At 41.0% G+C, this 121,896-nt stretch overlaps 3 protein-coding genes across 8 annotated transcripts in view; 2 read left to right on the top strand and 1 right to left on the bottom strand.

Moving 5' to 3' along the window:
* Positions 1-238: 238 nt before the first annotated feature.
* rabep1 (rabaptin, RAB GTPase binding effector protein 1) lies at positions 239-43,878 on the bottom strand. Its single transcript, XM_085421267.1, has 18 exons — positions 43,740-43,878; positions 36,635-36,763; positions 36,159-36,362; positions 32,230-32,390; positions 30,648-30,767; positions 28,906-29,041; positions 25,134-25,312; positions 23,872-23,982; positions 21,910-22,371; positions 20,965-21,069; positions 20,738-20,854; positions 16,905-17,003; positions 14,161-14,301; positions 11,270-11,459; positions 8,285-8,340; positions 4,795-4,893; positions 4,229-4,345; positions 239-2,021 (listed from the first exon to the last, which is right to left on the bottom strand). The coding sequence occupies exons 1-18, from the start codon at positions 43,783-43,785 to the stop codon at positions 1,920-1,922; spliced, it is 2,574 nt and encodes an 857-aa protein (XP_085277393.1). The 5' UTR covers positions 43,786-43,878; the 3' UTR covers positions 239-1,919.
* Positions 43,879-44,675: 797 nt separating this feature from the next.
* Positions 44,676-64,047, top strand: scimp (SLP adaptor and CSK interacting membrane protein). Its single transcript, XM_085421266.1, has 5 exons — positions 44,676-44,796; positions 45,519-45,640; positions 51,016-51,064; positions 54,316-54,392; positions 59,688-64,047. Exons 1-5 carry the CDS (start codon positions 44,786-44,788, stop codon positions 60,341-60,343), a joined length of 915 nt encoding a protein of 304 aa, XP_085277392.1. The 5' UTR covers positions 44,676-44,785; the 3' UTR covers positions 60,344-64,047.
* A 9,668-nt stretch (positions 64,048-73,715) lies between these two features.
* vps37d (VPS37D subunit of ESCRT-I) overlaps positions 73,716-121,896 on the top strand; it is a 50,657-nt gene continuing 2,476 nt past the window's right edge. Inside the window, exons 1-6 of one of the 6 annotated variants that reach the window (XM_085421264.1) lie at positions 73,826-73,954; positions 81,074-81,314; positions 81,425-81,551; positions 82,879-83,050; positions 107,897-107,979; positions 119,786-121,896. The exon at positions 119,786-121,896 is cut by the window's right edge and continues 2,476 nt beyond it. In XM_085421264.1, coding sequence (XP_085277390.1) covers positions 82,906-83,050; positions 107,897-107,979; positions 119,786-120,322 — 765 coding nt within the window. In that variant the 5' untranslated portion in view covers positions 73,826-73,954; positions 81,074-81,314; positions 81,425-81,551; positions 82,879-82,905 and the 3' untranslated portion in view covers positions 120,323-121,896. Of the gene's footprint in view, positions 73,955-81,073; positions 81,321-81,391; positions 81,552-82,878; positions 83,051-107,896; positions 107,980-119,785 lie in introns of all 6 variants that reach the window. The other 5 variants (XM_085421261.1, XM_085421263.1, XM_085421262.1 and 2 more) reach the window with 5 other exon arrangements.

The raw sequence follows: 121,896 nt of genomic DNA, 5'->3' as shown, positions 1-121,896 counted from the left end.
TTTCCATTGATTTCAACATTAGGCCTCAGGTTCACGCAGGCCTAGAGACTGATAATGTAACAACCACCAGTTGCTAAAGAAAAGGCTTCCACAACAGGTTGCCGAGTGATTGCAGAAGGTTGGTGGCGGTCTCTCTAGGCCCAGTCATGCAGGCTTAGAGACCAGTGGGTGATGCCCTGCTAAACACTGGGTGCTCTGCAACCTGTTGGAAAATGGTTGCTGGAGATTGCAGGCAGTTGCTAGCCTGAAATTGATCTTAAAAAAAACCAAAAACCAAAAAAAAAAGAGAACTTCCTTGCGATTGCTTTGGTCGCTAGCAGATTGCCGTGGACGCAGTAGTTTGCATGGATTAACACCGGCTTATCTGCAAATAGTCGTCATTTAAACGTCATCATTTGCAACAAGTAGCAACCTCCAACAACTACTTGCCAACTGGTGTGGAAACACATTTTTACCTAGAGACCAAGTCGCCCCCTGCTGGCCATTATGAAGACTGCAGGTTGTTTTTTTTCCTTTGTAGATGTGGCAGCTAGTGCTAGCATTTATACAATTTTGGTCGTGTAGAACCAGCTGAAGTGATTTTTACTGACTGGTTTGGTGTTCTCCATGAACAACTGCAGCACCTTCATTTAGTTATTCTTGTTTTGTTTTTTTTACCCAATTACACATGAACCACAGGCCACTGATGGTTAGCCTCTGGTGCGCTGAAGTCCTTAGAGAGAAAGACCCCGACACTTAAAGGTGATTTAATTTAATTAGTAGCTTCAGAGACAACAGAATCCTCGTAGTGATGAATGAACCGTTTCTTTACGCTTTAGAAAAATCACTCATCGTGGGGACATGTCTGCGTGCCATCCATCCATCACACCTTCAAAAAGCCCGCGATAAATTAAAATCTTCAGATATACATCAAGGAAAGTCAAAAAAAGAAAAGAATACCAGGAACAAAGTGTGTGTTAAAAGCCATTACTTTGCAGTTTTAATTCTGTAATTTCCCTCATCACCTAAACATCCGTTTACCTGACATGACCTGGATTAACTAGTGTTTCTTCTTTTAATTTTTTTAAACATGTTGAGAAACACAAGTTTGAACGTGACTAATGTTTCTTCACTGTATTTCTGCAGCTTTTAAAAAAAAAAAAAAAAAGGTTTCTGTGAGACACTAAAGAGCAACAAACAGAGCAAAAACACAGCAGAGGGTGCTGAAGACATGAAGGGTATTGCTCGCATTTTGTTACGTTCCTTATTTTCTTATCCCAGTTAAATTATGTGCAAGTATTTTCCATCCTTCATCGTGCTGCTGTCACAGAGTTAAAAATGACCAGAAGAGGGTTGAAATGTCACAAAGAGAAAAAAAAAAAAAGCAAGAAAACTGGAGGAAAAAGGAAAAAAAAAAAACCCAAAACAAAACACGGAAAGCACAAGCAAGAGGAGAAAGGAAGCCATTATCAACCGCTTTGAGAACAGACGGAGGAAAATTTATGCATCCAATTATTTTCTATTTACCTGGAAAGAGAAGTCGCAGATGAAAAGTGCTTCAGAGGACGACAAACCTTTTTTTGGTCGAGCTAATACAGACAGTCGTATCTACAGTAGAAACGAGACAGACAGAACCCACAGGGAGAAGCACCTCCGCCCGCTCCCTCCGTCCACATTTAGTTATTTACATTTTATTTTTTTAGTAGTGTTCTTCTTCATTATTCTATCTGTGGTGTGTTCAGAGACTTCTAATGTACACAAAAGGCCATGAGCTCCTCATGCCACGTCTGTCCATGTCCCTCCAAACTCTTCCAAGGTGGTTATGGGGGAGGAGGAGGAGGAGGAGGAAGAAAAAGAGGAAGGGTCGGGTAATATGTTACTGGGTCGGTGAAATAGAAAGAAGGGGAAATGAAAGTGAAGGCAGTTGTCCTTCAGTGGTATCATGTGTCTGGAAGCTGATTGATGTCAGTCAAGTTGGTGTCATTGAGGATTACTTTGATTCGATCCAAGGAGTCCGCCTGTCGTATCCGCTCCAGCTGTACCTGAGGACACGGACAAACGGCGATTAATTCTCTGACACGGGAGGATTTCTCATACAGCACTTTAATGCTTTAATAATCAAATATCATCTGAAGGGAGTTCTCCACATAAAAAATGCAGAAAAGTTACTTTTTAAAAAAAAATTCCCCTCCCCATTTCTTTCTTCTTTCTAATTTTAGTACTTTTACATTTTGTTTTCTTCATTATATGTTATTTTTGTACAAGGTTTATTAGTCTTGTGACCCTTTATTCACATATATATGGTTCATGTGTCTATTTTATAAGGGTTAGTACCTTGCATAGCCTCTCAGATCTCAGAACATAAATTAATGCAATTCTGTGAAGGTCTTTGGCGTGGATCATTTATGAACAAGTAATCCCTTTGTGGTGGAGCTTGATGTATTTAGTTACATCCTTTTATTGGACAGGACAGAGGACGCAGCAGACAGGACAGAGGGGAGAGAGAAATGGTCTAAGGTAGACTTGCACTGAGGCCTACAGAAGTGCTGCAAGTTGTCATTTTTAAACATGAACAGCAGCTAATGTGAAATAATGTGTTTATTAAAGATTAAAAAACTCTATTTAAGCCTTTAAAATGTAACTGACAAATAAATCAAAAGAAGAGTAAAGTAGCTGGTGAGTGTATATTTGAGTAAACTCAATATTTTGTGTCTTTGAGTAAGTAATGTGTTGTCCAAAGTGTTACAAAGTCACCAGTTCTTCTATAGTTTGCTGTTAAATTGACAGTGACGTCACTAAAACATTTTTTTCCCCTCTTAGTTTTACCGAAACAAAAATATTTGCATTGTTAAAACTAACAGATGAAGACTGTGACTGAAGCTTGTGTTTTGTTTTTTTAAATAAAAATGATAAAAAAAAATGACTAAAACAGCTCGGTTGCTTGAGGGTTAAATATATAACACAGTGACTCTTTCCATTTCTTTGCATGTAATCTTAAAACCCGGTTAAAAGCAGCTGTGTCCCTTCTCCTTCATAATGCAAAGTCATTTTATGGTTTTACACTTTGGTCACCTCGGCCATCTAAAGCTTTGCCCTGCATGTGTTTTATTTATTTTGACTTTTAGTTTTTCCATCCCTCCTGTAGCGCCCTTAAACGTGCTTCTTTTAAATGTTGTGCTACTTTAATAACTCACTCAGCATCTGGCCTGGGACAACAGCTGGAAGGCAAGCATTTGGAATATTTACAGCGGTGTTACAGTTGTGATACTGCAGTGTCTTGTAGCGTGCAATAGACCGCTGGTTGCGACCACAGCTACAGTCACTGCTCCCTCAGTTGTGGCTGCACCGGCTCAAGCCTGCACCGCTGTGTTTAGAAAGATACGTCGAGCAGCTAACTCTCAAGCTCTGTGGCTGACCACAGCCGGGACTGACTGCAGATCTGATTGTGACTGCAGCCAGATGATGACAGCTGTCCCCGCCGCTGTGGCTGCTTTGTTTGTCATGACTCGGGCTGTGACACGCCGACTACATGCAGCATCAGAAGCTGTACTGAAGCTACTGCGCTCATGAGGTCCTGTGGTGTGTTTGTAATACATGTGCTACAGACAAACCACAGTTTACTCAGCAGAAACACACGTTCAGAATACCACAGATTCACACCAAGCTACATTTCAGGCAGGTAGTGTATAAACCCACCAACTGTACACATGAGGTAAAACACAGGAGGGGTCTGCAACAACCATGAAAACATTCCCCGTCATGACCTTTTGGGGGCTCTGAAGATTATCAGAATATTTGCTGGTAAAAAAAATTTGATGTAAATCGGGTAAACTTCTTAACTACAATATTTTCAAATAAAATCTAAACATCCTGCATTAAAATTAAAGACAGTATTCACTCTTTGTGATACATTTTCATAATGGTTTGGTATATTTACTGGCTTGTTGTGTTTTATTTCTGTGTTTTTGTTTTTAAGACAGTTTTTATTAATAAATGGACGCGTTCCATATATTTCTCCTCTGATTTTTACCTGTTATAGTCGACTGAGAAGCTTCCAATACATATACATAAAGTTGTGGTCAGAAGTTTACAGATGTTATTTATATGCACAAACAAAGAACCTGAAGTCAACAAATAAACTCAGAAATTTTTGGCTTCACGGTTCTTCTGTTTGGTTGAATGTAAGCTGAACAACTCTAACTGGCTCGTTGTTGACCTGGTGGAGGTTAAACAGACAGTCGCTGCTTACCTGAAGGGTCTGAGAAAGTTTCACAAAGTCCTTCTGAACCTGCTCGCTGACGTCCAGCTCGGTCTGCAGCCGCTGGGCTTTGTCTTTCTCGTCGAGGACTTGACTTTCAAGTGCACTCTACAAGGACATGCGCACACAGGTTCGTTCAGAAAAGCTACACAGTCTCAGTATTTAAAATAAAATCCTAAAGTGAAACAGAAACATCACAAAACATCTGCTGAATATTTTTACGGGTTCTTTATTTTATATCAAACAGACAGGGCCTCATAAAGCTGTCAGTAAACTGCTGTCGTGACACGAGGTTGGGATTTTACTGAAATATGAGCTGCTCGGTGGATCAGATGCTGCATAATCTGTCGGATCCTGATAAAGGTCAAGGTCAAGGTCAGATTTATTTATATAGCACATTTCCAACAGCCGATGCTGCACAAAGTGATAAACTGTATAAAATCCCACAACAGCCGGGTTAGATGACGATGATGATGTTACTGATCGAGTTAAAGTGACTTTTTGGACAGGGGTGGTTGTGGTGGATCAGCAGATAAATGTGCGTGCCAAACACGGACCTTTGCAGTGGTGAGCTCTTTGAGCTGCTGCTCCAGGCTGATCCTCAGGCCCTGGAGGCTCCTCAGTGTCTCAGTCTTCTCGGCCAAACTGCTCTCCAGCTACAAAAACGATGTAACGCAAATAATCAGTCGACAAATAAATGAGATGCAGAGATGTTGATAAAAGATCAAGGCAGATTCTATGAGCAGTGGTAAAATTAATAATACGGTTTAAAGGCTTTGTTCATGGATTTTTGCCCACTGTAAACGACATCTGACTATATCATATCAGCACTGCATTTTATTAAGTACGTAAACTTTATAGCTCTTTATCTCAAAAAAGTCCTACATGTGCAATAATTGCAATGACTGAACAAATGATAATTTCAATAAATGCAAAATAATGTGCCACCTACAGGACTTGAGTGTCTCAGTGGGAAAGTACAAAGACATTTGCTGGGTAGATTAGTGGCTTTATGTGTTGAGGCTTTTTTGGTCTCTTTAGGGCAGGGGTGGGGAACTCCAGGCCTCAAGGGCCGGTGTCCTGCAGGTTTTAGCTGTGTCCTTGATCCAACACAGCTGTCTTGAAGTTCTATAGAGGCCTGGTAATGAACTAATCATTTGATTCAGGTGTGTTGACTCAGGGTGAGATCTAAAACCTGCAGGACACTGGCCCTTGAGGCCTGGAGTTCCACACCCCTGCTTTAGGGGATTCCTATTGGCCTAACATTGGTAGAAAAGAGCTGCTGTGCAGATTTTTTGATTTAAACATGACCGTGCCTGGAGAAAAAAGCCTTTTTTCTTTTCTTTTTAAGAGAGTGCTTCTTTGATGTTTGAAAATATGTGTTTCGCTTGGAAAGAGCAACTCAAACAACAGTTCAAACAACAATTCCTGGAAGCAATCTTATTACAGGAAGCGCTCCTTCTTAAAAAACGGACCCAAAACAAATATTTATCTTCCGTCTGTGTGTGTTATTTCTCAGCTAAGTTTGTTTTGTCTCACGGGGAAAACAACACCAGTTTGCTGCTAACCTCTCTTTGTTGTGTCACCCCATTTGCAAGATTATAGACCAGGGGTGGGCAACTCCAGGCCTCTAGGGCCGGTGTCCCTGCAGGTTTTAGATGTCTCCTTGAACCAACACAGCTGATTTAAATGGCTAAATTAGCTCCTCAACATGTCCTGAAGTTCTCCAGAGGCCTGGTAACGAACTAATCATGTGATTCAGGTGTGTTGACCCAAGGTGAGATCTAAAACCTGCAGGAAACCGGCCCTCGAGGCCTGGAATTGCCCACCCCTGTTATAGACCATATCTGCAGGGTTTCCCCCCTGTGTACGATCTGAGTGGACTAATCGGTCAAAGCCGATTCTCACCATCTGGAAATCTTTTGAAATATGAATTACTGTAAAGTATTTTCTTTTGATATACAGCGATGTCCAAAAGTCTTGAGCCACCCCTTATTTCTTTATAGTTTGCTGGGAAAATGAGAAATAGGTGCAAACATACCATGTAAATACAGTAAATACAGTACATAAGGGACATTCTAACTTTCTGATAGCTTCAAAGTCAATACTTGGTGCGACCACCATTATTCTTCAACATAGCTTCAACTCTCTTAATTTCTGTAACTAGTCTTCGGGTGTCTTTCTTTAGGCTTCTTGAAGGACATTTAAAGCTGTTCTTCGAATGTTGTCTTCCTTTTTTTCTATGCAAGATCCTCCATCTTTTTTTTAGACTGGCCACAGAAACTTACTGCATATAAAACCTCATCACTGATTCTTAGTCCAGTTCTTTTGTCATTTAGTATTCCTCTGTCTCAAATGCATCTCAGGTCCTGTGTTAAGGTCTTTGCTGGATTTGGATATGACTTTCAGATATAAGACATGCTGTGGAGGTTGTTTTTTTTGGCCTGTCACTTCCTCTCTTGTGCTCCATTTGTCCACTTTCCTTAAATATTTTAAAGTACACACTGCAGACAATCCTGAGATATGCCAAGTTTACAAAAAGTACCATTTTATGCCTGTCAAACTGTTATCTTTGGCATTTTTCAAAGAAAATATGAAATGGAAACAAATTTGTGAAAAGCTCCTTGCAACAAAAGGCTTGAAGACAGAGTAAAACTGGATCTCTGTGAAGTTGTCTGTACACACAACACTCATTCATCCGTTGATTTAGTTTTAATTAAATTTTTTATACTTTTTTGATTTGATTTTTTAATTAATCAAATCATTCCTTTGAAAATGATCAGGTGCAAAGACAGGACAAAAAGTGGGTGAAAAAGCAGCTAATATCCAACAAAAATTTTGAAAAACCTTCAGAAAGCCCAAAAAACGATTGTGCAAAATCCCTTGAAAAATAATTCAATGGAAGTCTCCATGGAAGCAAAATACAAAGAAACGAGAAAGAAGAAGAAAAGGGAAAGACCATCTCTCAACCATATCTCAATCTTGAGTGACAAGATGCAAAAAATTCAGCTAACGTTTGCTCAGATTGGTTAACTGCAGTAAACTAAGGCATTAATTTTAATCCCACGAGTCCACAGAGTGAAGCAGATTTCCTCAGTCTGCACGCCACGCTGCAGAATCCGAGTTATCTACAGAATCTGAAGACAACGTTCATCTCTGCTAATCCTTCTTGGTCACAGCACCCAGGCTGAATGACTTCATAGTGTAAAACCCCTAAATACCTATTTTATACCTTTCTATTTTTTAAAACGTACTTGTTTATACAACAGTGACGATACACAGTTACATTGCTGCAGTTAAACAAAATGCAACTGATACTAGAAGTCCTATGTACTTTGCAACAGCTAATTTGCAACCTTGACCTTGGTTAGGGTTAGAAGACCTTAACAACAAAAACAATGACAGCAATAATAATAAATAATAACAGTAACAGCAACGACTATAAATAAATAGAGACATTTAAGAAAAAACATTAAGAATGACAAAAAAGCCATTTCAGGGATCACAGATTTGCTTTTCTTTAAGTCATAATTTTGCTTTTGCATTAAAAATGTTAAAATCAGTTAATATTTTTTATTTAAAAGAAGACTGACCAAATGTTTCTTTACATTTTGGTGACGAGGTTTAACTTACAATCCTCATTAATAGCTCCCCTTGTGTTTACTTCCTGTTTGAGATACTCAAACAGGAAGGTCAGTTAAAAGAGAGTTTCTCACAGTTTTTTCACTACACAAGTTACTCCAGTAAAACTGGAAATAACGTTGAGTTTGGTGAGTATGAGTCAAACAGCGAGGAGGCTGGTGCCCCCTTCTATATCATAGTCATTTGATCCAAGTATTGATCAGTGCAGATTTATTTATCAGGATGAGGAGAATGACCTTCTCTGTCCACACACAGGTTAGATTAAAAGAGTTGCAGGTACATGAAAAAATAAAAACCTGTGCATTTCTCCCACATCTACATTAGTATTTTGATTTTTAGCATTATTTGAAGCACATTATCCAAATCTTTTTCCTTCACTGCATGACAATTTCACAGAAGACGTACCTGTTCCTTCTCCGCTTTTATTCGCTCCAGCTCCGTCTTCAAACTGGAGAAAGACGCTGTGGGAAGAAGACATCATTAGAGGATCACACGGCGCTCATCTGAATCTCAAAGCCCGGATATTCTCTCAGGAATTATTACGAGATCCCCTGAAAGTTATGAATAATGCAACAAAGCTGCTTTGCCCGGAGCTGCTGTGTGTGTTGAGCTCAAACGAGCGCACAACTAAAAGAAACAAACAGCACAAGCATGAAACACTCCAGCTGTTAATGACTACACTGACTCACTGGCCACTGACAACAGAACCGGCACCAAAAATCATCCATCAAGTGGAAGCACTTGTGTTTAAATAGAGATAAACCTCCTGGTACGTTGTAAAGAGTGTGTACTTTCTTCAGTCAAAATCTCCCAGAGAGAGAAGTCTAAAGCAGCGCAATGCAAACAGTTCGGTTTTACAACTAAAACAGGACATTTAGTTTTATCAGTCATCAGAAAATGAATTAACGACGAGCCCTTTCATAATGTGTACATGAACCAGCTGTTAATGCAAACAAAATAACATGAATATTACTGGGTCTCTTGCTCTAAAGCATTAAATCAGATGTTAAATATCTCCTTAACCTCTGAACTTAAGCATGACAAGGGATAAAGGATCCGTTAAAACACACTTGGGGGGAAAAAGCAGCTGTCATATAAATGTACCGTATTTTTCGGACCATAAGGTGCACCAGATTATAAGGCACATTAAGCGAAACAACAGTCAGATAAGTCAAACTTTACTCAACTTATGATTGTTTTTTTTAAATGTGCTTATCATTCCTGCACCGTTTCCTTCATCTATGAAAGATATTCTAAAGCCGTGACTTTATACACTCTTTATGTTTATGGAGTTTGTGCAGACAGCTCTACCAGATATTTATCCTGTAGTTGGCTGGTTTAAAAGGGAGGTATTCCCTGAAACTGCATACAGAGTAAAGTATTACGAAATTAAATCAAATGAAAGGAAAAGCAGCAGGTTTGTCCACAGCCTGTCACAGCACATACCTCATGATAACTCTCCTCTTTGCTCAAGGTCTGTTAGTTATGACTCACTGCAAATCATCACAATGCTATGGCTGCAAGTAGAAATCCCGTTCATGATAACATGTATAACTTCTAATGCGTTATCTTGTAAAATGAAAGATATAGCAACACAAGGTGTTTACATTCCCTAGTGCAACAACAAAACAAGCACAGACACATCTGAGAGGGAGAAGAGCCCCTCAGCTCCCAACGGTGACTCCCAAAAAGAGCTGCTTTATCTCTGTGAACGTTTTTTGTAAGAAGAAAATGGTTTCTCTTGAAAGGTGGAAACACAACAAACCTGTCTCACCACTTCAGCCCTAGTGGGAGTCGTCCCTTGAGAGGGTCGTTGATTTATCATGTGCCTCATCACATGAGCCAAGGTGTGGGAAAAACAGGGAGTGGGGCATTATCAGCAGAGGTTTCGGGTGAAACCATTGTGAGATCTCGCCTCACCCTGTTATGTGACTTGTTGAGATCAACTGACACAAGATGTGAGTGGGCGTTAAGTGTAACCAAGGTAACATCCGACCCCACTTTCTGAAATCCATTTATTGTGGCGGGAATGAACTTTGCATAACTTCCGGGTCAATCTGCTGCATCTTCCCTGCGTCACCGCTGCTGCAGTCTCTGTGGTTGGCGTGCTTGTCAGAAGTTGACTAATTACTGACGCCATATTGCTTGACAGTGTGAAATAACCCGGCTGATTCATTCAGCGTTGTGCCTCCACTTGATGGCGAATCGGTTACTTTGTTTGTTTATTATAATAATGAAAATGCGGAGCCGCAGTCGCGCAGTCGAAACACCGGTAAACTAACACTAGGCCAGTGAAGCTCAAGTTTAATTACTGGTTTTATTTATTGAATACCTGTTGTTTTTGGTTTTTCACTATGGGCGAATGTTAAATGAACATTTCCAGAGTTGAGTCATCGATTTGATTTTTGTCCATTTTGGATGTTTTTTGTTACTTTTTTAATTGAATGCCAAAACAGCCTATGGGACTTTTGAATTGACTTAAATTCCTTCTAGATTATTGAACTTGTTGCACAACACTTGAAGGTTAGACATCCTAGTTTCAGTAAACTAGGCGGTGCGCAAGGTCAACACACAGCAAGGTACATTTTTGAAATAGCTTAACAAAACAGATAAGGCCTCAGTCACACAGGCCTGCAGACCTGTCAGCAACCATCTACCAACCATAAATCACAAGGGAAAAATTAGTATCCTCAGACCAGTTGCAAGTGGTTGCAGGAGGTTGTTGGCAGTTGCTATAGGACGTGCACGGTGGACGTGCACGGTGCTCCACCAAAAACCTCCTTGCAAATGCTTTGGTTGTGGTGACAAGGAGTTTGCATAGAATGAAATGCAGACTTGTCTGCAAACCTTTGCAAACTACTTGTCAAGCGGTGGTGAAATTGTGAGAAGTGTGACGCAAACCTTAAGCAGAGAGTATTTGCCTTCAAAATAAAAGCTGCATCTTCTTAAATGTTTTGTTTGGTCAGGCACAAATTTTACGTGAAGGTGGATGTTTTCCGTTTTAGGTTTTTTTGGTACACCACCCAGCACAATCACCAACCTATATCAACCACTTGCCAACCAGTCGGGGGACTGGAGGTTGCTACAAAGAGGCTAACTGGTCTCTAGGCCTGTGAAAACTACATTAAAAACATGTGAGGGGAAAGCATCATGTTAAATGCTGACTGCATCATTAGTCTGCCAACTAAGTCATCAACGCACACACATGCAGGCAGCTAAAGTGAGCTTGTTCAAACTGCTGATCATACCTTCCAGGATGTCTGAATGACAAATGGGGAAAAACAAAAAGCAGAAACGAAAGATCGTTTAAAAAGGTAGCAGTTAAAACACAAATACACACCCTATAGCTGATCAATGATTTAAACACAAGTTGATCGTTCAGAGTCTCACCTATTTCCTCCTTACATCCCTCGATCTCCAGCTGTAGAGTGTCCTCCAGGTTCTCCTTCAGGCACTGCTCCGCCTGGATCTGCTCCTTCAGAAATAAGATCTCAGCCTTCAGCTTCTCCTCCATGTGATCGGCCGACGTCCGTAACGCCACCATGTCCTCACGCAACCGCAGCACCAGGCCCTGGAGCTCCTGAAGAAGAATCAACGAATAACTTTACAACCACCAATGTTGACATCCCCGTCACCTCCGTCGTATACACAACATTTTCTTCTGATGTGATGCGACTGTTCTGCAGGAAATGATCAGAAAACCTTAAATATCCAGGGTACCAGTACGTACTTCCATTCATGTCACAGACATTAAATTAGTGCAGTTTGCTGTTAAAAATATAATATATATATACACTCTGCAATATTGATTCGGCCTTTATATTAAATATGGCTATCGTCTGTATAAATTAAGTTACGAGAGCTTAAAATGCTGGAAAAAATAAAATTTCAGTCACTCTTATGTACGTAAAACATGATATATGTAGGATGAAGGAAACCAACTGCATGGCTTTGCTTAAACTAAAGTTATTGTGTATAAAAAGTGGGCCAATTCTGATTGGGTTAGATGGGAACTTGTTTTTATATTTGGTTGATTTTATATGGAGTTACTCAGTAGTAGCCAGACAGAGGCATACTCTCCAGGGGGCCAATTTGTAACCCGAACACTGTATTTCTACCATACTTTGCTGAGTTATTGTGTTTGAAAGGACTCTATTTCACCATGACAAGTTTTATAAACCTCTTTTGGAGTACTATAAACTGCTGTGGCCTGTTTTGGTTTCTGAGAAATTACTGAACTTCTTGGATCATATTTCTCATTTGACAGGTACCCGAAACAACACCTGTAGAACACAAATTTATCCAAGCACACACGAATGATTAAAACAGATACCTGTACATGGTCATAAGCCATCGCTTGACGTCTAAGACTGTTTACATTTGCAAGTTATGTGACAGCTGGGAGAGAGAACGGGCAGTTAAATGACTCAGAGCAGCGGTCTAGACGTCCAGCTGTCAAAAAAGGAGACTCAGCTGATGTGGCGCTGATGGGGTATGCGCTCAAAAACCACTCAGTTATTGGGTCACTCCTCCCAGCCCCCCTCCGTTAATGGTTTTTGACTGGATGGTGCTACAGATGTTTCTGATTGTCGAGGTTTTTTACGAGATAAGACACGTTTATATTTAAACGATGCGACTGAATCCAACTAGTAGTTAGTGCAAATTAACGATTGCAGTAATGGATATCCACGAGGCTTTTGAATGCATAAATCTGCCTCTGCTCGCATCATGATGAATGCTTAGAAGCACATTTAGAAGTGGAAAACCACTGAATGAATTGCCCATCACATTAACACGATTTCTGGTATCCAACAGTAGCTGAAAAAGAATGCACATCTACTATAACTGGAGGAGTTCTGGCTCTCACAAAGCAGATTTAAACGATTACGTTTTAACCACCAACATGTTGCGAATGTCACAAGATCATCAGCCTCCGCTAAAACATGAGTCCGCTCTCTTTTGTAATGCTGAAGAGTAACTCAGCGTGAGGCTGAGAGTAACAGTGTGGGAGGAGATGTGTGTTTGAGGCGGGAGGGCAGCCCACGGACGTATAATAGATTTATGTGTGCAGCAGACTTTTTTCCCACCTCATCAGATCAGCTCAAAGTAAGCAGCACTGCTGTTAATCACCGAATGTGAGCTGGTGGAGCCACAGAGGTGTTACCACTGAAGCAATTAGCCGAGCCCTTCACTGCAGGGATCAGTCTGTGTCACTTTTATCGCTGTCTGTGGCGTGAGAGCGGACAGAGCTGCTCACGCTGCGACAGCTTTTAAATGAACAGTTGACTCTACTGACCGAGAGCAGCAGGCTGTGAAGGTGCTTTTATATTTAAACCCTGCATCATCTGTATTCTTTACCAGCTCAGGCTGGGTGGAGATGATTTACTTAAAAGTTGGAGAAACCCGGCGTAAATGTGGAGGAACTTTATACAAGGAAAATGCTTGTATAAAGACAGACTTGTCTTCTTAAAACCTGGCACAAAGTTTAGATTTGAACATCAAGCAGCATCATCCAACCTGCTGATGTATTAAGAAGCATCGTCCACTAAAAGCACTTAACAGAAAGGCTTGCATATGGGGCTATCGAAGACAGGCTCAGATTTTTACAAGGTGATTTTTTGGAGGGGATTGTTTTAATTATTTAGTCTTTTGGTTTAATAAGTGCAGTCGAACTAACATTCACCGAGCTATCTGGACTCTTCAGATTTCAACCCAATACTTTTCCTTGCACAGAAACTGTCTTCAGCAAACCAGCAGCGAATGGGAGCAGGTGATAAGGTTGTTCCATCTAAGCACAAGTGCAAACTTCCCTCATCCCGGCCTCCTCTTCTAATCCTCTAGCAAATCCTGGGTTGTCCTCCAGGGTCCTCTCCCAGTAGGACATGCCCGAAACACCTCACGATGAGGCATCCAGGCATCCGGCGCTATTCCCTCTTGAATGCCCGGCTCCTCACCTCATCTCTAAGGAAGAGTTCAGCCACCCTTCAAACTAAACTCATTTCCCCTGCCCCTGCATTTTTCAGTCATCACCCAGAGCTCATGATGGTAGGTGATGGTAGTGATCTCGTTTTAGGAGCCAGAGAAATACTGTTTGTTTGTTTGTTTTTTTACTTAAAGTCTATCCAAGTGTAAAGAACTGCATAAAAGCTATAACCATGAATAATTTCAGAGTAAACAAAACTACAAATCTAGACTTTAAACTGGTCTTTGGACGCCTCCTTTCAGACACATTTCAATAAGTACCACTGAAGTGTTATGGATGGTGCTGAGGCTGCACGTACTTGAACAGTAGTGGGCATTTGGAAGTCTTCTTGCTGCTGCAGTTCTAAATGCAGCCTGTGCTTCCCCTGCAGACTCTCGTTATCTCTCTGTAGTCGACTTAGCTCATCTGCCACCTGCTCCCTGGACTTCAGCAGCACCGCCTGAAACAAACAAGCACAAAGAATAAATCCTCTCGTCATGTGTCACTTTTTTTTTTTTTATGGCGCCTCCTGCCATATGAAACCATCAGCCCGTGAACATATGTGAAGAGTGACTCACAGGCCAGTGTCTGCTTTTAGAGCCACCTCCACCTAAATCTCCCTGCAGAGCTAATATTCAGCTAGGTGTAGCTCTATAAATTAATTTATGACGCTACGACTTCTGCACATCAAAGCCACCAGAAGCAAAGGGGATGCCTCTCATCAGTCGAAGACAAGACTGTTTGCAAAGTCTTTCAAGTTACTTTGATGCCTGTGCTGATGCAGCTTGCAGAGGCACATTCATTATTGAGAATGCTTCTGTTTCAGGTGCTTCCTGCTTTTCCTTTTGGACAATAAGCTCGGAGAAGAAATGTACCTTGCTTAGAAATGCACTTCACATATTGACACAGAGATTTTTTGCAAAACCTCTGTACAGGAGCTGATATGTAGATTCGGACAGATGTATTTAAATTTCCTTTATAGAAGACTAAATAACTGCATCTCAACTGCAAATACGGAGGTAGGGACGACAACTGATGTTGCATGTTTATTCAAATTTACTTACAAAAAAAAAAAAAAAAAGCAATATGGGAAAACATCGGGCTGATTTAATGACTTTTCAGGGTTTCCACTTGTGAATATAATGCTCCAATATGTGGATCGGATATGAGTCTGATCCCGACCTAGAAATCATTGACCATGGGCTAACAGAGCAGAGAGCTAACAACAACTAGACATCAGTGTGGAGATATTTTACACCTGCTACACTTTTTCTTTGTATGTTTTTTTTAATTAACTGCAAACTGTGGTCAAAGTGAATCAACGTGAGTGACAGGCTCGGATGAGACAATGCTTTCTCTCACACTCTCATCACGTTCATGTAACACTTGCAGGAAGCTTTTAGAGCGCTGACAGTAACATAACATGCTGTCAGCACCTCGCACAATATTTCACTTTACTTTCTTGTGTCTCTTGTCATCTCCGCTCCACACACGGTGCATTGATAAGGGCAACGAAAGAAGAAACTAACAAGACTGTAATTAACATCCGGATTCAGTTCATTAAAAGATATTATACTAAGAAATACGCACTGATTCAATTTTATCTGCTGACATGGACTCAGTCAGTCTTAATGTTTAAAGCGACACCAGTCTGAGACTCAGCAATTCTTCATAAAATAAAATCAACCATAAATACATCAAATAATGTAAATTTATTGAGTTGGCTTTTATTAGAGAGAATAAAGTGCAGTAATAAATGACAACGGGCCCAGGATCCATCATAATTCACTGGTTATTGTAAGGTGGGAAATGCAGAGAGACAGTGGTAAGGCTTTTTGTCACTGGTTGGCTGTATTGTCAACAATTAATTCTATCTTGAGCACAGTTTGGGTGATCATTTGTGCCAAGGTCTCTAAAATCTGATTGATGCTGTAGGAGGAGCAGCGATTCTTGTGAACTGTGGAGGGTCAGATGGATGCTTTGCCACAGTACAAGCTCATTGCGCTCGTTATGCTTTGCAAGTGCTAATTTCACCGGGATTCTACACACTGCTGTTATTTACAGTCACACCAGCGTCTCAGTGTCCTGCACATCCTCACACACACACGCCGGCACGTGGAGCTGACAGAGAGAGCAGAAAATAAATCATGTCAATCAAGACAACGACAACATGTTTGTTACCTAAGTGTCGTAAAAGGTTCCCAGCAAGCAATACACAGAACCAATGTAACCAGAAAGGAAAAAGCGTAATTGTTTTCAGTCTTGTGAGTTCACTGTGACCACAGTTTGCAGTAAAGTAAAAAAAATGCTGCAAATACACAAATAAAAGCTGCTGGTGCAGCGGATGTGAAATACCACCAAACTGTTGCTGCTTGCGGCAGATTGTCACCTATATCTGATCCAACCTTTTGGATGTCACGTTGGACAAATATCCAGTAAAAGCCTGCTCAATTGTGACCAATTAACACCTTGAATACATAATATTCATGTGCTGACATTTCTTAATCATTCAAGATTAAAATGGTTATTAAATAAGCCATTGGGTAGTTAACTGGTTAGTTTAACTGATAAATGTTGTGCTGTACTTCAAAAACACTAAAACTTTTAATATTTTTGTGTTTTTGACTGTTTTAAATCAAATATTTTGGAGCTTAGCACTGTTTTTGATTGGACAAATATTGGGTCTTCTTAGGATTCAGTGCTGACTTAACACTCTTTAATTTTACTTAGTAATGCAAATAACATTTTCTTCAGCTGTGCACTTTTGCTGCAGACAGGAGCAACTTTTTGACACTGAAGCAAAATATTCTTTAGCCACAAGCTCTGTCACATCAGCAAATATTTGTAGTGTGGGAGGAACAGTGAAGTTACTTCTGTAGAGGCAGAAAAATGCAAATCCAATCATTAGCAATTCAGTCTGGCAACACGTCGAATAAGTGACCGAGAGTCTGTTATCTGAGCATTTATTTAAATATGTGCAGACTTGCCAGAGCTGATATTAAGATCCAGACACAGCTGGCAGGAACAGGCGATACATAGCTCACAAATGAATATGCTGCTCACCATCTGTTCCTGTGTGTTCCTCTTAGCGTCACTGAAGGCTTGCTGTAGTGTGCTGAGCAGTGTTTCTGATTCCTGGACTCTCTGCATGAGGCCAGATACCTACAACACAAATGCACAAAAAAACAACAACCCATCAATAAGACAAAAGCAAGCAGGCCACAGTTACACAGACATGCAATAGTTCTGCATAGGGCACAAATTACTTGAAATAGTGAGATCATAGGTTCAGGAACTAGTACACTAGTTCGAGCCAGCTGTGGGCAGTGCTGCACTAAATTAACTTCTGGTTTTAGAAGTGACAAAATGCATTCACACACTTTATTTTTCTTTTTTTAAGTTGGTGGTCAATGTGACACGTTCTGCAACAAGAAAATAATGAGGTTCATGTAGGGGCAACACAGAAGCAACATGCCGCTCTCAGGTACGCTGCAGGATGGCTGCACAAATGCAATCAGATCTCAAAGAACATAGAAAAAAAAGTATATTTCTCCAGTACTTTCTGCAAGAGAACTGCCTTCCCTACAAACTGCATTTTTTTAGAAGTAAACCCAATAAAACACCTTCATACTGAAGGCAGACAGTGCATTTTCATGACTCTCTGAAAAGTGCATATGAGTGTGCAGAGAGCATGACTGCACAGTTTGTTGAACTGATTTGCTGGAGGCCTGAGCTGCACCCTGGGGTGTGCAGAGCAGCAGCGTTAGATAAGAAAGAATCCGTTATCACACATCATCTGTGGGCAAGTTAGCAACAACAGTGTGTTCGAGGATATTAACAATGAAGGGCGATCACATCCGCTCCACTCGACACTTAAAAGCTTCCCTTTTCTCATTTGGGCAGAGACAGTTAAGTAATGAAGCAGATTCTGGGAAAGCTTTTCTACATTACCGCTCTCATGTTTTCTTAAAGTGCGAAAATATTTGTCTGAACCAGTGACATCTAGTGATGTGTAAACGTTTTGGACATACTGGATGCTTCATTTCTACAGAGCCTAACTGGTAACACGGGTGGAAAATCTAAGTGTAGAAATTAGTTCAGTCAACGTGTTTGTGAGGCCACAATATGCAGAATATCTGCAGGGCTGTTATTACTCATTAAGCAGGGATGAAAGTTGGAAAACGTGCCGTTCACAGTGACGCTGCAGTTTTAAGTAAACAAAGGAAATGCACTCGATATAACAAGTGTTAAGCCATATCTATCACTTATTTAATTCAAATGTGTGCGAACGCCTCTTTAGATGCATGCAGACATATTTCGATGCAGAGGCTACCCAATCATGTGATCAGTGATGATTCTCAGGCAGAATAGGGAAAAGGATGAGTTGCTGCTTTAACTGGAGGAGTTTAAGTATCTCCCAGGGTGTTCCTCACAAGTGAGGGAGGGATGGAGCAGGTAAGCAGCAGACTGATGGGTGTAGCATTGATGAAGATGTGTTGTGGTGAAGAGAGAGCAGAATAAAGGCGAAGATGTCAGTTGATTCAGTTACACCTGTAGCCACAAGCAATGGATACTGAAGGAATCAGATAGTGGATAAGATTCCTCTTACAGGTGGCTGGGCTCTCGCTTACTGAGAGGGGCAAAAAAAGGCCAGTAACCACTGGGTAATTAATATATAATGCAACAGCACAAGCATAAACGCCGGTTACAATGTCGGCCGCTTATGTTGGTTACATCGTAGGCTCTACAAAGACAACCCAGAGTTTGTTTAATATACAGCACCATGAGGCGACTATTCGCAGAAAAAATTAGTGACTGACCGACTGAGGTGTTCCTCAGGGCTCAATAGAGTCATACCAAAAATTTCCCCTATAATTGTAATGTCTGTTAAATTACCCAAGAAAATTATACAGAGAGCAATAAGTGTTAAGAGATGTAACTGCCAGCTCTGCAAACCACCTGTAAACCACCACCTCAGTGTTGTAAAATCAAAGATGCAGTTGTGGTTCTTCTCGTCATCGCACTCACAGTCAGTATGGGTGCCCTGGATTGAGCAGGTGCACGGTGCTAAACTGTTAAAAACTGTGTTTCACCGTTTCATTGCCGGTTATTTCTCCTCCCGCTGTGGCAAGTCATCTAAACATCAAAGCAGTGCTGAGGCAAAGCTGCACCACCTGCACACAGATGGTGCCCATTTTATCACACAGGATGCCAGCACCTTCACATGTATCAACACACTACTGTTCGGAAGTACTAAACTTCCTTTCCACTGAGCCAATGCACTACACCGAGGAAGACGGCCTTAATAATTACACAGTAACAACATTTTTGGTGGTGACACTAAATAATTTGAATAACTAGCTTCACCAAAGGCCTCCAGTTGCCTTGTTCACAGTAGACCTTTCGTCTTTCTTATAATAATCACCTAAATCAGGGTCACTAGTTTTTAATTACTTCGGCGAGTTCCTGTTTCCAAAAGTTGCTTTCTGAAGATATTATTAACTTATATTAATACGTATTTATTGAGTAGATCCATAATTTTAATTTAATAATTTGCTTTACTTTTTATACATTTTCTTTCTCCCACTATTCTGAGTGGTAGCCTGTAACCTCTGAGTAGAGCCCTTTGCTCTCACATTGCAGGTTTACTCGTGGTTCAAATGGTGATTACCTGATAATACAAAGTGTCTAAAAGTGACTGCTGTTGTGATTTGATCCTACTGAATACTTCCCGAGTTGCTCCGGAGGAGATATCGGGGAAAAGCCAAGAGTAGGAGATAAGAAGATAAACTGTTCCAGCCATTGTTAGCTGAGAAAATGGGTCCTTTTACAGTAAGACGGATGGAGAGCTAACACTGTCAAGCGTGTCTGATGTGTTTCATGGAGATGTTGCTAAACTCACACTTCCTGGACAAGCATGTGACTGTACCTGGCTTCAGGGCTTTTTTCGGGTGGACAACGATGTTAATTTGAGCGATGAAGCACACGTCATCTGTGGCTATGGTGAAAGCCTGTGGATAATGAGTGGATCTGACAACTCTCTGCACCACTTACTGGATGTGCAGCAGAGCACACAACGCTCTCTTCTCTTTCCCCTCACCCCTCTAGATGGCTACCCTTCATTGAGCGTGCGTCGTGTCATCTTTGAAGTCTCAAAAAGACAAAAACACAAAACAAACAGCAGCTAAGTGTACGCTGAGTGCTGACTGGCTGAAAAGTTGGCTTGAACAGGAAAGAGATTAAAAGTGTTGTTCATCACAAAGAGGAAGAAGTGTGGAAAAACGCTACCAATAAGCTCAGACAGACTGTGCAGTGGGAAGTTTTTGCTAGAAAGAAATTTTTAATCTATTATAACTTAATCTAAAGTTATGTTTTTGGCACTGCCTCCAGCTGACCTCACACAGCCACCGCATGTCGACGTGTGTTTACAAAGCTCGGCACAGCACCAGTGCCATGCTGGGACAACTAAACTGAAGAACTTGCTTGAGCTGTTTTAGATTTTTCTTGAGTATGGCAGCTGGGATAGCCTCCAAGACGATGGCTGGATGGAAATCCAATTAAAGTAACGCGTACGTGAGCGGTTAAGGCATGAATATTTTATTATGTTTATTTGCATATGTGGTAAATGTGGAAACTGGCCAAATCTCTGCTCCGTTGGCTTTGTCTCTGAGAAATAATCCGCCAGACCTCACACCAAATTTAACCAACGAATGAACAAACATAGCTAAAAGCAACTCAAATAAATCCCATTAGACTCCAAACGAATGATTTTTCTACAGTAATTATTCTAATGTCATCAACTCTGACTTGAGTATGACACACTGGAATAAAAAGTGGGGGTTTAAAGTCTTTAAATCCACACGGACATCAGAACCAAGAGAACACGTGGTCCTGACCTTAGCAGCGGTTTCCTCGTTTCCTGCTTTGACTGAATCTTCCAAATTCTGCTTCTCAGTCATCGTCCTCTCCAGCTGATCGTTGGCCTGACGTAGCATCACCTGCAGCTTCTTTACCTGTAGGACAGTAAGAAATGAGAACCCCTCTGATGAACATTACAAGTCAAACCTTAAATATCTGCTTGATGTGATTAAAACGCAATGGCATGAAAAAGAAAAACCCGAACCTGATCTCTCGTCTCAGCCTCCTGTCCTTGGATGGCCTGAAGCTGCTTCTCATAGTTTGAGCACATGTCGCACCTTCGTCCGAGCTTCCTGCCAGCATTTTTCAACTGGCGACAGATAAACAAGAAACCCATGTGATAAAAAACTACTTAATACTCAATAACGATGCTCAGCTCTAGGATGTAACAAATTAAGACTTTGTTATGACTGAAAACATGAAAAAATGAGTCTTGCAGATTTCGCAGAGGGAAAGCGCTAAGAGAAGGAGGCTGATCTCCTGATATCCGTCAGGATGATTCAGTCGGAAGCTGTTTTCAGCTACTCCCTTATTCACGAGGGGTCGCTTCACGGCTGGTAGCTTTCATGTATGACTTGGCAGATTTTTACACCACATGGCCTTCAATGCCCAAAGGGATCTGCCAGGGATCTTTCACTCGTTAGGCGGCTGTGTAAACGACTGCACTATTGAGCCACAACAGACTAAGAAACTTAATTAAGACCATTAAAAATATATCAAGCAGGTGACATGGCCACACTACTCATCTGATATTTGCTGTTCTTGTTTTACTACTACATTTAGTCAGCCATGTTCACTGTGTTTAGCGTTTATTATATTTCTGTATCACCATCATTTTACTTTAAGCCACTTTAAGCTTTCCCAACTTTGGGGAAAAATTTGAAGAAAAAGGAGGAAAATGTGTTTTCTGTTCTAAATGCTGGTAAATAAAAATGAGAAACACTCAAAATTGCACTACAACGTGCATATGCTGCTCTAATGTTGAGGTACAAAGAAGAACTAGTCAGGAAGTAAAGATCCTAAAGCAAAGTAAAAACCTTTTGCGCTGTAAAAATGTTACGTCCAGTCATAACCATTAAACCCTTTGAACCACCTTTGACCCCTGCAGTGCTCAGACCATTAAAGCTGTTGTAAAGCCTTGGTTAAGCACCTCTTGCTGTAGCAGGTTCCACTCGCTGTCACTGACGAGCCGGTAGCCGGCAGGCGGTAAGTAAGCGGTGTCTGGGGCGTGAGAGATGCTGGACAGCAGCGACGCCGTCTCCTCCTGCTCCGGGGTCATGGCTTTGATCGCCTTCTCCTGGTCTTTAGTCAGCAGGAAGTGACTTGTCGGCAGCTTGATTGAGCTAATTGAAGCAGTCTCTCCAAAACTACTGTCTGTCACCCCGCTGTCGGCCCCAACCAAGGGCCCAAAGTCCGACTCGTCCAAGTGGCCTGCTGATTTGGCCTTGTGGTTCTGGCCGCCAAGACCCTGCTGGATGGACAGCGAGGAACCGAGGCTGTCTGTGGACTGAACTCGCCGCAAGTTGTCCTTGTAAGGGTCCATGGGGCTGCCCGTCACCACATCAGTGTCTAAGGAGTGCATAGAGCCGTGGGCGCTGTGGTTCACATGGGGCTGGAGGAAAAAGCGGAAAAAGGCATCCTCAGGAAAAAATCTTTCATAGTATCAGATTTATTTAATAAGTGGGATGAAGCTGGGCAGACAATATTTTTTAATTCACCTTTTAAATATATAATTTACAGTAACACGCCAGTGGTTAATGTGTTAGTCTCCCGAGTCTCTCACAGCGTGGGCCTCTCAGTGCCCACATCCGCACCCAAAGACCTTTCCACGTGGTGGCTGCTGGCTAGCAAAAACAACATGATCCCCGCCTGCCTCCACCTCTTTTGATCCACATTTATTTATTCATTTTCATTTGAATAATAACTCAAGTTCAAGGAAATCCCCTGTAAAAATGTTGCCATTTTTAAAGTTCATTGTTACATGTGCCCAAGTCTGCCACATATTCAGCATCTGGTCATTTTCTATCATTGTTATTAACCTGCTTTCCTTCTCTGGTTCGTTCTTAATGAGAGTTGGCATTGGACGATCACTCGCGTGCATATAAAGCTATAATCACTTTTCTTCTGTAGCTTTGCTGCTTATTAATTATTCACTTTTTAAGGGGGTGAGTGTTTGGTTTTACTGGTTTAGTTTCCCAGTGCAAGATGAAGTGAGAAACCTGATGATCAGAGGTGTGATCTTCCTCTTTTGTTTGTTTTTGCCAGCATTTCCTGTTCCAAAATTTGTGTTCGGCTTTACAAGTTAAAAATAAACCAAAAAAAATTAAGTTCCTTGAACAGCAGCAATGTGGCATTTCACATGCTGAGCAGTTTGGGAAGTAAATAAATAATCATGTTGGAAAAACATGAGACTATTGACAACATCGTGATTTTAAAGTCTGATTTTTGAGCGGCCTTACAACACGGACCAGTCAACTGGCACTTTATCCACCGACAGCTCCAACAACATAAAGATGGCTCAGATGCTGATTTTTATCACGATTCTGTCCTGATTCTGCTGCAAAGTTAATACCATTTTCTTTAAGATCAGCCAGGCTGCAATGTGTAAAACGTTACTAATGCGAAGACAAGTTTCCTGACAATCTGACAGGTCTTTGGAAAACGAGCTCAAGCTGCTCAAACTTTAAACAGTGATCATAAATTTCTGACGTCCAACAGATTCTCTCCAAAAGCAGATCAACTATATATCACAACTCTCGAAAACTGCAAAACGAAATCCAGATTCAAACTTATTCCAGTGTCTGCACAGCTGATGTAGGCCGAAGGCATAAAACCATGACATCGTTACAACAAGACTTACAGCATGTCTCAGTAAACATGTTTTTCAGAAACGGGGATGACTGAAATCGTGCAATCAGATCAAATATTTACACTGAGATTAAACTGAATCATAAATGTACATTTCTCAGAAGATATTGTTGCCATTTCTCCCCAATTTAGGAACGATAGAGACACAACACATAACCTGGTACTTGAATGTGAAGATGGCTCAAAGCGAATATATTACAGACTGATCCAATTACAGACTGCTCAGATTACTCTCTGCTCTTACCTCCTCGACGCTGAGGCCGAGGAATAAGTCCTCCAAAGGCTCGGTGTTGTCTCCTCCGTTGTCCTCCTGCAGGTCCTTCACTTGACTCAGGCGCTCCTTTTCGTCATCCTCCTTGGATGGAGAGACAAAATGTTTGGTCACGTTTTGTTTTACATCGATTAAATTCCCACTCAGTGGACACTTAAATAGATACTCCTTTAAAATCTTAGATTCTACCTTAATAAATAAAATAATACTGAGTTTTACTGACATCATCATCACATTTTATTGTTATAAGGATATATTTGTTTCCTTAGCACAGTCCTAAATCCTATAGTGTGCTACACATGACCACCACAGCCCGGTACGCAGCTAGTCTTTTATGTGGTGCCAAAAGCAGCTCAGTTTTACCAAAGTGTGGACTCCACTACCTCTTTTTCAACAACACGGTGCCCGTGATGGCGCACAACCACTTCTGCTTTCGTGCGTCATGGTGGACAGAATCTGAGACGCGATGGTGAATTTGTTCCTACGGCAACTCGCAACAGTGTTGGCTCAGCAGCTTTGTGGCGTCGTGCCCGCGTAACGTTTTTGTCACCAAAGCCATTTTTCTAGTTGAAACACATGCAACTGGTTCTAGATCTATCTGGACTATTCCTGCTTTAGTGACAAAAGGCACAGAGTGAGGTGACACATTTAACAGACGCTTGATTTTAAACGTGGAAGCTGCAAGTCGGAGCCAGCTCCTGACCAAGAGCATCCTCAAAACCTTACATCAGCATCCACCCAAACTGCCCAAAACTATTAAAGATGGACTGTTATGATCACTCCCAGTTCCATGTTTTAATTACTGGAGTAGCTTTGCATGATGTAGTACTGGTATTTGGTGCAGACGCTCAGTTTATCTTCTCTCTGAAACAAACTGCCTGAAACTGAGTGTTTAGAGCAATCTGAGCCTCATTATTTGAAATGTTGGCCATGCTTAACATCAGCATGCAGATTTATAAATGTATATATTTAACAGAAAATAAGGAAACACATAAAAGACCTCCTTTAAAAGGTTGTGATTTGGGCTTTTTTTAGTCCTCTGAGCTACAGTTTGTGAACACTCTTGTTCTTGGCAACTTTTTCTGGCCTGTTTGGCCTTTCCCCACTTCCACAGGAGATAAACCCAATAATTCTATTAACTCTAACCACTGCAAAGACGATTATGCTTCCCAAGTGGAAAGCCAAGCCTCTTTAAACTATCTGCAGAGACACTGTTGTTAGGTTATGTTATGTACCTGGTCTTTCTTCTTCATCTCCTCCACCTGGCGGAGCTGTTCTGATGACAGCACGCTCTCGATCCTCTGCATGTCCCTCATAAGGAGGCGGTGAGACTCCAGGAATTGGTCGTTAGCTCGCTGCCATGTGTGCTTCAGCTGGTTGTGCTGCTGCCGCTCCAACTCCAGCTTGTGACAGACTGAGGTCATAAACAGCAGAGAGAAAGGCGAAAGACAAAGTTGGAGCTGCAGACTAAACATGAACACACACACACACACGTCCTCCATGGAGTCTGCAGCTATACAAAAGTCATATACAAAACATTTAAAACCCTTTTACTGGCATTTTAAATCAAATTTAAGACCAAATTTGCAATGGAAATGCAAACTGGCATCAGTTCAAAATGAACACAATGGTAAAAGGAGCTTGTGAACGTTTATTAATGTGAAAAGCAAACAAAGGAACACCTTTAAGCTACAACACAGTTTGCTCTGCAAGCGTTTCCAAGCACCAGCTTTAACCAGAGCGTAATCATAACTCTCAAGCAACAACAACAACGAGCAGCCTGGCTAGAAAACCTTTCTGCTTCATCATGTTCAGGGTTTCCATCGTTGTACTGCAAGCACTAAATCAGGGTTGTCTAGCAGTCCAGGGGCCAGAACCGGCCTATAAGAGGATCAGAGTTGGCCTTCCAGCTGGATGGCCTTGCTAAGTGTGAAAGTTGCAGTGAAGTTATGAATAAGATCAATTATTGGAGTCATCCAAAAACTCCGCATGGGAAGGTTTTCCACTTTTCCACTCCATCTCTCAGTTGTAATGTGCACATACTTAGAGCAGAGTCACTGAATGTGGAAAAGCTGAAATATATTACTGCGGTTTATTTTTCTAGGGACATCTCAGGCTATTTATCATTTTTTTATAAAGTGGATGACTCATAAACATTTTTGAATATTGTTCTTTACGGTAAAAGGAGGAAAAATTAAGAGAGTGTTTTTGTCACCTCTGTCATCAACATGACTGTTCGCTGAATATGAGCACTGGGGAAGTTTGTATTTTTTTGACTTTTTAACAACTCATATTCACTTGCCACTTCATTAGGTACACCTGTTCAACTGTTTGTTAATGAAAATATCTAATCAGCCAATCACACTGTAGTAATTAAATGCATGTAGGCATGCGGACATGGTCAAGATGATCAGCTGAAGTTGAAGCTGAGCATCAGAATAAGGAAGGAAGCTGGCTTAAGTGACTCTGAACCAGATGGGCTGCTCTGAGTACTTGAGAAACTGCTGATCTGCTGGGATTTTTCCCACACAACCATCTTTAGGTTGAAAGAAAATTGTGCAGAAAACAGAGAATATCCAGTGAGTGGTAGTCCTCGGGGCAAAAATATGGGAAAAAACAAAAAACAGATTGCTTCAAGTTGGTAGGAAGGCAACAGTAACTCAAATAACCACTCGTTACAACCAAGGTATGCAGAAATGCATCTCTGAATGCACAATAAATCTGGAGCCTTGAAGCAGATGATCTACAGCAGCAGAAGATGCCACTGCGTGCCTCTCTGAGGAACCTGGGGTTAAAATTTACATGCCTCACCTAAATTGGACCCAGAAGATGGGAGAATGTTGGCTGGTCTGTTGAGATTCGATTTCTGCTGCGACATTTTGATGTTTGGGTCAGGATTTGTAGGAAACAACATGAGGCATGGATGCATCCTGTATTAACAGTTGAGGTTGTTAGTGGTGTAATGGTGTGGGGGATATTTTCTGAGCATCGTTTAAACACCATTGCTGACCATGTTTATCCCTTTTTGACCATACTGTACCCATTACACGTGGTAATGCAGTGAACTTAAAGTAAGTAATTCGCTGTACTCAAATGAGCTTCACAGTCACCAGCTCTCAATCCAACAGAGCATCTTTGGGATGTGGTGGAATGAGAAATTACCATCTTGGATGTGCAGCAGCTTTGTGATGCTATCATGTCGATATGGACTGAAATCTCTCAGGAGTGTTTCCAACACTGTGTTGCTCTCTGCCACCAAGAATTAAGGCAGTTCTGAAGACAAAAGGGCGTCCAACCCAGAAATAACAAGACGTTCCTAATGAAGTGTCCAGTGAGTGTAGGTTATTAGGCTACAGCTACTGTTTTACATATATAAAAACACATTGACAGAGACAATCGAACTATTATTTTAACCAGGTAAAGTTCATGAATTTCTTTAATGTTACCTTTAAGTTGTCCAGCTGATATGTCCAGACTCGCACGCTCACTAATTACAGCAGACTAGGGCTGCTCAATTAATCGAATTTTAATCACGATTACGATCTGGGCTTTCAACGATCATTAAAAATGACTGAGCCGATTATTAGCCCCTCCCTCATTTATCCGCGACACCTTAAAGGCCGGTCCGTGAAAATATTGTCGGGCATAAACCGGTCCGTGGCGCAAAAAAGGTTGGAGACCGCTGATTAAGAGGACCCGAGGGAAGCTCGGAAAGCTAAGCAGAAGTTATTTGGAGAGTGACTGCCGTTGGTTGAAAAGAGAGTTTAAAAAAAAAACTTCAGTGGTGTTGCACACTATTTTATATTATTTTTTTAAAGTCATTGTTAACCCTTTAAAGCCGGTCAGAGTAGCACGCTCCGTTTTGCGTAACTATTTTTAAATCCCTGTAGAACCTGAACCGTGTAAGCTAGCGCAATAATTTGTTTTGCATATGAAACCGGAGGAGTTGTACTTACATCTTATGCCATCAGCTTGTCCTCGGTCACGGTTTCGTTCCACATATAGCTTTGCAAAAATTGCATAAAAAGCGCTTGCAGGAACAAAAACATAATATTCCAGAAACACGCTTTGCCGTTCCTATCAGCTGTTCGTAACACTTCCCACAGTGAAATGATGCACATGCTGTTTTCTTTGCAAATTTGCATCATAGGATTGTTTTTTGTTTTTCCTGCAGTGTATATAAAAATTGGTGTATCTCCAAAATAAAACTATGAAGACACTCAAAATAAATTTCCTGTGGTGGGAAACTATTTTTTGCAACTTTATTGTATTTAAAGTTTTGAGGGATAAACCTCTTAAATTTCTCCAAGTAGAAATATATGTAAACAAAACAAAAGCGATTTTCAATTTTTTTTGTAGTTTATTGCACTTTTTTGCAATTTATGTAATTACTATGGACTTAATGCATACATATTATTAAAATATGGGCTATAACAGTTGTATTGATGTATAGCAACTTGAAATGCTCCCACAAATGGCACTACAGCATGTAAAAAAATAATATAAGCTCTGGTGGACTTGGTTCTATAGTAGGTCTTAAAGGGTTAAATAAATATCGTCAAATAATCGTGATCTCAATTTCAGTGAAAATAATCGTGATTATCATTTTTGCCATAATCGAGCAGCCCTACAGCAGACTAAATCATTCAGCGCTGTTTTTGAGAGAGGTTAATCGTGATTCGGTGCTTTGCTGCTGGAGTTTAGCTCGTTTCCAGAAAAGCACGTTTGTCTTAACGATGCAGTCGCGACTAAAGCGGCACTGCGTGCAGAAAAACAGGCATGAAAGAAGAAAAAAAAAAAAACACATTTCCAAAGTTAATCAAAAATAATTAACTATTTTTGAAAGCCTTTTATTAGTAAAGTGTTTTCAGAACATTTTACTGACTGGGGGCCACCCTGCCTTTAGCAGGACCTCTGAGATAAGCTGTTGTGTGACTGCTGGCATGATATGACTTCACAAAGCATCTAATTTTTTTAATTCATCAAGCAATTTCCACAAGAAATTACCGTCATGAAGCTCCTTCCGTAGTTTCTCCGCATCCTCCTGCAAGACGGACTTCTGCGTGTTCAGCACAGCGACATACATCTCCAGGTCCGTACGACACGACTTCTCAGCCTCCAGAACGTGATTGAGCTCCTTGACCTGTGAAAGACAATGAGAAAAATAATTTATACGATTGAGAGCACATAAAAAAATCCTGGAATATAAACAGGAGCTGAGAGTCTAATGGTTACAACAATTTTAGCTGAACACCAGAAATCAACTAAAAAGTCCATTTTGTCAAAACAAATTCAAATCTACTAACTGAAGCTACTGTTGTCAGCGGACATATCCAGCAGATATGGAGCTCAATTTCTTCAACTGGGTGAGAAACGTGTTGGTTTTTCAGCATTCTCACCCCCCTTTCAAACACTTTCGAAAGCTATAGGGATTTTTCTTTTTTCTTTATTTGTCCTGAATCAGTAACTTCTGTTCCCTGAATTTCTGTGACAGATGTGAGAAGAGTAAAGCTAGGATGAGCCACAGAGACACAACAGCTGCATCAACGGGAGATAACACAGGCTCAAATAAACTGGAATTACATCGTCTGACCATAAGAAGCTGAAATACTCCATAGACTCAGTGGAAACTGCAGAGCCAGTGATAAGTAAGAGTACAGCAGTCATACAGCAACCACAGCCAACCCTGTGTATGAAAATTTCAACTGGCAGTTGTTGGGTTTTTTTTTTCCACACCTTTGACTGCTGAGTACTTATTACAGGTGCTGTACAATTTCATTTCTCTTTTTGCTACTGTATACTAAATAAAAATCTCACTTTTTATGTGAGTGCAAATTAGGGACCCTCCAAGGTAAAAACGAAAGAAAACACCAATCAAAATCAATTAGTCTGAAAACACTGAGAAAAGACGAGGTCAAACACTGCCCACATAAAAATGAGCCATTAAGACAATTAATCAAAAGCGTCACTAATCAAACAGTGTTTTAAATGTCGCTGAAATTTGTGATGCCATGTATACGATAGCACACACGCACACAGTCCATGACTGTTTTTTATATAAAAATAATAATAGTTTGGCCTAGGGTAGTCAACATTAGCAGTGCTAGCAGCAGCAGTAGCCGTCCTTCCTTGTATATTAGCGTCCACACATCTGTGCTTTACAGATGGTGCAGGTTATGCATCCCTCCGGTCGAGCAGTTACAGCTGACATACACCCACTCAGGACCTACATCACTTTACTGCAGCACCGCCCTGATTTGCACAGCTGTCTTTCACGCCTCAGGTTTAAAGTATGAATGATTCTTTTAACCACAGAGTATTTCTATTGCCGACTAGTGAGAACAAAAACGCTCAATCGATTAATCAACTGGCCAATATTGAAAACAGTGAAGAACACTCTCAATACTGAATACTGAAGATAAACTGGTTTAAAAAGCAAGCTGTGCTTATTGACATAATGAGCCATTTCAAATTAAATTCACTTACAGAGTGCTTAATAAGATGTCCAGCTAAGCACATGCAGAGTTTACTTAAAGCAACAATTATCCGTTATCTTACCAAACCAAAGTCTGTGCTTTCCCCCCCCCCAAAAGTTATTTAGAAATTATTTCACAGCTTAAAAATAAACAGTTATTAATGTCTTTATTACAATTTTTGTGATTCTCCCCTTTATGGGGGACTGAAACCTATTTAAATAAAAGCAAAAAACAAAAACAAAACGCAAAAGCATCAATTTCTTGCTGACTAACCTTCGAGGCCTCCAACTCCTTCACCTTCTCCTCGGCTGTGGCCAGTTTGGCCTTCAGGGCTGCGATCTCGTGCTCCATAGGCATCACTACGGAACGCAGCTTCTCTGCATCCTCCTGGGCCTTCAAAATAATTTGCATAAGATAATTATAAATGTGCACACATGGAAACATCTGGAAACATTATTTCCTTTAAACAGCAGATCATTAGTTAGATCTGTACATGTAGATGATAAAAGAAGAACCAGAGATGGAGTGTTGAGAGGCTGGATGATTATTTTTTTTAGTTTTTGTTGTTATTTTGATACATTTTTGTTCAATTTGGTAAATCATGAACCTGTTTCCTAAGACTGTACAAATCCACAGTAGTTTCACAGACACTTAACACACACACAAATACACAAAACAATATAGAAAAAATACCCAATCAACAGGAAATACAAAGTACAACACCTAAATTCGTGAACTTCAATGCAAATAAAGCCTAAAACATCAGCTTATTTGTATCACGCTAAAGAACACAGTAATATTTTAGGAAAACATACCTGCCTCCAGGTCATTTAAAATTAGCTTTAATTTGTTCCAATAAATCAGCTCCTTGAGTTTTAGCTATTTTCAGCTCTTCAGCTTTTAGACATTTAAGGGCTCAAAGCAAATGTGTCCATAATCTGATTAATAATCTGATCCAACCAGATGATCAACAATTCAAAGATTTGCATGTTCCTGCAGCTATGTGCTCCTCAGATGATCACGACTCCCAAGTTGGGATGTTATTCCTCTGAAGTCACAAAGATTTGTTGATGAATTTGGACATTACAAATATGATAACATATATTTTAATGTTAAAAAAGAGATTTGAAACACATTCATTTGCACTGTTAACCAAAACCTTGTTACAATAAATGAAGAATTATTACCAACTCTTCACCTCAATGACTGAACTCTCATCACTGGGAGATATTTATCAGATTTCACAGCTTCCTCTGCAGCTACAAATGGCTTAATAAAACTTTTAAATCACAACAGCAGCACAGATCTTGATTACAGAGCTCTTCTTAAAAATGTTTCCCTGTCTTAATTAAGATGTCTCTTAGAACGTGGGTGAGGGAGAGGGCCAGCAGTCCTCACTCCATTTTTACTAAGCATGGGCAGATCTTTAAGACAGCCAGTCAAAACTGCAGCATGTGAAAATAATGCTACCGTTTGGATGAATTTTTCTTCCTGGCAATGAAACACAGTTGAAAATGCATCTGACAACAAATGACACACAGTCCCAGCCATGAGCAGTGTGAAACTTGAAAGCTCTGATATGAATTTTGGAACTGGCCTGCAAGACTCAGTATTGCTTAAGACACAGGAAGGAGTCCAGCTGGCCGAAGCATCTGGGACATTGCGTTCTGTTCTCTGGTATCCATCTTGTATTTTTATTTTTTTATTTTATTTATTTATTTTTTGGGGGGGGGGGGGGGGGGGGGGGGGGGGGAGACTTGAGAGGAAACAAACAAACTTCAGAAAGTTAAGATTCCATATTAGCAGAAATTAAGGGAGCAGACAAAACTTTGAAAAATGCACGTAGCAGACATACTTTCTTCATTTCATCCTCCAGGTTCTCCTCCTCCTGACCCTCGGAGAGCCGGCGCCTCAGCTCGCCCAGCTCCCTCTCCACTGCCTCGCGATACTGGTTCCACTGGGCACGCTCCTGCTCCAGGCGTTGGTGGAACTGGACCTCATACTCACACACAGTGTCTGCACAGGGAGAGGAGAGGAAGCAGGCGATGAAACCGAACAATAGCACATCCACATCGAGTCGTGCAGTCAAGCGTGAATACATAAAAACAGGAACAATATTTCTGATATAGGTGGGGGATAATTTTCATTTCAAAATGTTTTTGTGATGGTTATTCATGATAAACGAGTAGACAACAGATTTTTAGGGTTGCATTTATTTTTTAAAATCAGTTAATCTTTCAACTATTTTCTTGGTTTACCGTCTTAAACTAGTTAAAATTTACTTACAAAAAGTCTATAACACCCTTGTTTTGTACAACTCATTTCAAACTGGTTTCTTGAATTTGACAGGGAGTTCACCGTACTCAAATGACCTCTGCAGTCACCAGGTCTAGTCCAATAGAGGACTTTTGGGATGCGGTGGGCATTCACATCCTGGATGTGCAGCCGACAAATCTGCAGCAACTGTGTGATAGCACGTGAATGATCTCCTTTTTACCTACATGTTTAATAGAAAGTTTATCATCTAGCCAAGATTCCCTCCATGCCGAAAAAAATCTTTTCGCTACAGTCCTCTGATCTGACACTGGCCTGGATCAGAGGGCTCAGTATGAGTATGAGCCAGCAGATGAAGACACTACACTACACACAAGCGTCACAGGTAGTTCTCACTGTGAAGTTGAGATAAGTGAGTAAAAGAAAAATTGTCTCAATCTGAAGAGACAATTTTCATATTTGGCTGAATTTATATGGAATGACTCAACTGTTAAATGATTGTTATATGACAATGTCTGTAATACTGCAGTTATTAGAAGTTTTAAGTGTAACCTTTCTAAATTTGTTAATAGCGCACTAAAAATTAACAAATTATGTGTAAATAACATCCTTTTTCTTAGAGTAGCATCCCCAACACTGTCTGAAGATCACTTCCTGTAGTTTCAGGAGTTGTTAGTGCACAGACTTTGGTCATGCTTCCAGTGTGAATGCAGAGCAATGATGACATGATGAAAGACAGGAGGAGATTTCTGATTGGTTTTTACTACTGATGTGCAAATTTGGTTCTATGAGGTGCAATGTCATCATATTTGTTGAATTTTTGTTTGTAAGGACTACCCGGGGTGTTCTTCAGTAAGACACAAGGAACATCAACAGAGGCAGTTACACCTTACTATGACACCCGATTATGCCTACATAACTTTTACAGCCACTTTTAAGGCCACCAGACTCCTTTACAAAAAGTGGAACTTCGCTTGACAGAAAACCAAAACCAGAATACAACTTTCTGGTTTTACCTCATTGATTCAAATGTCAAAAGACGCATAAGAAATCAAGGAAATCAGCTGTGGAGTAACAAATTAAGTGAGCTGAGAATTGTGTTAAATTACTGCTGTAATCCAAGGAGACTGAACAGTATAACAGTTCCCCCTCAAAGAGAGCTGTCTGGCAGCACAAAGATAAAAAATATTTTTTAATCAATAGTTACTTATTCACATTTGTTTATGTTAACCATTTGTTATGGTTTCACTGCGACCTCACAGTTAATGTAGTGAACAAACAGCTGAGACAGCAAGCCTAGTCTAACTGGTTTGTCTGCCTGTGTACAGATGAGCTGCACACATACCACTTCAGTCAGGCTGAGGCGACAGATGAGTTGAAATTGTATGCAGTGTATGGATTGTGTGTGTGCGTGTAGTCTGTGTTTCATAAAAACCCTGGCAGCTTGGGTAACATTAGAAAAGACCACCAAATTTATGGTTGTGTGCATTAGAATTATTCCAAATAAAGTTTGAAAATGAGTTTCCCAGTATAGCGTGTTAAAGTATGGGAAAAACCCTGGAACAACCAGAGTGATGGAGTGTAGTGGTTTAAAATATTCATCTACAAATGCAAAGGTCCCTAGTTCAGTTCCAGGGGTTGACACAAATCCTCTGCGTGTTGCATCAGTAAGGCCACTGGTTATAAAAATCTGCTTGTGAATTAGCAGCTTTTATACGCCACTGTCTTCATGCCTTTACAAATCAAATGATCATTATCTACCTGAAGCCTCGGTCCCTCCCTCTTTAATTACATTAAGCACAACGGGCATAAGTATGCACTGTTTTCACAGTTAACAGCTTTCATTCACACTTTGCTGCACAGACAATCACAGGACAGCTTCATTCATAATCACAAACATTCAGAGGATCTACTGGAGCTTATTTCAGCATGTTGATAGTACTGTTCTGGTTCAATTTACTTTAAAATCAAACAAACTTTCAGTGCATCTCACATTGGATCCATCTAGGCGCTAAATTAAAAGTTCTATTGAAGTACAACTAGACGTTCCTCAAATTACATGTTTTTTCTTGGTGTGTACAATGGATTATAGGAACTTGCCTCACTATTAATGACATTTTGATACTTCTGCAGCAGTAACAATTACTGAAAATGAACTGTTAAAAAGGTTAAACATGTATCAGTATTACATTGTATTAAAAGATCTATTCCAACATACATATAATGAAAACTTTCAACATTGTTTTATGTTTTAAATCAGTAAAAATCAACAAGTGCTAAAAACAAGAAAACTGGATTAAATCAATTAGATTTACTTCACAACTAAAGAAAAAAGTCGAGTCAAAGATTAAAACGAAAATGTAAATATTCCACAAAACTTTAGGAGTGCTTCTTGTGACCAACAGCACATCGAGACTGAGTTTAAGCACTGATTATATCATCTCATTTTAATTTTGGAGCAGCGGTTAATAACCCCACTGTGACTGCACTACAATCAGGTCATGTTATTCTACATTAATCTTTATTCCTATTACATGCACAGCTCTCATGCACAGGTTGGTCCCTGCACGTTGCCGATATGCTCACTTTAATTTGTTTGAGATATGATCGTAAAATGTCAAAGTCAAAGTCTGACTAAAAGGTGTCTGATGTACCACCAAAGATCACGCTCTAGAACAGGGGTGGGGGAACTCCAGGCCTTGAGCGCCGGTGTCCTGCAGGTTTTAGATGTGACCTTGATCCAATCACAGCTGATTTAAATGGCCAAATTACTTCCTCAGCATGTCTTGAAGTTCTCCAGAGGCCTGGTAATGAACTAAACACTCAGGTGTGTTGACCCAGGGTGATATCTAAAACCTGCAGGTGGTTTACAACAGGGACGCTGGTTTTAATACTCTCAGTGGAAGTCTTGTGTGTGGCCTTGTACTTGTTCCTCTAGTCCAGCTGGTGAGTAAAAATTGTTTTAGTATGGCCAAAAAAAGATTTGTCTGAGCCAGCATTACATGGCATACACGTGAATCATGAACTTGTGGTAGAAGTCCACGTTGACAATCTGAACTTAGAGGATGAATTCACAGAGCATAACCTGATGAACGTTTTTAAAGAACGAACAAGTAGTTTGCAAACTGTGGACTTGTTGACTGAAAATCACAGAGTCATAGGGGGAGACCGAGTCACTTTGAAACATAAGTTGATCCCAGGCTGCACAGCGCCAAGTGGACTTCCAGGGATTGATCTATGAATAGAAGCTGCACTGGAAGCCAACCAGACATGAAGGGGACCTTGAAGGTGAAATCAACAAGCTTTAAATCAGGTAGAGCTTTTGTTTTTGTTTTTTGGACCTGCCTTCAGAAATGTTTTCATCACACCACTTAAATGTAAACAATCTTTTAGAGAATATATTCATAGTGTTATCAATCTAAGTAAATACCCTCCCGAGTAATAAGCAAAAGAGCAATGATATTAGGAATAGAGGTTTTCACTGCTCACATAGCGTCAGGCTCCATTTACCTTTCATTATGGCCTGCAGGGAGGCCACCTCCTCCTGCCATTGGCTGCGGACTTGGTCGATGGCTTCCTGTTTGGTGTTTTCCGACACGGTGGCCACAGCTTTGATGGTCTCTATCTCAGCCCGGGCCTGAGAGAGCTGGGTCTGGACGGAGCTCAGCTCGGAATGGGCGTCCTCCAGTGCAGCTGTCTGCCTCTTCAGCTCCTCTGGAGAGAGGTGAGACATGAAATGAATGATGGGAGGAGAGAGGAAAAATGCACAATGTGGCACTTGTGTATTTCAGACTTTTTTCCTTATTCAGCACAGTTTATTACAGAAAAAAAATTGTTTATACATTTTAAAAGAAGAACCTCTTTCAGTGTTGCACCTCAGCATGCACGAGTTCAATTCAAACAGACAGTTTAAAAGGCCAAAGATGCTCCACAGCTATGTCCAACAAGACACTTTACATTGTGTAGAGTTTTATGACCATCCACACCTTCCTTGGAGAGGTAAAGCTCTTTGAACTTGGCCCGCTTCTGGTTGAACTCCACCTCCAGCTGCTGCTTGAGTTTGATGAACTCGGCCCTCTCCTGCTCCAGAGCTGCCACTCGCTGCTGTAGCACCGCTGAATGATAATGAAGGAGGAAAAAAACAAAACAAAATTAGCTGCTGATTACATGTAGCTGAAAAGAAATCATTCAAGTCAAAGGGCAAACATCCACAAAAATCAGTGCACTCATTACGTCGTTTATCTCATTACTAAGGACTCAAATCAGAGGGTGAATAAAAGCTAACAAGCCCTAAAATGATATGAATACAAATTATTATTGATGTTTTTGGGATAAATGTGGTTCTTAGAAATTATTTCAATTTTATGATTAAATATATCTAATATAATCGAACCAATAAGTACAACGATTAAATCACTGAATTCCTTGTATGGTTCAGCCATAATGTTACGCAAATGTTAAATGTAATTAGGCTGAAATATGTGTTATTACATCCAGTACTATCTAATCTACTGATCATTAATGTAATAATGTGACAAAACAGTACAGACTAAATGTCTCTGGATAGCGATACAGAAATGAAAACATTAACAAATAATTTATTATTACGAAGTAGCAAATCTGCAAAATTTGGGAACTTGAACTACTTGGGAACTAAGACTACTTTTTACTTTAAACAAAAGTTCTAAATGGTGATTTTTGCAGATTCATTTATTAATATAAGAGATCTCATGTGGTTTCATGTGGTCAGTTACTTAACTTTTATTATACCAGCAAGTTTCAGCTCGTGACACCTTTAAAAACAGAGTAAAGTCCACCAGTGGCCTCTTTTACAAGGCTGTCAACAGTCAGCTAAATGGAAGCTTTTTCTTAGATAATTTTAAATAACTTCTAGAGATATCATATGTAGAAGCTCATAAGAGAAGTGTGAGGAAAAATAAATATAATGTATGTGGCATTAGTCGTTTATAAACATTTCATAAACAATCACATTTACTGATTGTTTTTAACCTTTTAAACTTTCCACGTGACCATCAACAATTTGACTGAAAAAAAATCCATGGGAAAGATACACTTCTTAAATGAAATGATGAAATATTTCAGGTCATTACGGTCACAAGTTTTGTAGTATCGTTTTAAAATTTTCAATATGGAGAAAGCTACTTACTATTTTGGGGGGTAAGGATCTAAAACTATAGCTTTATGAATATGGACTATCACGATACTGTGGACAAATAAGTATTTAAAAAATGTATATGTAGAAAATATTTAGAAAATTTTGAATGTAATGTTAACAAAAACTTGGTTCTTTCTAATAATAATAATAATAATAATAATAATAATAATAATAATGAGTGGTGTCATCCCTGTTTTTCAGATAAATCTGGTTCTTTTTAACTATGAAAAACATCTTCACATCATTTTATCATTTAATATATCTAGTATAATAAAACCGATAAGTACTCACCTTTATTACTTACACACTTGCATTTAATGAACCATCTTGATAAACACCCACATTTAAATTAAAAACAGTACATCTTATTACATGTGTGCTACAATGCACAGTGGATCTACGAAAGCACAAAACCTTCAGCGTCAAATGAATAACATATTTTACTCCATTATCAAACTTTAACTCAAACTTGACAAGATCTTCAAATGCTTTTTTATTGTTGGCATCACCTCACCGAGCACTGGTACGTGCAGTGCAAGATATTTTAGCCATCCACTGAACTGCTGGGACGATTTTCATGATTGACATGATTAAAAATCTTGCTCTGCTTAACTCGGATGAGCTGGATATTGAAGCGTTACAAACACATGCTGCCATCAGTAAAGTTGCAAAGTGCAGTCTTGTTCTTGTGGGCAAACTATCCAACATCGAGATGCAGAACCTAGTTAAAGGGCCTTTCTCCTCTCTCCTTTGTCGTGTTTGTTTAGCCAGCCATTATAAATAGGTCAATACTAATATCAGCTGATAAATTGTGCCCACCAATATATCAGTCAGGCGACGCATAAAATGAAGTATAAAAACCTCCCGCCAGCAAACACAACCAGACACTGGTTTTCCTACGGTCCTACATTTTCCTACTTCTTCATCTCTTATTTAAAACCGCAGCGATACAGATAAAATCCTTAAAGCCAGACAGCCAAACGGAAACATTTACGAGCAGCCGGACGGTTCAGCTCAATTCCACCATGGTCATGTGACAGCCAAACAAAAGGAAACACTAACTCCATCGCCACGTATTCATAAGTTTGTGTTGTATTCAAGCACAGCATATATCAATCTCCTTTTCTCACACTTACCTCAGCTCAAAAGCTCTGCATCTTTTCCTTCTTGGTATTAAAATAAAAGCTGACTGCTCTGGTGTGTAACCGATCACGTCAGGAAGCCACAAAGATCACATGATAGAGCGCATAAAGAAAGTCAGTAATTAACCAATTTAACAGCAACGCCAGTTCATGATGATGCAAATATAACAGAGGCTCAACCTCACAGCAGCGTTTTTGCCTTTGCTTGATAAAACAGTGACGGTTTGAGACAGAAAAGTGGGGACAGAGTGAGGGAAGGCACACAGCAGAGGGCCCTGGGTTGGACTCAAACACCAAGCCTAGCGGCATAAGATCATCTGTCGAACAAGGTGAGTTAAACCGACGCCCGGCAACAGATTACTATTGTAAAAAGGAAGCACACCCACTTTAAATTCTAAGAGATTAACAACAGCATGTGACATATCACACCATTTCTCTATCTATTTGTTAGTAAGTAAGCCAAAAATGCAGAAGCAGGCATCAGTTAGCACCTTAAATGTTAAAGTTCATAATAACATAATTAGAAAAAAAAACAGGCCAAATATGGCTTAATTGAAAGGGCTGCCAGTAGAAAGTGTCTTCTCACCAAGAAAAAAAAAAAAACATGGCAGAACGGCAAAGTTGTATCTGACCAAACGACAAGACTTCTGGAAATCTGTCCAAGGCTAATAGGACTAAAGTGGAGATGTCCGGTTTCATTTTCAACAGTTTCAGTCAGGTCCACGCCTTGCTTGTCACATCCATGTTCAAAATGCCAAGAAAGCAAAGGCAAAAATGATCAGGGCTTCATAACCAGATCCCACACAGAAGGTGGTTGATATCATGTGACACCGCAAAGGAAGGAGTGTTTAAGAAGCAAGTCTTGATGCAGGGGTACTGGAAAAAAGTGACATTTAATAACAAAAAATGTAATAACACATTACAGGAAGCTGAAATAAAGTCAAAAGACAGCCTTGCAGCAATCCACCACTTCATCTATTTCGTATGTCTCTCCAGCCCAGGGGTGGGCAACTCCAGGCCTCGAGGGCCGGTGTCCCTGCAGGTTTTAGATGTGTCCTTGAACCAACACAGCTGATTTAAATGGCTAAATTAGCTCCTGCAGTTCTCCAGAGGCCTGGTAACGAACTAATCATGTGATTCAGGTGTGTTGACCCAAGGTGAGATCTAAAACCTGCAGGACACCGGCCCTCGAGGCCTGGAATTGCCCACCCCTGCTCCAGCCTCACCTGCATCCTCCTAAATAAGCACAGGTAAACAGGGTGGTAACTTCCTAACCTGTGCTGAGTAACCCAAAATATAAACACACATAAGGCTATAATCCTAGTTCCTGCTGACATACAACTTAAGTTTTCACAGTACTCTAAGCAGTTCTGTGAAAACCTAAGTTTGTCCTTACTGCTCCACAAGTTTAACAGGGTAAGTAGTAGCCAAGTACCGCTAATCAAATGCAGTTGTTTAATTGATCAGCAGCATGTGTGACAACTTCTATAAAAGACTTGGCCGTTTGCTGGTCTGTGGTGTTCAGGTGTGTGTTAATGCCATGACATTTCAAGGGGTGGACGTCCCAGCAAATTCACCAAACGTCAAATGGTGGTGCATTTCTCAGAGAAACTGCAAAAACACCCAAGAAATACATCTCAGACTACAGGGCTCAGTTAGCATGTTAAATGTTAATTCATAACACTACAATTAGAAAAAGACTGAAGAGGTATGGCTTGTTTAGAAGGGTTGCCAGGAGAAAGTCTCTTCTTAGGTTTGCAAAGCTGCAAGAACAATGTCCTTTGGACATACGAGATCAATGTGGAGGTGTCTGACCACAATGAACAGCGCCACATCACGCCACATTACGGTGATGGAGGGGTGATGATTTGGGCTTGCAATCCACCATGATAATCCAGTCTTCTCTGTATTCTAGAGTCAGATGTGATGGCATCTAGCTGAAAGTTCAAACTTGACTTAACTTTCCTGCAACAGGAAAATGATCCCAAAAAAGCAGCAAGTCTGTAAGAGAATGGCTGAAAAAGAAAATAATCAAGGTGCTGCAACGGTCCAGACCTCACAATGAAATGCATTGAATTAATTCCAGCCACCTCAATTCCAACCTCAATGGACTGACACAACACTGAAAAGGAGAGTGGACCAAAAATCCTCCACACCACAATCAGAGACTGATACAGTCACACCAAAAACAATTACTTCACGTTAATGCTGCTAAAGGTTGTTCTGCAAGCTACTGAATCAGGGTGTGTACTCAGTTTTTCACACACTGCTTCTGCATTTATGCTGTTTCTCTCAAATAAACATGATATGATGTCACATGATTATATTTAAACAATTCTAGAACTTGGTAAATCAGAATAAAAAAATAGTTGCTAAACCTTTAAAACAAAACTGAGTAAATGCTATCTGTCCTTGACTCACCCTTTGCATACAGTTAGAAAACAGGGCTTCCATTCATATTTTAACTATCCAGACTGTTTAAATGTTAATTTCATGTGAAAATATTTTCTGGTGGGGAAAAAAAAACTAATCATTAGTGAGCCAGTCTGCTTCACAGGTGAACTGATGAGTAGAAACACTGTCATTGGCCAGTCAACTTGCCAAATGTACATTTTTACTGTTCCCATTCCACTAAGCCATTATATCGAACCCTGATACACTTCCACAAAACTTTCTATTATCTTACCCACACTAGTAAACCAGTTAAAGTCACCCGAGGCACCCACATTGGCGGTCAAAGCTATTTTATACCAGTTTCAAGTTAAACAGGCCCTGCATTTTCAGAAGTAAGTAATTCCCTCAAACCTCACGACTGAATGAAGGTAGGCCCGTTACTAATTACTGTTTCAAATATTCAAATCCTCCTCTTTTACTCACTGCAGGCAGCGCTTTGCACTTTGAACAGACACCGTCTTTTCTCTGGCTGCTTTTAATATATATTAAGATAAAAATAAAACCGCCACGAAGCAGTTTCTTTCAGTCTATTTTACCACCACCCTTTGTAACCCACTCCCACAGCAACTTTTGCTCAACAGGTGCAATTGTCAAGAAGTAATGACATGTGTATGACTGCTCAGCTCAAAGCAGCACCATTACTAACACCTGGCTCTCCAAAAATCTACAGGTATCTGCAGCTCAGTGGGTGAGCAGGTGACCATAGCCCTTTGCTGCGTGTCTTTCTCTCTCTCTCTTTGCTTAAAGTCAAATGCCAAAAAAATAATATTGAAAAAAAAAAAAACAGCTTTGTTGAGAAGTCATTAACACAACCAAAGCAATACCAACAACACAATTTTGCATCACACCACATGATGCTGAACACAAAGTGCTTGTACGCCAGCGAATATGCAAGAACTTCCCATTATTTGTAGAGGTGCATGTGTGCCAAATTAAATAATAAATAAAAGAGGCACCTTTTTTCAGAGGCTACATTTATGAGTCGTCACAGGAGATCATCTGCCCCCATCTCACCCAGCTCCTAGTACTCTGCTCTGTTACACCAACACTCTTCATGTCCTCCCTCAGTACACCCATGAAACATCTCTTTTTGTCAGTCAGCATGGTCATCTTGTAAATCTTCCCCTTCGCTCTTGCTTTTATCCTTCTGTCAAAATTCACTCCCACCCTCGTCTCCATCGGCACCACCCTTGTTGCACTCTCATCTTCATCTCTCGTGTGTACTGCTCATTGTTTTGGATTGTTGATTCCAGGTAAACTCCTCGACCGCCACTATTTCTACTTGTTGCATTTTCATTGTTACACCTGTCTCCCTCTCATTCACATACAATTTCTATTCCTTTCTCTCCAGAGCATACCTCCACCTCTCCAGGCTGCACCCTATTCTCCTTACAGATCACTATGTTGATCTGTGGCAAACATCACAGTCCATTGAAAATCCTGCCCGACCTCATCTGTCAGCCTGTCCATCATCAGAAGCAGCTCAGAGCATATCCCTGATGTAATCCCACCTTGAACCCATCTGTCACTCCTACCACACACCTCACCAAGTGCCATCTTAAAACATTATGTACAGGTCTATTTATAAGGCATAAAAACAAAGGTAACCACTAGGAGATGCTCCCATCCCTCAATCTCTAATGTGTGTGTGGATTTGTGACAGACTCTCAAGCTACAGAGTGTCTGTAATATTACCTCCGAGGACGCATAAAGCTTAAATTGTTTTGCATGTATTACCGTTGTCGCAGTCTATTTTGTTTAACATAAACCTGGACTGGAATTCTTCACACAGTTTGTAGAAAGTGGGAGCCCCACGTTCAGCTCCTGAAGCTCCAGATGCTCTCAATGCCGCCTCTGGGTCCCTGGACCTCGGCTTGATAACCAAAGGGAAAGCCTCCTGCAGGATTTGTCAGTATCCCGTGCACACCACAGAGCACGGCCACCGATGCGACCCATATGACTGACCCTGTCAGTGCAGGGCCGGACTGCCAGAGGCCAGAGCCGACCTTTAGATCAAATTAGTCAGACTAGCCAGAGCTAGGAGCTAACCAGCTAGGTGTAACATTACTAAAGAGACAACCACGTTAGCTTGGATGTGTCACACATGCACCTCATGTTCAGCTATACAGAGCTTCAGTAAGTTTCCACAAATTTGTGAACCACTGCGCAATGTTAAATGCCCAGCATGAGGCAGTGACACGTCGCATTGAGGATGCTAACTAGCTAATGTTGCCAGTGATGCAGAGGCCGTCGCTGGCTTCGCTGCTCCCAGCCCCTCAACACACCCACCACAAACCGCCAAAGACACAAGAAATTTACCGTCATGTTGGGACGACTGAGGGGATCCCGAGGCCTCCGAGGCCATGGTTTCCTGAGGGGGGCGTGAGGCAATTAGCAGGGCGGTGAGATCAGAGCTAGGAGCGTCCAAGAAAACAAGCTAACATCACAACTAGTGTCAAGCTAGCGACGAAAGAGTGCGACTTCTGGTTTGTCTTTCAAAATAAAATCACCACTTGTGAACTCTCCAAAAGGCCTGCGTTTATTCGTAATGTAAACCAACATAGAAATAAATACAAGACAAAATAATCATATATCTACTTATTTCGAAAGTTACTTTCATATCTGCCCACCACTTAGCAGTTTTGTGCTAATATTTTGAAAGCACAGAGTCATTTTCCTATAAGTAAACAGCGTTAGTTTCCCAATTCCGGTGTCACCTTTTTGAAATAAAATCGACTTGTTTTTTTCCCCCAAACTAAATCTCGCTTTCAACAGTTAATTCTTAACAGAAAACAAAAGAGATATTTATCAACAGATGATATAAATCCCAATTATTGTGAATGTGCAGCTGGACAGGAAAACACCTCCCTAAAGATTACACTATGATAAACTGATGTAAAGTCATGATATATAAGAGGAACTGAAAATGTGAGAGAACTACACAAGAGTCCAGTGTTCAGTGCTGACACTGGCAATGTTTGTAGTTTAAGGAATATGTATTAAAAATGTTAATTTGAACCTGTTTAAAATATCAAAATCTGTCATCTGTGATGACATTTCTATTCTGACCAAATAAATAAAACAAAAACAATTTTCTCCAACTGAAGTATTAACACAGATGTGTAAATTTGTCATGCGTGTCTGACTCTTCTTATAGCCTCACACAAACACCCACATGATTTGGTCACTGGTGCATGACAGGGGGTGGGGATAATCCAGTCTCAGCCTTCATGTTTCTTTGGTTAGGTAAGAAAATTAGACGATGGCATGCAAAGATGCAGCACATGATGAGTCCTGTCATATCTAGACACCATCCGCTTTCACCTTCTGTTTACTGAAACTGCTGTCCTTCTTTAACCAGAGATATGGAAGAAAGGTAAGGCACTTATTTGGAGTATTTGGAAGTTGACATGTATTGAAATAACACTTTAATTGCATTTTTTTGTGATAAAAGTCATTCTATTCTTATCCATAATTAGAGATAATACTTAAAAAGTGGTTATCAGGTCTAACTGCAGTGAAAGGCGTCACGTGTCAAAGCAGACAGTAAACTGTTATGTGCTTTCATGTCCGAATATCACTTTATCTTGCATGGCTGTATTCTGAATCAGCAGTATTTGTAACTGGAAGTTGGCAGGAAGCGGCTGTGTAGAGAGGATGCCGGGCATGAAGATAAACGGGGGAACGAGTATTTATATCATTCCGTTCACAGCGATAAAGGCACATAAATACATCCGTCCAGCTGGAGTAAACAATTCACTTTAAAGCTGACCTTCTCTTTCAGCTTTAAGTAGCTCAGATACTTTGGCTGAGGTTGTCTGAAGTGAGAACAAAAACGGAGACGTTTTGATGGTTGGCAGTGCAGTTGGCTCAGAAGAGTCCCTAGAGGTTATTGAGGTGCCTGTTTGATTCTCAGAATGCTAATCTTAATACAAAAATAACCCCAGGACTTAGTCAACACAGAAAAAAAGAGGAAGTGGTTGAATGGCCTTTTTTCCGATCCCCAGCTCTGTGTATACTGAAAAGCAGCGGCTCAGATGTGCTTCTCGTGGTGAAGTGTTCAGACTTTTTTGTTTCTTTTTTAAATCCTTCAAACAGTGCGATCATGGCGTTTATCCGCAAGTACCTATGGTTATGGGTGGTCGTTGGCATGGTTTTCGTGTCTGTGGTGATCAGCATCATCTTCATGTTCATCTGCAAGTGCATATCAAGAAAAAGAGGTAGGTTTGAATCTCTGCAGCGCACCTGCCACTAAGTACTGAACAAGCCTTCATCTGCACATCAACGACATACATTTTTACCGCTTTTTTCCTGTTCTCACACAGATTTATTCTCTTCCCCTTCTTATAGCAGAAATGTTGAATTGAAACCCCGATAAGCGAAATGTCAAAACATTATGCAACAAGTGTTTGGGAGCTTTAGAGAGTGCGTGAAGGTGTTTTCCTGTAAGTTTGTGTAGAAAAGTTCATTTCAGGAATGGTGTTTGTCCATTTGGTTGTGTGAGCTGTCAGACAGCTTTTTTAAGGTGTGGACACACTGAAACTGGTTGCGTGGTTCAGGAACCGATGCCTTTTTTTCTGTATACACTGTGTACACCCTGTAGCCAAACAGTCCAGTATTTTTGTCATTCGTATTTGCTTTTTTTAGGCATGACTGCTATTTTAAGCCATGTATGTTAAGATTTTTACCGGTATTAAAACAACTTAAATAATTTCTTGTTATTCTTTTTAAATTGCTGATAAAGCTCATAAGGTAACACTTAAAAATGATGCATGTGCTTTTAATTTTTTTCCCTGTCACAAGTAGAAAGATCTAATTTCAGATGTGAGCATGTGCAGAACCCCACCATTCTGCAGTGTTAAATCGCTTGAGAGGCTTTAATCTGTGGTGGCCTTAACTCTGCTCGTGAGTCTGGATGTTCACATATGACATTATTTAACTATATATGCACAGCAAAATGAAACTTACTAAAAGTATTTTTTTTAAAGAGAAAAAAGAAAAAATTCCTAGAAGTAAAGCAAGATTGGGAAACAACACCTCAATATATTTTGCATACTGGTGTCATTTCCAGTAATTTTATTTGCACAAAAAGTGTTTTTAAAATATGTTCGTTCAGCAACCTTAGAGCTTAGTTCAGTTTGTGATTTGGAACAAGCCAGAACAAAACAGAATAGAGCTAAACTCACTTTCTAGTCTTAAGATGCTATGTGATGACAGTGAGAGGAAACGTTATATGGCACTTACTGAATTCAAGACTGATACAGTAATAAGATGCCATCATTGCAACATGTCAACCTGTGAAATTTCTTCCCTGCATGATCAGTTGTAGGTCTTATCATTGCAAGTATGACACCATCTAAGAGCCTCAGCAATGCAGCCACAAAGTGGCAGACCACATACATTTATAGAGTGTAGTCACTGAGTGCTGAGGCGTGTGGTGTCTAAAACTCACCAACGCCCTGCTGATGCAGCCTCTTCAGAGTGTCCCAAGAGCTCCATGTCATGGGGGTGTCCATGGCTGAACAGCTCCTGTAGGTATAACGTGTAGGTAGCCCTCTACTTTTGTCCATATAATGCATCCTAATATGGTCATCTAAGGCACATAGCTCTACACCAGTGCTTTCTGTTTAAGAGGGGCAGTCAATCAGAAGTAGGATAACTTAAAGAGAGAAGAGTTAAAATGCCTTATTTATTTAAACAGAGGAAATAACTAAGGGACCGTAAGACTGGTCGGAATGAGATTATTTTGAGCTGTGACTGGTGCAAAGTTACTCTAGTTCAAAAATAAAAAATATGGAGTTACAGGAATCCCTAATGTAATGCATACACTATTTTTTTTCTGATACTTTAAATGTGTTTTTGGTAGCACTTTCTATTACAGCATGGTAATAAAGGGGTAATAGTAGGGTAACAAAGGGGAAACGAGAGGGTAATAATGTGGTAATCTCTAAGTTATTGCTATGCAATTACCAAAGTAATAACCATGTAATATCCAAGTAATATTACACGGAAATTTGTGTAATTGGATAATAAGGGCCCCAAAACTGTGGGTAACAATGTGGAAATAGAGCTCGGTAATAAAGTGGTAATAGTAAAGTAAAAAGGAAGTGACAATGATGTAATAATGTGATCATTTATAAATTATTACCACTTTACCTGCAGTAGTTTCTGTGTAATAAGCACAAAACAGAGCTGCAAAATGCAAAACTGTCTGCATCTATTTAATAGCACATCAATAACCTGTTAATAACCTATTAATTAAATGTGTTTGATTGTTACCTGGAATTAATATTATGGAATTATTATGTTATTAAATAGAAACGAGCAGTTTGCATTTTGCAGCTCTGTTTCCTTTTTATTACACAGAAACTACCTGAGATATTTCTAGGTAATAACCACACTTCTTTAAGTTAGCTTTAATAGGTTATTCATATGTTATTAAAGAGAAACAGGCAGTTTTGCATTTTGCAGCTCTGTTTCCTGCTTATTACACAGAAACTACCATGGGTAATTCAGTAGTAATAACGTAGAAATTACCACATTGTTACGTTCTTCTTTCTTCCTTGTTACCCTACTATTACCCCTTTATTACCGAGCTCTATTTCTATATTATTACCCCCAGTTTTGGGGCTCTTATTATACTATTACATACATTTCAGGATAATATTACTCAACTGTAATCACTATTGCTACCATGATATCACTTGAATATTACATAGTTATTACTTTGCTAATTGCATAGTAATAACTTAGAAATTACCACATTATAACCCTCTTGTTCCCACTTGTTACTATTATCCCTTCATTACCGAGCTGTGATAGAAAGTGCTACTGTTTTTTTACTGTAAATATACTGCTTACAGTATATTTACAGTATACTGCTTGTCCTGTGATGGTATTGTACGGTCTCACCTCTGTATTATGCCCTCAGGTAACTGAGGTTATGAGCCCACGAACCTCTCTCAGTGACCTGGGCTTTACTGTTATTTATCCTGGACTTAGGAATAATCTTCCTTCCATATAAGAATCTGCCCACCAACTGGCCGTTTTGAATCACCTTCCTCTTTTTAGTTCCTTTTAGTCACTCATGGTTTGGTATTTTATTTGACTGTTTTTTTTTTATTATTTTTTTTATTTGACTGGCTTGTTTTTTCTTTTTAAATAATTCATTTCTGAAGATCTGGCATTGCAACCATCTCCTGTGGGTGAGAATAAAATGAGTTTGAAATGTACACTCTGTACATTAGGTCATGTTGTGTGCCTGTCTGTTATGTCAGAGACATTCATAAAGTTGCTTCTCAGTGAAGGAAGGTTTTTCTTTATCCAGGTCATGACTCATGTACTGTACAGACTGTAAAGCAAATCTGGGATTTTTAGGCTTTATGAATAAACACCCGGTTCAGAAAAACGTAGCTCCTTCCAGAGAAAGCTGCAGTCAGATTTGTGGAAGTTAAGAGTTGAAGCCACTCATCTTCAGGCTTGACTCACCAGAATCACGCAGAACATGAGGGCAGCGTTGAGACTTTGCCATTGGAAATGCATTGCATCAGTGTTGAGGCGAGAGATCCAAAGGCAGGACCTTCCACAAATAACAGCAAACCTTTATTCATGCTGAAAAGTCTAACACAAAGTACAAAAAATGTACAGGCAGAAACCAACAAGTCCTCCCTGTAACAAAGACTAAGGGGAAGGACAGGGCTATATATTCAGATACAGTCAGGACGAACTGAGCAGAAGCAGGAAAGGAGACGTTACAAAATGTTTTGCAAAAAAGAAATGATGAAACCAGAAACATACAGAAATTTTTTTTTTAAACAGAAATCACTAGAGTGTATGAAATGTTTATTTAGCTCCACTAAAAGCAGGTGTCAGGGGGTTTGACGGTGGGGAAAATCTTGGACAGATGGACAGTAGTCAAAGAGCTAGACAAACTATTGGTTTCTTTGTCTTTTCTAGTTCTTTGTGGTTTCTAGTGATATTTTGTCTTTTATTTGTGATATGAGGTGATCAGCAAGATTGAAAGAGGCAGTTTACATGACCTGCTGTGATGTGAGGTTTGCCAGGCAGGAGTCAAAGAGGAAGCCCACAGATGAGATTCATGGATGTAGTGAAGGAGGGCATGGGGTGAGGATGTTAGGGATAGGGTGAGATGGAGGCAGATGATCTGCGGTCATGACCTCTAAGGGAGCATCTGAAAAAAGAAGTTTCCTCTGTGTTTCACTGTCTCATCTTTTGTTAGCACCTGTTCCTCTGCCTCTGTGGCTGCTGTGAGCTTCTTGTCCCTGTGTTTAGCGTTGTTTCGTTTCCTGTGTCAGTTATGTTTCGTGCCGTTTGGACCATGCTGATTGCTTTCACAGGTGTGTTATCCCTTTCCCCCCGTGCGTCTCATTTTCAGTATACTGCATGGTTTTTGTACACATCATTGTAAAAGTAACTAAGCTGTTACGTTATTATAAGTGTCAAAATGCAATATTGTTTAAATTCTAAAGCCTAAACCCCCCAGAAATCAGAGAAAGTAGCTTCATAGTATCTAAATCTAGTTTTGCAAGTTCAGTGTCACTAAACGGTCCACCTAATGCTAAGTCCTGTGACCTGACATTGTACTGCAGAGATAACTTTTTTTGTTCTCAGCAGTTTTATGGGGCCCCTCAAGACAGATCAGAGTGGTTATAAGATCTTATAGGAGGTAAATGTTATCTTGACAAGAAGAAAAAATAATGACATCTTTGCATCAAATGTCCTCCATTATTTTATGAATCCTTTCATGTTGTTTTTTTCCGTGATGGGTTTCAAGCTGTTGGCGACCAGCATCATTAAACAGAAATCTGGACACCTGACACACAGGATTGGTTCATTCCACTTATTTACTATACCCTTAGGTGCAAAATAAGTTAAAGCAAACTGAAATGACCGTCAGACACCAGTTTCATTTTTAACTCAACTACCTCTTTTTTTAAAAACTCACTGCTAAACCAACACATGCACGTGTTCACCACAAATCATAAGCCGGAAAGGGAAGAGAAACCAAACCATGACACACTAGAAGCTAAACTACTTACTTTAAGGGTTTGTTGCAAGCCAGAAGAACAACTATTATAATTGTATGAATTACTATTATTAGGGGGTGCCCTCTGGATCTGATTAGCTTAGATGAAACTTTAATGATCCCTGTGGGGAAACTGGGCTGCATCACCACAAAGCGGGGCTTCGTGCTGGTTGAGCGTATGCACATGTATAAAGAGCTAATAAAATACAACACAGACACTAATCATAGGTAACAGCATGTGGAGATAAAAGAACACTGTGCATTTGAAAACAGCAGAGTTGTTTGTTTATTCATTTATGCATTTAAATATGGTTTGTTTAGATGCTTTAAACATACTTAAAAGTACTTTTTTCCCCATTTTATCCTATTTAAATACTCTTATATCATATTTGCATTTATTTTTCTCCTTTGTTTGTAGCAACACAATCCAAATCTGTTCTTGCTGAGCTGTGAATAAATCCATTTAAATGGCCTTTAGGTGCAAATATATTGATCTTTTTTCCTAATTGACTTTGAATTAACTGTGTTTTCTTTTTTCCCCCCCAACAGGCCAACACAAAATCCCCACTGTGAAAAACGAATTCAACTTCAAAACTGAGTAATGCATAAATGTATACTTATCATATAACAGTGAATGTACACAATGGATTGTACTATACTAAAAACAGGCGCAGGTTTACATTTAAAGAATCAGACTTGTTGTTTTTATTGCTATTGTCTGACTTATGCTTCAGTGAGAAGTCTATGTCGCTTCTATGTTTATTGTATTTATTATTAAGCAGTGTTTTTATCAAACGGGGAGCTATTTCTCCCATTTTCATTTGCAATGCTAAGCTAAACTAACCAGAAAAAGGGCTTCAGTGCTGAATCATGAAATTCCCAACACAGCTGATGGTGTTTTCAACAAGCAAAACTAATTTTAAACCAACTTTATTAGCACAAATTGAATTGTTATATATTGTGTGTTTAAATTGACTCTGCATAGCTAGCTATAATGCTAACTGTAAGCTGCATTTGTAACAACCACACAGTATATATACAGTCTATAGCAAAAACAAACTTTCAGACATGAGTTCTTACTGAAATACAGCTGTTTTAATATTCCTTGGAAAAAAAAAAATCACAAGCAAATATGATAATACATACAGCAAACATGCTAAAAAATAGTGTATTAGCTAAACTACTTCCACCATTCACTCTGTGGGCTGTGATGTTCTGACACATCCAGGATGTAACCAGTATAAAAATATGATACATTATAAATGTAGTTTTTTTTGGGGATGAAAAAACTTGGCTGGGCAAGTATAGTATCAAAATCATTTTCCCTGTTCCCTGACATCTGCGTAACCATTCATGTAGCGTAATAGTAACATACAAAAAGTAACCAGTTCCCCACTGCAGTACCATCCACACATTCTCTTCCTCTTATCCTTGTTAGGGTCGCGGGGGGCAGAGCCTATCCCAGCTGCCATAGGGCTACAAAATATGTCAGCATATGTTACATTTAGACTTTAAAAGTTTATATGTCACATTTATGGTGTTCTGTTACATTTTTACAAAGTTGCAAAAAAATCTCTATGTGGTTTGGTTACTTTCCAAGCACAGCACTGTAAAAGCCAGTAATGTAAGACACCCCCCCCCCCCCCCCCCCCCAAAAAAAAAAAAAAAACCCCAAAAAAACCCCAAAAAACAAAACAAAAAACAGTATTTTTGTGTTCATAGAGATGAATTTCTTGGGGTTTTTTTATTGAGCTTGTAACTGATAGATTTCAATTGCGCTTACATGCAAACATTACTTGAGAGTTGTCCGTCATACTAGACATGATACAGTCAACGGTTGCTAGGGAAGTGTGTGCCTTCTCCAACCGGTTAGCAGTGGTTCTTTGAGGTTTCTGGCTGTCACTGGGTGAAATTGATTGCAAACATGTCACTGAAACCAAAAACCTCCCAGTGATTGTTTTGGTTGCTAGCAGATTTCCATGGTTACCTGTAATTTTTCATGTCAAGGATGACTCTCTAATACCAAGGTACAACGAGTTACAGTAATCCAGCTCAGTTGTAATAAAAGCATACATTACTGTTCTGAATTTATCTTTTGACAGGATGGGTTTTGACCAGTTGCCTCAGATGAAATAAGCTGGATTTCACTGCTGCTCTGACTTGACTGTCAAATCTAAAATCCCTATCCATTTTAAAACCCAAATTGGTGACAGTGGGCATACTGTGCTACACTGTCCATGTCCACAGGAAAGGACTCACTGGTGACACCCAATAGAGCCATGGGGCAGGAGATATAGGGAGAAAACCAGAGGTCAGAATCAGAATACTTTATCAAACCCCAAGGGAATTATGGGGTTATAGTTGCTCCAAGACAATAAGAACAGTAGCAGATTGAACTAAATTACAAAATATAAGAAATAACGGTAATATATACAAATAACACAATTATAAATATCCAGAAAATTACAGCGATTTAATATATATGATTGACATTTTACTCTAAACAGTAAAACTTTGTTATTTTCACCCTAGAGGATGTGTAACTATTACACTGTGTACTGTGCATTAGTTGGAAGTCCACATATTGATCAGCATAGGAGTGTTAGCATAACATGCAGTATATGACATTTATGTTGTACTATTTGGAAACTTTTTTCTGCAAGGCTTCCAAAAAGTCTCTGTGTGTCTGTATATTTTACGACCACAGCAGTGTAACCAGTTGATAATGTTACAAACTTGTGACCAAATGTAACACTGAACTAGCAGCTCACTCTTACCACAAAACTTAAAATGACAGCAAGACTTTGTAACTGATATATTTCAGTAGAAAGTATAATTCATGTCTGCATCATGTATCCAAACCAAGAAAATGTGAAAAAAACAAGGAACCAGAGCTTTAAAAGTACTATTGTGTTAAACATTATATTTTAACCCAAACACTGATTCTTTTCTAAACCTAACCAAATAGGTTTAATAGGCAAAGGTAAGAAAGTTGGTTATATAAGTAAGTTAAAAACAGTTATGTGCTAAATCTCAGCAGTTTTAATGGCTAAAATTTAAAAATGGATAGTTTTTTCACTTAATAATAGATTTAAAAATTAAATGAATATGAAAGTCTGTGACATGCAGTATTCAAAGTTGGGTCTCTAGTGTGCACAGCCAATTGGCTTGCTCCGCTACCTATCCCTCCAACCTACAAAATTTGTGCAAGTGAAAAAAAAGTATAATTTTGTTCACATGGATACAAATCAGATTTGGGCCAAACCAGAAAAGTGCTGTTAATTCACAAATAAGTCCAAAACAAAGAATTCTATTGGCTCTTTAACAGCAACTGTACCACAAATCGTGAAGGATCTTTTAAAGCAGCAGCAGCTGGCTTTTCCACAGACAGATGGAAAATCATGTTCAGTGGAAAGTTCATGTCCAAAAGCAGGAATTAAAAGTTGTGACTTCATGAACTACCATCAGACTGTGTTGGGCATTTTGTGTTTTGAGTTTCATTTATAATTTCTAGTTCTTTATGTTATTTACTCAGCTTTCTCTCTGTTGCCACATTTCAGTCCGTACAAGTCATCCCATATACATTATTAATATTAATATTATTATTATCATAATCAATATTCATTTAAACAAATGATGCATTTAAACATTTATGTTTCCCCATATTTTCCATATACTCCATATATATATTTAAGGGACCATGTAGCTTAAACATGTCTGTTGTACCAAAGTAAGCTCTGCAGACCTTACACTACTGTGTGCTCACATCCAGATTCAGACATTGCAGACTTTACATTCTTTAACGTAGATTTTTTCGCTTGACATTTTCTCTTGTCTGCAAATTTGCAGGAGCAACAAATACCAGCAGAGAAACATTGAAACGGGCACTCCACCTCTACCTCCGCGGACACAGTTTCTCATGGCAGGCAAGACTTTATTATATCTCTCAGTGGCTCCTACAGATTGCCCCTCCTCTTATGAAACCACGCTTCCTTCTCTCACTTTCAGATCTTTGAAATTAAAGCCTCATCCAGTCTGCCATTTGACCATAAACCACAAACTAAAGGGCAGCGCGTGTTCACCAGTTTACATGGCAGTGACAGTTTTATGCACAAGATTCAGATCCAAGACAGCACCACATATTCTGATCCAAGCTAAGGTTTCAAACTTACTAAGAAGTGTTTATGATGTCTGTTTTGTCAAGGATTTGGGCCAAACAAGGAAAGTGCTCCTTATTTTACAAGTCAGACCAAAACGAAGAGTATTTTTGGCTTGATGTAATTGTAACTGTACCACAAACTGTGGAAGGATACACAGCAGTCTGCTCCTTCTCATTTTTAAATTCAGACTTATTAAAAGTAGAATAGGAGTCAGAGCCTTCACCTTTAAGACCTCAGCTCCCAGTTTGGATTTGAGAGACGCTACCTTTAAGATAAGGGTTAAAGCGTTGTTTTTTGATAAAGGGTTCGATCAGGGACCATCTTTACCTTCTTGATAACCCTTTCAGGCGGCTGTTGCTGTGAAATTGAACTGAGCTGAACTGAATAACAGAAAACATTTATGAGTTTTAAAAATGTAAAGTCAAACTGGTGAACTTCACAAAACAAGTAGTAACCTCAAGATGTTTAGCCCAGCCAGCAGCTGACAAACATCAATAATATGACAAGCTCAGGCAAGGAAGAGAGAAAGACTTCTATTTTGACTTGCTATGCCTGCCTCAGCTGTAATGCTAAGCTACAGGAAGCACAGCTGTTTATTAAGAATGCCCCTTCACCCACAACAGCAGCAAGAGGTGGTGCACAGAAACAGCCGTCTTAATCACAGCTCCGCTAACCACATAAAACACAGAACACATACAGCTGCAGTAATGTTATACACTAACACAAAAATGGCTAATCAACACCGGATAACTGTAACTGCCGTATAGCACTAAAGCCTAGAACACATAAACATCACGTATACAGTCCCATAAGTCATCGGGTCATTTATGTGACATCAGCAGTTTACAAGTAGTAATATTTAAGTATTACTAGTATTAAAGTATTAACAAGAATTGCACTTAAGAAAAAAACTGAGGGGTCAACAGAAAGTTTTCTCTTTAAACAAGCTGAGAAAGTTGATTCTGTTGATCTGAATGCAGCGTTTTCAGCAGAAGAGTGACTTCTTCAGTCTTGGCTAACTGCAGGTTTCCCCAACCTTATAAAAATTTTCATAACGAACAAAACTAGCACCTTTGACTAACGATGGGCTGTGAGGTCGGTTTCATTATGATTGGTATGCAGTGGCGGTCCTAGCCTGTTTGGTGCCCCGGGCGAACACTCTCCTTGTTATTGATCCCTTTACCCCGAGTCCTAAAGTGTAGATTTATTTTCTTACTCTTCTTATATTTATTGTTTATTTTCTTGCACTGCTGTAACTGGAGCCTCGTCGTCTCGTCTCTCTATATGCTGGACTGTATGTAGTGGAGATGACAATAAAGTTTACTTTGACTTCAGCAGCGAGCAGGCACACTGAGGGCTCTCGCGCTCACTTTTCGCATATAGAATTTCGAAAAAACATCGGTGCAAATTATAAGTCTGTATCATAATGTCTGGTGTTTTCGTGTTTGTTGTATGTTTTTATTTTATTTTATTTTGCAAGTTGGTTATTAGATGCTCACGGTGGCACGGTGTTTAGCACTGTTGCCGCACAGCAAGAAGGTCCTGAGTTCAATTCCACCATCAGGCCAGGGTCTTTCTGTGTGGAGTTTGCGTGGGTTTCCTCCGGGTACTCCGGCTTCCTCCCACCGTCCAAAGACATGCAGCTTGGGGATAGGTTAATTGGATAAATTACCACTAGATGTGAATGTGCGAGTGAATGTGTGTGCGAATGGTTGTCTGTCCCTGTGTGTGTTGGCCCTGCGACAGACTGGCGACCTGTCCAGGGTGTACCCCGCCTCTCGCCCTATGACAGCTGGGATAGGCAATTTTGGTTTTTTTGCCGATGCCCGTGATGCCGCCCTCCACCACAATGCCGCCCCGGGAAACCGCCCGTGTCGCCCGTATCAAAAACCGCTACTGTTGGTATGCCAGTCGTCATTACCGTTGCTCATGACTTGCTCATCATTGGTCATCAGTACCATTCACAGAGAGTTAGGGAATGACTGCAATCACAGCAGTGTAGGATGGTGAAAGATGAACCCTTCTGTTTTTCTGGTTGCTAAGTCTGTGAAGATGATGTTGTAACATCCTGATGACACGCAGTTTGTCCTCCAGTAGATGATGAGACTCAAACTTTAAATACTGATCAGTATTGTTGGTTTATGGTACACACAGACTTTCAAATGTCCCCCATTGCTGATGGAAAGATCACCATCTAAGAAAACTAGCCTGTCATTTTTTTACTCTGCTCTGGAGAACTTGATATGTTTGTCCACCAAGTTAATGAAATCAGTGAATCCTGATATGTGCTGAGGTTTGGTTTTCAGCCAGGTGTTGTCCACATACCTGAACTAATGGCTCAGTGGTGTTCCAGGAGAGAATAACAGAGCCCTATTTTCTACTTTTTCCATTTACAAGTTAGCTACACTGAGCGAAACTAAGGAATCCATGGTGCACCCATGTTCCTGCCCATAGTACTGGGATTGAAGATGCTGCGTTCAGATGAACAGAATCAACTTAGTGGAGCTTCCTTACCTTGATGATAAAGCATTCATCGTGACAGACTTTACTAGCTTAGTTAATGTTTTATGCAAGCTTGTTTCCACCACTGAAAAAGTCCTTTTTTGGCATTAGCAAGTCAGAAGTTGAGGTTATTTTGTTTAGTGAGCCTAAATTTCAAGATTAAAACCCAAAAATCTATGTTATGTTCTGTTTTGTTTTTTCCAGTGGTGGAAACAAGCTTCCATAAGGAGTCGATGGAAACTCATAGTTTTGGTTTTTAGCCACAAAACCAAACAAACTAGTCAAACATTTTGCTGAGGCTGTCAGTAACTTTGCCCAGCTTTGTTCATATTCAACTAGAAGGGCTTCACTAAATAAAACCATAGGTAGTAGATAAGATGGATGTAGTCACTCTGGCAGTTATTGGTTGATAAAGGAGTGTTGAAATTGGATTTTATGTATGATCTGATATCTTTGTGTTAGTGGTTTTCCTGCATTATTATAATAAATGTTGGTCCCGAATCAACACTGCCATAGACTGGTCAACTGTTTGGAGAACTCAGTTTGCATTAACCAAGAAGTTAGCTAATGCAATTGAAAGGTATCACGAGCAAGCTAACAGCAAGCTAAACTTTGTAATATATTCATTATAATGCATAAATGAATAAAAATAACACCTGAAATCCTTACTGTTTGCTCCAGAAGAAAGGTCTATGTAGACAACAATTTATTTATTTTTTATTATTAAAACAACAACAACATTTTCCCTACTTTACAAAGCTTTGACATCATGATTGGTCAATTGGATTGTTGATCCTAGACTAATATTAATAATGATTATGCAGGGACAACAGCGCCTGGATATCTGATCTGATTCTGGAACGGTACATGTGTGATTGTTAGCCACTGAGCACATCTTGAATAATCCCTTCTTCTTACTCGTAAGCCTCAATTATACTGTCCATGTTTGCAAGTCCCAGCGTCCAAGGACCTTTGGAGTTTCCTGCTTTAAACCTTCTTTATCAAATTATCAAAATGCTTTCAAAAGTGTCTCACTTGCCAGCATGAGAGATAAGAAAGCCTCATTACATTAAACCCACGTAGCTTCCTCAGTGAGTTTTTAATATGTCCAAAAGTAGTCAGCTTGTATTTTGGTTTATTTGTTCATATTCTTGATGTGCTTTTAAAATCTAAGAGTAACCCCTGAATATTCAACTACGTGGTCATTTTGTTTGTTTGTTTTCCATTCAACATAAATATTTGCCTTTTGTTTAAACTTCATAGCAACACTGTACGTTTTCTAAATATTCAATCTGAGGCATGAAGGTTTAATCTTCATGCCATCTTCAGGCGAGTTCTTACTGCTGCACTGCCATGTTAAACTCATCTAGTAACTAACTTCTAACACGATCGATCAGACAAAGACTGACTCACTGGTTCCCTGTTTAATCCAGAACTGAATTTAAACTCTTCTTCCCATATGCATAGTACAAAATAAACATATATTAAATATCATATTATCCAACCAGAGCACTTTACTCTCAGACTGCAGTGATACTTTTGGTTACTCAAGTCTTTAAAAATAGAATGGGAGTCAGAGTCCTGAGCTATCAGGCCCCTCTCCTGTGGATGCAGCTCCCTGCTTGGCTTAAAACTTTCCTTTTTGATAAAGTTTACAGTTAGAGCTGAATCAGGTGTCCCTAAACCATCCCTTAGTCGTCACTCACACAGGCCTGGAGATCAGTTGGTATCCTCTGGTTGCTAGGGGAAAATACGTATTTCCTGATTGGAGGTTGGTTGCTGAAGGTTGTAGCTATATTTACTGCAGCAAAAAATAATTTTACCTTGAAGGCTAATAGTCTTTGTTTTCAGTATTTATTGTGCTTTTCAACATTTTACTACTGTTTGGTGAGGAGTTTGTGCGTATTTGCATGCAGGTCTTCCATGCAACTGTGGTAGCCTGCTGGTGGGAGGTTTCCAGTACACCACTGTATAACTCTTTGCAAATAATTCCACTTAGCAACTTCCAGAAACTGCTCATCAGCTGGTTTGGTAACATACTTTTCCCCCTTGTGACCTCTAGTTTCCAATGAGTCACTGACCAGTCCAGTCTAGGCCTGCATGACTAGGGCTGAAGCTAACAATTTTACAGCGACTGTCAGCAACCTCCAGCAACCACCCAGCAATCACTGAGGAATAGCATATTTTTCCCAGTGTGACTGGGGCCTTAGGTATAGCCTCAGGCTGCTGGGAGATGTGCAACAATGCACTGACCATCTCTTCTCCACCCTGTTGTGTTTCTTCTGCCATCACTGTAGGGTAACTTTTATTCTTTTTCTTTCCTTGTTTTTGGTCTCTCTGTGCTCTTCTTTTCTGTCCTCTCTTTCCCCTCACCCCCATTGCTTCCCACAGCCCCTCCCTGAGTATTTTTTTGTTGAGGGTCTCGTCCTGTTAAAGGAACGTTCTTCCTCCCCACTGTTGCCAAGTGCCAAATCTATCTGTAACAATCTTCTACTGACCAGCTACCTATATGCACTGCAACAATAAAATTAACCTTAAATATGGAATTTGCTGTTTCAGAAGCCCAAAGCTACGAGAACCTGGCTGAGGAGAGCCAGAGCATCCACGACTACGAGGATGGCAACTGTGAGGAGAATGTAAGCAACCACGAGGAAAGCATCCACGACTACGAGGATGGCAACTGTGAGGAGAATGTAAGCAACCACGAGGAAAGCATCCACGACTATGAGGAGAGCACAGAACTCCAGGCTGACTACATCAAGATGGAGGAAGACATCATGTTTCCTCCTCCTCCAATCTTCAACAGCATGAGCGGTAGTGTTTTGGAGGCCCAAAGCTACGAGAACCTGGCTGAGGAGTGCCAGAGCATCCACGACTACGAGGATGGCAACTGTGAGCAGAATGTAAGCAACCACGAGGAAAGCATCCACGACTACGAGGAGAGCACAGAACTCCAGGCTGACTACGTCAAGATGGAGGGAGACATAATGTTTCCTCCTCCTCCAGTCGTCAACAGCATGAGCGGTAGTGTTTTGGAGGCCCAAAGCTACGAGAACCTGGCTGAGGAGAACGACTATGTGGAGAGCGTGGACAATCAACCGGACTATGTGAAGATGGACAAGGAAGATCAAGCAGGAGACAACACCTCCACGGAAGACTATGATGACATCGGGGGTGAAGAAGACGATGAGGAGGACTATGATGATGTGGGATAAAACCCAACACAACGAGATGGAGACAGTTTTGAATTCTGCTGAGCAGAGATTATCCTTACTGAAGATTTCTCTTGTCTTTTTGTATTTTTTTAATAACATTCATTGAAAAAAAGAAAATAATTGAAGTACTGAAGACACTGAAATCTGCCGAGTGGTGTCGAGACAACTGGTTTGATCTTTAAGACGGTGATTCTTTTTAATATATCGAAAAAATTCTGTTTTTCATCTGAATGTTGGAATTGTTTGTTTTTTTACTGAATACATTAACAAGCAGTGACTTGCACAGGGTCCCAGATTAGGATGATATCTGGATTTGCAAACTACACATGAAAGCAATCAAACTATATTTCTTTGTCTTCTTCTGACTTAAATGTCAGAAGAAACTCTTTAGTTTTAAACATGAAGCTTTTGCATATATCATGTGTAGATCATTCCCATGGTTTTTGAGAAGGAACAGACTATGTTGCTGGTGGCTTTCGTTATGCTCAGTTTGGCGAGATTTGGTACTTTTTTAATGAGCTGAATCAACTAGATCAACAGTGTAAGTAAGGTTTTTGCTGTATGAAACACAAAAAACTATTGGAGCTTCAAATTTGATTCTAACTAAACATAAGACATGAAATCTGAAAGTCTGTAACTGCAACAGCCTGAGATGTTTTTCTTTCTTTATGTGTTTGTTGATTTATTTATACACATGAACATTGATATAAGATTAATATGTAATTTTTGGGGGGATTTTTGCTTCTTTTCTAAACTAAATATCAGTGTAAAGGGGGTCTCCCCCTGTCCAGATCCCAAACATTATCAGTGAGGCGTCTGACTATCGATCATATGGTGGGTTTGTTTACTTTTGTATATCAGTTGGTCCGTTTGAGTGGTTAATAAGTGGGCAGTGATGACATGTTTGCATGATCAGATCCCGGGCAGTGAGTGAGTGGGGCACAGGGGCAGTGATTACAGTGGTTGGTTATATGTATGCACAGTATCTATACAGTCCTGTGAAAAACTAAGGATTGATTTGTGATTCAGTAGCTTATAGATCCACCTTCAGCAGCAATAACTCAGAGTAACTGTTTTGTGTATGACTTTGTCATGGTTGTGAAAAAATGTTGCTTCACGTCTTTTGTTTACGTACAGCTCTCTTGAGGATGCGCCACAGCATTTCAGTCGGGGTCAGGTCTGCACTTTAATTCTTTTCTTTTATTCACCATGATGTTGTAGATTTACTGCTGTGTTTGGGATCATTGTTCTGCTGAGTCAGCGAATTTGCTTTAACTGCTGGACAGATGGCCTCACATTTGACTCTAGAATACTTTGGAAAATACTTTGGCACACAGAGGAGTTCATGGGAGACTGAAAGGTGTCCTGTGACTGTGAAACAAGCCCAAATCATCATCCCTCCACCACCGTGCTTCACAGTTACTATAGTGTGTTGGTTTTTGCCAGATGTACTTTTGCACAATGTCCTTACATTTGCAAAGACATTGTTCTTGAAACTTTGTAACCGTAATCCATGCCACCATGTTTAATTTAGACAGAAGAGACTTTCTTCTGGCAACTTTTTGAACAAACCATACTTGTTCAGTCTTTTTCAAACTGTAGGCAAGGCAAGGCAAGTTTATTTATATAGCACAATTCAACAGCAAGGCGGTTCAAAGTGCTTTACAGAGACATTAAAAAACAAAAACAAATAAAAAGCATGATTTAACATGAGAAAAAAAAGGAACAGTAGATAAAATCAGTAGTTAAAATGTACGTTTTGAAATTTAAGCTTAAAAGTAAAACAGTGTGGATTTGGTGCTTTATTCAAATGCAGCTGAGAACAGGTGAGTCTTCAACCTGGATTTAAATAAACTGAGTGTTTCAGCTGATCTGAGGCTTTCTGGGAGTTTGTTCCAGATATTTGGAGCATAAAAGCTGAATGCAGCTTCTCCGTGTCTGGTTCTGACTCTGGGAACTGATAAAAAACAGGATCCAGATGACCTGAGGGATCTGGAAGGTTCATACTGGGTCAGGAGGTCACTGATGTATTTTGGTCCTAAACCATTCAGAGCTTTATAGACCAGCATCAGAACTTTAAAGTCTATCCTCTGACGGACAGGCAGCCAGTGTAAAGACCTCAGAGCTGGACTGATGTGGTCCACTTATTTGGTCTTAGTGAGGACTCGAGCAGCAGAGTTCTGAATGAGCTGTAGTTGTCTGACTGATTTTTTAGGTAGACCTGTAAAGATGCTGTTACAGTACTGTACTGTCATGAACTTCAACATTTAACATGCTATCTGTCGCCCGAGATCTGGCACTGGGTTTTTGCGGTTTCATTGAGCATTGCACCGTGTGACCCTGGCTGAATTTCCTGGGACGTTTACTTCTGGGAATATCATGGCGTTATGTTAACACATATCTAAATGCTCCAGATCAACAAACTGCCAAATCGTCTGCTTTTGTAGAGGTGCTCACTCTCTTGGCTGTCTATTAACTGGAGTTTCCCCTGATACATCCAATGGGATGTGAGTGTGTGAATGTTAGACAAGGTGTTTGGGTACAGAAAAAGCATGTGTGTGATTGGGTGAATGAGGTAGCAAAAAAAGCAATTTGAGTGCCCAGTTACAGTAGAAACGTGCTGTATAACTCCATTTACCATTTGATTCATGTGGAAGCAGTAAAGATTTACTCAGTATCTCACAGGACTGCTTAGAGTCCCACATGACTGTGTAATACCTACCCATATTTAAGCTGTATGTCAGCAGGAACCAGGGTTATAACCTTATGTGTATTTATATGAGATGATGATGAGATGAGATAGCCTTTATTTGTCAGTTGCAGGTCTTTTGCCCACAACCGAGGTGACAGACCTTGCCGACCATACATACAATACAAACATCACATTGGGGAGACAGGTCAGGCCAGGTAGCGAGGAAAAAAAACATTGAAATGTGCAACACAAAAGGATAATACAGGAATGCACAGGTATCAACACACCATAACACAATAAACACAGACAAGCAACATGGGAAAGAGTTCCAGTGTGTACATCTGATCTGGGACCGCTACAATCTTTCGACTGCGCCTCCAGCTGACCCGATGTCCACATCATGTCCACACCTAACCCCCGATGTCACATATTTTGGGTGACTCATCACAGATTAGGAAGTTACCAGCTTCTTTACCTGTGCAGGTGGCAAGAGGTGCAGGTGAGGCTGGAGAGACATGAGAAACAATGAGAGGAGGTGGTAGATTGCTCTCCATCCTCGTCGAGAGCTCTTTCTGCTTATGTTGATTCATCTTGTAGATTGCTCTGAGGTTGCCTTTTGTCTTTAATTCATTGTCATTTGTTAATAAGATTTTTGTTAATAAATGTCACTTCTTTGCACACATTCCTGCCTCGAGAACTGCTTCATAAACACTCCTTTAAAAACTTTGTGGTCTCAACCACCTTCTGCGTGGGGTCTGGTCTGTCAAGGCCTATTATGAAATCTCAGGTGTTTTTGACTTTATAATCTTGCTGTTTTGAAACTGGATGTGACGACCGAGCAAGCTGTGGCTCTAACTTTTAAACTGAACCCTCACTGACTAACAAACCTGTCAGCCAATGCCCTGAGTAATCCTCCTTTCTAAAACTTAGAATGACTAAAATGTACAAAATGGACTCAATGTTATATCCGATATGATCTGTAATGACTGAGTTTTTATCATTATTTTGTGCTACGAAGCTTCAGTTTTATCAAAAAACTATTTAAAATAACCAAAATGGTAAGCCACACTGTTACACACACGCTGTGGTTTGCTGCTTTAAATACTCACTTGAACATGAAATAAATACATTTGAAGACCAAAAAAAAAACCCCGCAAAGAAGTTTTGATGAAAAAAAGATGACAATACTGAGCTATTGTTGGCTTAGAGTTATACAGCACAGGGAAACAGCAGCAGTGGTGGCATTTTAACTGACATCAACAAAATAACTTGTAAGTAACAGACACATGATCAACGCAGTGGTCAAAGTGAAACTGTAAGTTTAATTAGAGTTACTTTTACAGATGGTGTCATACTGTGCATGCTGGTTCCCTTTAACCCAGACTTTTGGATAACTAATGCCTGCTGAGGATTGGAGAAAGTCTGTAGGAATTCTGGTGTATGCTTCTCCCCCTGTAGCCACACTGCCCCCTGTGGGGAGGTTTGCCTTAGCACCTAATTGACTGTAAATATAATTTCCTTACAACCCAAAAAGATATAGGGCTGAAGGAAGTAACATAAAACTAGATGTGGGAACACGAGGAGGCTGTTTGGGTCTGTTTGAAAAGCTTTATTGCCAAGATTTTTACATTTTTCAAAGTCATTCAGAGGAATGACCTTGAAAAACTTATTCATGCATTTATCACCACTAGACTGGACTACTGCAACTCTCTCTACTTGGGCCTCAGCCACTCTTCTCTCTGTCATTCGCAGCAAAACGCTGCTGCACACCTTTTAACTGGTACTAGAATGTATGATCACATCACTCCAGTTTTAGCTAACTTGCATCGGCTCCCTGTCAAATATCACATTGATTTTTAAATCCTCTTTCTTGCTTTTAAAATTTTAAACTTGGCACCTAGCTATCTAACTGAACTCCTCTATTTGTATAACCCCAAAAACGCACTAAGATCTTCTAGTCATGGTCTCGGCTGAAGTCCAGAGGTGATCGTGCCTTTGCAAATGCAGACTCTGGAATAACCTTCCTGTTGATATTTGTACTTCCGAGTCTATTCAGTCTTTTAAATCACGTCTTAAAACTCACTTTTTAACTTTGACTTTTGAATAAAACTGGTTTGACTATCATCCGGCTTGTTTTTTTATGTTTGTTACCTGTGTTGTTTGTTGGTCTGTTTTGTTTGTTAATGGTTTGTTTTATCTTTTCATTCTCTTTTTGGCTGATTGTGAAGCACTTTGGTCAACACTGTTGTTTTTAAAATGTGCTATAGAAATACATTTTGATTTGATTTGTGTTAGGGTGCCTGGGTTGTTGACCCAGTGTTCTGTGTTTTTGGTTCTTTGATTATGTTTATTTCATTATATTCTAGCTTTCTTTGTTTTATGGGTTATTGGATTATTCTAAGTGTAGGTTGTCTGTGTGGGTTTTGTTAGACTTTTAGTCTTCTGGTTTTCTGTCTGTGATCCATAGTTGCTGTCTCCCCTGTCTGATGTCTCCCTGTGTCAAGTCGGCGTCATGTTTCCTGTTTTACTTTGAAGGTCTGTGTCTTATGTCTCTGGTTTTGCTTCCTTGGTCTCGTCAGCCCTGATTTATCCCAGCTGTGTTTCCCTCCTGTCTCTCATTCCCTGATTGCTCCCTCTGTATATTTAAGCCCTGTGTTTTCCTTTGTCTGTGTTGGGATTGCCATCACCCTATGCTGTGTGGTCTGGCCAGCTGCCTGCCAGTTTCTTATCTGTATTTTCAGTTTGTTTAGTTTTCTGTTCGGCCTCTCATCCAGCAATAAAGCTGAGTTTGAGTTCACGTATGCCTCCTGGAGTCTGCACATTGGGTCCTCCATTTCACCTCATTTCACATAACAACCGATTAACAGAAAGATTACAAGCCTACACCTCAATTCCCTATAAACTTCCCCAGGTTACAGTAACAGAAGGCAAAAAAGGGCAAATCAATCAGGTTAACAATGAAAATCAAGCTAGCCAGAAACATAAGCTGAACGAAAAGCAGGCAAGCAAAGCTAAGGTTAAACACTGATACTCTGACAACCATAAAAAAAAAATGGCCGAAGGCCCTGAAGTGTAGCTTCAATCAGCTTATAGAGGCCCTGGAGAGCATCCACTGGCTGCAGGACTCGGACCTCAGCTAATGACATGAAAATCAGGATCAGCAGGAGGGAAATGTGAAAGCCAGGCGTCAGGACCTGGAAACAGCATGGCTTTACATCGTTTTAAAGGAATGTAGCACAAGGTGGAAGTTTACTTTGTTTTGTAGCTTTTTGCCCCATTTTGCTTTCCTGTTTATTTAAATGAATAATTTGCACACAACTTTTGTTCAAGCTCAGATTTTTAGCACTTAAGTTAAAATCAGTGATGTGTGCCATGATTACTTCAGTGTTTGTGTGATTTGGGGTGTTATTATGAGTAAAACAAGCCACTATTACACAATTTGGCTATTTTCTGTACAAAGCACAGGAACAGGGGACACAGTGAGAGTCAAGTCATCTCACCGAAGGCGTAGTTCATCTCTCCGTCCACGGTCTGAGCTTAAAGCAGTTTGAAACTTTGCAAATTTAACTAAAGCTCTCAACAGACTGTGAACAAATGACATCTGTGGCTGCACGTCCAAAAATATCTTTGCACTGTGTTGAGAGACATTCACTGAAGGTGAGCTAAAGCCAAGCTGTACTTTCCAGTAATACCAGTTTGTTCCACAAGATGGTGCAGTGAGTCAGGCAAAATAAAACACACAGTTCTATGCAGAAGTCTTGAACCCAAATTTGAAATATTTCAATATAAACATCATCAGTAAGTACAGAGGAGGAGAGAGCTACAACAGTGAATGTCTACAGCCTTCTGTAAAGCACGGTGGAGGCTCTGTCATTCCGTTCAACCACTGCTGATGGCGATCTTGTCAAAAATGAGCATCAAATTTTGACCCACCATCGAATCGCAAAAGACTTTATATTACTGCATGGCAGCAGTTCCAAACACACTGTCAAAGCAGTAAAAACATACCTGGAAAGAAAAACCTACAATGAAACACTACCAGTTCTGGATTGGCCTCCCCAAAAGCCCAGACCTCAACATTTATATGCATTTGCATATTTAAAGTAAGCATTGCATCTACTTTCCATAGCAAAACATAAAGAAATGAGGGATGGCTCAACACTTTTGGATAGTACAGTATCGTTTCATCACTGAATTAAATTCTTTAATTATTGTGACCCTTAGCTTTTGTTTAATTTTTCCAATGCAAGGAATGAATGGTGAGTGTATGTGATGTGTTGGTTGTCTGTTTGTTTGTTTGTATGGACATACTGCAAATCAATTTCCCGTCAGGGACAATAAAGTTACCATTGACCATTGAATACGTTTTTATGACTCTTGCACCATACCAATATATATATTAATGTAAATGCAATTTATTATACTTTAAAGAAAATAAGTTCATAATAAGGATTCAGCACCTTTTGCGACGAGTTTCCTCATGCAGACAGTTTTCCAGTCTGTTCTTTCGATGATGTATTATGTTCAGTTCACAAAAACTGTCCCTGAAGTGTTTTTAGAACCCACAGGTGTTTGTCAGCAGGTGAAGGAACTTTAGCTGGACTCAAGGAACTGTAACATATTCTCAGGATTTAATAGGAGGTCCAATTAGTTTGCTTGCTCTTCTCCAACCCCTCTCCTTTTATGTTCTGTCTCTATGTAGATGAAAAGTAAAGCAGAAACATAGAATTTAGCAGGCCTCTAACAGGCCTTTGCAACACAGCTGTGAGCTAATTAAACACACAATAAACACACTTCTATAGCTCAATGATGAGACTCCAATGACAAAGTTACTTGGTTGGAATTATAAAGGACTTGGTCAGCTGAAGGTAATTAGCTTATTAACTTATTAACATCAACTAGACTTTATGTTTTTTTTATTCAGTTCAATTCAATTCAATTTTATTTATACAGCGCCAAATCACAACAACAGTTGCCTCAAGGTGCTTTATATTGTAAAGTAGACCCTACAATAATACATACAGAGAAGACCCAACAATCATATGACCCCCTATGACCAAGCACTTCGGCGACAGTGGGAAGGAAAAACTCCCTTTTAACAGGAAGAAACCTCCGGCAGAACCAGGCTCAGGGAGGGGCCGGGCCATCTGCTGTGATCAGTTGGGGTGAGAGAAGGAAGACAGGATAAAAGACATGCTGTGGAAGAGAGACAGAGATTAATAACAACTACGATTTATATGAGAACCTTTATAAATGATTACACAATTAACCGAATCTATGTATTTTTCATATATTTTCTTCTTTCTTGCATATTAGGACCCCTCAGATTCCTCTTGTGACTCATTGGAGGGGCATGATTCATAGTTTGAGTACACTATGAATCATGTACTCATGTTAAGTGGTTTAATGTCACCCAGATACCTCTGCAACGTGCTACATGAACCCTGATCAGTGAGCATTTTTATTTTGATTAAATATCACAAGTCGTAAAATGCCAGCAGCAGTCATGAGTGCTTTTATTTTGACACAGTACCTCAAACAACAGGTTTAAATGCAGTTTTCTTTACGCTGAGTTCTTATTCACTGTCTTATTCTTTGCATTTTATGCAATTTTGATGTAACCCCCCCCCCCACACACACACACACAGAAAAGCCCTCAGTTTGACCACTCTGACAGCACTTTGATATTGATGAGTCAGGAAATGAGTTTGGTTTCACTTTGCTTTCTGACATTACAGTTGGCTGCAGCAAGCTTAGCGTCACCACTTTTGCTGACTGTTGCGCCATTTGTTGCCAAACAGCGGTTTTACGCATAAACTTTGGTTTCAGTGGACAAAGCTCATGCGCTTTTTTTTTGTGGTTTTAAGAAAATGTGTCGAAGACAAGGCAGCCACAGACAGAAAGCAGTTATTGTTTCTCTCAGAAGGATCATAATCAGTGCATCCATGCAGGAGAGCTTGACGATGATGAGCCAGCCAGGTAGATTTGGTCTGCAGCAGAGGGTCATCCATCCACACATGCACATTTTCAATAAGATAAACATAATACAATAGACTGAAAACACATCATTAAATAAAATAACAGAGAGGCCACATAGCATTATGCCGCACAACTATGATTTCTTTATTTGACTGATCGCTGCTGGAACAAAACTCTATTTAAAGTTTGTTGTTCTCTACTTTGGGACCACAAAACTTTATCCAAAAGGAAGATAGTGAAACTCACCATGCAAAGAGTGGCAGCCAGCTACCGTAGCCGTCAGGAGTGCTGGGTTCAGCTGTGACTCTTCAATTTTGTTGTAATTTCTCCTGTTTTGTCATGGCTAACAGACCTAAACTACTGGAAAACATCTGGAAAACAAGAAAGAGGCTCTGTCAAGGTTTAGGGCTGGATTTCAGACAGTGCCGTTGGACAGCTCGTCAGTATTGATGGAAATATGAATACGGAAAAGTACCATCCGATTTTGATCTACTGTGGATCTGGAAAGCTTCAGAGTGGCATCGACTCTATTTTTCAGCATTGACTGGCATCCCCGGAGCCCAGACCTCAACATTATTGAAGCAGTGTGGGATCATTTTGACAGAGAACAGAACAAAGGCAGCCAATATACAAAGAAGAGCTTTTAATGTCTTTCAAGAAGCCTGGAGAACTATTCCTGAACACTACGTGACTATGAGAGTTCAGACTGTGCTGCAGAATAAAGGTGGACATATCAAATATTGACTTTAAAGCACGTTAGAATTGTAAAAACTCTATTTTTGGATTAAGAAATTTATTCTATGTATGTTTGCAGATGTTTCAATGAATCACTGAACTCTCCTAGCAAAATATGAAGAAATTAGGGAAATGAGAGATGGCTCCAGACTTTGCAGAGTACTGTAAAACAAGTAACTTAAAACATCACAATCCAGGCACTAAGGATAGGTTTGTAAAAGTATTGAAAGACCTTTATTTTTCACGAGCTTGCAGAGGTACAAAGAGCTTCTTGATAGCCTCACTCACCATGCCTGTGCTGCACTAATCACATGCGCCATTTTTCTTCAGCCTCTAGGGGCAGTGGTGAGCATAGCATTTTTCTAGCCTTTCAGGAAGCACATAGCCCTCTGATAGGCTGTTTATTTTAACATACAGTACTATCGTAGGGCTTTGTACTTCCTGGGTGAAATACTTACTTTAACCTCAAACGACCCTGGTTTGTGATTTTAGTAAGTAAAGGGTTCGGTCCCTTAAAGGTTGAAAAGCATTTTTAGATCAAACTGTCAGCTCTTCCTGATGATTTAAAGCCTCGCTTTAAAAGTGACTCACAAATGATCTATAACGCACTACTAAATGGTTTACACACAGTTATTAAAGTGACAAATTAAAATGTCTATAAGACAGTGATTACAGTAATTACCAAACAACGCAGACTTACTTTTTGGGCTTCATAGTTTTTTTTTAAAGAGTAAGTAATTTTAACCTTGTTTAACCTTCAAGTTTTTATGCAGCTGAAACCACGAAACAAGTTTATCTGCAATGAAACCGCAAACAACACACAGACGCTGATATCTCAGACATCAGTCACTGCTCACTTGTTGTCTCAGATGTTTACAGGATCTTAAAGGATGTGGTGGCACAAACAGTGTATGAAGGGAGTAAAACAAATGCAGAAAAAAAGCTTCTGTATAAAGGCCAAATGCAAGATGCAAGTCTTTCCTGTAAAATCATATTTTGTTTTAGAATCTTACAACTACAATTATTTAAAACACTAACACTGCTTTTGCATGCTATAAGCTCCCATATAGGTATTAGTGTTTATTAATGTGTAGTGTTTGTAAATAATTTTAATTTCTAATCTACAGATACATTTTATATCTTTATCACACTGTTTTGAGTTGATATTATTTATTTTTCACTTGTCCTTTCAAAGCAGATGTTATAGCTGTGACGTTAAAAATTCATCTGCTCACATCTAATTTGTAGTGTGATATAAATCCTTTACTAAAAGCTTTGACATAGATTTATAAATCATAAATAGATCTGATTAAATATATGAAACCCAAGTTTAATGATCTGGTCAGAGACGTGTTTGTATTTTATATGAAGTTTGTCATTGTCGTCCATAAACGAGTAGCTTTTATGTTGAAAGGTCTGAAACGGAAGTTAAATCAGAGCTAAACACGCAAGTTTCACACAGATAAATAAGACACAATTTTGGAAGAAAATCATATCAAATTGAGGTTAAAGGTTGTTTTACATTTAAAAAGTATATATTAATATAGTCTGTATACCAGCTCCTGGGAAACACAACCAAGTGAAAATTATTAAAACGTTTAATCAATAACCAATGAAATGGTTTATGCTTCTAAATGTGCAAATGTTTTTTGGCAAAGTGCTGAGTAGACTAGATAAAGTGTTTCTGGATGTTCTCATGTTGCAAAACTTGAGCCAGCTTTCTTTGCAGCAACACTCTGCTTTTCATTTTATTTTCTAACAGAGCCCTTTGCGTCTGCAGCGCTCTGCTGCTCCAATGCAGAGGGTTCATTAAAATGAATGAGGAGGAGGCCATGTTTCTACGTGCAGTGCTTGTGTCTTTTGGAACAAAGTGATAAGGTGGCCTTCAGCTGCCTGATATTCAGGCTGTGTGCCAAAGTGTAGCTTTAATGCCCTCATTATTTCATTACGATTCTACTTTCAATTATTTCAAGGGTTAATTGATTGTTTTTGTATTGATTGTATTGTATTCTGAATGTGTGCTTTTTACGGTATCTGTGCATGCCAGGTGTGCTGTTTGGCTTTGGGAGACTGCACACTCTGGTAAACAAACTCTAGTTTAAGGTGCAACAGGCAGAAATCTATTCAAACCACATCCATCCCACTCTCCCAGGTGAAACACCACTGCTATAAATCCGTCTTATCTGAGCTTTTTCCTCTAATATTGTTTATGCTGCTGGATTCTGCTCCACAGAGTCTCCTGTCATGGATAAATCCTCTAAAGCCTAAAAGCTCACAAGAGGTGCAGGAGTCTAGTTCTCTTTCAGACCACTCGAACAAAAATGAGCTGAAATACTATTAAGGATTTTACCCGAGCAACCACACCTGAGCTGATAATAGGGCTGAAACATGGATGGAGTAAAAGATGGACATAGCCTCCAGCTCTCAAAAAAGCAAAAGCCAGCACGGAAGTGAATTAAACATGCATTCTTTTTAATGGCCAGCATGAGGCGACTCATCTGGTTGCGAAAATGAGTCATATTCAGTAGAGCACAAAGTTCATTATGTTCCTTTGGTTCATTCTACAAGTCAGAAAGGAGGATTATCGAGGGTGGGCTCAACAGTGGTAAAAACTCTCAGCTTCAGGCTCCATAACGAGACGTTATAACAAGTGTGTGATGCTACGTCCATCTTTTATGCCATCTAATGCCAAAATTCTGCCACACTTCCTCCTTTTCTTACAGAACACTCGTGCTACAGCATATGAACTCTGGTCTCCTTTTGATGTGCCTTATAGTGGAGACTTCCTATAGGACCTACTTATTAGGGGTGCAACAATACTCGTATCGATATTGAACCGCTCATACAATGCTTTTGGTTCGGTACGCATATGTATCGAACAATACAATTTTTTTAAAATTTATTTTATCAACTTTTCTTCTGATGACGCTGTCTGTGTTGAGCGCTCAGTGGATCTGCGTTCGACTACTCCACCTAGGCTGCACCGTCGAGTGCAGATCCACTGAGCACAGCGCAAGACAGAAGCTAAGCTCATTGCAACATGGCAACTGCCTCAACCTACCCGAAATTGAACCTCCCCCATCCTCATTCAGATTTGGCATTTGGAACTATCTTGGTTTTCATGTGAAGCATGACCCTGTTGGTAAGCGCGCCATGGACAAAAGTAAAACAGTATGTCGGATGTGCCACGCAATGCTCAATTGGTGGGAACTAGTGTGTTAGCGCAGTTAGCTTGTTAACGTGTTGACGCTGTCCAGCCCCACGCACGGGGCGATCCGCGGTAGCTCGTTAACTGAGATTTGCCGTGTTGTGGCGTTAACGTCACTTCAACGAGATTACCGCTGACAGCACTAGTGGGAACAACGAATATGACTGCACATTTATGCAAAGACAAGTGGAAGCAGACAAAAACAACAAGCACGCATGCTACAAACTTTACCCGAGACAGCCGTTAGCACATGATTCTCATTATGGGGACTTGATATGTTTAATGTGCTGCTGAGAATATAGCCCAGAAGAAGGGTATAGCTTTTATTTTGGAAAGAGCCATTTCTCTTTTCCAAAGATGAGTGATTTCTCAATCAGATAGATTTATTTATTTTTTATTATTTTGTTGTTTCAGCAACATTAAATTTAAAAACTGTACTTTTGAGTTAAAATATATATTTATAATTTTAATAAATGACAAATTAAAAAGGCATGAACATTTTTTTTGTATAGAAAAAATATCAAACCGTGACACCAAAGTATTGAACCGAACTGTGAATTTTGTGTATCGTTGCACCCCTACTACTTATGTGTTGTTAAATTAGTTCATGTTTAATCTGATTAATGATTAAGCTGGTCTACCAAAATTAATCTAATTTTCTTTGCAGGTCCCTTGTGCCACCCCTTGTAAACGCCCCTGATGTCAGTGCGGTGGAGGTGTTTTATTGTGAAGGAATTGACAGGAAGCGTGACGGCTGTCTGGTAGACGCTGTGTGCGGGACGGTCGCTGTAGCGCATTCCAATGTGAGCAGAGATGTAACCGCTGTGCGGACTTTGTTTCCCAGCCGTGTTCAGCCGCAATTTCAAGGAATAAAATGTCCAACTTGAAGGAGGCCAGCACTTGTCCTGACGGCTACAGGGCTTTAAGCGCGAGTGAGCTGAGGGAGCTTTTACAAAACGACGACAAAATGGACCAAATCATTCGCCTCAATGAGAAGGTAGGGATCCTCCGTGCTCCCCCCAAGAACCAAAGTGCCGAGAGTAATTTGCTCTGTGTTGGCGCTTCGTTAGCAGTACCTCCTATTTTTTAGCACAGTTTTTGGGGGTTTGTTTGTGGTCATTGCTGAATATTCTGCTGTTTGTGGTCCTCATATTTGGTGTGCGGTGTGTGAAACAGCCCAGCTTTCAGTGCACGGCTCATCGATTGTCTGCGTGGCGAGCGGTCGGATTTCCAATTCGTTCTCATTAAACTCCGCGCTATTAATATTTGCGGTGAATGATTAATTACTGAAGCGAATGTAAAACTCTGGGATATCTCTGTGTTTGGTTCGTACAAGTGGTTTATTTCAGTCTGTAAACCTTCTCACTGGACAGGAAGCTTCGTATCGTGGTCTTGAAGCCCCCCCACATACGCGCCGTCATGTGGCTTGAGTCCTCGCTCCGAATTCCCTTTGAGAAATCTCGCATTGCAGATTTTTTTCATTTGCATGTGGGGTTAAACTCGAAGTGGAAGATGACTTTAAGAGAAAAACTAAAGTAATTACATGCTATTAAGTTCGGCGATATTTGAATGTACATAACGTTACACATCCGAGTAAAATTCCCACTTTTAAAACTGGATATGCTTAATCTTTTCGCTCAAGAGACACAATTGTAAGTTAAGCGGCAGTACTTCATTAAAGAGTTGTGTTACTGCAGTAAACTGCATCTTGGTGTATTGCATTCAAGCCGAATTGAGGAGTGGTAGCCAATCTTTAGAAAACGCCCGAAGTCGTGTTTGTAGGTTTTTGTAAATTTGCGTGGAACCGTGGTAAATATAAATTGGACATTTTCTAAAGGGAGTAACCACTCTGCACTTTAGAGAGGCGCATTTCCAGGGGGGTTGCATGGTGATTTTTGTGGTGTCAAGCGACACCACATCTCTCTCTCTCTCTCTCTCTCTGACACTCACACACAGACGCACGCTCATACTCATCTTTCCATCACTTAGTTATGGTAAACCTCATGTACACCTAGCTAGCGCGTCTTATCTTACCCAAGCTTTCAAGAAATCCGCATATTCAACACAGTTTCGCACCAATTCCTGAAATACTCGTGACCTGTAATGTATTGACCTGTGTTTCTGAACATGCATTTTCCAACATTATTTTTTAAGACATCTGATCAGTCTGGTATGCAATGATTTGTGTCCATCTACATGACATTAACATTTTCCCCTAAAGGTCAAAAAAGTCCACACTCGGAGGCTGGGTGGTTTGGTTGGTTTAGTGAATCATTTACAGCTCACATCAGAGACCACCATTTGAGTCCCACATGTCAGAGTTTAACACTATTAATATATGGAAAAATGAATTATCAAATAAAACATGCTTTTAATTCTCACTGAAAACTACTCTGTTAGGGTTAAAGACTTAAATAAAAATAAACTCTGTAGTTGTTACGGAACAGCTAAAACTGCTGTTACACTCCTTTGAAGTCCACTGCCTGGGGCGGATGCTTATTTGGTGCATTGTAATGTAAATTCACCATGGACAAAACACAGTTACCCTCTGAAGACAAAATTTTCATTGCTCTGACCCAAGCCAACCATTCGATGATTCACATGGCTATTAAAGCTGTTCAGTTTAGGCCTTACACACTAGTAACGTTTAGGATATCAAACCATCTAGGTTTAGAGATGACCAAGCTGCTCATTTTAGTTTAGAATATAAAAGAAACTGGATCTTAATGCCTAAACACACCTATCTCTTAGGTTTAACAGACTAAATACTACTCCTAGAGCTGGTCCCAAGCCCGGATAAATGGATAGGGTTACAAACATGCAGATTGTCAAAAATTAGATTTCTGTACCGGATTGAGGCCTGGGTTAACAACCGCTGGTGCTGCTGTCCAACAGGGTGCCGGTGGAAGCTGTGTTACTGTTGGCTGAAGACAAAGGAAGCGGAAATGGGGAAGCCGTGTTAGAAGGCAGCGAGAGAGATGGGGGTGAAAGTGGGGCTTTAACGGGAAAGAGCTGGCTCATGTGATGAAAGGTAGGTAGATTAGGGTTAGGTGCAGGGACCAGGTGTAAGGAAAGCAAGGTTTGGAGACTTGGTGGCGGAAGGCAGCTTGGTTTATTTTAGGGATTAAACACTAATCAGTTTAGTTTAGAAAAAGAGCATTGGTTGGGTTAAAGCCAGTGGTTGCCATGGAGAGTGTGCATCCATAGCCCAGTTGTTTGGGGTTTTTGTGTGTTTTTCTGTGAGATCAGGCTGATGCATTAGGATCTAATGAATCAGACACTTGCAGACAGATCTACACCAGTTGTAACCAGACGTCTTTTTCTTGGGCCCCATTCGGATGAGTTTTGCCTTGGGGTTGCTCAAACAGAAAAGGCTCTCAGTTGGGATTCAGCAGCTATAGAATTGCAGTGCTTTTTCACAGCCACGGGTAGAGTAACAACAACAGCGTGTTCACTGAAACGTAACCATTGTGGATTAGTCATCCTCAAACACTGCAAGTGTGCTTAAATCGATGGAGCTAAATAATTAAGAAATGCAATTATTTTGCATTTTGTTTGCAACCCTCTGCATTGTAGCAGCATAAAACACAGTATTACTGAGACAGAAGCATGAGAGTCACATCATTAGAAACGACCCTGGCTCTGTGTCGTAGATATAATTAAAACCTGGAGTTTTGAGCAAGTTGGTATAATGAAACTAGACTCGTGCAACAGGTCTTATTTCTGATGCGCTGTTAGACAGTTTGACTTTGGGAGGGCTCTATGAGAGTAGGGTCACTTTGGGAGCAGCCTCAAGTGGACATTAGAGGAACTGCTGTTCGGGGTATTTTTGGGGTTGGCTTGGTTTTTAAGCTCTGAACGTTGCTGCTTCACTGATGTATGGGATTAGTTAATAACAATAATAATGCGGAGCTTAAATTGGTTGAAAAAAAAAATGAGCAGCTACCAGTCTACCAGTCAGGTTGACATCTGTGAGAGCCATTCATTCCTCTTTTGTTCCTGCTTTTGTTTTGTTGTGATACGTGTTTGAATACCAGCTGTGTAATGCATTACTGCAGGATGCTTAACAGTTTCTGACATATTCAGCAGGAATTAGAGCACTGATGTTGGTAGGCTGAACAAGACCCACGTGTGTCCGACTGTATGACATAAAGGAGAAACGACTGCAAAGATGTTCGGAGCGCACAGCTTGTGGGAACATCAGAAATCGCTCACACGATGTGACAACAACACAGCGACCCACTGGAAAGCTGATAAAATGTCAAAACATAAACTGTAGCCTACACATGCCGTAATCACTGCTTGCTGTTTCATTAACCCTTATCAGTGAGGAATGGTATCTGAATCACTCTTCAGACTAAATGTGGGGCGAAGGTGGTGTTTACGTGGAACCTGAGGGGTATGCTGCCAACATAGTTCAACAAAGCCAGGCTTTCTTTGCTTTAGCTGGCTCTAGCTGGACTTTCTGCTTCAGGGTCTGTGTACGCTCACATAAAAAGGGGTGTGTCATGCATCACATGACTCTTCTTCCTCAGAAAATGATCCCCGCGAGAGAAGTTATCAGATTATGATGGTGATTTAAAAATCTGTAAAGAACATGAAAAATGTAACAGTGAAAAGCAACAACATAGAAAATGAGACAAGCTATTAATGCTGCAGAAGGTCATTAATCTGGTGATTTAGCACCCAGAGTGATAAAATAAACAAAGAAATCAAGTTTTCTATGTTAATGCTGATTTTTATCAGTGCTGCTGTTTTATTTCTAAGATGACAGCTGCACATTAGAGCTCTGAAACTTGGGACTGGACACATTTAAGCATTGAATGTTACTGTCTCATAGCCTAATAGAGGAGTCATGGAAATAGCTTTTGTTTCCTGGCAGATCAAAGTGAAATTAATTTGAATGATTACACAGGTATTTTCACTGTGTGTCTATGTGTTCTTGTAGCTGCAGTTCAGAAGTGTAAAAGGGACCTCGCAGCAGATTAGAACCGACTATAAAGACTGTTCATACATTTTCTACATCACAAAATTAACACAAACACAATCCTGTGATAATGTTACGGATTTTGCATTTTATCCAGCGGGTTTACTCAGGTACAACTTAGCAGCTTGCACATATAAAACATATTTGCCCAGCAGATTATCCGTATTACACTTAAATCATGTTATAAATAAAAGAATCAGTAAAAAGCGTGACACGTTCAGCCAAGACTTGCAATGCAACCTGCTCCTAACCAGGTTGGGTGTTCAGCACGAGTTGCCATGGTGATTTAGACACTTTCATGACACAGAACTTAAATAATCGAATCATTAAAAGAAAACAAACATAAATAATCAGTCTGACATTTTATTTTACTGCCATGCATCATCTGTTGAAGCCTTAAAGTGTGAACCTGAGCCAGTCTTTAGTGGTTAGTTCAGAGGAAACTGCTTAAACAAATTCTTTAGAGTCATATCTCAGTTAATGTAATATCTCAGCTGGTGTGAAGATTGTATAGAAGATTGTATAGAAACACATTTTAAGCCTGTCTTAGGGGTAGTTTGATCTGTCCAAATAATATAATGTTAAAGATATGGCATTGAGTCTTTATGGTCCCGTGCAAAGACTCAGAACACCTTTTCCCATTTACAGCAGTTATTTTAGTTATGCATGAGAAATGTTCACTTTAAACAAGAGGACACAGGATAAAAATGCCACTCAGTCCCACATGAAATGGGATACCTGACCACTCTATTTATAATCAGCCACACAACAAGCTTCATGCTGTGTTGTATTTTCAGTTGCGCTTCATTACTTCATATTCGGATGTAGTTTTTTGGTGTCTGGAGATCTTTCCACTTTGCTGGGCTCTTTAATCTTGCAGACTGGTAAAAATCATCCTCGGAGGGGAAACCAGGTAGAGACAGACCTCACGTAACCGCTAAACTTCAGATCTAAGTCATCTTCCCAGTGATTCTGTGTGAACATGAGAATCACAACTAGCTGAAGACTTGGGGGAGGGGATGAGAGCGGTACATTAAACATGGGGGGTGGGTTTATGTCGTGGAAGCTGTCAAGTACTGAGCGCTGGCATCCAATAGATTCATTTACCTTCTTTGTCTTTGAGTAAAATTACTCAAAATTTGCTTGACAAAATTTCATGAAAATTGGTGAGGAGGTGGTGTTTGGGTGAAGGAGTAACCCATTACATTTTGGTGCAGACTGGATGACTTGCTCAAGGTGAACTGCTCTCCCTGAGAATCCTCCTAGTTCTTTGATGAGAGAAGGTTTGAATTTTAATCTCCATTTTGCCTTTTTAAAGGCTATTGAGGGTTTTCCTGGCTCAGAGTGGGCCTTCAGTGGAACGTCATTAAACTCGGGTGGTCTGCAGAGAGTCTGCATTGTTGTTCGACAGAAATCTTTGCATTTCCCCTTAAATCAAACCACAAATCCCACATGATAGTCTTAGTAAAGGAAAAGCTTCACTGTCAGTACATGAGTCATAGGTTAAAAACAGAGGTGTACAATTGTATTTAAAAATTCAAACGCTTTAGAGCCCTCTTTTGTAAATAAAAGGAGGGCTTTTTAATATCTCGTGTACTTATCATTTACACATTCTTCAGGGTATTTTGGAGAGTGCTGCTAGTGCTGGTTTGAAAGCTTTATTGTTTAATCTAAAAGCTTAGTTTCAGCTCCTCTTCCTCAGAAAGTTGGTATGACGATAATGCTGCATTGCTGGTGTAGACCTCTAAAGTGCCATCAACCGCGAAGCATCAGTGTAGCTGCCACCATGTAGCTTCAAACTTCCATTTAACGCATTAATATAACTGAGAATTTTATTTTATTTTTTTATAAAATGCTTTTGTTGGGTGATAAAATCAGGACTTTAGCTATGATTTTACATGACTCTTAATGCCCATGCAGTCATCTGAGTAGGAGCGAGGCCGATAGATGTAACGTTATCCCCTTTATCTGTTTACACCAAACACACACTGGTTTCTCATTTGTTGAGGAGATGTTACTGTTGGGATTGAACCATAATTCACTGCATCATCACTTTTTGGGATACTGGGATACAATCCGGACCTGCACTGGGTATGGTTGGGTTAATGCTTGAACTGATGCTAGTACCTGGAATTCAATGCTAGTACCCTTTAGTATTTAGTATTTTATTTAAGTTCAGACCTCCCGCCCCCAGCCACCTCCTCCAGCTTTATCAGAGGGAATACTGAGGTGTTCCCCAGCCAGCTCAGAGATGTAATCTGACAGCCTGAAGAAGAAGATGCCAATGTTTCACTAGCTGCATCATGTTCATTCATGGATTCACTTTTCAGGCTGTGAAACGCAGTACACTCTTCACCTTTTGGTTAGATTTTGTTTGATCAGGTGTCTGATGTGCTGTCAAGACCAGCTTTGCAGTTTGTGTTACAAATTTTGCAGACGGCATCGTGTAACCTCGCGCAAGATTACTTTGGGGTTGCCGCAGCAACGATTGCAGTTTGTTTGTTCGTCAGCACGTTGCAGGAGTGACGTCACTAAAAGCAGTTTTTTGTTGTTGTTTTTTTACGGTTTATTAAATGCATGACATTTGTGAAGTTAATGAATAAATGAGAAAATAACGGTGATTTTTTAAAAAAAATAATCAAGCAGCGTTATTTGATATTTTTCTCCTACATGTGGAGATTAGTACAGCTGCCTGCTGTGACCAAGAAGAAAAAAAAAACGCCCGCTGTGAGATAAGTCAGAGGTAAAACAGTTTCAGGCAAGACAGCCAAACAATGAGCTAGAAGAAGATATAAAGCTCTGAGAAGAGTGGGCGAAACTCGCAGTGGGTTCACAAAATCTGCAGGGGGGCGACGCCACATTACACACTGTCGTTTGATCCATTATTGTTTTTATAAAAATATTTTTCTATCTCGTTTATGAAAGTCTTCATAATCATACAAGCTGGCTCCGTGACAGGAGACTGTCAGCGCAACACTGCTTCCTTTCTTGCAGGTACATACTCGGTGTTGCGTGAAGAATTCTTTAATGGAAAAGACTTTTAAGGCCTTCAATTTCTTCACAGACTGAGTTGTTAAATTGGCGGCTTGAGCCTCGTTTAAGACAACAGGAACACCTTTTTTATTGCAGTTTACGTGGCAGAAGAAAACAACAATGCGTCGCCTCGTCTTCTCCAGTGCAGAGTTCCTGACTCTGAAGTGTCATTTGTCTTGGGCGGTAAACACCGCCAGCCTATGCATCGGAATACAGAAAGCACTCCCTCGCTGAAGACTGCAGCAGTTGTTGTTTGGTAAACTGGGCGGACCAGCCGAGGCAGGAAATGCGTCCGTTTGGATTCTTGTTTAAGGAAAGAAAGGAGCTTTATTGGAGTGTGAGTGTGAGTTGATCTGTATTATCTTTTGATTTCTGAGAATGAATGAAAAGAAGATCTGACATCCTGTTTTTCAGCAGCTCAGACAGTCATCCTTCTTTCGACCTCAGGGCAAATTCTGCAAATTTTTTGAGACTCATCCATCCTTTTGATGACCCGGAAAATGCGAGACAGATGCACCGTGCAGCATGGACTCAATGCAGAGGGCTTCAGGCCCAAAGAGGCTGACCGCTGAAAGTGAGCAATTGAGCAAAAAGAAAGTGGCGGGAATGTGTGAAACTGACTCTTTTAACTTTGTGAAACTCACAAAGTGGCATTGTGTCTGTGTTTGAGACGCCAGCTGCTATTGCTGGGACCAGACTTAAAGGGAGTGGCTTTGATTTTAATAATTTATGGTGGTCTCATGCTCCAGTGACAATATCACATTTACCACTCCTCCTCCCCATTTACCCATATCTTACTCCTTTATCAACATTACGGCTGCAAACAACAGCATTTTATAGTTATCACACTTGATGTTTTTTTGTTTTCTTTTAAACCTTGGCGTTAGCTTTCTTTTATGTTCCTCTTTCTTTACACAGCAGTTTTTGCTGGTAGCCATTCGTTGTGCTTGCGATTAGTGATAGTGTGAGTGGCTGATCCTCGCTTTTCCCTCATAGCACAAAGAAACTGTAGAGGAAGAAAAACAATATACACTGTTCAATTTAAAAAAAACCCCAGAAAAACATGAACATTAGAAAAATATCATGTTTTCTTTTTAATGAGAGACAGTGTAACAATATTGTGGTGAAATAATGAACATGTGACTGAAATGCATCACTTTAACTGTTTAGGAATTTGAGGCATTTTTATGCACCGGCCATCATTTTCAGGGACTCAGAAGTAGTCAGACTAATAACTGATAAGCAGCATCATGGCCACAGAAGACCAGTCCCCCCATTCTGTTAATTCATGACAAATTAAGTCGATTTCAGGAGCTGAAATTGCAACAGGAGCGCCAAAGGGATGTGAATATATGTGAAGGTGGCCATCAGGAGACTGAAGAGCCCAAATAATCTAGTTATTTAGAAGGAATCACAGAAGACAAAGTGGATGATCACAGAATTATTATTTAAATTTCTAAGAAAAAAACCTTCACAATATTTAGTGTGTTGTCAAGAACACTTGAGATAATAGGTGTATCATTTTTAAGGTCCACAATCAGTTTCTCTCACTGAAGTGTTAAAAACATCCTTCTAGTTAAATTTTTTGTCCACTTGCTTCTGAGCCTCTGAAAATGAGGCGCTATGTATATAAATGTCTGTAATTCCTAATGCAGGTGATGCAGTTCTTTCTTGAATTACAGCACAAAGTCTGCAATTAGCGTTTTGATGGTTTATACACACCACAGTCAAAGTCGGAGGCAAAATTGCAAGAGATGTGTCATTGCCCAAATACTTTCACTGTTCTGTGCAGCACTGTGGCTGCACAGCTGTTCATGAGCCGGTTGTCACGAGAGTCTTTGCATGTATGAGGGAAAAATGTCAGCTAATTTAACACTAATTGTTTTTCTTTCCCCTCACAGTTTCAGGAGCTCCAGTTTGACAGGGAGATGCTGCTGACCTCTAACCGGAGTTTGGCCGAGGAGAGCCTCGCTCGGCGACCTCGCCTTAATAACGGCAAGCTCCAACTGGCGGAGAAATACCGGGAACTGTCCAACCTGGCAACCACATGCTGGGAAAAACAGAGTCAGCTTGGTAAGTTTGCCCCCACCGCCGAGGAGACAAAGACGGGGAGGGGGGAAGGCCAGTTTTGGGTTTTTCTTTCTTTCTTTTTTTTTTTTGGGTGGATGGGGTGCCAGCGCAGAATCACTGTCAAGACATAAGTCAAGACGAGTGTGGTTGTGATGACAGGGTCACTGGTTCAGAGTCCAAAACCGGGTGAGTAAATATGGGCTTTCTAAGTGAGAGTGCAGCACTGAATTTTTCATTTTTCTGATGATAGCCTCAGAGATTTCAAAAGGTTCAACCAAAAGAAAAAATTCCTCAAATCCAAAGGAAAGGTTTCATCCCAACCACTTAAGGTTTAAACTAATTACACACGATAACCCACAGCGGCTCCTCGTTGTCTCTTCCCCATGTGATTGCACTAAGAAACACACACTCGCTGTTGCACACTTTGAGACACAGAAAGCAAAACTAAATGTAAATCACGTTTGACTTGATGCGACACCCTCGCTGGTTCAGAGGATGAGATGATGGAAGTTTCACGTCGGGAGTGCAGCAACGCTTCAGAGTGTCAGCGAGACGAGCCTTCAACCGCCTCGGCGTGACTGGAGTTCGGTCATGGGAACGAAATGGAGCATATCAAATATCAGCAGGAAGCTTGCAGCAGTTGTCAAGGAATTTGTGGGGTGAAAGGGGCCTTGTCTTTGTTTAGGGAAGTCATGCTTTTGACGGCGCGGCAGCAGCAGAGGATGTCCTCTAAGCCATGCTCCTAAATTTTTAAGCCTCGTGAACGAGTTTAGACATTCCCCCAAGAACAGTTGATAAAATAAATCCTGCTGCATGAGTTTCCATAGGTAATGGCGGCTGCTGCTGCTTATTTGTAAACCTAATGTGTGAGTTTGTATGGATCAGGTCTAGTGCGTGGTTTCTGACACAGCTGCCGGCCAGCGGTGGAAGTTGGAACTTGGGTGGAATTTTAAACTTCCTGTCAATGTGTTCACGTTATTACACAGATGCTATCCCACCTCCCCTGCAAAGCAGGATGGGCGGGGGTCCGTACTTCCTCTCCAAAACATCTGATTCTCATTTGGTGCTGGAGGAGTGTGTGTGTGGGGGGGGGGGGATGAATGAGGCGAATAATCGTAGCGGAGACAAACGTCGGAGTGGATCAAGGCAGACAGCTGTATTGTTTAATACATCCTGCAGTTTGGTGTAGGGAACGCTGGCCTGGGTGAGCTGTAGTTGTAGTCCCCGGGTGGAGCTGAGGCCTTGAGTGTTTCTGCTTCAGTTTCTCACAAATATTATTGGCATTGTTTTCCACTGCTGCCTTCTCCTGTTACACTAGAAACCAAGAGCTCTGACTTCCATGGGATGGAAACCCACTAAAAACATGAACATATTGTGGCTTGTTCAGAAATATTTGTTGAAGATGTTCTTTTATGACAACCATCAGGTTTCTAGAGAAAAGGAGGAACAACACTAATGAGCGGGGGGAAATAAATGAAGAGAAACTTGAGATCGCTGGAATGTGACACAAAAGAGGACTATGTTGCCAAAAGAGACTCCAAAGCTGGGATTAATGTTCGCAGATCACGCCAACTTAACTGCCTAACCAGACCAGTAAGATTTACTAGTTGGACCTCTTTAAACGGCAATATTTGTAAACATAAAAGTTACCTGTGTGTGTGTGACAGGTGTGGAGGTGAAAACTAATCTCTGGACCAGTCTCCAGTTGCACTGAAAACACAAATTAGCCCAAATAGAAACTAGTGTTGGTGTGACTTTGCACAAACTGGGTAGTGTTTAACTAGTAAACATTGACAAGGTACACAGTACTGATGGGGTACTTATAGATGGCTGCTCACACTCAATCAACAGCCCTGTTTCAAATTTAAAAGTAGTCACCATGAAAGAGAGGGAAAGAGAGAAATTACGGCTACTAGAGACCACTACTCTACATCATCCATTGGTTACTGAGGTCCCATTGTGCAGCCTCAAGCTGTTACTGTGTTAACATCATAGATCAAGTGTGCAGAGGGTCAGTTTACCACTGCCTTTTGTAGCCGGAGGAGTTGCCCCCTGCTGGTCAGTAGAAGTAATACAGCTTTAACCCCTTCATTTAACAAACAATTCAAGCCAAAGGAAACCACAAGGCTTGGTTAGGTTAACACATTTCTGTTATAGAATTTCCTTTTGGGTTTACCAATATAGGTTAAAATTACATATTAATCAGTATACGTGAACCCAACCTTAAACAGGTCACTGGGAAACTTGCAGATATTTAGAGGTTGAGCCACTCATGTGTTAGACTCACTTTTCAGACTGAGAACCTCTGACCTTGAGGCCCAACAATAAGACATTAATGCATTATTTAACAAGTACTCTGCACTCTGTCTGGACCGCAACCGCGTTCGAACTCCGCCTTAGTTTTGATTTCTGTTACTTGATTTCTGCTACTGTATCTGTGCACAGACAGGCAGGCATGTAACTAGAGACTATCTTCTGATGTGATCGCTACAGCTGTGGCGCCACTGACTTCTCATATTTAGATGCCACATAAAGAAACTTTAAACGGACACTTGGATGCATTCAATGTACGTAAGAGTTGGCGACTGCCACCCTCTGCAACCCAGATAAGCAGCAAAGGTTGGATGGATGTATAAAATATGATGTGAAATATAAATAATGTGGATCATGGGCGTAAACACAGACCCCTTGGCTGCCTCCTCCTTCCATACCCATTTACTCACTACTTTAGTAGCCATTTTCACACAAACCTTTATTTTTCCCCAAACTAAAAACCCACCAAATTATTAAAAAACACATTTGTGGCCAGTTTTTCTGAGCGTGTTTTCCATGATGAATTTCTTGTGGCTCAGGAGATGGAGGGAGTTGTCAACTACTCTAAAGGTCAGTGCTTCAGTCGCTCGCACCTCCATATGAACACCTGAGCCGAAAAGGTCTGTTTGCTATTTACAGATACTTAAAATGACAGCAGCTTCAATCGGTCACGATATATGGAAGCCGCTGTAACTGTAAGTTGTTTTTAGTTGGAAGTCGGTCCACAGTTACAGGCGCACGCGTGAAAAGAAGTGGTATCTTTGCTATATTTTACTTTGAAAAGGATTCTTGGACAGCCTATTAGCAAAGCAGAGGAAGTCCAGCTGAGGCAGGTAACTGTACTGAACAGCATTTCAAACTTTGGATTTCTCAGTCAAGTCACATTGAAATCAAGCTCAAACATCAGCTGATAGCATTTCCAATTTCCTGGATTATCGATTGCATCTGAGGGGAACAAATCTCTGAAACTGTCGATCGGCTGTGTTATCAATTCTCTTTGTTTGGGGGTCGGGGAAGAGGCTTCTTGGGCTGAATCTCATAATACTTAAAATTTTTTTACATTTTACAGTCTGGATGCCGCTAGTTTCATGTCACAAATTTGCTCGATTAACTGCATCGTTCTTTCAGTATCCTCATAGTCTTTTGTTAATGAGAAAATAATTACTGCAAGGAAACGCTACCTGGTAGTGATGTTCCCTTCGCCCTGCCTTTGTTTTCTCGGTTTTTCAAATGAGGCATTAAAAGCTTTGCTTGGGTATCACAGCAGGGAAAGATTGAATTATGGGTACAATAACGTGGACGTTTGACAAGAGCTATATTTGTCCTTATTGCTCCATACTGCTCTACATTGAAACACAAGAACAATGCTGTTTTCTTCTTCTGTGTGGGTCGTCAGCTTTTGAGGAGGCTGATGTTTGCCCGAGGCACATTAGCTCCAGTCTTATAGAGTGGTATCATGTATGTAGCCATCGAGTGCATATTTAATTAACCTTTCAGTGGTTTTCCCCTGGGTTGACAGCTTTGCGGTGGGCCTCAGCTAGGGAGTTGGGGGTGGGGTATCTTTTGCCTATCAGCTGCTCTTTTTTCAAATTCAAAGCTGAGCAAGAGTCACCCCCCCATTGATTTATGTGGTTTAACCCATATATGGAAGACTTTATTGCTCTTAGAGCAGTAGTTCTCCTTTTTTATAGATGCCTAAAGAATTCAGACCCAATGATTTTTAAATTTAAATAGTCTAAGTTGAAATTCACATTAAATACAGGTTGTTGCAATTGCCAAACGTCACCAAACTCTTGTTTCACCTTATAGTTTTCATCCAGTTGGCCTCAACTGACCTGCAGTGGCTCAACAGTTTGCTGGTGGGGCCCATGGTTCATTTTGAGAAACACTCTCTCCTACAGTAACACAACGAGCTGTCTTCATTTAAAATAACCTTGTCTTTATGTCGGTTGTCTCTGCTTCCTGCTTGCCTCTACTGACTAGAAGCACAGAGTGAAACAGACATGCGGTGAAATCGAGAGCACAGGAGAGACTCTTGTATTGCGGTGAAGTTAAACTAGTACACAAAGAGTATAAACGGTACACATGTAATATGTTATCTTGACTTCCGTGATAAAGACAGAAAGACGGCGATAAAACCGAGAGCAGAGGAGAGAAACTGTAAACGAGGACAAAACACATTAGAGACTCAACCCTGAAACACAATCCTGAAATTAAACTAGTGCACATGTTTAAAAAAACAAACAAAAGTAATGCACAGTCTTCACATGAGAAACGTGGTGAAACCAGGAGCAGAGGAGAGAAACCAACTGTAAAGACTGTACTAGTTTCATTTCAGGACCGTGGAAGCAAAGTGTATATAAAAAAACACAAATCTAACATTTTTGGTGTCTCTATGGAGGGGACAGTCTGTCAGTAGTTGGTGGGAACATTTGTGTGTATATTTCTTTATTTTTCAGTGATTTCTGTTGCGAACATTGGCAGTATGCAAGTATAAATGGTTAGAAGCTGCTTTTGTCCCTTTCTGGAATCAAGGGCCCATTATTTTAATGATTACTGATTGGTTTCACAGTAGATCTGCCACCTTAATTACTGCAAACTGGAAATATGTTGTGTAAGGTGCCAAATCTTGACTTGTAGCAATAGTAAATGAGGAGCACATGAGGACAAAATGGCCCTCTGGAAAGCGTTGGATGATCTCATAGTCCTTGCCTGTTGCAACTGGGAACCATTTTACCCACTGTTAAAGCTATAAACTATGTAGACTTCATATGAGGTTTGATTTTGAAGAGATATCAAAACTTTTGCCATAGCTGAAAACATGAAAATGAGGCATGGCAGCTTTGTAACGCCGCTTGTCAGCGCTGCGAGCGGAACGGTTGCTGGCACCAGTTTAATCAAACCGTTGTAGGTAGTCGGATCGTTGCGGATCGTTTGAGGCCATTGAATGTTTTCAGCTGTTTGAATTCTGTGGTTTACTAACAGCGACCTGACTGCACCTTTCTTTTATATCCACGTGCCCATCGCTTTTTTACGTTTTTTAAATTTTACAGAGTAATAAGAATGAAAGTGCAGATATTAATATCCTGTCATAAAGCAATTTATAAAAGCAGTGGCCTCTCAATAAGTTCTCTTTACACCCACATGTTCAGGACAATCAGAGGTCAGCATTAGACGGGACTGTACTTGCTGTGTCTTGTTTCATACTTGTAGCTGGGTGTGGTCATTAAAATGGGATTATTGGCTTTCTTGTTGCTATCATAGCAGATCTAAATGAATGGGAACTGTGAGACGGGGCTTTTATGTTCCCTTCCTTTGTGGACCCAGCTGACTGAGACTATCCAGCACCTCTGCTGCTGGAGAACAAAGTGCCTAACCAAGCTTTTTGTTCGGGACTTTCCATACTCTGATTTAAATAAAAAGGATTACACCCTCTGACTGAAAGTCAACAAGTCACTTGTGGGTTTGAATGATTTAAAAGAGCTGAACGTTTCTTCGGGTTTCTCTGCGTGTGGATTTAGACATTTATGAGGCACTTGGCCTTCTGATATCATTCACTTTTTGACTGTGTTAGTTGGCTCAGTGTCTGTTGCATATTTTAGAGATTCAGAGTGAGTGAAGTGGTGTCAGAGGAGATGCAGAGCAAAGTGAAGATGCTGAGCGTGTTGCACTCAACTTGGGTGCATGTTTCTACCTCCGCTTTCAGCTCGAGGGCTGCACGTGTGAGTATTTAATCCAGGCTATCGGTGTGACCGTTGTTGGCTGCTTCACCACTTGCCCTGTACTGACCGGGTGGTGTTTAAACACTTTCTTTAGCAGCTCAGATATAACTTAATGTGCATATTGATTTTCACAGGGGCAGCACTTTGAGCAGAGATATGCAGACCTCCCTTTTCCAATGCACAAAGCAAACAGCAAACACAATGAGGGAATCTAACTGTCAACAAAAGACAAGTGGGAGCAAATCACAGGTACAGACGATCAACCACAGTTGGAGAACAAATGAGGGCGGAGCAGACGGTCACAAAGGAGGGAAAAGTTAGATTAGACATAAGAGAAAACTAACCTTCAAAGTAGAGCAGGAAATGACGAGGGAACAAATGCCACTAATTTCAAAACAGAAATCATCTCAAACACCCAGGACCCCAGAAATAGGAGCTAAAACCCGTCACCAGGCACCCACCCATGGACCTCGGTATCCTGTCCCAGGATCTGGCCCCTAGGTTATTTGTTCATAGGGTTTTTTATTCTTTTTTCTTTTTTTCTTCAAACGTGTTCAGTCTGGCCTCTTATCCAAGACACTTTGCTTTGGGCCACTAAGGCTTCTGGGAAAATTCAGCACCACCACATTGTGTCCACCACAGTGAGCTGGTGATTTTTGGATGTATAATGGTGACACTAGTGGGGACAAATCAAAGCAAACATCATCTTGTCTTCACTAAAATTAGAAACTAGTGACCAAGCCCACGAATGCTCATAAGGAAGGTTACTGAGGTCATGAATCATGAAAGCTGATGGGTCAGTTTCTCATAGAGGTCTATATGATTGGACCTTTTTGCTGGTGGGGTTTTTGCTGGCACAGATTGGACCTTTGTGGGGTGACTAGGCACATAAGCACAGTGAGTCTGCAGACAGTAGGAGTCAGAGTTGGCTCATCTTACAGACATTTTGGGCCTATTCAACAAAAGTGATTTAAAAACCTATTTTGTCCTTGCAGGCCATCAAATGCAGTTTTAGATTGTCTGTCTGCAGGTGGATCTGATTCCTGTTGGGTTTGTATTTATTTAAAAAAAAAGGCATCTGTATCATTGTAACAAGAAAGCAAGTGCACAGCAGCAGGAGTGTTCGAAATGGGCAAAATCGAAAAATAGATTGAATATGAAGCTGCGAGCGGAGGTCTTCAACTTGTCGGGCTCCAGCATTAGAGAGCGGTCTTTTTTTTTTTTTTTTTTTTTTTTTTTTTTTTAAATAAATAGGACAGGGGGAATGAATGAGAGAGAGAGGGGGAGAGAAAGAAAGAAAACCAAAGGGGAGAAGAGACGGTGAGAAGGGGGGGGAAGAGAGAGAAAAAAAAAAAACTCCTGGGTCACCTGTATGGAGAAAAAAAAAAAACAAACAAACAAAAACAAACAGAGGAGACAGCAAACAACAAAGAGCAACATAATAATAGAGAAAACAAAGCACCATCACAATAAACTAGCTAGTCATAGATATCAGTATTTACTAAGTAATAAACGATATTGTGCAGCACGCAAGATAGACAGCGCACAGTGTGCTTTGAGGCAGCAGCCAAGAAAGCTTTAGTCCGCGTCTGTGAATACCCATGTGTGCATACCTGTGTGGATCAGCATGCTTGCATTCCAAAGGTTTCTCCATGTAATGATCTGCTAGGGAGTGTGGGGGGGGCCACAGCCCCGTCCTCCAGGGTGTGAAGCGGGTATGGAGGAGATCAAAACTCCAGACATCCAGAGGCCCCCAGAACACAAGAGACCATGGAAGACCAACAGAGGGGCAGCCGCGCCACTGTCCCAGTAAGAGCTGAGGAGAGTCCCAGATGAGGGCTCGCCCAGCAGCCGCGGAGCAGAAGTCAGGGGGAGTTGCAGTGACGCGCCCGTGAGCTCCGCCGGCCCCCAGCTGCGCCTGAGTGACCGAGCCCTAGGCCGAGAGGCCGGGGGCACCCCACCTCCAAAGGGGCCCGAGCGAGCCCCAGGCCCCAGGCCCCGACAAGCGGCCGCCAAGGAGTGAGCCGGTGTGCACCCGGACGCCCACCCCCAGACACAAAGAACCACCAACACACCGACACCTGAGGGAGTCCGCCACCGGCAGGGGAAGTGGTGGTGGGTGGAGATAGGCCTCCAAACCTTGGAGGGCCTGAGGTGTCCCCAGAGAGGTGGCGTCTGATACCCAACCTGACATATAGACACAGACATACAGGCACACACAGACACAAACATCCATTCCCACCCTCATGCTCTCATATGCACTCACTCCACACTCAACCAACGTGGAGACAGACATAAAGAGACGCTGTACACACAATCACACTCCCCAAGCGTACTCTACAAACCGGGTCTAGGTACCCTTGCCCCTGGAGGGGGGAATTGCACCCAGACCCAGGTGGTGTTACCCTTTTCCCTGCGGTGGGGAGAGGCAGACCACCCCGACTCCGCAGCAGCAGGGAGGCCCCACACCCCAGACCGCAGTCGGACGGCCAACTCCTCCTCCTAGCCCTCCCGCTCCAGCAGGCCGCAGAGAATGGGGGTGGGAGAAGACTCCAAACCTCCCTCCACCCGCTCATTGTAGTGTTGATGCATATGTGTTCTAAGGTGCAATTAAAACCCAGGAGGGCATGGAGCTACCTGCCAAGGAGCAGCAGGTAAGCGCATAGTCCCTCCTGCTAGCCCTCAATGACTAAGTGTATTTAAAATTGAGAGGTGGGCAACGACGTCAGGGGTGAGGTATACACCCTGATGGTGATTTGGACTCCGTGATTGTGCCCACCCCCAAGATCCTATATGTATGTGTAATGAGAGTGTGAATAATGTGAATGTCTAAGTTGTGGGATAAAATTGAGGCAGAGGCAGCCAGAAGGGGACGGGGGGGGGGGGTAGCCTCCTCTGCACCCTGGTGACATACCCCCACTCCAAGGCCCTGCATGTGTGGGTGGTTGTGGAGGAGCGGGAAGAGGGAGGCAGCTGGAGATGGGGAGGGAAGGAAGGGAGGGGCAGGTAACCCCTCCCTGGGGCCAGCTCCCCCGCTGACCCCAGTAGGCACTCCCACCCTCCGCGACCCGCCAGGGAAGGGGGGCCCAGGGCCATCAGACCGGGGCCCAGTGCAGTAGCGCCCCCTGGCTCCACAGAGCCCTGGACAGTCCACCCAACCCCACCACAGAGAAAACTGCACCCACCCCACCAACCACACATCTTCCAGACTACATAAGACGGTAAACGCCCAGGCTGAGATCTTCCTCCACCTCTCCTGTATCTCCCCCTCCTGCAGAGAGTTCCTGAGAGAAGAAAGCTCCTGCAAGATGTGACCATCCCCCCCACCAGTTGAAGAGCCCCCCAGGCGGCTCGATGCACCGGCGGCACCCTGCTCCAGGGCCGGGCCCCCATGCACCCACCCGCCCACAACCCCGGCAACACACCAACCAGGACCCGAGCCCCCGAGGCCCGGCCCGGGCCCCAGCCCAGAGACGGAGCGCCCCCAAAACCTCACGCCCATCCCGGACCCACCCAGGGGCAGCCAGGTTGCCAGGTCAGTAACCCACGTCCGTCAGCACAGACCCTCCCCTAGCCCCGCTGCACGCAGCCGCGAGGAAACAGTCACCTGAGAGCCAACAGAGCCCTCAACCGGAGGGAGCGGTCTTAAAGCCAAGTTTAATCCCATGAGCTGTGCTGACCGTGGAGGCTGGAGAAACATCGTTAACCCTCAAAAACTCAAAGAGCAGAGAGTGAAGGGGCAGGGAAAAGACGTGATCGAAGGGCCACAGCAGCAGATGGGAAAATCATCTTTACACTTCAAATCTTGTTTCTTTGGCTTTCAGCAAAGTGCTAGTTTCTGTTTTGAGCATTTTTAGAAGAAGCTGTGAAGCTGTTATCACACTTGTGTAGCAGTTTGTTGCATTAGAGAGGACAAACACAAGGCTGATGTGCTGCAGGCGGTCTAATTCACTGCTGCTGACTTGCTAGTTAATTTTCAATCCTCTGATACATGCAAGTCCTGCAAGGGCCCCATCTGCAATACCGTGACCTATTTGTGTGTGATCGGCGACAGATCACTTCCCCGACATCTTGAGCTGCGTTTCTTAACTTGATTTCTTGTGTCAGTGCAGCAAATTTAGCAACCTTCGAGGGGAAAAAGATCGCATTAGCTCTTGTGGAGCGTTGGCTTCCACATGTTTGTGTTTCCAGCTGCTGCTCCATTAGTCGTACTCATTGATATTCCGCAGCCTTCGACCCGAGAGGACATTATCAGCAGGACAGGCGTGCAGTGTGCGAACGTGTCGTGCTTAAAGGCATAAATAGACTCTAATAAAAGCCATTTCTGTTGGTCATACAGAGTAAATCGGTTCACTGCATTCCCAGTTCACTGATCGGCCGAGCTAACGTATCGCTTTTCGGCATGCACACCGGAACTATGAACAAATTTATTTATTTATTTTTAGCATGGTTCACTGGGTTTTATTCATTTATTTCTGGGGATAAAAGCAAAGAAATAAAGGTTAAATAGAAATCATCAAAAGAGAATAAACACTGTAAAGATAAAAATGGAATCTGGCACAGCAAATAAGAAAACTGCATAAATAGGATGATGATAATATTCATTTAACATCAATAGCAGTTACATATATACACGCACATGCATGGACATTAAATCAGCCCTGACAGTCTCACAGAAGTCTCTGTGATGGAGTTGCTTTAAAATCGATCTGAGAACAATCCCTCAAATATGAATCCAGCACTTTTCAACTACTCGATGTGTTTAAATCATCATTAACCATACCAAATATGTGATTGATTGATTGGCAAAATCACATATAATCACTTTTGATTCTCCAAAAAATGATTTACAGTGCTTAGAATCAAAGATTGCGTTTATGGCATGAATTTAAAATAAAGATCAATCTGCATAAAGATCAGTCTGATCTTTCAGTTGAGCGGACTGACTTAAAGTGTAGGTAAAGCAGCTTGTTTCAGATGGTGACATAGCTGCACTGGTGCTTATTATAAATCAAATTAGGATTGTTTTGTACTGTGAATCATACTAAGCTACTCTGTTAGACGCCCAAGATTAAAAATATGAAGCAGAAAAGGGCAGAATCATGATCTTCCGACTGCACACACACCTCCAGGTTCACTCCCGCCCCCCACACACACCTCTACATGTGTCCGATGGGTAGGTTAGAGGAGCAGGTGGGCTTTTTGACTCACTGCTCTTTCAGAGCCCACGGGTCTTTTGCACTTTGCCCTGGTGCACTTCGTCGACCAAAATAGAAGATGCTAATCGCACCCACAATACCAGAGCCAAGACCTACCACAGATCACTGTGCTTGTGCAGCAAGAGAAGGGACTTTCTGACTTTTGGTTGCCGCGATGCGTTATATCATACTGGTGTTGCTAACGATGCACACTTGCGGTGTCTCCTTGAAGGCATCCTTTTGTGTCACACTCTGCTGTAGACGTAAAGAGTGTCAGAGAGAAGTGTGAAGTCTAGGTTAAATGTCTGATCGTCTCTTTCAGAGAGTGAAAACAAGTTTCAAGGTGAGGAGAGATAAAACTGATCTCTCATTTTCATGTGCAGCGTTAAGGATGTTTCTGCCTGCCGATCACAGCGGGGACCTGCACTGCAGCAGTGCTTTTTGTGACTGCACACTTGTCTGCAGAGAATTGACTTCACAAACTATACACGCACCCAGCCCGTGGACTTCAAAGATGTATAGCTGCTCTTAAGATCTGTTAATCTGTTTAATTCTGTTAATCTGAACGTTTTCAGTTGGAGAAATGTTCCATCACTCATCTGTGTGACCTTCTCAGTCTCAGCTGAGCGCGACCTTATAGATGGCACAGCTGCAGAACGACCGAAACTAGCACCACCGACTAACCATGTGCGATGAGTCAGTTTCACGATCGGTAATATGGAAACTGTCACGACTATTGATCAGTGGCTGTGAGTGCTATTCACAGAGGTTTGGGCAATGGCGGTTGAATGGTTATTACATTGACTTAGAGCTGGGCGATATATCGAGTTTTTAAAACATATCGATATATTTTTATACGAGATATAAGATGTGACAATATCCTTTATATCGATATAGTCTATGTTACGTTATAATTATAGTTGTGGAGCCGCAAGTTTGCCTCTCTTTCGTCCACTTTTGTCTCTACGCAACGTTACTCCGCCTCGCCTTCACTGAAGACAACTCCCCCTCCTCCCCCATCGCTTCACATGCAGGCAGCGACAAGACGGACACGGCAAATCTCCGTTAACGAGTTACTGCGCATCGCCCCATGCGTGGGGCTGGACGGCGTCAACGTGCTAACGAGCTAAACATGCTAACGAGCTAACAGCGCTAACCCTAAAATCCTTTCATTCTCTCAAAAGTTGATAGCGCGCCTTATGTATGAATTCTGGTTGTGCTTGATGGCCGCGAACTGATTTTATGTGGTACACGGCGTTCAGCAATCTGTCAAAAATGTTTGAGTACGACTTTGGTAAGCTACGGAGCTGCACCGCTTGATAGATTGTCGGCGCATTACGGCTACCGAGGAGCGGAGTGATACGTACTGTGCATCAACGTAATATTACCGTATTGTGTGTGGATAAGGACCATAAATGGCACCTGTAAGAGACGTGGTTATGAAGCGGATTTCAAACTCCAGGCTGTCAGTCACGCAGTAAAACTTGGGAACAGAGCAGCTGTGAAATCTGTCTGTCTTTGTTATTACGCTCAGCGTCTTTTAGTTTACATTTTGACTGCACAATTGTGAGCTCTTTGTTTAGCACAAAAACAACTTTGTTTTCTTTTATTTATGGAGCATTATTATTTAATGAATGCTCATAATTTAATTTTGAGTAATTTTTCATGTACATCTGTGCTGTATGTTAATAAAAGTGCCTGTGTGACATCTGGGACACAGCTTTGACTAAGAACTCTCTTTTTGTTCTTACTTTATGGCTTAAAAAAAAAATCGAGATATATATCTTATATCGCCATCCAGCTAAAAAATATCGAGATATGAATTTTGGGTCATATCGCCCAGCCCTACATTGACTGCCTACTCAAACCAGCATTTCTGTCCAGGATGTGCACACAATGACTGTAAAGAGCCTGTGGGTGTAAATAGAGTCCTGGCCTGATGCTTAGCCAGAGGTTGTTATAATTCACAGAAGTCCTACTTGCACTCAACAGCGTACACTGTATTGCTCTGTTTGCACCGAGGGACCCGATCCCAGGGGTGGTAGCTTGTGTTGGGGTTTGAAAGACACAGAGACACAGTATCTCAGCTGTTCTCATACTCCTGACACATAAAGGATCATCACTGGTTTTCGCCTGGGCAGCAGTTATCCTTCTTCTCTCCTGATTCGCCTCGGGCGTTCGTTAAAAGTGTCCTCCTAGCAGGTTAGGTCTGCAGTATAAGATAACACAGTGAAAAATTAACCACCTTCATTATACTGAAGGTCGAACTTGAAGTTAGCTTACTAATCCTCTAATCCTACTGATTTCAGCTTCTTCCTCCACTTTACGGGAAAGATTTAACTCTGTTTAATGTACCTCAGTGCTCGGCGGTGCCTCAGCGGGGTCTGTTAACATGTTGACATCAGCTGTTTGCTGAGAGCTTGTTTCTTTGCCTTCACGGTAACTGTCACATCGATCAGTGTTATCAGGCCGATAACAACACGATGCTGGTTTTGACTGCACATCATCTCAGATCAGTGTAGAGGATTTTAATGCTGACTGCGAACCTGCCCCGACTCCGTGGGCGTCCGTGTAGTCGGAGCTTTAAGGGGCATCGGTGCCTGACGAGTCGAGTCGATCTGGGTAATTTGTTTTGGCTGTTGAACTGCAGACCAGTCCAGACCGAATATAAATAAATAAAACGGTGATTTTTTTTAAAACGTGTGCAGACGGAGCCGTGACACTAGGGCTGGGCCATATTATACCGTTCACGGTAATACCGGTATAATGTTAGGCAACGATAGGAAAATGAAATATCGCGATAGAATGGGAGTAAAACGCGCATGCGCAGTGCCTTTGTTTTCATACGCACATGGCCGATTGTTGAGTGAAACAGATGAACCAGAATTGGTTTGTAAAAATGGTGCAACTTCAGTGATGTGGAACTGATTGGGTGTTTGTCCGTCAGATACACGACAAAGCACATTTTTTTGCAGAACATACAAGCGGCCGTCGTTATTGTCGTATTTGTCGGACTAAGATGCTCTTAAATCTGGGAGTAATCTGGGTCCTAAACTCCGTATGCTTCAGGTCAAACAACACTGCAGCATCACTGAGCGTTAAAAACTGTCTAAATTCTTCCATCTTTAATAAAACGATCAGCATTGCTGCTTTACCAGGTGTAACTATAAAGTTTAACTTCCAGGCATCCATGAAAACAAAAGTTATTACATTTAACGGAGTTAGAAGTTAGCAGGAAGCTAGCGGAAGTTAGCTCGCTAGTTTTGCTAGTTACCTAAGCATGATATAGCATGTTCTGACTGAGAGATTTCTGAAAAAAATCAAACGTACAGCTCTGCTATCACTTCCAACATAAATGAAGACAGGAAACTAAACAGCAGTGACGTTTGTAGGGTTACTGAAGTTGGGCTAGCTGGTATATAATGATGTGCTACGTGATCGCTAGCGACACAGCTATGTTAGCATAACATAAACAGTGAAGCTGGAGGACGAACACTAACACTTTTCCACTTATAAAAGTTAACGTTAAGGTTCTTCATGGTTAGAGACAAATGCAATCGCATGGCAGGATGCTGTAAACGGACCAAACTTCAGTCAGGAGAACAACTGAGATAATCCATCCACAATACGAGGTTAGTCATTAATATACTGCAACATGGGAATAGAGCAGCTGCCAGAGAATTCAACATTAATGAATCAATGGTACAGAAGTGGAGGAAGCAAGAAGGAGTTTAATAAAGTTTGATTTATCTGACTGCTTTGTTTCGCTTAATGTGCCTTATAATCCCGTGCACCTTATGGTCCGAAAAATGCGTACTGCACACTGCAGTTTAATGTTGCAAAGCACCTCTTTTTAACTTCAGTGGATATTATACATGGTTATGCTCAGGATATGTCAGCCCATTTCTACTGGAAATGCCTTTTGGTTAAACTTTCAGCAAGGAATTTGCATTTGCACTGTTACATTTTTATAAAGCTTTAATGTACATAAAAACCAGCTTCTTGTTTAAGTGAAAATAAATGGAAGGTTGTCTTTTTGCGCTAGTAATGTTGTGGAGTTGTATTTTGTCTCGCATCAATTATATCGTCGGTTATATCGTTATCGCAAATTTTCAAATATATATCGTGATAAATATTTTTGGCCATATCGCCCTGCTCTACGTGACACTGTGTGGAGATGAAATATGATGCTGAGAACAGAAGATTCAGTTAAATGTTAACCTTCATGCGACCAGGAGTCATTTATATCTTTGACCATTAATTCATCAAACCACCTCTCCTACAACTTCCCATAGTTTATTTTACAGGATTTGGCCCATTGATAAGAGGATAAACTTTTTTATGTTTTTATTTCATTGATATTTTCAATTTTCTTTTTTTGTTTCTGCACAACATATTTTAAATATCATGTTTGTTTAGATTTAGTAATTTTGAAATGGACCATTTTGCCACAAGCAGCAGACATGGCTCTATTACACAGTCTTGTTCAGCTTTCAAACTAAATCCAAATCACATCAGTTAAAATTGCCCGTTAACATTTTTTCCAGATTCAAAGCTCACTATAAAAATGCTTTTTTTTTTTTTCCTCCCCTTGTCTGGCCTGCAGTTTAAAATTCCAACCGTCTAACTTGCTTAACGGAAAAAGAACAAATTATTAACAAATTAGAACTGGAATCAGATATTTTTAGGCATTTTAATTAATGACTGATTGCGTCCTCAGTTAGCGATTAACCCTCAAGCAACAGTCCTTATTTTAAAGGCTCTTGTTTGTATTTATCTTGCCCGCACATATTCAGAAATTATTTGATGTAATAATCGTAGTTTTCAATCATTTTTATGCATAATGGCGTTAACGAGACAAATTCCAACATCAGCTTTGTTGCTTTCGTTCACTTGGGCCATGAAGTGTCTGCCTCAAGGCCTCTGCAGCCATAAAGCTGCCAACTTTAGCTCTGTTAGCCTCGGTTCACTGCAGAATATCGCAATGCACAAGGAGACGTGGAAAATTAAAGGCTAATGTTATAAATGAAATCTGAAATCTTAAAATCTTAATCACAACTCAGCATTGGCGAAAATGAATTTTCTTTAACTTTAATCACCAAGTAGTTTTATCCTTAGTGAAAAGTGTGCTTATTCCTTTTTGTCTATAAGTAGACTGTCTGAGATTTCAGTCGCCTCCCCGATACAGTGGAAGTGAAGGAAGTTTAATCCTGACACCACAGAAAATGACTCCAAGGAAAAAAATTTAAATTCTATCTCCTTAATAAATGAAACCAAAATTGCCTTGAATGTGTATTTCTTCCTTTGAAGAAGAGGGGAAGTGTAATCTTTGTGAACTGACCCTTTAACAGCAAAACGCCAAAGCGAGGTCATGCCGGTCCGTCCATCTGTGAGCCCAGCCCTCTGTTCACTCGCCTGTTCCCAGAGGAGGATTTAAAATGTTTTGGTGACCTGCTGAACTGTGTTTACGGTTCAACTAGAGACTCTGCTAAGAAAGAAATGTTTAGTTTAAAGGTTTATCTCACTTTCTGCTGTGTTTAGTCTAATTAGGAAGCAAAACTTGATTTACGTAACATTAAATTCCAGATGGAGCACAGTGTGCTGCACAAAGTGTGAACTACCACTGAGCATGCAGGAAAAAAATAAAAGAAGTGAACCTTTTCAAAGCCTGAACGTTAAAATAATTTTTTTTAAAATTTAGTGCTTATTACACCTTCAGACATATTAAAAAATGAAATGAAATTCAATTTGCAAATATTGGCTGAAGTATAAAGGGTAAAGGCAGCTTCACGTTTCCAGAAACAGTTTCAGTAGAGCACAGTCGCAGTGTTGAAGTAAAGAAATCAAAACACAGAGTGATTAAAAATGAGGGTTGGGTTTTTAAATTGATCAAAGGGACCGCGAATAACTTCAAGGAGATCATTTTTAAAGTCTTTTGAGTCTTTTACTTCCTGCTTTTGTCTGCTCCCTCCTTTGATTGTCTGCCTCGCCCTCATAACTCACCTGCGTTTAAGTATTTCCACCTCCGCTTCCTTCCTGTGGATCAGCCCCTCGCGCCTCAGGCTTCTTGTGCCAAAACAAACAAGACGGCTTGTTTCAGACAGGATGAACTGAAGTCCAGGAATAAGACAGACAAGGATTATTTTGAACTCTGAATCATGATCTACTAGAATCCAAGAATTAAAATATGGAGCTGGAAATGAGAGAAGTAGACAGAGGATTAAGAGTTACTATAGCAGAGCAGTCACAGCAAATACACACTGCTGTATTCACATGGTTACATACAGCATCTGTACTGAGGTGAACCCATGCCAGGCGATGCAAATGGATACAAATTTGCAATCTGCATTTGCTTCACGCTGGGTCTTAAAAGCCCATCAGCTTGGATTTTCCCATAGATTGTCCTGACAGCGCGGTTAAGGACAGTCTTGCTGTTTATGGGCAGCTGGGTGTGAATGATTCAACTCCACTTTTTATAGAAACATTAAAAAAGAGTTAGGGCCTAGAGAAACAGAGAGCGACATCGTGGGAGTTCTTGGTAACTTCTCAAAAAATGTTACGGTAACCTGAATTCAGCTTTCAGTTGTACTCCTCTAAATGCTCATCACGCGGTGTTATGAGTGAAGAGTAGAAGCTAAAACGACATCATTTTTGAGTTAAACATACTGCTCCTTTCTTTTTTTCTTTTTAGCTTTGGGAAGAAGATGTTCACCTCTGCGCTTCCCTCTATTAACCAGCCTGACCTCTAGGGCTCTTACATGTTAAATTGCTTTCAGGTTTGTGAGTGGGAGTAGGAGTAAAATGATTTTCACTTTCAGCCTGCACTCCTAAACGTCCCTTTCAGCAGTTTGATTTATCTCAGATGAAGCAGCATCCACAGATGACACTGAAATTCCTGCAAAGTGGCGTTTCATAATTGAGCTGTGCACTGACAGAGGTATGATTCGTATCTCTGCCTTATCACCATTTTAGCTGGAAGAAATTTGGAGACATCTACTAACAGATGGCATGATGTCGATTTCGGAGGGACTTAATTTTACTGAAAATTGTTTGCGGCATCACACAAGATGAATAGTAGATAGACGGATTCTGTTTGCTTTTAGTGTGAAGCGTCCACAGGAGGGCAAAAAAAAGGGAGGCTTGGGAAAAAGAGTCACAGTGCGACTGCTTCGGCGCCTCATTGTCTCAGATCAGCTCCCAGGCAGGACGTGCGACTCCATCGTCGATAGCATTCACTCTTTAGTACAGCTGACAGCAGCCTCCAGGTCCACTCCCGCCCCCCCCATCAGCTCTAGGGCTGAACGATTATGGAAAATAATCTAATTGCGATTTTTTGCCCCAATATTGCGATTGCGATGCGATTATTTTTTAAGGTCTTTGTCTTCTGTATTATTAAACAAAGACAAGCAATACATCATATAGTATGGCCAATACTATATTACATTAATTTTAAACTGTTCTTTCCTGGAAGACAGACCTCTGTTATGATGACATGAGGTGATGCATGAATTGATGACTGACATTTTTATTTAACTTCTTCAATCACAACAGTATATTTGAACATACACAATAGTTTATTTTTAGCTTACAAACATCTGAGCATAAAGTGCTGACAAGGAACCCTGGTGTAAACATTAAAATGAAAGTCAGTACAATGTGCAGATTGCAGAAATATACATAAAAAAAATCAGTGGCTTTACCACACTCAGTTTTTCGACATCTGTGAACTACTAGACAGTCATTCAATTAAAAAATAATATTAAATAAATAAAACTAATAAATAAAAAATACACACATCTTACTGATCTCTGCAGTCAGTAACATTACACATAAAGTGCAAACATAATAGCAATTGTATAAACACACACACAAACACGCCTTTAAAATTTAAAGGCGTGAAATTGGACGGTCTAGTTCTGATTAGCGTCACCGCTGTCTCGGTGGAGTTTAATAAACTCGGCCGTCTGCTTCTTGCTATCTAAAATATAACCAGACACTGGCGTAAATTCTCGACTGTCTCATACTTCTGTTTAATAAGTTTTCTGTTTGACGTTTAGTCAGCTGTGTGAAAACCAAGGAGGAACCCACCCGGGGGATTAATAAAGTTTTATTTTATCTAATCTAATAACTTTAATCTCAGCCAAACCGATTTACTCACGAACAAACAAAACACTGAAAAAAGCCCAACAATAACATTTTTAGGTTGTCTAAGTGACTTATATATTACGTTTAACCCGAGCAGCGAAACTCCGCGGTGATCTGAAAATGATGTGCCGGGAGTTGTGCCGCTCTCGGCCGCATCAGTAACCCTCGAGGTCCCGGCTAGCTGTCGAGCTGGTGGGTAGCAGACGCCTCTGAAAACGTCGAAGCACTTTTGCAAATATGGGATATCTTGATAAACCGAGCAGATATTTGATGTTTACACAACTACTTTCTCGCCTGACAATATGTTAAAAGTTTATTTTGTGACCCAGAAAGATTAGTATGAGTAATTTTAAAACTTAGTAGCGGCCGCCATTGCTGGAAACTGGAGTTTGGCTGGGCCGCGCTATGAATTCTGGGATATGGTAGTAATTTGGACAGCCTTCGGCACGTCGCTGTGACGTAATCGGTCTACAAATGCGGCCTCAGGAGGATGCAGCCCATGAATTTGGACATGTCCAGAGTATAATCGCAGCCTTTGCGGTTAGAAAATTGCACTTGATCATGTCGCGATATTATCGCAAATGCGATATATCGTTCAGCCCTAATCAGCTCCTGAATGTAGGCCACATACAGCTGCTCTAAGAGCATTTGTTTGCTTGGCTGTCACCTCTCATTGCACCCCCATCTCCCAGCATCTGCAGCGTGGGGTCAGCTGCAGGGCCATGCCTGCTTTTCACTACACCTGAGCGGATGTTTGCGAGCACTAGAACGTAGCGTGGCGTGATAGATTATTAATGGGGAGGTGACAGTAGTATCCGTCTGTTAAGCGATGGAGTAAAGACCCCGTTTTCAGGTCCAAGTATCTCCGGTGATGTTCAAACAGTTTAAGACTCAAGCGTACTTCATACTTCAGTAGGACATCTTCAGCCTAAAAAGAAAATAGTTGCTCTCGGGCCAACTAGGTTTAGAATCTGGACCTTTTCACTGTGAATAATCCAAAAACATGCCGAAAAACAGTTACTGACTAACCTCATTGTCGATTGGCTCAGACGTCCTCTTGGCCTGAAGTTTCCGGCGTCGTCTTCCTGCCATATGATGGCATCTCTCTGTGCCCATTTGGACTATTTCTAACCATCAGAAGTGCCTCACCATGTGTTTGCTTTTGGGAACTCAAGGAGTGTTTAGACCTGGAATCAGCTAATAGTGCCAGCTTAGCTCTGATGAAGCTTTTCATATCAGAATCCCAGTAACGATGATTATCGCATTTAAAGATGCGTGACTGACTTCACTGCTTGGGTGCTGACATTCAGTAAGAGCAAGCGAAGGGGAAGCGACTGCCTTGAACGCATTGTCTACTACTCCCTCCCCCCCCCAATACAACTAGATGGGGGGTAGGATTTTCCCGAGGGGCTCAGAGTTATTACTGTGACCTTTATTTGCCCCTTGGTTTCGACTGAACCCGGTCTGACTTGTGTGGGGGGGGGATTAGCGTGGCTGTCATATCGTCTCTCGGAGGGACAAGACACTTTGCAGTCAGCTGGGTCAGTTTGTTCGCAGTGACGACCGACTGTGATCCCCAGGAGGTGAACACATGCTGCGAGAGCGGCACTACATGCATATTTATGTTTGCACGCTGTACCAGTTTGTGATGATGGCCGGCAGTTGGGTGTACCATTAGGGATACTTTCTCTTTTTTAATTACATAATCAAATTATATTAAATCAAAACTCAAATGGAAACCTCTAATTTGAGAGTTTTTAGACATTTTTGTGTTTATTACTAAAGGCATCTTCAAATAAAACGAGGAGTTTGTCTGTGGGATGCGATCTGAACCTCATTTTGTTTTCATTTGGGCAAATTGGCACCGTTAGAAGTGCGGCAGATTAGCTGTTTGCAGTCCTTGTTTACACTAGGCTCATAGACATGCAAATGGCTTTGATGCCAAAGAGAAATGATTATTCTGAGGCAAGTGCTACAGTTATGAGCCTCTCGTTTTTTTCTTTGATTTCCAGGAGATTTAAGGAGTTTTATTCACAATCGGCTTCAAAGATAATGACATCCTCTGGCAAGTGAGAGTCGCGCCAAATCTAAAAATAAGTGTATCAGTTCTGTGTGTTCAGTTTTGACTGCGAGGAGTGTCGTTTTATGCAGATTTTGGCAGCTACACTCCCAAATTCCTGAATTACCTCCGTCTGTGTCACAACCCCTGCTGTTCAGAGGCAGGGGGAATCATTTGGCACAAACTACAATCAGTAACCAGTAGCTGGTTTTAAAGCGTCTGCATGCACATTTCCTTTTAACCTCTGAGTAACTTTAGCTCATAAGTGTCCATCACAGAAGGAAAATGTGAGCTTTGCCAGCCAAAAGTTGGAAACTGGAGGAAATAAGAAGATTTTATGGACAACACTGTGCAGAATATGTTGTAGTTTTTGGAAGCTCAAGGCAAACAAACCACACAACTGTGTAGCCCTTCAATAACACAAGAGACATTAAAAGAGAAACGGGGGCACTGAGAGATTTATGAGTAGGTTTTCTTGTTAACCAAGAAAAAAGACTTGAATGTTTTACAAGAGTGTCCTGGTCAACAAAGACAGTAGTACAGTCATAAATATTATAAATTAGTAGGATGTATGTCCACATTCAAATCTATACACCACTTAAGTACAGGCAGTAAAAATGAAATACAGCAACTATCAAATTTATGACCTTCAGTGTTGCTTACTAAGTTATTCATTTTTAATCACGACTTTTATTCCAGAAACAACAGTGATAATATTCATGCAAAACATTAAAAGCCTGGAGTAACTACATCCAAGTCACTTAAAATCACCTAAAATTCATTGAGATCAGTTCCTTCAGTTTTATTTCATTCTGCAGCTGTTTTTTCAGATTTAGTGTCAACCTTTGGGACAGAGAGAAGAAATGAGTGAAGGAGTCTTTGGGGGGAGTTCAGCAAAGCAATAGATGCTGCTTTATGAACTCCAAACTGAGAAACGTTTAAGGTGATTGTGATGATGTACTGATTCTCTGGTTTCCTGTTTGTAATGTGGACAAGCATGGCATTTGTTCAAGTCATAAACAGCGCTGTAAAGCTGCATTTTTATTTTATTTATTTATTTATTTTTCAATGGCCACCAAGGAACCAGTCATCTGGATGGAAAAAGACTGCTGTCAGTGGGAAAAGCTTTCTTCATGAGTTTCTTAGTCTTTAATCAGAAAGGAAGAATCCTGGGGGTGTGCTGGTTGGCAAGTAGCTTGTTGGTCACAAGATGTTTGCCCATTAGTTGGGTAGCCGCCTCTGAGAGCCTCTCAGAGCCGCCTCTGACTTGATGTGAGGTGAAAACACCAAAATGGAAATGCAGAAAAAGCACCGCTGGTTTTTAATCACTTTGTTAAACTTTATAACTTTGTTATTCGTTTTTTATGTGCACAAAAAAAAAAACTGGTAATGCCAACCAAATGTAACAGTTGTACATTTGGTCTTGAATATATGCAGACTACTGGCTCCAGTATAACCACCATGCTGGTCTTTGGAAGTCAACGGCGACGTCACCACAGCTGTGTACCATTTATACCAGCACTGGATTATGAATTATGGAGTTTTCAAACTGTTGCAACGTTTCCCGCTGTATAATCTTTAAATCTAAATATCAGAGCTTCTGTGCTGATAGATGATTTAAAATGGCAGCAAAAACTGAACCAACCATACCTTTTGTATATTCAGCGGCAGCAGCACAATGTGTCACGGCGAGTGAGATGAGCCGCGTGGAAGAAATAAAGGAGGATCCGAACGCAGGCACTTGTAAAGGTGTGAGGGTGGTTTATTAAACAGAAAGTAAAAATGGGCAAATGGAACAGAAGGCTATCTAAACTGAGAACAACTAAACTAGTGAACACAAACCAGGACATGAACATGAAGGCGGATGAGCGGCGGAGAATGACGACGGAGAACACACAGACGAACCAGCGACTATAATGACAGAAGACACGACTTAAATACACTCAGAGAAACACAGGTAGATTACACACAGGTGGGGGACACAGCTGGGAGTAATTAACGAGACAAGACAAGGGAGGTAAACTGAACACACTCACATGAGACGCAGACCTTCACAATAAAACAGGAAACAAGAAATCACTACACAAAGACGCAGACTCGACACTGAGAGACAGACAGAATATAACACATGGAACCTTAACTAAACTAAACGTGAGACACAACCGAAGAACAAATCCTTAAACGTGAATAAACAGAAACATGGAATTCAAATAATAACCAACAAATCACAAAGGTAACAAAACGATCATTCAAGAATAAACCAAAAATATAATAAACACAGAATGCTGGGTCGAACCGACCCAGAACCGTGGCAGTATGTGCCAGGTTACAAAAATCCAAGTGGTCGACAAACCCCCAGAACAATACCAAACCGATGGCTAGTGCCAGCAGAGGTGACCCTAACCCGTACAGAAGAACAGCGAGCATAATGAATCTTTCCCTTGAGGAGCAACTTGTCTCTCTTTGCTCTCTGTCCGAAAAAAGGAAGCAGACGTCATCCTTCCACCCACCAGTCTGGTGTTCGTGATAGTTTCACTCGCATGACTGTTGCGCAGTGCTGCTGTGTCATCACAGCACTGTCTCCTTTCATTTTTAAGGTTGTAAACATGGTAATCTTTTCCCATCTCTGCCTTTCAAACGGGTGCACGACGTGAGCGTGGCACCACTGTGGTTCATTAGACACTCGCCTTCACCTTGAAGTCCATATTAGTGATTTAGGCCTACAACCTGTCCGATCATCTGACTTCGTCATTGTTGAGATTTTTCCAGATGTCAAACCATTAAATTAGAGCGTTATTATTAGATTTTTAACATTAAAGGAGTGTTGAGCATTCATCAGCCTCTGACAGTTTGCTGACACGTTAAAATGTCGAAACATAATCTTGTCAGCCATCACGTCGCCGCTTACTCGCTTAGATGCGATGCTGATGTGAGCCGGTTTAAATCCTTTGGTGGCATTTGCATTTATTTGTGATGCAGTTCTTACGATTCTGTGAGCTGCTGTCTTCGTCTTTTTATTTAAGAGTTTCCTGCATTTGTTTTTATCATATTGACAGAGACTTAAATCATTTATGTACTTGTCAATAGTAAATGCAAATGAGAAAATGAGAGACTGGCAAGAATGAGCCCCCGGATCAGCCTGACCTCGTGGTCAAACCAAACTGCAACCGGTTTCCCAAAATAGCTCAAAGTAGAATATTTACAGCCCCTGTTTCCCCTTTTTACTAGCCAGAAAACGCCCACCCCATCACCAGCGTCTCCTCGTCAGCACATACCCTAAAGGCTCTTTGTGATTTGGAAAATAATTTTCTCTACTGTGGTTTCTTGGTTTCTGGATCTTTTTTTTTCTTCTTTTCCAGCTCCCTTTAAAGTAATCTTCATGCATCCATGTTGTTTCTCTTTGTCGTTGCAGAGGCTCATGTGCAGAAGCACAGCCTGCAGACGGCGCAGAACCTCCTGCAGGAAGAGGTGGCACGTGCAGAGGAGCATTCAGAGGTAAAAACACACAGACGCGCAAAAGCTGTGAAAACTGAGCTGGTTTCTCTTGTTCTTGCAGAGAATCAAACAGTCTTTCATCACGTTGGCAGCACTCTTGCGGCTGCCTCTCAAAAGCCTTTAGTCTAGCTGACAGCCCACCCTCTTCTGTACAGTCTGATCTCGAAAGCCACGAGGCATGCTGTACATACAGTGAGCTCTACCCACTTCACCAAAGCAGCCTCAGCAGCGATGCCCCCACGTACACGTGTTTAGTCAGCACTGCATTCAAACTGCTGCCTCTCTGTTAATTGCCCTTTTTCTGCAATAGCTACCAAGTGTCCTTGCACCATTGAATTCTGAAGACAGGGCTCAAATCCATTTAGCTGCAGGCAGAAAGGAGGGAAGAAGCACAATATCCTAGATGAGAAAAGACAGAATTTAGCTCAACATAGATCAATGTGAAGATTAATGTGAGGCTTCAGAAAGCGATTAAGGAAAGACAGAAAATGTTTTTATCTTTCCAGACTTTTCTCCCGACCCTCTTGTTTATCCTAACCTGACTGTCATAGACTAGAATATGCAGTCCATGCCACTGCAAAACAGGCGTTGTCTCAATCCCTTTCTGGAGATTTGCAGAGATTTTTTTTTTAAGTTAAGGATTAAGACATGTCTGCAGGAGACGTACAGGTCTGTCTCACCTCAGTCCATCACAAATATACACCTAAACCTATCATGTATGATCACTGGCCACTTTACTGGGTACACCTTTAGCATCTTTTCCAATCACCTCAATGTCAACCCTTGTCGTGTTGTTTGTGTCGCATAAAAATTACATCACAGGACTTTTGGGCCACCCACATCGAGGTGGCACTGTCACTACCCGATCCGTACCGGAAACCCGATCGGTACCCCGCATGCGCGAAAGGTTTCTACTTCCGGTCGTAGCGTTTTACGATAGTTATGGGTCAGAGTATCTGTTAAGATGTTAAGAATAACAAGTATATCTTAAAATGTTTGCAATAATGAAGCATTTCAGTACAATGTAGACACAAACGAAAAATAAAAAGAAAGTTACGGATCAGGACTCTCCGATCCTTACTGCGCATGTGTAAAGTCTGACCGTACAAATCGGGTCTACCCGATCCGTACCGCGCATGTGCAGATGTTTTCTTCTTCTTCTGTTCGTTTAATGGCAGTTTACTCCCCAGTGTACGAGGATACCGCCACCTGCTGACCGAGCGAATAAACCCTATTATAAACTGATTTATCGTCATTACAAACGTGTGTTAAATCTGATTTAGCGATAGTCGAGTGTGTTTATGCTTGTCTGTGAGGAGAGGATTGTTGGAATAGTGATGATGATGTGCGCTATCACTGTCAATTGTCAGTAAACACTTCATCTGGCTGATGAATCTACACGTGAGATATTACAAAGTCTGCATTATTAACTCTGTAATTAGGCGCCATTCTTCTTATTTTACGGCGCTGTTGCTCAATCGGGGGACGCTCTCTGTTGAGGAGAAAAGCATGAATTTCTTTGTATACGGATTATCCATTGTTTAAATGTCCCGGGCAGTCGAAAAGGAGGCAGAGCTGTTGAGAAATGCTAGGAGCTAACTGGGCGCTAACCGCATCATTCAAATATATTGAATGTCGCAAAGAGAGGAAGTGACGTAAGATTTGCGCATGCGGGGTACCGATCGGGTTTCCGGTACGGATCGGGTAGTGACAGGCACTAAATTGTAATGGAAAACATCCAAAACTCAAACACTGCTAGTGGAAAAGAAGCATGTGATAGTAACGTGTTGTCTTCAGAATTGCCTTAATTAAGGCTACGTTCACACTGCAGGCGAAAGCGCATTAAATCCGATTTTTTTTTTTGACCCTATGCGACCCATATCTGATCATGGTATGACAGTGTGAACGGCACAAATCCGATATTTTCAAATCCGATCTGGGTCACTTTCGTATGTGGTACTGAATCCGATACATATCCGATGTTTTAGAAAGCGACTGCTGTTTGAACGGTCATGTCGCATTAAATCCGTCTTTTACGTCACTGACACGAGACAGACGCCAATTATCAGCGCCGGAGAAGACATCACGAACGCTTCCTGGCCATCCAGTGTAGATATCAGTGAAACTGTTGGGAAGACAATGTTGGAGAAACATGAACATTTTATTTGTACTGTATAATCTGCAGATTCTGACAGAAATCTGCAGCTATCCTTTGAAGCACCGCTCCTCTACAACAGCAATAAGGATCATTATTAGGTTATTTACATTATTATGTAAATAACAAAATGACTTAAAGCAAAAATTGGGAAACGTAAAGTCCGAAGTCTTTATATTAACGGCCATTAGTCAAACAATATTGTTTGGTCTGGGTCTAAACAGAGCGCGCTGTGTGTGACGTCTTCTTTTGCGCACGCGGGCCGCTTTGAGCGTTCACACTAGAGCGCGTTTGCTGTCACATTTTATTTGTAGTGTGAACAAGCAGACAAAAAAAATCGGATTTGATCAAAAAATCGGAATTGAGCATCAAGACCTGCAGTGTGAACGTAGCCTTAGATTCAACAAGGTGCTGGTAACATTTCTCAGATTTTGGTCCACATGGACACGATAGCATCGTACAGATTTGTCAGCTGCACATCCATGATGTGAATCTCCTGTTCCCCTACATCCCAGAGGTGCTCTATTGGATTGAGCTCTTGTGACTGTGGAGTCCATTTGAGTACAGACAACTAATTATGATGTTAAGAAACCAATGTGAGATGATCTGAGCTTTATCACATGGCATGCTATCCTGCTGGAAGCAGCCATCGAAGATGGGAACACTGTGGTTAAAAGGTTGGACGTGTTCAGCAGTAGTACTCGAGTAGGCTGTGGTTTTTAAACAATGGTCAACTGATACTGAAGGGCAGAACGTGTGTCAATAAAATATCCCCAGTGTTCTGTCTCCTCCAGTTCTAGTGAGCCTGTGTGAACTGCAGCATCAGCTTTCTGTTCTTCACTGACAGCAGTGGCACTCGTGTGGTCTTCTGCTGCTGTAACCCATCTGCAAGTTTTGACATGTTGTGCATTCAGAGATGCAGTTACTCAAGTGTTTATGAGTTCATGTTGCCTTTCCCTGCACAGAAAGTCCCAGTAAATCAGCCAATCACCAATAACCTTTCTGATGTTCAGTTTAAACTTGAGCAGGTCGCCATGTTATTGGCTGATTAGATATTTGCATGAGCAATGAAGAGATATACCTAATGAAGTGACCAGTGAGTGTACGTCTGTTCCAAACATAAGGGATCAATCTCCTTAATTGCCAAAAAGTTGATGCTCCTTCCTACTTAATTCCTTACTGTGCGTGGCCAAATCCTATGACTCACTAAAATGTAAATAGTTTCCAAATAACTCTAAATTCCCTCTGTGTTGGTGGGGTGATCCCAAACAGCTGCCTGTTGACTTTAAAAGGAGAAATGGGCTGTCTTGTAAATTAAACTTGATAAATATTTGTAAGTAAAAACTTTAGTTTAAAAGATTCGCCACATCCAAACAAACCACACACGCCTGCATGAGCCACAGAAATGAGACTGACAACAATGATTTTGGACAGTCTGATCACAGCAGCTCAGGACACTCCACAGCCACAACTGTCTGTAATTGACTGTCCACTAGAACAGCGATCCCCAACCTTATTTGCGCCACGGACCGGTTTATGCCCGTCAATATTTTCACGGACCGGCCTTTAAGGTGTCGCGGATAAATACATCAAAATAAAACTAGTACCGGTACCAAAAAAAAGAAAATTTATTCATAACACACGTGAAAAGACCCAGGAAAACAGAGTTAACGATAAAAACGATAACAAAATAATGCTGAAAACTATACATTTCACACCTGAGCCTAAACTCTCGCGGCCCGGTACCAAACGACTCACGGACCAGTAACGGTCTGAGGCCCGGGGGTTGGGGACCGCTGCACTAGAATATAATTTAGCCAGTCCCTTTGATTTGTTCTGCAGGAATAAACCAGGCTGTGAATGGATGATCAGGATGAGCTCATCACTGTAGTAAATAATACCTGCATGTAGGCCTGTACTGTGTAATTCCCATCATCCACTGGCATGACAAATATCCACAGCCCAGTGAGCACGTTCAGCTCATCCCATCTTCATGACTGTCCAATTTAAGATGATTACTAAACAGTGGACAGTGCCGTGCATGTGCTGGGTAGATTTTTGGAGTCGTACTTCTCTCGCCTGCCTGGCCGGCTCATCGTGGATTAGTGGAGGATTTTTCACAGGCAGTGTTTATCAACAGCACATCGGTCATTTTTTAAAGCCCAACTGGAATTAAACTGACAGGCTTTTTCTGCTTTACGCACACAATTCGAATGGGGAAGAAATAGCTGGACAATCGGCAGACAGTTTACATAGAGGCAGAGGAAAAGAGAGCTAAAGTGGCTCATTTTAGATGGAGGATATAGCTTGAATACGTAGAATAATATAGTATGGTAAAGAGTGAGAAGCTGCATCAAAGTACAGTATGAGGTAAATAAGGATTAGTTTGAGGTATGAGTTACCAGCTGCACTGGTATACCAGTGATAATCTCATGCATTATAGAAATTTATTCTAATACAGTAATACACCATAAAACCAGCCATGCGTGCATTTTCTGATTCATATCTGGGTCTGGGCTGTGTGGGCAGCAGTCCCAGCAGAAAGGCCCAGACCTCTTCCTCCAGCACTTCGGAGGTATTCCCAAACCAGCCAAGAGACATAATCTCTCCAGTTTAGCCCGGGTTTACCCCGGGTTTCCTCTTGGTACGACATGCCCAAAACACATCAGCTGGCTCCTGTTAGTGTGGAAGGCTTTTCAACAACTTCATATGCACTGCTCAAAGAAACTTAAAGGAACACTTTTTAATCATGTTTCATTTCCATCAAACAATATGGCATCCTTTCCTTCCTAATACATTATCGAGTACGTATCAGTGTAGATATCAGCGTGATTTTTATTTTTTTAATTGCGACGTGATGTTTTCCAAGTGTTCCTTAATTTTTTTGAGCAGTGTATTTGGATTCTCATCTTATTTCACCAAACAGAGTCAAACTGATTTTTAAAAAAAAAGGTTTTCTAGCTCTTCTGGTTGCTGTTTAGTTGGAGGCTTGTTTTTCCTTTCCCCTTCACTTAGTGTGAAATTAATGACCAAATCTTTGATTATATGACTGGTATTGGTCTTTTCTTTTAAAGATCTTACTTTACTTGTAGCACCTAAACATTTGCACAATCCTGTATAAACTATGAGTGCTTGGAGTATCCAAAGTGTGCTCTGTGTAAACATAAAACACTTATAAGTAGTCTGGAGGAAGGCCTTTGCTGAAATAAAGCATCAGCAGCGATGTTTTGACATTTATCTTTGTCATGGCGGTGTGCAGCACATACACAACGTGCCACGATAACACAGCGGTCCTGTTTAAATCCTGCACGCTCCTCTGGCCTCAATCAGGACTCTGAGGGAGTCTCATCCCCACCTTCAAACCCACACGTCTGCACCCGGCTCAGATTGATCCGCCCAGCACGCCTCCCTCCCCCATCTCGTGTGGCTGCAATCAATACCAGCACGACTCAGTCATTGGATCGGCTGCTCGCTGATTGATTAAGCAACACCCAGCACAAACCAAGCAGCCTCACTGAATGAGAAAGCACACCTGAGAGCAGACACATTGGTAAACATCCCGGTCTGCTGCTTTACAAACAGCCTCAGAACAGCTTCAGCTGACGGGATTTTAAACTATTTGGCGACACATGAAAGAATTTGTAAAAATATTCAAGTCGGCATTTAATAAAAGTTGTACAGTTTACTGGGCTCGAATCCATACACATGAAGCTGTTTTATGTCTCCACGGCTATCTGTGTGGATCTCATTTCAGATTAAGCCCTCACAGAGCGGTCGGTTCAGTGGGAAGCCATCTTGATTTTCATGGTCGTTCGTCAGGAGAGCTGACATCAGATACAGCTGTTTCCCAACATCATCTCTCAGATTAATTCACACTAGTCTCTCTGTGGCCTTAAAACTTCTCAAAGCTTTTTTTTTTCTTGGCCACCATGACAAACGGATCCCAGCCCTCGAAGACTCTGCACAGCATCATCTTCTTATTTTGTCGCCTTAAGTCAAACATTCTTCCATATAGGGAAGATTCCTCGTCAGGTACCGACATGAAGATGGATATCTGATGAAGGAAACAAAACCCAAACGTGTGTTTGGCTTCCACGCTCGCATAGATTAAATCACCTGTCAGCCTCCGAGCTAACCTTGTTTTACTTGCTGAGCTGAGGGAACACAGCGCACACTGGTTTGGGATTTTTCTTTCAAGTTGACAATGCTAGTTCACAGCTCCATTTTCCTAAAGGCCTGCTGGCAAAGTGTAAAAGCTGTCAGACAAAAGCCCAGAGGGAAACATTGGTTCTTGTCATGTTTAGTCTTTGTCATACAGACCAAGGTTATTATTTTTTACTAAAACAAATGAGAAATAAAAATTACCTAAGCAGTATTGTGCTGTTATAAAGACTAATACATGATAACAACCAAAAACTGTGCATTCTATAAGGAGATGTGGCACCAAGGTTATTACATTAAACTAAAACTCAGTGTGGCAAACATTTTAGACAGGAAAAAGGAGAAAAGTGAGCAAATTCGTAGGATTTGAATTCCAGCTAACCCTTATCATTGGCCCAATGACTACTAGTGGCAAATGTTTGTAGGTTTCCATGTCTTACCACACCATCTGTACTTAAAAAACAAACCATAATTCCTGTCACAGGTACAGATGTTGGATTGAAATGTGTGCCACAAACAAGGGGCACCTTCGTGAAGGTGCAAACTACTGGGCTGAGACCATTAAGAATACGTGATTGTCACTTTCATATAAAACAAACGGCAGCAAGTTAGTCGCACCTGAGAAAAGTAAGAGCAAGAAAGGGAGAAGCGCTGGCTCAGCTATGTTGGGGGTCCGACAGGTGCTCTAAAGAAGACTAAACAAAATTCACATAAAAATGTATACAAGCCTTGTCTGCCTTTGCACGTCTATGATGTCGACCAACTGCAACTATGATGGCTTCAACTCTTCTGGAAAGGCTTTGTGCAAGGTTTTGGAGTGTGTTTGAGAATATTTGTAAGATCAGACACTGATGTTGGACTAGAAGGCCTGGCTCACAGTCTTCCCTCTAATTTGTCCTAGAGGTGTTCTGTTGGGTTGAGGTCAGGACTCTGTGCAGGCCAGTCAAGGTGTTCCACACCAAACTTCCTCAACCATGTCTTTGTGGACCTTGGTTTGTGCATTGCTGCACAGTCAGGTGGGAAGAGTAAGCGGCCATCCTCAAATTGTTCCCACTAAGTTGGACGCATGAGTTCTATTCATTGGATCTAAGGTTCCAGGCCCAACTCCTGAAACCCAACCGTCAAACCCAGACTCGTGCATCAGACTGCCAGACAGAAGTACGATTTGTCTTTCCAGAGAACGCGTCTCCGCTGCTCTAGAGTCCAGTTGCGATGTGCTTTACACCACTGCTTCTGATGCTTTGGATTGCTCTTGCCGATGTAAGGCTTGGAAGCAGCTGCTCGTCCATGGAAACACATTCCATGAATCTCTCTACGTTCAGTTTTTGAGCTAATCTGAAGGCCTCGTGAAGTTTGGAGGTCTGTAGATAACGGCTCTGCACAAAGTCGGCGACCTCTGTGCGCTATGTGCCTGAGCATCCACTGATCCTCCGACTTTTACATGGCCTACCACCTCGTGGCTGAGTTGCTGTCATTTCCAATCGCTTTGACTTTGTTATAAAACCACTAACATGTGACTGTGGAATATTCACTAGCGAATACATTTTATGACTGGACTTGTCGCACAGGTAGCATCCTAGCACAATAGCACGCTTGAATTCACTGAGCTCCTGAGAGCGAACCATTCTTTCACAAATGTTTGTAGAAGCAATCTGTAAGGCTAGGTGCTTGATTTTATATAACTGTGGCCATGGAGGCTGTTCATGTGGTTAGAAATCACCCGTTGTTAGTGTTCAACGGCTAAGAAGCTGGGAACACCAGGAAAGATGCCAGGCTTTATTGTAGATAAGTATGCACTCATACGTGATGTTTGACTTGCGTGTTAGTCAAAGTCGTGGCTCTTCTTCCTGTCCTGACTTTGGTTTCTGGACGTGTGCTGCTCAGTATGAACATTAAACTAAAATGTCACGTATAGTTTGCTCACTCCGGATGAAATTAAAAGCACTCTGCCTGTAGCAGCTGTTGTTTATTGTCAGAAAGGCCAACGTATTCTTGGGGACCGGGGCTCTGTTTGTTTCACGGTGTCCACGCCAGATGGAGAACCTCTCACAAGTCGCAGTGGGGGGAAGACACAGCGGGAGGAAATGTAATAAACCCAAAAATCCACCAGTCACATGACGGTGACTGTTAATGGAGGGTACTCTGCAGGAGTATAAACATCCGCTTTAACAGCTGTTTTTGTGATTTAACCCCTCACTGTCACAAATTCATGCGCCTGTGTATCAAACTCTTCTGACCCACTGAGAAAATCACTGTGAAAATAATAAATTAAATACAGTGTTTATGACCCATTTTTAACCCTCACGTGACCAAGCTGCTCTAGCAACTCAAATCACCAACTGGGGGTCAATTATGACCCAGTTATATTTCATACAGGAATATTTCTTTAAACGTTGCCTCCATGCTTCAGTTTCTTTCTGCTTTTACATCTTCTATTTCAAATATTTTGTGCAGAGACTCTAAAAGTGAAGACTTCTGCAGCAGTCAATGCTGCATCTCTAACAGCAAAACATTTTAATACAGTGACGGCAAGTGGCAAGTTAGAATAAAATCAAAACCTATGCTATTTTATGATTATAATGATTAAAATAATCCCTTACTGTCTTCACTTTTATCCAGTCAAATAGCAATAATAAAATAAACTTTATTTACACCGTACATTTCTTAACAAAGTACTTCACAGAAGTGTAGGGGTTTATTTTAAGTCCGCAAAAAACTTAAAAGTTAAAAGAAAGAAATAAAATGAACAAAGCATAGAAAACCCTGATGCACATCATTCAAAAATACTATTTTATTACTAAAATGATATTAATGTCTTATAATACACAATTTGCTCCAAAGTACCTTCAGTTTTATTTATTATTATTAATCAGATTTAGTTTTGTTTCTTTTTGGGAGTTTTTTAAAGACGAGACAAGGATTTTGTGAATAAATCTGCTTTATTCTGCTACTTTAGGCCTATCAGCCATGGCGTACTACAGAGCATGACAATATAGTGATCAAAAAATGAAAATGAAATTATTCAGCTTGGTCACTTTCAAATTGAACATTTTAAATCTTGAAAAGTTTAAAGTTAGAGTTAATTAGAATAACATCAGCCTCATCTGTCCATCAGTTCACTGGTGACTCCACTTCTTCCCATTCTTAACCTCCTAAGACCCGAACTCTTTCATGGCGTGCGTTTTTAATGTCTCTTTTCTATTTTGGCTGATTAGGGGCTCATGAATGTAAAAACAAAGAATTACCTTTGTTTTTTTGTTTTGTTTTGTTTTTGTTTGTGTTTTTGTTTTTAAACCTGATTTTTGTTTCTGAAAAAAATTACATCCACATATGAGGACATTTGTTTTAAATTTTGATAGAACAGTGGTAGTATAATGTCCTCGTAGGTGCATATCAGGCCCTTGTAGAGCAAAACTTTGTATTTTGGTCTAGACAACCCAAAATGTGATGTCCGCATATGTGGACGCCAGGTCCTAGCAGGTTAATGCAAACCATTTAGGAAAAACCAGGATATCGATAAAGGAGGGAAAGAAATAAAAGCAGGACATAAAGACAATATGAGACAAGAAAAAGAGCCTTCAAAATAAAATTAACCGATAGACAAATATCTAACATTAAAGTATGACAAAACCAACAAATAAAAGAGGAACTAGACAACAAATATATCACAGTATTAAGGATAAAATAATTATACGAACAACAATTAAATTGGCAATTAAAGGCTATAAACACCAGGACCATCATAGCAGTACATAATTGTACTACTTTATTTTCTTAGTCCAATTTTTAATTTTTTTTAATGCACAACATACCAGCAAATAAAGAAGAACATGCAAATACCTGATAATAAAGATTGCAGGTTTTGAATCAAAAATCAGGTTTTATTGAAGGTTTTATTGCTGGTTGATGTCCAGTTAGTCACCCTGTGCTCTCTGCATCACTCTGTGCTTTGACACATGTGGCAGAAACCAGGTCAGTGGTAGAAATCAGGTTATAGGGGACATCAGAGGACACATTTAGACCTGAAAATATCCATCAGCCACCTGACAGCGAAATCTGGCAACAAATTTATTAACAAATTTAGTTTTCAAGCAAAAAAAGCGAAACACTTACCAGATTCAGATCTTCAGATGTGACGATTTCTATTATTATTTAATTCCAGGGGTTTTTTTTGCGGTTTGTTTGTTTGTTTGTTAATTAGTTCACGGTTTTAAAGCCAATTAAAAGAAAACAGGGGATTTATGAGGAGCTTTGCAAGATACACAAGGATTATTTTGATCTTTGGATCATACCGAGCCACTCTCGTAGAGTCAAAGAATAAAGACATGTAGCCAAAAATTAGTAATCAGTCCCTGAAAACAGAAGTTCACTGTTCAGTCCTCACCAAGCTGTGAGTTTAACTCTAGTTTCACACTGATCACACTGATCTTCACTATCATCTGACCACACTCCTCACTGCTCATTTGTAGCTTTTGCCATGGACGTGTTTAATTAAAATCCCATTTAGAACCTGATTATTTGTATACGTGACCATGGAAATGACCTCCACCTTTATACCGCTTCTATGAAAATGCAGTTAAAGGACGTGTGCGTGTGTGACAGAGAAGTCTAACAAATGTACAGTATCCGTATTTACATCAACTTTAAACGCTCAAAGCTGCATGGAGCAGGACGGCGTACCAGAGGTATCTGAACGTCTTTAAGCACCTGAAAAACGTATTATGTCCTAGATTACATGCACGAAAGTCGAATATTTTCTCTAGCTTTTCTTAGACAGTGGCGTCTGCTTTGTGTGATTTTTTTTTTTTTTTTTTTTTTTTTTTTTGTGCTCTCAGGAGACAATAAACACCTACAAACAACCGAGCGTGGTTTGACAGTGGATTGTGTGCGCACGCTTTCAGTTTGCACATCAAACACTGTCAGCTGCACAGCCGAATGAGCTCAACAACTTGAAAGGAGGAAGTGTCAATTTTAGCAAAGATTTGAGTCAGTTAATTCTGTGTGTGTGTGGGTGTGTGGAAACCAAACGGGAGTAACTCCAGGCTTGCAAAGAAAGTGGGTAAGCTTGCTTTTAATCGTTAAGTTTTAAACTTAATTTGGTGAACTCTAAAGAAGCTACGTAAGTATTGTGGAATAAATCTGAGTTTTGGTTTCCGGTATGTGTAAAAAAACCCAAAAAAACCCAAAACCTGACTGTGATTAATTCAGTGATTACTCCATAAATAAAACTTCTATTGTCAGTGCTCGGTTCAGCCAGACGATGCTTGTATGGTGCTGAGAACACACACACAGTCTTTGAAGCTTTGCCAGAAGTAATAGTTGTAGGACATGTGTAGTAGTATTAAATTTAGTTGCAGTGAAATATTGTGTCGGACAAAGTTCACCGGTAAACATCCCTGATCAGATTGAGCTTGTTTGAACGAGTCCCGCTCTGCTTAGTGTGACGTCCTGTCTGCTAATGCCGCTTTATTTGTCTACCCTGCTTCACAGGAGCTCCTGGAGAAGTTCATGGGGGGAAACGTAAGCCTGGACGAGTTCTTGGACTCCTTTCAAAGCTCCAGGAAGACGTATCACATCCGCAGGGCTCAGGCAGAGAAGATGCAAGAGCTCGCTCAGGCCAGGAAGCAGCAGGGGAAAACCAAGAGAGCGGAGGAGTGCAAAGCCCCGGAGGTAAAGGACTCGGAAAAGCTGCAGGAGCCTCAGCGGCCGAACGGCTTTTTAGCGCAGGGACCTCTTAGAGTGTTCCAAGTGCGCTATGGCCTCACGCCTGCCATTCTACTCCCTCATTACCCTGTTTCCCCGCCCGCCTCGGCGCCATGCCTTCAAAGTAGCGCCCCCACCACTGAGCCCCAGCTGGGACAGACCCACATCCTCAGCCCCAGCGCCCCACTTCCAGGACACGGCCACGCGGTGGGCCTCAGGGTTATCGGACAGCTATCGGGAGGCTGGCCGGCTAACGGGCGGCCCGTGCGAGTGCAGCAGCTTTACAGGCCGAACCCTCAACAGCCCGAACCGCCGTACCGATAAGCCGGAGGAGGAGGAGCAAGGGGAGGATGAAAAGCCGAGAGGTCTTCCGAGACGTTGGAAGCAAACGGTGGCTGTCACAATCATGTAAGCAAAGACTGATCGAGAGACGGGCAGCGCTGCAGACGTCCGTTTCTGTTCTCCATCCATGACACTCAAACGTAACACATCGAGGGAAGGCGAGCAGAGGGAGCGAGGCGGGGGGGGCTAGGGATGGGCTGTGATAGCTGGTAAACAAATCTCTCATTAAGCCTTTTTTTATTAAAGAACAACAAAAGCAGAAAGAGGAGCCGGCTGCAGATTCAGCTGGAGGAAAACTTGATTTGATGGGGGCTGAAATGAAAACTTCGGCGTTTGTTCAAAGTTTTAGCTTCACACTCAAACATTTTCAGGTTCTTATCCAAAACTTCTCGTACTTTGATTTTTTTGTGCCAAACTTTCTAACCCTGTGAGACATAAGTAGCCTAACTCTGTTTTAAAGAAAAAACTAACAATAATTTGTTTTCTGGGTTTTTTTTAAGCGTGTTAGGTGGTATATTTGTTTTTCTCCCACCTCCTGGGATAACAATTTTCACAGGCCTTGACGACTTGGAGATCTACCCAAGTCACTTGAGCAACTGCAAAAGTTTGCAAGAAATTGCTAGATTGAAATCGGCGAGCCTAAAACAATTATAAAAATTAATACTGTGCCATCAACAAGCTGTGTTGAAAGGTGGATGATAGGTGCTTCTCCCCTTCACAGCCGTAGCAACGAGTCTTAAACCTGGAAATGACTTTGCACTTCCAGTTCTTTGTAGCTCAAATTAAGGCGCGTGTTTTACGTGAGCTTTACACTTTCTCCTCGTTTTGTTCCACAACATAAAAGATGCCAGTGAATAGTCCACTCGTGGATTCTGTGGAAGGGCACCAAACACCCAGCGAGCTTTAGCGGTGATAGCGTGGTGTTAAATCTTTTATAGCCTAAGATTATGTTGCTCAATAAAACATGAGCTTTTCTCTGTTACAAATCTTATTTTTCTGGCGTTTTTGGTTGTTGAGGCACATACGGCGACATGAACTTCCTGCTTGGCCTGCAAATTATGTCGTCTTTTCAACTTTCTGTAAAAGAAATGTCTGAAAAATAGAGCCAGCAGCAGAGCAGAGGGCGATCGTGGATAGAGACCTGCAGGAAGAACACGGGCACCAGTTAAAGTGTGATATTCGATATTTTAAACTCTGATTCGGGCTGAAGCTTGCAAACAACACCAGTAAAACTACACAGGCATACAGTCCAGTACAGTTTCATGAAAGCTGTGTTAGCATCATGTTGTTATAGTCTCGTATTTACCTGCCGGACTTGTTCAAGTTCAGCTCAGATGAGTGTTTTTATCCCCAGTGATCCGGGCCACTCGTGAATTTCGCTTATAAACAAACATATTTATACGACAGGCCGTTCTCTCACCTCTGCAACGCTCCAGCGTGGAGTCGGTGCTGTTTTATGCCTCGTTAAATCACCCCGAGCGTTTTAGAGTCGCTGGTGAAGTACAGTAGCCTGCAGCTTTTAATTAAATGTGTCACATACATTTAATTAATATTTC

Source organism: Rhamphochromis longiceps, linkage group LG10 (genome assembly GCF_057381845.1).
Source record: "Rhamphochromis longiceps isolate RC_006_pf linkage group LG10, R_longiceps_female_GT1.1, whole genome shotgun sequence".
Taxonomy (NCBI): domain Eukaryota; kingdom Metazoa; phylum Chordata; class Actinopteri; order Cichliformes; family Cichlidae; genus Rhamphochromis; species Rhamphochromis longiceps.
The sequence above is the reverse complement of the archived record's forward strand: the minus strand, read 5'-3'. Positions and strand labels throughout refer to the sequence as shown.

Bases quoted from the DNA above. Each gene is read 5' to 3' on its own strand.
- rabep1 (XM_085421267.1), bottom strand. From the start codon at position 43,785: ATGGCCTCGGAGGCCTCGGGATCCCCTCAGTCGTCCCAACATGACG. The intron at 17,004-20,737 runs GTCAGGACCACG...TTTGTGTTGTAG, and splicing joins ACGAGGAAACCGCTGCTAAG to GTATCTGGCCTCATGCAGAG. The intron at 4,346-4,794 runs GTCCGTGTTTGG...ATGTCCTTGTAG, and splicing joins AAGAGCTCACCACTGCAAAG to AGTGCACTTGAAAGTCAAGT.
- scimp (XM_085421266.1), top strand. The intron at 45,641-51,015 runs GTAGGTTTGAAT...CCCCCCCAACAG, and splicing joins GTGCATATCAAGAAAAAGAG to GCCAACACAAAATCCCCACT. The intron at 51,065-54,315 runs GTAATGCATAAA...GCAAATTTGCAG, and splicing joins GAATTCAACTTCAAAACTGA to GAGCAACAAATACCAGCAGA.